The sequence below is a fragment of the Solea solea genome, chromosome 12 (genome assembly GCF_958295425.1).
Source record: "Solea solea chromosome 12, fSolSol10.1, whole genome shotgun sequence".
Classification (NCBI taxonomy): Eukaryota; Metazoa; Chordata; class Actinopteri; order Pleuronectiformes; family Soleidae; genus Solea; species Solea solea.
Window position 1 is genome coordinate 22668591 of NC_081145.1, and position 121896 is coordinate 22790486.

The window sequence follows — 121896 nt, forward strand, 5'->3', positions numbered from 1 at the left end:
ATAACTTTCCTCAAGGCAGAGAGAGGACTGTGTTCACCAGTGTTCAGTCTGTTTGTTATTTGTTGTAACAGCGCTGTTGTGAAACAGATCAGACTTTAGTGTCTATGAAAAACAAAATGAACCAGATGATTTTTGCATTATATTAAATAAAGTTATCAATTATTAATAGGAGGTCTACTGTATATTACTATTGACTACTATACCAGTATGTATTTGAATAAAAAAGAGTTTCATTGGTTAAAATTCATCTCTTTACTTTTTACACTTGGAGCTTGTTTTGGTAGTTGCTTGTTATTGCAATGTATTCTGGAAATACTGAATATTTCAAACTTACATTAGGCAGGTTTGGCAGAGAAAGACTTAATATGATAAAAGGGAGTTTTAAAAAGAGATTTAAAAACATGATGCCGTGTTTGCCTGAGATCCTCGGGGAGAGTTACACAGCCATTTGGCCCGTACATCAAAAGCTCTGTCACCTCGACTGACAAACATCAGTAGGACTGTGCTGGAGGGTATCAGGCTCATAGGATATTCGAAGGTCATCAATATAGACAGGAGCCAGAACCCTGGTGAGCAGTGTGAGTTGTGCACAGCAGGACTGAACCACTTCTGTTACCTCAAAAGAAACCTCATTATTAAAAATGACTCCCAGGATTTTTTGTTCTGCTTTGTTTGTCTTTTGGCAGGTGCATCCAAATTTCAAGGGCAAGTATCACTTGGGCCTTGGGGTATAAATAAAAGCACTTCACTTTTAGAGTCATTGAACGTTACACCGTTTTTGGCCATTTCATTTTTTATATAATTTAGACAGGACATGATTTAAGACATGTCAGTGGAACCAGGCTTCAGGGGCAGGTACAGCCAAGTATCACCGGCTTAACAAAGAAATTTGTGTAATTGATGTTAAGCCTCCTAATGATTTATACCAGAGTTAACATGTATGCGTGAACAGGAGTGGACCCAGAATGAGCCCCTGCAGGACTCCACAAAAACAGGGCACAGGAAGAGGAGGCATCTCCAATCCATGTGATAGAATTTGCATAGGTTGTGAACAGAGCCCAGAGGATGTGCAGAGGAGTTTTCCCTCTCTTGATTTATATTATGCTGAGTGGTTATTATGGAATTATTGATCAATAACCCCAAACACATCCCGCATACTGTACTTTTAATTGTGGCGCTTGGAGGGGAGCAGACGCTCATCCATCATGTTTGAGGTAAAGCACTAATTCGGTGGTGAAAGGGAAGGTGGTCATTAAATTTATTACCAAAACGATCTCTTGTAATAAATGTATTTTCAAGAGCATGACTTGTGTGTGCATGCAGCTGATCGCGCAAGCAAATGTTTCATAAGTCTAAATTGATCTCCCTCAACTTAACACAGACATCTCTGACATAGTGCCCTGCAGCCTCCCGCTCTGACTGGGTCATGTGTTTCACAACCAGCTGTCCAGACAGACTTACAGCACTTTGAGGTTTATTATAACCCCCTGGTGACCCTTAAAACAGTCAACTATTGAGCCAGCCTGCACACTTTCCACAATATCATGGATGAATTCATGTCAAAAGTGTCTCTCCCTCGATGATTAGACACAATTAAAATCACTGAGGTATGAAAGTACAGCCCCAGCAGGCCCATGGAAGTTGCATGTGTACTGATATGTTTGTGTAATTTGTGCAGTAGTAACACAAACACAGACAAATGCAGCCATTGTAGAATAAGTTTAAACCATTTGCAGTGAACTTGATGGATTACTGCTGTACCTGAAGCACCATTGTCGTGAGAAACAGTTAGTAACTCAAGCGAAACCGTGGCAGGCAGCCGCTCATTCACAAATTGCTACTGTTTTGTGCTTTATTGTAGTTTGAAATAGTTCAATACTTTCTTTAAACACAATTCTTTAATCTTAGAATTGTAGTACTCTAGTTACTCTAGTCTACTAGTTCTTACTAGTACTGTAAGAATGGTCTTGTTTTCTTATCTCAAAACAGGACATATTTTTACTCTAGTCCAGGTCTCAGTCATAGAGGACTTGTCAAGACCTGTCAAGACCACAAATGATGACTCAGTCTTGGTCCCTAAAGCTGTGTTTCCTTCATGGTACAGTTCGGTTTGGTATGGTCTGGAACGGTGGGGTTTGTGTTGTGCCTGATGGCCGTGTCAACGAGATTCATACCGTGACGCTGTACCGGTACACCGACAACGAACGCAACACAACAGATGACAAAACAAACAACAATGGAGGACATCCAACAGCTGGGTTTGTGGCTGTTTGTCTACACAAGACACGCAAGGGAGTGACACTTTTCTGTCGCCCAATCAGTTGACTCTCGTGGGTCTAGCTCCACTTGTACCGTACCACAGCATTACTCTGGTACCCCAAAGGAAGGGTACCGCAAAATGGAAGGGTTGAGGCTTGTTATTTTGGTACTAATCCTAATGGAAATGCAAAAAAATACATACCGTACTGTACCGAACCAAAACATTTTTTAAAAGGCATTATCCAAGATATGATCATGTTCAAAACAAAACATAATCCAAATATATACAGAATATCATCCGTACCAAGGAATTTGACATCCACCCTCTTGACTGTACAGCCCCCTCCCTCCTCCTCCTCATGTCTCCAGGTGGTACTGTATTTTTCACATCCTGGTTCAGGGTTGGTCTGTGCAGATCAGGAATGCACGAACACTATCAGCAGTTGGACAGCTGTGCTGAAGATGAGATGCAGCTGTAGTTGGACAGCAGGGACTGCAGGATTGATCTCCAGTGAAATAAGCAGCAAAACAGGACATTTTGATAACAGGCTCCTTGAGTAAATGGAGTATAGTGTCTTTACTCCCTTGCTTTTGAAGAATTCACAATGTCTGAAATTTTGAGGGTCCAATTTGCCTAATCCCCAAATCAGCATTCCTGCAACATTTACTATGTTCGTGAAAACACAACAGCAAAAGCAAGTTGAGCTCTATGAAGGGAAGAGATGCTTGGTCATTACACTGGAACCTTTGGGTAATGGCCGAAAGAACGAGCTTGGGAATACAGGTGGCCGATATGAGTTTTCTCCACAGGGTAGCCAGGCTCAGCCTTAGAGATGGGGTGAGAAGCTTGGCCATGCAGAAGGAGCTCAGAGTAGAACCTCTGCTCCTCCATGTCGAGAGTAGCCAGCAGAAGTGGTTCGGGTATGCCTCCTGGACACTTCCCTGGGGAGGTGTTTCCGGCATGTCCTTCCGGGAGGAGACCTTGGGGCCGACCTAGCGTATGCTGGAAAGATTATATCTCATGACTAGCCTGAGAACACCTTGGGATCCTCAAGCAGGAGCTGGCAGAAGTGGCTGGGGACCCGGACCCAGATAAGCGTAATGCAAGGAAGAGGAACTGTAACCTAAGAATTAAATCTAATCTGAGGCGTACCTTACATTGATTGTCTCTCAGACCATACCACTGACCAAAGACAAGCAATGGGTGGGGGTTCTCATTCTATACCACATCAGCAAACTGAGCTTCTTTGAACTTGGGATTCCTAAAAACCCTACCTAGCACTACCAGAATAATTTATACAAAAACATACCAGTCTTTTGTTTGAGTGTCTCTCACCCTGCATTTTTCCCACGATGTATACTTGTGTGTATGTGTGTGTGTAAGGTAGAGAGAGGGATGGGATTGCTGTTAGCTCAACTGTACAAGCTCTACCATTTCTCTTCCAGCAGGACACATGAACAGGAGCTTCAGTGTTTCTGTGTGGCTCTTGGAGAATACACTTGGCCCATCTGGTCGCAATAAATCGTGTCTGCTAACAATGTGCAGCACCATGGAGCCGCAGAAGGAATTAATGCTCAGTGCTCTTCCATACACTTGGTGTCCACACACACACAAAAGGGTGTTTGTGCTCCAGGTTTAGGAATCATGCCATTAGGACATGATCTCTCCTCTGTTGTGCCAGCAGTTTACTGTCAAGTGTTAAAGGGCATTCCCCACATTCCACCACATGGGGCTTGTGTCAGGTACATTAGCTCATCTAACATGGAAAGTTTACAGAAAGTCTGACAGCTACTCCGGTGCCCCACCAATTAACCCTGTGGAGCCTCCTTACATGTGTATAACAGTGTCAGAAACAGATCATATGTGCATCATTAACAGGATGGATATGGTTTTTCTTTTTTCTTGGGTTTGGATCATGTTCTTCTCTCTGTGCCTGTGTGGGTTTTCTCCTGTAGGTGAGAATGTGACCATTAATAGTTATTTATTATGGACAAATTCCTGTGTGAACCGACTACAGAGCATCATTATATTACATTTTAGTTTTATTTTGTCATCTTCATTGAGATTGATGCTAGCTGAGTTTACTGTTATTGTGACCATCTGCCTTTCTTCTATCAGTTCCTGTTGCTATTGTCTACATTCTACATTCTGTGATTTACTTGTGTTTCCACTCTTTGTGTACTTAAATGGTCATGTGATACACATTTTCAGTGTAGTTACATCGGATACAGAGGCAAAATGCAGCTCTGGACGGAGATCGTTATCCTTTCAACACACACACCCACTGACTACTTCTGTGCAACTGTTTACTTCCAGTTAAAAATGAGTGGAGAACGAAAATCCACATCTAAACCTATGGTTTAACTTGTGGTTGTATCAGATCCTATACCCTCCAGATAAACAAACATCTTCATTGTAACTGGAGAAGGTAGATCTTGGGTTGTGGAACAGTTGAATGCTATTGTGTAGGTCAACTAGGGACACACACAAGACCACACACTGATCATAAGCAGAACATCATTAACCCAGTTAGGGAATTAATTCGAAAATTAGACCAATCTGGGCCTGAATCCAGCTACTCCTCTAGTAAAGGAGAGAGAAGCCCCAGACCATGTGTGTACACCCACAACTGATGCTGCCATGTCACAGGCTCTTGTTTTTCAGGAAAGATTTGCAACCACATCCTGCACAGATATTACAGCCCATAGCTATGAACTGCTCTGAGTATTGCAACCTCTGAAATGAAATTTTAATTCATTGATTCCTTTTAATTCATTGATTCATTGTCTACCACTTGTTTTATCCTCATGAGGGTTGTGCAGGAGCTGGAGCCAATCCCAACTGCCTTGGGGCGAAAGGCGGGATCAAACCCTGTACAGGTCACCAGTCCACTGCAGGGCCCAGTGGAAGTAGGCTGCAGAGGGTTCGTAGCCACCTCAACATCCAGGCTACTTAGGGAGATGGGAGTGCTAGGAAAGGCCCATCGGCAATGAGTTGATGGCATCTAGGGAGTGAACCTGGGATGCTGGGATTCACTGCTGAACCCTCTAGAGGTGTCGTGGGCTATCAGCGAAACACCCAAGAAGGAGGGCGCCCACTTGACAACCCAATGGATGCCATCACTCAATTGATTGGTCATATATTTGTTTTTGTTTTTTTTAAATTTCAGTTGAGGGATAGCAACATCTAGTCCTACACAACAGACCATAGACTAACAACCATTGAACTGTTATTCAAACCGTCAACCTTCTTGCTTACAACACTGCTAGTCATTACGCCACCATATGGCCTTTTAGTTTTGATATTTAAATATATTTATTAACAAATTACTTTTTATTTCTGGGTACAAGTAGTATTCCAGTAGGTTATTTTAACATACACAAAATTTTGTTCTTTTACTAAAGATGTCTTTTCCAGGAAACCATACACCACCGATCTTTATGATGATGATGATGATGAGCATTGTAGTGGATCAGACAAATAGACTTGGAGTTCTGAACCCCTAAATAAAAGATCAATTTAAGCCTTTAAAAAAGATTTTCCTGCAAAAGAAAACTGTCCAATCACATCATGAATTTTATTACCAAGCTTCAGCAGGATACAGTACTAAGTGTAGTTTACGCCCTCTGGGGTCATTTCCTTCACCGTGCTTTGATATTTTCCCACCTGATTAACTTGGGAATCCATCAGTGGAGTCCACGCCAAGCCCCCTCTACTGTAACCTCCCCTCTTGTAGTGACAATACACGGAAGCAGCCAGCTGAGGCCTATTTGGGTAACAGGAGAACACTCTGGGGTGTCGTTTTCACATCCAGCCTTCCAACACACTCTGTCATATCCTCACTGCTACCAGGGGCAAACACAATGCACTGCTAAGGGACAATGTGAGTCAAGGGGATGAGGGCGTGTGCCTGCATTAACTGAGCTCGTGGACAGATTTACACACGTCAGCCTGAGCTTCCCTCCATTAGTGGGGCAGTGTTCCACTAACAGGCTGAGGAAACCCCTGCTCCATAGCAGTGTGTGTGTCCAAGAAACACACAAATATGTTCCATCACGCATGTAGACATCTGGACTGTACCACGTGGCCACAGGGGTGTCCTCAGGCATGCTGACACTCACGTCTATCATGTACATCTTTCTGCTAGATTGTTTTTCTGTGGCTTTTTGCTCCCCGACATTCACCCTCATGAGGTTTAGATGACTTCTGTTGTGTTTTGGTGTACACTACAGTGAGTGTGTGTAATGTGAGAGGGAGTACGTGTACTCAGCTTCACAAATGTGTGTGTGTTTGGTGAGAGGTTATGGAAGGAATTTCATGGGATGGCAGGGTTTCCCTGTCAGGCTTTTGACAAACTCTCCTACATCCTTTGGAATTCCCTCATATTTGGCAGTCGTCAGCTCTTCGCTCTCGCCTCTTGGCTTTTTCTTTTTGAGCTCACAACATAAAATCATTGCAACCATTCTCCTTAAGTATGGTCTAATTATATGCCAAACTCATTTTTGTTTTCACCTCTGCTACAGAGACACTTAGTCTTAATCTTTAAAATCAAATTGTGGGCATTATAAACCTCCAAACTGGTGTGGTCAACATATTTGTGGCATTATTGGTTGAAGTGAGCTGTGGTAAAACAACTCTTCTCTATCTCCTCTAAGCTCTGTTCACAGCCTTTGCTAAATCTTGTCCATCATAGGTGTAGATGGTAGGTAATGGCCTCTCTCAGCTGAAGAAACTTTAAACTGCTGTGCACACATAAACAGCAAACTCAAATAAAGTGCTTTGACCTGGCCTCTGTGGTTCACATGTCTCATGTATTTCCTAGCCCCAATGCTTCCAAACCATGTTGTGTGTGTGTGTGTGTATGCAGGAGTCAGTCTCTCGCTAGGTGCAGAATGCTCCTACATTTAAAGGGAGAGCCTGATTACAAACAAACAAGCAGCAGCTGTGGCAATCAGCTCACCTGCAGCTGCTCTCATGAGCTGTCTCCACACAATTGGCTGTTCCAATTCCACAACTCTGTATATATATATATATATATATCATTTTGGAAGTAATTTAACTGCCCCAGCAACAACTTTCTTTGCAGGAAAGAAAGAGAGAGCCCAACAATAAATCCAGTAAAGCACAGATTGCCTTGTGTTGTCTGTCATGTATGAAGTGAATGTTGTGTGTCCAGCCTTATCTGATGAGAGGAGCTCAAGACTGAGAGCCACAGTCCTAAAATGTGTTAAAGCCAACAATCAACAAAATTCACCAAGCAATTCTGCCTACTGCAGCTTTAACTTTAGGCACACAACTATCCGTTAAGTAAAGACCAAACCTGATGACATCATTAGTTTGTAACTACTACGACTCCCTTAGCTAGCCCAAATGTGTTGTTCTTTGCTCTGGTCTCCATAGTAGCCCACGATGAACAAGGCAGACATAACTGAGGGGCAACCAAAGGTACTTTGCAAAATTGTCTTTAAACAAGTCACTGATTAAAAGCTTTGGTGAAATAACATCAACAACAAGATTCCATATGTGCAACCTGAGACTTGCTCTAACCTTAACCATAACTACTACTACGCTAACCCTAACCCTATCCTAACCAAACAACATGTCTTCACCTTAAAATGTAATCATTTACGGTATGGAGACTTTTTTGTGTCCCCATAAGGAAGACAAGTCCCCATAATGTGAGTGTGTAAACACATTTAGGTCCCCACAACATAATAATACCTGAAACACACACACACATACACTGCACTTTGCTTTGCAATTTGAGGTTTTTAAGTTGCACTGTGCAGTTGCTTATTTGTGCTTGATTATAGCTTTGTGAGTATAGCGCCTGTAAGAGTAATGAGCCTGTGAAATTCATCTTCAACATGATTCATTCAAATTTGACCTCAAAGTTCACTGATTGGTTCTCAGCGTTTGTGCGTGGGCTTTCTCTGGGGTGGGGATCAGGCAAACGGGACACTCTAAATTGACCGTAGGTGTGAGTGTGAGAGTGGATGGTTGTTTGTCGCTATGTGGTCCAGTGTCAGCTGGGATTGGCACCAGCACCCCCCCAGCAACCCTCTTTATTGGAGGATAAAGTGGTAGCCAGCAGGTGAACATAGGAGTTTTATAAACATGTTGTCAGAGTTGCTGCTTTTGTGTTATTAGTGGGTGTAAGTCCAGTCTAAATTCAACCTGTACTGCTGTGAAACCGCGCTGAGCTTATCACTGACTCTGAGGATCCCATCTGCTGTGAGTCAGCCATGTTGTCCCGGAGCCCAGTACGCTATCCAAACAGCCAAACCCACAGAACCATTGAGGTGGGGGCAACCCTCAGTTATGTAACCTCCACACCACTGTTGTCATGGCAATCCGATGTTGTCGTAGCAACCCGCTGCCAACAAGTTACAACTAGACGGAAAAGGGGGGGAGACACCAGTGTTGACAGAACTTAGAGGGGGTATTTGTGGCAGAGGATGGGTGTGTGTCATCTGCAGAGTATGCTGGCTCTGTACAGTCATTGTGTCAGTGCGTGTGTGTAATTTAGCTTATAAGTGAGCGTGTGTGTGTGTGTGTGTGTATCCTTTTATATAAACTCTGTGAGGAATCTGTTTATTTTTGAGGGTACGAGCCATATGTTTTACTGTGAGTTATAGCAGAGAGAATATGTATGTATGCGTGTGTGCGTACTCATTGTGTCCGCCCGTGCAGGACTTCTTTTTGGAGCCGAGTGTGAACCAAGTCCTTGTGGTTTCCCTGCATGTTGTGAGGAGCGTTGTCAGTTGGCATCGAGGAGGCAAGCGATGAGTAGGAGGAGCCAGAGGTGCGGCCGGATGCCTGGTTGAAGGGGCAAGCCTTTGAACCAGCATCACCGCAGTCCTTGCCGCTCATAGTAAAATACTGAAAAAAGTGAAAATAGCTCTGGTTTCTTTCAGCCAGATGCAGGAGCAGCCTCATAATGTCGTTTTTCCCTATTTCCAACCACCAACCACCAGAACAGAGACACCATTTCTAAAACACTTCAGTTTCAAATGCAGATGCAAAAGTACTGACAAGAATCAGGTCCCAGATACTGTAGAAACCTAAGACACATCTCATCATGAGCTAAAACTGGTCGAGTGGGGATTGGTGTTAAGAAAGTAAGCAGTCGAAACTCTGGACTAAACTCAAAATCACAGGTTTCTGAACCACTAGTGGTTCAGAAGTCATACTTGAAAGTTCAGCTGAGTGGAAACGACAAAAAAATGATGTACTGCTCCCACAAGTACTTTTGACAATAATGCTGCAGCGTGTCAACTATCAGACACTGCACTTTCTACAGAGAAACCTCTTTCACGCTGCCCTTTGTTCGAGTGAATCTGGTGGCATGTGCACACACACACGTGCTGAGAACACACACACACACTGCACTGGAGAGAGAAAGAAGGGAACTCTGTTATTCAAAGGCAAGACTGAGTCATCTGAAGTGAGGAACACCAGAGAGGAAAGACGCAGTTCTACTCTCAACACTGAGCACCGCAGGAGAAACAAAGTTTAGGGGGAGGAAATGAAGAAGTGGAGAGACAAACAGAGACTGTTATAAAAGAGGGCTGTGGATTAGTTGTAGAATACCGGGTGCAAGCATCCCTCTTTGTTACAATTCATGAAATACGTATTTTCTCGCAGATTACGGTGGTTGCCGGTAATGATACAGGGCAGTTTAGAGGACAACAGAACATCCACAGAGGTCTACTCAATGGAAGGATGGCTTTTCCAGCCACTGCGAAATCTTCCTACACTGCAAAGAAACCTAAAAACACACATATGCATCAGCAGAGAGTTACAGAGACGGAGAGATTGCCTCGGGTCATCTGTCGTAGATTAAAGACCTGGAAACTCAAAAATCAAACAATGTAATAGCAAATCTGCATCCTGCAGTTTTAGGTAATGTATGCTCAAAATAAGCCTCTTAACAGTTCACTCCTGGTCCCTCCTGCGTACACGTCATGTCTAAAACAGGTAAAGAAGAATGATGAGGAGAAGAAGAAAGCAACAAACTGAGTACTAGTTACTTTCAGCATCTACATTTTCCCACACAGCCCCGATAACGCAGACATCCAGAGTTTGCATAGACACACATTTGCCTGAATGTGTGTCTATGTGTGTGTGTGTTTGTGTGTGTTTTATTATTGTATCCAAGGCAAAGCAGCCGTCTCCAACTTTCCATCCTCCTCCTCCTCCTTTCTCCTCCTCCTCCTTCTTTGGAGCGGCAATTTCCTGAACCGAGGCCAGGAAACTCTGCGTCGGTCAGGGCAGAGAGGATTGTGGGAAGAAGGGGGGGGGGCTTGGGTGTGTGTGGGGTGGTGAGAGAGGCTTTATATAGACACTTCTATGCAGCTACACCTCAGTCTACTGATGTCAGTGGGTAAGTGGTAACAGGGCATGTAAAGACAGAGAGATAACTTTTATAGAGATGAAAAGAGAGAGAACGTGTGAGAGAAATAGTCTGATGGAGGGATAGAGATGAAGACATGACAGGGCAATGAGGCATGAGACACATAAGCACTGCAGAAAGGGATTGATAGTTAATAAAACACAGACTGACAGGATACACAAAGAAAAACATGTAGAGTCATAAATGTCTGAACAGGATGAACATGACCGCCCCAACACCTGACTTACTGTTGTACAACCATTGTTTCAAGGGTTTAAAGGAATAGTTTGGGTTTGTGTGAAGTGTGGTCGCATGAGGTAATGACCCATAGTCACCACTAGCTGTGATGGTTTACCTCCTGTGCCAAGAACCAGCCTGAGACACAAGCACTCATTCTCACTGCTGCCAGTTGGGGGCAGAAAAAAAAACAGATTCAGCCTCTTCACAAAAGGTCCATCCATCCATCCATCTTCTACCACTTTATGCTCCACATGAGGGTCATGCAGGGCCCTGGTGCCAATCCTTGCTGACATAGGGCAACAGGTGGGGTACACCCTGGAAAGGCCCTTGTTCTGACCAGGTTGCAAACCCGGGTCTTCTTGCTGCAAACCACTACACCACCCATGTGGCCCGCTTTTGTAGTTGTAAAGGAGTAAAATGACTCATGTTGGTAGCAGTTGTGGTATCAGTGTGACATCAGTGATATCGAGCCAAGGTGGCCTTTGGTTGCTACTTCCATCTATTGTTGTTGTAAAATTGTAACAAAAGACCCATTTAACAAAAATCACACTGAACTAGGTTCACGGTATCTGATCCTATGATATCCTACGATATGACGCTAAATCTTACCATTAAACAGATTTTATATAGCAGAACCCAGGAGTTGTTGATCCACTGCTGCCTCCATCAGTAAGCTTGTATGTGTTGTTTGGTGACTTTGTTTGGATTTACCTATACGTGACGCAAATTTGACCAACATGGCAGAAGTAGACCAACAGCTCCAGTGTCCCATTGAGATAAAATGTTGATTTTCTTTTTGGACTTTGGTGCGGATCAGTAAGCAGTTTGCAGACTTCCGTTTTCAGTCAGAAAAGGCTGACTAACTGCGAGATAAAGAGGTGAACACATTTTATATTGATGAGCCTTTTGCTAAGTTGCTAAAATCAGCCATTATTTCAGTAAGAGCATTCATACACGTCTTAAGCGTCTTCCTCGGGTCGGGGGGAAAACTCAGAGGAGTACACAACACATTCAAAGACTTCCCTCTAATGCCTGTGCAAAAACAGACAACAGTTATACCGATGTGACCTTCTTGAAGCCTCGTATCACTTCACCTCCACAGCTGCTGTCCGACACATCCCTGGCTTGAATTTTCCCACATGGGTCAATAAGGAAGTAGAATTACGTTTGGTCAGACGTGGCGACCGGGGACCTGAGGGGCAGCGATAACTCCTCTGATTTCACGTTCAGCTTTCACAAAGAAAACAAAGCTCGCACTTCCTGGTTGTTATTAATTAGCCTCGGCTTTCGTGTTTGCTGAAGATATTGTGGCTAATGTGCGCACAGATACACACACAGTGCGTGCACACTCAACTACACACTGCTCCCCCTTCCTACTCGCCTGTTATCTGCCTTACACCACTTCCTGACTGGAATGTTGTGTTGTCTCGCTCTGGCATGATGTTGACCTCCCTGGCACAGAGAGATGCTGTGTGTGTGTGTGTGTGGAGAGAGGTGAGATTCCTAAAGAGTGAGTTCATCCCAGACTCACAGATTTGTATCAAAATAACTTTGTGCTAGTTTAAATTGTTAATTTGCAGCTGGTTCTGAGCCACAAATGGACCGTTTGGTGATAGATGACATGTTTAAAATCTTTGTATTTGGTGTGCTGTGCCATTTGGGCCACACGGTTGGTATAGTGGTGTAGCACTATAAAGTTTTGCGTGTTCTCCCCGTGTGCACATAGGTTTTTATCCACGTTCTCCAGTTTCCTCCCACAGTCGAAAAACATGCAGATTTAGGGATTAGGCAAACTGGACTAAGCTTCATCCATCCATTATCTACCGCTTTATCCTCCACCAGAGGGTCACGGGGGGTGCTGTGCCAATCTCAGCTGACATATGGCAATAGGCAGGATACACCCTGGACAGTTCCCCAGTCCATCGCAGGGCGCAGGGTCAAGTTAGAGTGACCAATTTACCTAATCCCCAAAATGCATGTTTTTGGACTGTGAGAGGAAACTGAAGAACCCGGAGAAAACCCACAGACACATGGGGAGAACATGCAAACTTCATGCAGAAAGGCCTCAAACCCAGGTCTTCTTGCTGCATAACAAGAGTGCTAACCACTTGACCAACCGTGTGGCCCGGACTAAGCTTCAAATGGACCAAAATATTAGGAACAACAACAAAGTTCTAACAGTAGCATTGCAGCTCTAGATTTTAAGGGATCTTCCAGTGGAGTTGTGGGGATGAGATGAACAGGATCATAGGGAACCTGAAGGTAAGCTTCCCTCCTTGTGTCACTGCTGCTGCAGACCGTGGAGGATGTCTGGAACCCTCTTCCTCAAAATGCATCTTCTCCAACCTCCTTGTCTGAACCAGGGAAAGATGTCGTCACTGCTGTCTAATATATCGATCAAAAATAAGCGCTAAGCACCCCACAAGATAATAGAATGTATATACTGTATGTGTTCAACACAACTTGTCCCCTGTATCTTTTGGTGCAAAAAATAACCGTGGTGTTTTCCAAAAAGACACAGAAATTGTAGCGTGAGACCCAAACAATTTCAGACAAAATGATGAAATGTGTGTTGAAATGTGAGGCTCGTGTTAAATTAGATCTGTGAAAGTCATCAGATAAACCTTTTGGAAAATATTCCCAGGCGTGGTGATCCTTTGAGCTCACACGTCCAATTAGTGGAGGAGAATCATCAATAAACATGAAGGATTAAAAGTATGACAGTCTCCTAAATATACACACAAGTATCTGCCTGTGAGCCAGAATGTTCCTCCACTGCCCACAAAATGACAGATTGTGCTTCTTCTTCTCTCAGCTCCATCGGATCCTACGAGGAGACCCAGATTTTTCTCTCTCTCTCCGTTTTGAACCTCTTGCTCTAAAAATAGCTGCTGATCAAAAGTAAACACGCTGTCACATAATTAGGAGGTCAGAGTCCCATGTGCAACACGTCTGCTGGATTTCATTTTCTTCTGACAAAGACACAAAGAATGTCTGCTGTAAACAGAGCTGCGTGTTTTAGTTTGCGTTCTTTTTACATTAAAATCCTCGCTCTGACTCACTAGTTTGCTTGTTAAAGCGATGTTTGAGGTTTTCTGAAGTGTGTTTGTGTGACGTAGTGACACAGAGTCATTGTTAACGCTGCTGTGCTAAGAACCAGCCTGAAGAAGTTTCTTGAGTCTATTTTTGCATACAGTCAATGATGCACATATAGCTTCACTCAGAAAAGTAAATTAAGATCTTTTTCCGTCTTAATTCATAAATAAATGAGCCTATTTTTGAATTTCCTTTTTTTCTGTTCTGTTATGTTCATGGTTGGAATTTTATTCCTCCCATCTTTCTAAAACTTTCTAAAACTTACTTCTTTTTGTTTTATCATCAGTGATATCTCGGTGTCATCACATGTTTTCCCCTCTGTGAGGAACAGCTGGGTGTGGCCTCTGAACTCTGTGAGCTCGGTTCATCCTCCCACCAGCTCTGCAGGTTGCATTCCCAAGTGGAGGAAATGTGTGGTCTGATATCAGCACCTCTCTCTCTCTCTCTCTCTCCCTCTCTCTCTTCCACTCCTTATTTTCCATGAATGTTATTCCTCAGCTACATGTTGTACATGTAACAATGGGACCCAAAAAGACAAAGCCTTGTCCTCATAAAGGAAACGAGGAATGTTAGCTGCATGCACCACAGTTCAGCCCACACTGGAACAAATAACATCCAGCAAATGTGCAAGAGCAATGTTAAAAGTCCCTGCTAATGTGATATGAAAACTCATGTGAATGTTTGTGTTAGATTGCACAACAGTGGTAGAGAAATTTAAAGTACTTTTTTTCTTTTTGTTGAAATCTTCTTACTGTCCTCACCAAACCAACCATTTCATTTAGGACATTTCGATTTGATTTGTTGCTCGTCAATAGGAAAGTGTGACGACTGCCTACACTGCAAAGAAACCTAAAGATCATTGAAGAGCCTAAAAGATATAAATAAAAACGTGTGTGTAAATTTCCGCCGCAGAGAGTTTCAGCGATGGAGAGTTGGTTGAGTGTGTCTGTCCATGCTGCAGCTCATTAAAACCAAAACCTATGTATTTGGACCAAAAAAAAAAGTGACATCCTTGCCCTACGACAGATGCTTTATGGTCTGAGATCCTCTCTTTTATTAATATAGTGTTGTCCTCTACACTCATACAAGTGGATAGGGCAGATATTTACATGCAACCTGATACCTTGATGAGTTGCACCCTTTCATTTTATTTTATTCCGCCTATTATGTAGTTTATATATATATATATATATACTGTATATATACATATATATATATATATATAGTATGTATATGTACATGTATATGTTCCGTCTTTATTGGTGTGACCAAGGTTTGAATGTCTGTTTGTTCTTTAATAAAAAGAATAAAAGGAGAATTCACAAAAAGAAAAAGTGACACCCTAACACCAAGATACAAAGGGTGATTCCCTCCAAACACGGGGTCACTGTGCTCTGATCTGCTCTGCACGCTGTCGCCCGTTGAAGAAGAAGAAGGTGACAGAACAAACACCTCCATTTGGTCATCCAGCTCAAATATGTGTGTGCCAGATGAGCCAGTAATGAGTGAGCGAATTGAGCTTTCCTCCTGCAGAAGTGGAGTGGAGTGGTTGTTTGTGGAGCAAGGTGGAAAGAAAATGGGAGGGTGTGTGGGGGGGGGCAAGCCCCTAAAAATACCGTCCTGCTCAGCAGTGTGTGTGTGTGTGAGGAGACAGAGCGGGGAAAGGCAGAGAGGAGGTAACAGAGTGGGCAGTGTCTCGGCCTGGATGGAAGAGGCTAAAGTGAGTGAGTGAGAAATCAAGCATAATGAAAGACTAACAAGCAAGTCAGGACCATTTTAGCAAGGGAACTCCGTCCACTGGTGGGACGACCTGGACGGTGTGGGGGGGGGAGGCAACCTGCAGCTCAGAGAAGGGATGTTTGTTTGACTGGCCCTGCGGTCGCTTCCCAACATGGCAACCGCCTGTTCGCAGCATAGCAACCGCTCCTTCCACTTATCTGCCACAGGGAGATTCCTCAGAACAACGTACCATTTGGATGAGATCGAAACCAGATACTTATCATCAGTGTGAGTCACCCAGGCAATGAACTAGCTTCACACTGAATACGGACAATAGTAACCAAAGTATAACCTGTTGACCTGCATGTGATTTCGCTTTTTAGAAACGTGTACTAAGAATGACTGACAGTTAGAGCTGTCGTTCATGTGAAATAACATATTTAATCCATTTAGACGAATAAAAGTGATGTATTGATGTGGCACTATTTCAAAGAGCCAACATCAGGACACACGCAGACGATAACAATTGAAAACACCTAATGTGTAAGAGAAACAAAAGCTACAAAAAGACAACATCAAATAAATTTAAATTTTAAAACGGACATAATAAAAAATTAAGCCTCAAGCTGTCCAATGGCGGGGAAACAGATATTGATTACAGATAGACGGTGTAATTGGGTGATTTCATTAGGCGAGCCTTTTATTAAGTGACTAAAATCTAAAGTTTTTTTTGTTGAAATGGAAATACAACATTTTCCTCCCTTGTTGTAGCTGACAACAATATATACACAGTAATTCTTGTTATGTGACAAAAAGCAATAAAACAGTTGATTTACAAACAGAAGTTCATGTATGAGCGGGCAGATGGAGACAATGCAGCAGTCAGTAAACTGGCCTGGGCCACATGCTCTGTCTTCAGGGGTAAACCCTGTCACAAAGTAGTATCTTTAAAAGCAGAGACCCCCCCCCCCCCCCCCCCCCCCCCCCCCGACATGTTCAAGGAAACCTTTGTGCCGTTCTGAACGTCGTCCAGCGGTGGCCATTTTGTGTGAAAGCATCATTCACATCCCAGGGTTAGATTTCTGTGGAAAACTACCCGGGAGGCTCTGTGCGTGTGTCAGTGAGCCAACGAGCCCATTGGCTGAGTGGCTGCTCAGCTCGACACACCCTCCATATGTGTGTCAGGTGTGGAAGTGCTACCTCAGGCATGAGAAAACCTCAGCAGGCTGAGAGCAGGAAGCTTTACACGGTCCATGAGGAACATGATTATTGAGTTGATTTCCTTCTTTAGCAGCATAACAGTGATGTGTCTAGTTTCTAAAGCACAACTCTTATTACATTTTTTTATAGCAACAGACTGTGGGCATTTCTATATATTCATTTAACATATTCAGAACTCACTCTTAAATCTGGCTGCGTATGTTTATATTTGTCTCTTCATTTGTTGGGAGCCCAGTTTCCTTTGCAAAAAATTACCTTTTGACCTTTTGACCTTTTGCATTTGACTTATATTTACCTATAGCTACAGACTTGCATATGAGTGTGATATTGTTTCAACTGTTTATGTTGCTTTTAGCTGAAATGACATTCGTAACCATCTCTTAGTTACCAATGTGGTTAGGCACAGTGAGTGTGTTTACATCCATGTTAAAAGTCTGATTTTAGTCAGACTAAGACAATAATTCAGTTTTCTTAATGTCATGTAAACACGTTAGTCTGACTAAAATCGAGCTCGTCTTAGTCAGACTAACATAACTGGATAATGCGATTCATAGTCCGATTACTCCTGCATGTATACGCTTAGTCAGACTGGAGTTGGACTTGGTGTTCTGCGCATGCACCAAAGTTTCCTCCCCGGTGTTTGACTCGGAAGTAGAAGGAGACGATATAGAGAGATACAGCGCCACCTACAAGTCCTCCGCATGTATACTCAGACTCGACAAGTTGTCCGATTGCCTGTCTTACTGCAGACTGCAGCCTTAGCTTGATTAAACTGTCTATGTAAACCTACTCAGTGAATGGTTTTCGCACAAAGCACCTGGTTAGGGCTAAAAAAAAGAGATCACATCAAAACAACACTGTGGTCGCCATGACAGCGGTGAAACATTATGTGACCGCACAGCACAGTGTCACTAATGTGGTAATCAGGAAACCCAACCTTATCAGGGGGTAATATGTTTATTTATTTGCACAATGCAGTCGTGTGTGAACATCATTGGTGAGAGACGGGGTTGATGTTGGACACTGATTAACTTCACAATTTACATCTGATGCAAATGCTGTGAAAATATTGTGCTCTTCAGGTTGTGAGGTGAGAGGGTGAAGTGTTTGTGTCCCACCGTTGATTTGACATGATTGTCAATTTTCCATGACGTCCTTTTATGGATTTTGCACGCAAAATAAATCACCGCACTGTTGTGAGAAACTCAGCAGAATGACAGCACGACTGACAAATAAATAATTCTGATGTGTTTGCTATATTTGTCAGTTGCATACTTTCACAAATCTTGTTTTTGCCAACTAAAAGCCAAGCCCTTTACATTCCTCTGCCTGATGGAGTGCAATGGAGCATACGGGGCTAAAAAAAGAAAGAAAAAAAAAAAGTAGACATCTTTAAACAGTTATTTAGACCTTCCAGTCAGAGCTGCTGTGGTTTGGGAACTGCGGGTGTGTGTGTGTGTGTGTGTGTGTGTGTGTGAGAGTTGAGGAGGATTTGCTGATGCTCATGGAGCAGCTGGGTGTGTCAGGGTTAAAAGGATGAGTAAGAACAATCAAGAACCTCCTCAGTGATGGACCCCATGAAACAATTACACTTATATGATTATGATATAATACATGATAATTCTGTGTTTGTTCACTGCTTTATCTCACAGTTTCTAGCAGGAAAGTGTGTAAACTGCTCACTCTCCTGCACTAAAGTCCATAAAGCTTAAATTAGCATTAGCAAAAGTAAATTTTTAGTGGGACTGACAAAATTTCAGTTTTCTTAATGTCATGTAAACACGTGAGTCCGACTAAAATCGAGCTAGTCATAGTCGGACTACCATACCTGGGTAATGCGATTCATAGTCCGATTACTCCTGCATGTATACGCCTAGTCCAGTGTTTGTTGATTCTGGTCCTGGACACTCTGCCCTGCATGTTTTAGAGGTTTCCCTCCAACACAGCTGATTCAAATAAATGGGTCGTTAACAGGCTTCTGCAGAGCTTGATGATGAGCTGATCATTTGCATGAGGTGTTTTGAAGCAGGGAAACTTCGAAAACATGAAAATCACTGGACTTGGACTTACACCAAAGTTTCCTCACCGGTGTTTGACTCCAAAGTAGAAGAAGACGACGTATAAACTGCTATACTGTTGCTGAAAATCATGCAAGGAGAACTTCTTCATTTCGCTACCGGTCATTTCACAAATATGTAGCAAAAGAAACGGACGTACGACAAGGTCCAGGCACTTTTCTTAGGAGTATGTTCTAGAACTTTAAAGTTCTGTGGAAAAGCAAATCATACAGACTTCTGGGATTATTTTACCCAGGTAAATAAGTCCCTGGATATGTTGGTGGAAAAGGGGGCAATATTCACTGGAGTGTATGTGGACACTGTGACCCGAAGTTACGGCGTCTTTTTTGTTTAAGTGCTTTCCAAACCAGCAATTGTTGTGCGGGTCCATCATCACTGGCTGAGTCAACACTAGAAACATTGTACCAGTGAGGTGCTGAGCAAGAACCAACAGCTGCGATGCATACCTTCCAACACTGTCATCCTTCCCCTAATCTGCACCCGCAGAATCACTTAGAAGAGCGAGAAAAACATCAGTCCTCCACCTGGTGGGAGCCAAGGCGTTGTCTGCCATCCATGAGAGGCAATAACATCCTTTTGGCACATGGTGAGAAATGTCTATCAGTCGTAGGATCACGGGGCGTTAAACCGAGAGATTAGAGCGGATGTAGCTCAAATGATGATGTCTGGATGAGATACATGCTGCATTAGAGCCTTTGTAGTTTTTATAAGTAAAAGCACAACAACAAATGACTTGAGGGATCATTTTCGCCGGGAGGGTTTATATTTCAGGGAAGAAGAAAAGGCGGCGACAGGTGCACACAGTTCTCCTGCTTAAATTGCGCTAATATTTTCCTTTTTGAGAGTTGGAAAGTCTCCAGGGACGACGACACAAGAGGCCAACAAAGGGTGGCGGACTGAAATGTGATCAAAAGCCATTCAATCGTTTTTCTATGCAATCACAGCAACAATGCTGACTTTTCTATGGTGCCGTTGTACGACGATGTATGCATATGGTGTCAGATTGACTGTAAGTGAAGGGGTGTTTCAGGTCTTTGAAGTGTGGTCAGGTGCTGCTGGCGTCGTCAGCACTGACTCACTGATGTTTCCCCTTCACTTCAAATGTTTTGAGGGTGAGGGTGTTCATATTATAGATATTTGATTCAAGGTAAGATGCTTCACGGCCCACAGAAAGATCTCAGAGCAATATACAGTATAGAGAGAGGGACAGGTGACACCGTCACAGACAACACGTGGTGTCTTTGTGAGACATTTTGTGAGACTGTCCTGCATGAGCTACTTTGGAAAATGGTTGGGGGGCTTTCAAGCTGGTTATGAAATGTTTCCAGAACAAATGTGACAGTGAGTGCCTCACTATGCTCGGGCCTGTCAGGACATTTCGCTCTCCAAAGCCGGCTTCCTCCTCCTCCTCCTCCTCCCACTCTCATCCCTCTATCCGTCCACATCTGAGGCATGAGCAGGAAGAAAAGTGAGAAGACACTGGTTTAAGTTACAATAGTGAAATAATAAATGGTTTACAAGCTTAAGTGCAAACAACACCCAAATGAATCAGGTTAAGTCAAACTTAGCAAGCTCACGTAACCTACTATATCGATGAATGCAAGTGGGCGTGGCCTGCCATTATCAAGACAAAGTAATTGCCTGGTTGCAGCCGACATCTGGGAATTTGGGGTTTCAAAAAGTGACAGTCAAAGCACGAATATTGAGTTTGCAACTGGAGGACGACGTACCGAAGATCCTGATGCTTTAAGACCTTCAAGACCTCCATACCAGGACTATAGTGTAGACGTAGACATTCGAGGTAGCTTGCATTCATTCTAACTATTTATTGTTCTTTCACACTTTAAAGTCCTTATTCAGAGAAAAATCCGGATTCAGCGTCTTTGACTTTCTGTGAACAATACTTACTATATCGATTATTATCGGTTAATGCAAGTGGGTGTGGCCTGACATTAGTCAAGACATAAGTAATTGCCTAGTTGTATCCGTGAATTTGGGCTTTCAAAAAGTAACACGGCGCCAGTCACTGCACAAAATTAATTTTGCAATCCATATACAGTTTAAACATTTAATTTCTTGTTTTTATCTGAATATATAGGAGCTCATGAGTCCATGTTGATGTCTGTAATCTGTCTGTAGCAGACTGAGACTCACACTACAGCCATTTTCTTTATTTAAGCAGGCCCCACAATTCCTTAGCAGCTATTTTGTGCCAGACAGCAATATTCATTATTAGTGGAAAGAATTCTGAATGACTCACTCACGCGGGGAGAAAATGGCCGTTATGCCAGACTCCAGGCTGGTTGATTTCCCCCCGCTTTGCCTTTTCCCATAAACCTAAAACATTTTCACAGGAACTGATCTGGTGCATTTCTCCTGAGCTGAGATCCAACTTTTGGCCCCTGAAGGCACACGACCGTCAGCCACCTCGGACTCTGCGAAACAGACACACTGTTGATACCAGAGGAGGCCGCACAGACCTGTGGTGACAGAAATAAATACACAGAAAACACATTCATGACAGAATTCACATCAAACAGACAGCCTCATTCAAACAGTAAAGATAAAGATATAAATACAACAGAATACACATGTGCCCGCCCACACAAATATAGATACACACACACATAAGTATCTATACACACAAGACAAACCTGCTGAGTCAAATAAAAAGCTTTTCCAAATAAACCTGAAGTGACAGGCTGGATATTCATTTTTCACCGCTCAGGAAAGTTTGTACGTACATGATGGTCTGGTCCTCATTTTTCATACGTTTTCACACACGACATCTCTGGTTTGGCTCAAATCGGAGCCAAATTTGTGATTTATTGCGGCAGAAATTACAACCACGCAAGCATTTTAGTGATTTAAGCCGATCATCTCCTGTAAATCAACATGTAGAAATGAATCCCATATCGAACTGGTGAATAAATGGTTTAGAGAAGAGTTAATGCAAAAAATGTGCCGCTCTCTGTGGTGGGATTGTTTCTACTCTCTTTCGCACTGTTCTCCTCTACTTCTTGTTTGTTATTATTACATTAAAGCGATTGTATGATGGAATCTGAGATTAAGGCAGAGTACGAGGCAGGCGTGTTGGATATAAAAACATTGTCAGAGACAAGAGGCGAGAAGAGAAAAGACCCAGACACTGACGACATGGCTGCAAGTCTACAAGTCTGTATCAGACAATCTGGAGAGATTTATGTAGACTAAGGCAGGATTAAATTAGACTTTTGTTAAGTAGCTGGTTCTCGGAGAAGGTCAGCGATGACAGTGTCTCAGTACCTCATACGGCCACTCTTTAGTTGAGGGTCGTGCTACACCGGGTGCAGTGATATCATTGTTCCCCCCCCTTTGGTAACTCCTGGATAAATAGGCATTTATTCCCAATGAAGTCAGAGGAAGCGTTCCACGTCAGGAGACAGATCCTCCAGGGAATGCTGCCTGGAAACGTCCTGGAATGTGGCTGTTTGGTGAGCTTGTTAAATATTAACCTGCAGGATCGAGAGGCTCATGGTGCCTCAGCCTTAACCTTCACAGTTTACAGTAATAACTGAAATAAAGAAGTTAGGGAACAGGAAACAGGGAACTATTTATTGTTCTTTTATTCTCTCTCTCTCTCTCTGTAGGTGCCGTCACTGATCCAGTGTTTGGCGAACGATCGTGTGCCACACATTGTTATCCCATGCTGAATTCCAAATTTGCCTGACGGATCCAAGATGGAAATTATTGAGAAATGATTTTCTCTGACCGCCACGAGTTTGCTTTCCTTTCATTCTTCCAGTTAAGCTCCGGTCTTCAGGAGCTTCTTCCCTGATTGAATGACTCATACATTTCAATCGCATTTGCTCTATTGTATTTAAGAGTTCTCTCTCCATATCAACTCGTTCGGGCATCGAGTTTCAACACTAAGCGACCATGATTCACAGCCGCAGCGGAAGGTAGACCAGACATAGGCTGTGAATAAGTTTCAAGAGTTTTTAATTGTTGAAAACATTTCTAAGCTTTTTGAAAGGCTTATACTCCATCAAATTTCTTTCTTCGATCAGGCATCTGAGTTGACCAGAGCCTAAAAGATAATTGCTCAATGCTTACATTTCTGCTCCATAAGGGATAAGTTGGTGGGACCTCTGACTTCAAGTGACCATGAACTTCTCGTCTTTTTCCTGTTCACCTCAAGACCAAGGCACACGCTTGAGTCACTCATAGTTCCTTGCAGCGAGGAGGACGTTATCATCATTGTTGATCTTGAAACAGTTGATCACAACACTAAGTAAGGGATGTGGTATGAAGAAGGTCTTTTCCTGGATGAGCTGCTTCTGTGGTTTGCAGACACCACCTCGTGCTACCTCTCGTGGTGAGGGCACCGGCCACCACCTGTAGAAACACTCCTTTATAGGGGTTGTCTTGCTAATTTCCTCTCATTTCCACCTGTTGTCAGTTCCATTTGCACAACAGCAGGTGAAATTGATTCACCATCAGTGTCACTTCCTACCTGGACAGGTTGATATCCCAGAAGTGGGATTGACTTGAAGTTACATTGTAATGATTATTTGTTCCCTTTATCTTTAAGAGCAGCATATTTGCATGGGTTTAGGAGTGTTGGGATTTTCTTTCCTCCTCATTCAGGACAAATATGGGAGTGGATGCAGCATCTGTGACTTTTTCCATTAACAATAACAATGACACATCACAGACTTGCAGGCAGGGAAATTGCAACAGAACGATAGAGGACGTTTGTAGAGTGGTGACACTTTTGATCTTTCAGTCTGTGTTTCAACTCGACCGTTTTAGATCACTGAAATCATTACGACACGCTGGAAAAGATGCAGACTTTGTGACTATGCTGCCATATTACAAAACAAATCAATTAAACTCTAACATTCCATTATAGAGTAATTTGACCATGGATTCAAAGGTAATTGTATCCATTTCCCTCGCAGACAGTAGCCAGATTGGATTTCCATCCAGCTGTAATGTCACTCTGACCAATATTTTATGAAATATCGTTCTGTGTGACCAATTGTGAGCAGACTGACTGACCAACAGCTGCATCCTGCTGCTAGCCTTCTAACATATGAGTCACATCGTAGCCACAAGAGTGGTATTTCAAGTGTAACCATACAAGAGGCAATAACTTCCTCAGATACTGTCATGTCAACACTGTCCTCCACAGTACCTCACACTGAATGCTTGGCTGTCAGAATCCCTCTCTCTCTCTCTGTGTGTGTGTGTGTGTGTGTGTGTTAATCCACTTTATTGTGGTGTGTTATTGTCACTGAGCTCTGCTCTGCATGACCAGCATCTCTCTCATCTCTGTTTTGCCACGCTGTGATCCGACCTGTCTGTCACTCACTGCTCTGGCTCAACATGTCTCTCTCTACGAGTTGTTGTTTACATGTTGCCCGTCAATGAGCAGGATGCTGGACCTGCTGTGTTAACAAATGACATGCTAAAGTACTGGACTACAGTATGGTTGACCTTCTGTCAAAAAGTTAATTTTTGAGTTTCATCAGCAAATTATTAAAATACTTTTTCTGGGATCTCAGCTCTCCGTCCCAAGCTCCTGTCATCAAATATGGACGACAGACTCACTCAGACTACCACCGTTATGTTTTCATTGGTGTGGATGATCATCCAAGTATGCTCTCATTACATTTTTGGTAAGAATCTACCTGTTTTTGACACAAAGAAATCCCTATCTTGTATAATGGGTAACACTTTAAAAACCCTTAAAGGTTCATCCAGATCTGATCCCATTTACGGATTTGGTGTAGCCTGGATTTAAATGTAACACGGCTCAGTCCCATTTCATAATAATAATGATAATAATGATAACTTCAATTTCTATATTGCTTTTCACGAAACCCACGGTCGCTTCACAAGAAACAGCTGTAGAAAAAACTAAGCAAAACAAAAACACAATCAGGTGGCAAAAACCTGCAGGAACACAATGGTTCTCAAACTCTGGTACGTGTACCACCAGTAGTACGCAAGCTTCCTATGGTGGTACTTGGAGGATAATCAGAAATACTGTTGCATATACGTAGAAAATGAAACAAATAACAAGAAAATCTAATCTTAATCTAATTTCACTAAACCAATGTGTGAAGTATATGTGAGGAAGAGGATGATGATGATGATGAGAGCACAAATTATCTTGGTCCAGAGGGTTTGTGGGGTCAGTTCAAACGTCTGCTCCTGGTAACAAATGTGTATGAAAGCTCTTCCTGTCAGGGTTCCTGTTTAGAAGTCTGAAGATCTGCAGTTATTCTAACAATGTTGTCTACAGTTGTTGTGTCCTGAGCTTGAAGCAAACCAAACAACAATCTATTTACCCGGACCACAAACAACAGTATGGTGCTTCCACAGTATGTTCATCTACAGCAATAATAATATAAATCCTAAACATACAGTTTACTGATGTTTTCTGCAGCATAATTCAAAAGTACGTGTTGTTACATTTTCCAAAACAACACTTAGAAATGCAAGAGAAAGGCGAGGAGTACACATTGTACCTTTAATTAAAGTGGATGAAAACAAAGGTGAATTCACATTTTCTTAATGTTTATGAAGAAAAGTTTATGTGTCATTCCCTCACACAGCTGCACTTAAAAACACACTGTTTTCTTGGGCTTGTGTCTAATTTTTAAACATTTAGACGTTGAGTTTGGCAACAAACTGAAACGAACTCTCCCTTTTTTGCAGAGGGCTCCTGTTTTGAGCTGGAATTAAGCTTTGAGGTCACTTGAGTCTTCATAGCTCAAGACTGGAGGCCAGATAAAGGCGTCAGTCATCGCTGAGCTGTGGAAATACTCTGTGGAAGTCACCTCGGCCCCACGCTGCGCGCAGCTTTCCATACGGGGCGGGGTGCCGCTCTCTCCGGCGGCGCAGCTAGAGCGCAAAGCGCACCGTCATCAGCTGCTTGCTCCGCGTCGTCTGCCCGTCACACAGCTGAAAACATGGGTCTGGAGAAGGAGAGGTCGGACACGAGTATAATTATGGACGAGGACGAGTTCAACAGATCGATCGAGCCGATTCTGTCGAAGAAGGGAAACGTGTACGCGGCGGTGCAGGACCGGGATCCAAACGATATCAACTCGAAACTAAAGGTAAAGTGTGTTCGTGCGCACCGTGTGGAAGAAGTCTTTCAAAGTGAAACTACACAAGTTTAAATGTTGATATTGTTTTTATAGTGTGTGTGTGTGTGTGTGTGTGTGTGTGTTTTTTAAAGCCTAATCTGTCACTAACAGTGTCTGTGTTTACGTGTGTGTGTGTGTGTGATCTGAGGACAGGTTGGTTTTGACGACATCATCGCGGAGCCCCTCTCCACGCACAGCTTCGACAGAGTGTGGATCGGAAGCCACGCCGTCTTCGAGCTGGTCAAATACGTCTTTTACCGCCTGCTGACCACTCTGCTGGCCGTGCCCGTGGCTTTCATCCTCGGGGTGTTCTTCGGGATCCTCAGCTGCATCCACATCTGGTAAGAAGAGGTTCTTCCTCATCCTCCTCCTCCTCCTCTTCCTCCTCCGCCTGCAGGTGTAGCCTCTGCGTCTGTGGCACTGTGCCAAACGTTAGCATCACATCACACAGCACTCAAACATCACTGTACTTGAAAACATGGACATAATTGATTCTATAATGTTGCCAAGTGTATGTCATTAAAGGAAAAGTTTGAGTTTTTAGAGGCGTGGTTTGATGTGGTACTTGGACAAAACCATTGAAAACATTATAAAAAACAAAGGGTTCACCTCATAAACTCTTCGCCCGCTTAATTTTACAATGTCTTAATAGTGCGTTGACTGCTTTATGTCACTATTAAACAGCCTCTCACCACCGCTCACTCCCTGCACCAAAGTCCATTTGGAGAAAATCAGTAATTTTACACAGTGTGTTGTGATTGAGCTGTTGCCTCCACCGCTGAGATAAAAAGATGTTTTTTCACTTTATGCAAAGTAAGAAAGTACAAGTATGTTACCATGTTGAAGTCGCTTTTTTTAATATCACTTAAAAAGTCATTTACTGTACTGAAGTATCAAAGGTAATTTTTTGATGTTACCAACTCTTCTTTTTCTGATTTTATTTGGTAGTAACAAAGATAGTTAGAGGAAATGTAGTGGAGTACAAGTTGCTAGAAATATAAATAACAAAGTAAAGTACAGATACATGAATGAAGTACTTTGCTACGTTACAACACTGACTTTAAGATATGATGATAAAATGAAGTGAACTACACAAACACACTTGTGTATATTAAATAATATCACATGCTGAAATATTCTGTCCGCTTTATGTTTTTCTACTTATATTTGGATAATTACGTCGTGTTTCTTTCCATCTAAATGTACTTGCAGCGAGTTTAACCAGGTGCTTCCATGTCTTGGAGCAAATCATGTAATATGTGCGCATACTTTCCCTCCCCACAACCCAGAGAGTCCATTTACTGACATTCAATGTAACAGCGTTTTTATGCTTAGAAGAAAGAGCTCTGTGGAAAGTCGGGGGTGGGGGGGGTTGGGGGGCACTGAGTTGTGTTGTAGGGTGGGTGGGTGTGATGTGGTGTGGTGTAGTGGAAAAAAAGAACGCTTCAGGTCTTTTGCCAAAGCGCTGGCATCCTACTCGCAACTGAGGCCTATTTTCAGACCAGAGTGGGACATTCTTTAGACGCGGACAGAGAAATGGACAGTTACTTTCGCATGATCTTTGACCTGAGGATAGGTCACAAGCTTCAAAGCGCCGCGTGTGAAGGAAGACGGCGGCACAGTCATGTGACGCTGAGTCAGCCAATACCACTGGACAGTATGATAATAATGCATGAGTCACTCATGCAGAAAGAAAACAAAGTAGTGGGTGCTGACTGTAGCCTCTGTAGCAACGAGGAGTTTTTTAACCTATAGGTGGAAAAAAAGGTGATTCAATTCATTCCCATTAGTTGTTGTTTATTTTTTGTTTCCTCTGTGTCACCAGTGAGTAAAATGAGAAGAATATTGCAGTTGTTACTACGTTGTATCTTTGTCTTTGGTCTGTCGCTTAACAAACAAGGGTCATTGAAGGTGCAAGAAAGAAGTCAAGTTGATATTTATGTCTCCCATGATTGTTACGCCGCCGCCGACTGTTTCATGCATCCTGCATTTTTAATGTATGTCGACGAAGCCTAAGCAGAACAAACATGGAGTCATCATTATTTGCAGTGTTGAGGACACTCTGCGCCGTTGATGTGAGATTCCACGCAGAACAATGAGCAAGTAACGTGATGCCTGGGAAATGCAAATTCTTGGACGTCATGGGCGAGGCGGCTCTTACAAGTTGCCCTCCCATCTTAAGTTTGATGTCAACCAAGGTGTAGGTATATAGATAATGCTTTATGTCCATTAAGTGTAGGTCAGAGTGAAGGAAACAAACATCTGATCCTCCATGATAACTTTTTTTGCACCTTTTCTTCCAGGTTGGTGATGCCTGTGATCCAGAGCTGCATTATGCTCTTACCGTCCGTCCAGATCGTGTGGAGGAGTCTGATGGACACTTTTGTTTCCCCGCTCTACTCCAGCATGGGGAAGAGCCTGTCCTCCGTTCAAGTTAAGATCACTGAGGACTGATGAAGACGACCTCTCTCTGTCTCTCTGTCCCAGGAGAGGAAGAAAAATAGGACGTGTTACATGAAAAAAAAAAAATGTTCTAAAAGTAAAGTTATTTTAAAGAAATTTTGTAGACGACTGAAACAACTTCAGAGTAGAATGATTTTAGGATTAAGCGTGGATTATATAGTCTGACTGCAGGTGACATACTGCATACATACTGTAGCGCTTGTTTGAACATAATTTCACTCACCTTATTTTAATGTTAAAATTCAGATACACAGCATTGAAACAGCAGTTATTTGTGTCCTCTAAACTGAACATCCAATTTGATTGCAGAATATTTATATACAGGGTTCAGTGGTTGTGATGGTACTAAAACACAATAACCACACCAGAGAGGCAGTGATGTCATATCAGTACTCACTTTATATTATAATTTTGCATATTGCACCTTAAAAAACAAAAACAAAAAAAAACAGACTGTAGCCTAGAAAGAAGGATTTCATTCCCATCATTTTAACTGCTGCATCTTTAAATGTCATGGGAGCCGAGATAGGTTGAGAGGTGTGGTCCACAGCTGGACGTGTGACCATGAACAAATAGTAACATACCCTAGTTTCTGTATCACTAAGCAGATAACATTGAGGTTTTATAGGAGCTCGAAGCTGAGTTGTTTTTCTGATCGTGACCAAAATAAATTCTTGTCATTCCATTATTTTTGCCTGAGAGAGAAAGAGAGAGATGTGGATTTTTTTCATAGCTCAGTAGGAGGAGAGTAAACGTAGAGTAGCGACTGCTCACTTATATAAAGATGTAATATTTCTGCTTCCTTTTCATGTTGTATATTTTGCAAAGAGTTCAGCTATAATTTGAATGTAATGAGCTGGACCAGAGACAGTCAGACAGATTTTTTTTTTTATCATCATTATTATTATTATTATTATTATTATTATTATTGTTATTATTAGATGCTTGTACAGTAGAAGCCCACGGCTTGTTGCACATGTTGTTTTCACTGTGCATTGGCAATAACATGATACAGATGCTTATGATAGCGTACATGTACGAGAGTTGTTGTAACATGTTACAGAAACATGTCAGAGAAAGGACTCAGATTATTGGACCGGGGTGACTCTGATTTCTTTTTTTTTTGATTGATGCTTTTGAAGTGTTATTAAAGAAGTTCACGTCAGTCACCACAGATTGATGAAGACGTGATACTGTCTGTTTGAAGCCTCATCTGAGCTGAGACTGTGGTACATGCATAGTTTGTGAACTTTGATTGACTGTGGATGAGATAAATTAGTTTCAGGTACAAGCTCGCACAGTTCCACCACCTGCTGCGAGCTGTACAATCTCAATTGTACTGTATGTGACGCAGAGATCGTCTGTCTAATGTTGGAAAACCAGAATATGACCTGGGTTTTTGTCTTGTTTTTGCACAATGAGACAGGCACTTTTTTCCAGCACCTCTGTCAGAGTCACTGATGTTGGACGGCTGCCACGTTGCCAGCTAATATTGTGCTAGTGGAAAAAAACAAATGTATTTAGCTCAGGGTTTTTTTCTACATAACATGTTGCCCTAAACAGCCTCAGTCCAGCTAATCTTCATACGTCATATAATCATTTCTGGACAAATAAATCATAACTGTGTATTAAATTCTCGTAGCTGGTTTTTAGCTTTATACTCAAAATACAACTATATTCGTTGACTTTAAAAAGGCCAAATGTGTTACTTCTCACCGAAATAAAGACTTCTTTTCCTCAAGGTAAAGTCTTGTGTGTTCTTCTTGGAGTCACAGGAGATGAGTGTTTTTTTTTGGGGGGGGGGGAAGAGATGCAAGTGAGTGCCAGAGTGCTAATAAATCACTCTGCTGAGGTTGCACAAGACACTTCCCTATACAAAAATGAGCTATACGTCGATGGAACATAACCTGAGGCTTCGCTTTTAGAGCTGCAGGCCCGCACAGATTCAGATTCAGAAAAGTTCATTTTTCCACCTGGGGAAATTGAGAGGCCAGAGAGCGGCACATACAGGAAAAGAGAAATAAAGTCCAAAGAAAGAAGAAGAAAAAAGAAAGACAAGGTAAGGAATAAGTGTAGTATTTCCAATAATAACACTGATCTATAGTTCAGGTTTTTGTGGTGACACATAATAAGCACTGACTGCACTGAGATATAAGAAAAGAAATGACAGCACTTAACAAAAGGCTCACTTAATTAAATATAGGATATCTTAAGCAAAAGATGCATCGTTTTGTCTCACTATTGGACAACCTTTTCTGACGAGTCTGTTAACCTTTCACCAAGGGAGTAGGTTTGCATATGGACAGTGGGGACATGTCCCCACCAATATTTGGAGAAAGCAAGATTGTCCCTACCACGCACCAGTCTTGTAACCAAACCTATGCCCTTGATTCTCACTCTCCCACACCAAAGTCCATGAAGATAATCTGCTTTTTTAGCTCACAGGAACACAGCAGCTGTCTAGTGTGATGTTGGTTCATCCAAAATAAGGAATTGAACACCAACATTACACAATAACAGATTTTCCAATGCAGTTTGGTGCATGGAGAGAGTGGATTGTACAGTGACACATATTTTAGGTTAAGTTTTTAGGGCAAACACATTCCTAAGATATTTAGCAGGCACATATTTTATTAGGTGAGCCTTTTGTTTCCTTGTGTCTCTGCTGGCAGGCATGTTTCTCGCTGGTTTTTGGCACACTGACAGTGCAGTCAGCACTGACTGTACCGCATACAACAAATGAAACATGTTCACCTCCGTCTGCTTTATCCATCTCTTCTTAACTTAATCTTCTATAACTTTTATAACTCCACTCTGAGTCAAAGCTGGGGACACCTGCTGCCACTCAAGGTTGCCTATGTAATTAAATTCCCATGTTCAAAAAACAAAACAAAACAAAAAGTGTTTGGAATGCACTTGTACCCTATGGTGTGGGCTGTTGTTCTGACTTGCATTGCTGCTTGGAACTAACATTAAAAACTGTGCCAATATTGTCGTGTTTTATTGGGTTTATTGTCAGACTCTCCTTTTAAACGCGCTGCTTTTTAATGGTTCTTTGCAGCATAGGCAGTTGTTGTTGCTGGTGCTGGTGTAGCAATATTTCCACTGAAGAACAAAAGACGCATAAAATGCCAGGAGACACGAGACCAAAACAGATTTTCACACCCTAAGAAGAGTGAAAAATGAAAGCATTATTTTATAAACACTGAGTCACACCTGTAAGGACACACCTACCCATTATCATTGTGGCTGAAAGCAGCTAGAAGAATGTAAACAGACCTGAGTGACCAGCATGGCTTCAACAGCTGCATGGAGTCATGATTACAAATATTTGTATTAGCTAAGCAACGGTAGTAACATCTGTGTTTGCTGAAATAAGTAGTTCAATTCATTCAGATTGAGTCTGAGAAATGTTTCCATTCATTTGCATCCATTCACTTTATTTCATTTCTGTTTGCCCATCCCTCGCTTTCCTCATGTAAACCGCATGAATTTGTTCTAGCTCAGGCTAAGGTAGGGCAAGTATCCACACCTTGCCATCCCCAATTAACGCCCACATCTCACTGAACAAAAAGGGGCATTTACTCTGCCTTGATCCCCAAATAAAGTAATTCCACGCGAGTTCCAGCAGTCTCTTTAGCCAGGGAGACGAGTCAGTCTCTGCTTCGGCCGGCAGGTTACACGGTGGCTCTCCTGTCTGCCCTCAGGTGACTCCGGCGCTGTGCGCTCTGTGTGGGATCCGTGGAAACACCGGAGGTTTCCCCCCCTCAGCTGTGGCATTAAATTCCAGTCGCGTACGGAGGGAAAAGGGCAGGAATTAAATCAGTGTTAGTCCTGGAGAAGAGCCCTGGTCCTCTCACTCTGCCTCCACGCCTCCTTCCCTGCTTCCTATATTGTCTTATTCACTGTTTAACTGCGTGGATCTGTTCAAACCTGAGGACAACATGACAGGAGGACCGAAGGACGGCGAAACAGAGGAGGTACAGTATACGCGTCTGTGGCTGCCGCTATTTCCAAATGCCTTTTGTTTTAGCTGACACTGACGTTTCTTCATCCAGAGGCTTGATGATTTACTCGCGCCTGTTATTTGCCTTCATGGGTTAAATTATATTTTTCCAAACTGCAGAGGGTTTTTTATAACTCTCGTTATCTGTTTTGGCCCCCAGTCATGAGTGCTTCTCCCACACAGATGCGGGAATGTGAGGGGCCATTCAGTGTGCATTAACGCGAGGGTGTGAAGTTTTACCTGCGAAAAACACGAGCCAGTAACCAATCATAGCTTTACGCATCGCGCGTTTTACGCATTTCTGTGCGTAAAGGCGCAAAAGTAGAGTAAACTTTTTCCCAACATTATTTTTTTTTTTCTAATATTCTGAGAAGCCACATATAATGTGGACTACAGGAGTAAAGTGGTCAAGAGAATAAACAACAGGGCTTTTAGGACTGTGAAGGCTAACGGAGACGTAACGCACACATTTTAAAGCAAAGAACAAGGAAACCCCGGAAGGTTTTTTTAATTAAAACTGAATATATATTCACATGTAACTTTAAAAATCACTTCGATATCTTTATTTGTTTGAGTTGTCAAACTATGTTCAGAAATAGTCTAATTTCACGAGAATTTGGATTATACGCTGTTACGCATTCCCCCCAAAAAACCTCGCCATGCTCAGGTACATGATGAATAAACTGTATGTGAGGATTTCTGTATGGGTGGCGAGGACCCCTTGCGGCTGGTTCGAGGGGTGTGGTGCTGCACGTTCTATTCATTTAAACCCATCCCTGTTTGTGGGGCAGGCTGGTGACTCGCAGCTCCAGCAGTCTCTCTCCCCTCGCAGCGCACTGCACACTATCCCTCCTCCTCTTCATTCTCTCCTTTCTCTGCCTCCTCCGGACCCTGACAGGAGTTTCTGCATTCGCCGTTCATCCGAAAGCAAGGGAACATTTACAAACCCAACAATAAAGACATGGACAACGATAGTCTGAACGAGAAGACGATGGAGGATGTCCACACCAAAGAGATCGACCTGGTCAACCGGGACCCCAAGCATATAAATGACGACGTTGTCAAGGTGAGTCAAAGCCACAATATTTACAGCTTTTGAGCTTTAAAAGTTAGAGGTAACCCTGAATGTAAGCTTTCTGTGTGTGTGTGTGTGTGTGTGTGTTGTGGCACCTGAAGTCTCAACTTTATCCGAACACTTGTAAACTTTATTTTTGGATCAGTGGAACCGTCTGATAATCACTGTATACTTGGGGAACTCAGGGAAACTGCACTGAAGCTTGTGCGCTGTCAAAATGCTGTTGCGCGTCAGAGGCGCACTGACTCCCTTTTTGCGCACAGTTGTGCTCACTGGTTCCAGTTGTGCTATTCCTCGCTGGCGTGGCGTGCCCCTATTAGGAAAGCAATTTACACAATACAATGGACAAACAACACATGCGTAAACTATCTGCGCGTCAATCTGTGCAGTGAACTTGAAAATGTGAACATCCTCGATCCAGTAGAGGAAACATTACGAATTTCCTGTTGTTGGAACACACGCTTCCCACAGTCCTTGTTGCACACGCCTATGCTCTTAGGAAAGTAGAGTTCTTTCCATAAGAGAGCAGCCTGACCGCATAAATACCGAGTGTTTATTTGGTTTAAGGAGTTTGCACAGGAGGAGAGTGTGTAGCAGCAGAGGAGTGGTGCTCTGAAACCACCTGACGTGTCAGCAGCAGCAGCAGCAGCAGCCTGAGCCCGGCCGCCCTCCTCTCCAGCTGCGGCAGGTTTTTACATCAGAGTGGGGGTCAAACAGTTTCCCTGCATGGGCGAGGAGGGGGTTATAGCTCCGCTCTTTGAAATCCTTCAACTCTGTCTTATTAAAACAGTGAAACACCCAAGTAGCTGGTTTGTCTAAAGGGGATATCCCTCACCACTCCCCGTCTCTCCTCCCTCCTTTCCTCCCATTCTGCTCCTCTACTCCCTCCCTGCATTCCTGCAGTTGCGTCAGGGTAGCAAATATCCATGTGTTGCTTTTTATTGGCCACTGGCAGCTCCCAAAATGTCAAGGGACTGTCTGACCTTGTTAGTTCTGTGTAGGAAAAGATTATTTTCACACAAGATAGAGATAGAAGAGATGTGTGCTGAGACATGAGCTAAATTCATAAGTTATGTAATGTAATCAAATGTTTCTGACACTTCACATACCCATATTGGGACTTTATATTTATATGAACTATAACAATGTCTAAAAATGTTTAAGTGTAAAAAAGTTTGTATTTCACATGTCCAGCTGCTCTTTTACAAAGAAAAGACTACTATCGATGTACATAAGCAAATATAGAGATTATGGGGTACATTTGGGGCAAACTTTTTAACTTTTTTTAAAAAAAATTCTACAGTTTCTGCTTCTTCCTCTACGTCTCCCACCGCACTCTGCTTTCTCTGCCTCCCATTTCTCCTCCATTGTGACAGTGACTCAGACTCTCCCTTCAGTCTCAGAATAGAATGCAGCTTTTATGACCGCCTCCCACCCCTCACTAATCAACTCGGCAGACCGCTGCTGAAATGATCTTAAATCACATGAGAGTTCCTCCGTACAAATCAAATAAAACTGCTGCTTATTCTTATGAAACAGAAAGTCTTTTCAACTCAGTGCACCGTGTACAGTGGCTCCGAGGTGCTTTGAGGTCAGGGAAACAGCTTTGCCAAGTGGAAGCGTGTGTTCGGTGTGTCCCGACGAAAACGCACAAGTAGGGAATCCCTTCCTGCAAACCCTGATTCTGCAATCTGCCGTCACCACACACACATACAGTGCTCATGTGTGGAGTGTGCTTTTAGACTTACAGTAAGCACTGACACACACACACACACACACACACTAAGGAAAGTACTACACACTGTTCTCCTGTAGCCGCTGCAGCTGGCCTCAATTCCCCCTGGCCACATCAAACATGTTCCATTACTGACATGCATGCGGAGTTCACTGTGTGGAGATGAGATTTTTCCTCTGAAGGAATGGTGGGTCTTTATTTAGCAGTGAGGAGGGCTGAAGCCAGTAGTCAGTGGAGTGAGATAAACACCTCCTTTGGAGGGATTTTTCTGAGAGTGAGTTGTTAAGAGTTTGTCGCTCCAGTGGCAGATTCAGACCAAAAGTCTCAGAGGTCAGATTTGAAAGGAATGAAACGTTCCCCTCGTCATGCAGAGCTCATGGTTTTCATGGACATTCTCCTTCTGAATAGTTTATAGAATTTATTAATGTTGCGTGAAATATGTGCTGGTGCAAGGCAAGAAGGAGTTTCCATCCACTGTCCTTATCACAAAAACACCACAGTCATTAACTCGAGGAGATCTTTGCCAAGTGGGTTTGTCTCAAAATTGGGATTAGGATTTATTCTGATAAAAATTCTTACGTGAAGTACAACTCAAGAGAAAGTTAAATTCGACATTGTTTTACAGTTGCTGTCAGGGATCCACACTGATACACAGCATAGTGTGATTATCTTTGTGGTTCAGGCTTGAATGACTGTGTTTTGGGTGAAAGGAACTCCTGTATATCCACTGCCACTCATCCTAATCTCTCTCCTGAATCAAACCAAACATTAGGCCTGACGACCGGAATCCCTCAAACCAACAAAAGACTCCATTAAATGCTTCACACCCTGAACCTCCACTGAGTCTGTTCAAGCATGGCTGACGATGAAGATGAAGCTCTGGAAATAGCACTTTTCCGTATTTACTCAGTATTTCAGTCGCCATGCCGACTGGACCCCCCATTGTCTCATATCAAACCTCTGACATGACAGAGACGTCTATACTCTGCCTTTCATACACAACGTGCTTCTATTTGGTCACCACAACTGATGTTTTTCAGTCAGCAACTTTAGCTTTTGAAATCTTGGCTGTGATAAAAGCACAAGAAAAAGATGGTGCTCACAACTTAACGTAAGGCTCACTTAACAGAATTTTCAACTCCTGTGCACCAAAGGCTGAATTTACTGAAGGAGGCAACAGTGGATCACCAACTCCTGTGTGCCATGATGTTAAATCCATGGACTTTGGTGTGGGGATTGAGAGGATTACTAAGCCAGAGATGCACCTGGAAGTGTACAAACTTCAAAAAACCTAACCTATGACTGACTGAACCCAAGTTAAAAAGCTGTCAGAAAAACAGCCAAACAACAATTCCATACTCACAGAGTTAAAAAACCTACCACCATCTTGCTGTGGTTGTGTTTGCGCTGCCCTACAAAAGCCTCTCATTTAGTCTGAAACAAAGTCCTGGAGCCTGGCGCAGAGTGGGTCCACTTTAAAATTTGTAGCTGTGGAAAAATTAAATGGACGCCACGCTGGTTTTGTGGCTGCAGTGAGATTTATATTATAGCGAGTCCTGCCGGGTCTGTGCTGGGAGAGTGGCTTTGTGTTGCCGCTGCAGTCAGAAGCTGCTGTTTCGATGCAACACAGGACTATTCTGGGATGTCGAGACCTTTGCTCTAAAGTAAGTCATCCAGGATGATGGTGTTTTACCTGCTTTGGTGATTTCTGTGTTTTGAGGAAATGAGGGCGAGGTCACACGTTTACGAGATGGACATTGACTGCAAATGTCTCTCCAACTCTACTTCCTGCCTCTCGTCGACCATTTCTGCTTCAAATACTCGAGCGCTGTGTCATTTCACAAATGACTCATATGATTTTTTTCTCCCTGTACAGAATGTACAAATCCAATATTTCTCATGGTTTATAGAAAAATGGAAGAGTAACGTTTTGTGAGACCAGGCTTTGATAATCAGACAGACGTTTTTATGACGCTAACATTAAACCAGAATAGACAAACTACTCCATCTTCAGTCCTTTTTAAGCTGGACCAGATGTAGACCATTAAATACTGTTAGGACTTAAGCGACTTGGTGGGTTAAGAGCACCATGTCAATGTTTGATACGGCTATATAATTATCAGGCTAAATCCAGTTCCTAAAAAGCTTTTATGTTTGCAGCTCTAAACACTCAGTGTGTGGTGTGTCCTTTATTAGGGGAAAAAATCCAGTGGTGCACACAGGAAGTGATGTGTTTCCCATTTCTGGTTTGTGTGGAATGAATGAGTGGGATCGGTGATGTGGCCACACTACTGGAGGAGTGGCACACGTGCACACGCCGCAGCCCATAGTGTTTGACTGATACGTGATATGTGGATCTCCTCCTGCACCAGGACATGGTGCGTTCAGTGTAAACACACCTCTCAGGTCTCCAGCAGGTTGTGTGAGTCGCGATGCACGCTCACCCACTCGTCCTCTCCACAGGCTTCCGAGCACAGAGTCAATATTTATCATGCAGTTCCTTGGAGACTGTGTCCTGTCCGACAGAGCAGTCGAAACTGCTGACAGCTAATGGCTGTAACACCAATCACTCTCCTAGATATTATCCAGTGTCACACTGATGGTGAAATGGAAAATTGAAGGGTTCCAAACGGAGTGCTGACATCAAGGAGAGGCAACACTGTGGTTTACTTCTGTGTAAATATAAACGTGTCAGGCATTGTCTTTGGTAATGTCATAAGGCGAATGTATATTTAAACAGAGATTATCCTCGTCCTTTGAAATCCTCAATCCTCCTCACATGTACACATATTTTATTGCATTCATTGTCTCTTTTAGACTCCTTATATTATTGGTGTTTCTTTGCAGCATCTTTTGTAGAGGAAGCTGTTTTCAAAACACTTCAAAGATGATGATGTTTTTGATTTGCATCGCGTTTGTTGTAATCAGTGTTTGGGGCGGGGCAGATGTTGGTTGGTTGGACTGTACCAGTCACTGTGACGTGATGTGCTTCCTGCATCTTAGCTTGAAACAGTGAGAGGAGCAGCTGATGGACTGTGAAGTCAAGTGAGTTTAATTTGCACCATGTAAGAGTTGTTGAGAAATACCGTTGGCGACACAAATTCACTACAGTTCACCACAAAATCAAAATAAGCTAAGGGGAACATAGTGTCCTTTCTACTGTATATTAAGTTAATTCAGCTTTTATTTGCTCTTTGATGAATGAAAAGCTGATTTGTGCCCCATGACAGTCATACTTCTTGTCACCAGGGAGCCATTTGCCCTGGTTTGTGCCTTTTTCCCAGCTATGAGCATTGGGCGGCTAATCATCACATGAAAGTCTTGCCATCATTACTTGCACATGATCTGAAACTTTTAGCACAAAAAATGTGGTTTTGTTAGAACTCTGGTAGAGCAACAAATCAACTTTAAGTTAGACAAAAACAGAATTCTGTTTTATTAACTTTGAGGCTACTGTCATAAACTTCAAAAATATCTGTTCCCAACCACTCGTCACTGCTGTCAGTGAAATGGATTTCTTTAGTTGAAATCGGTGTTAAATTGGTCCATATTCATCAGAATCAGAATCAGGGAAACTGGGTTCTCAGTGACATGTTTTTATTTGTCTCAGAGCTCTGACAGGAAACTTTTTTTCAGTATTTCACTCCACCAGGAAGTAGGAACAGATGTTGTAGTTAGCCACCAGGGGGCAAATGCTTTGGTTCCAAAAGAACTCCTTTTTAAATGGATGTCTATGGGAAAACGTTGATGGTCTCAGGTGCTTGTTTCAAGTCTTCTTTCACCAAATATGATGTCAATTTTGTAAATTGTGATTCCATTTAGAGGAAAATAGATGATCCGGCATGACACATTGCTAGTACTGTCCAATAGGTTCTGCTTTCAAAAACTGACACGGCAGCAATCAAATTTCAAAGGAAGTTTGTAAAAAAAATGGATGAAGACCTTCTCTCCATGTCAGAAAACATGTCCTCATATCTTCTACTCTTTCCTCCTCAGGTGGACTTTGAGGACGTGATTGCCGAGCCCGCAGGGACGTACAGCTTTGACGGTGTGTGGAAAGCCAGCTTCACCACCTTCACCGTCACCAAGTACTGGTGCTACCGACTGCTGACGGCGCTGGTCGGCATCCCCTTGGCGCTGATCTGGGGAATCTTCTTTGCCATCCTGTCCTTCCTGCACATCTGGGCCGTGGTGCCGTGCGTCAAGAGCTACCTGATCGAGATCCACTGCGTCAGTCGCGTCTACTCTATCTGCGTGCACACCTTCTGCGACCCGCTGTTCGAGGCCATGGGCAAGTGCCTCAGCAGCATCCGAATCCGCACATCCAAGGAGGTGTAGCGTCCAAAAGGGGGAAGAGGAGGATAAACGGAAAGAGGGGGGAGGGAGGACGGGAGGGCTGGAGCAACTCAAATGGAGGGTGAAGTCAGAACAGGAAAGAAGAAGAAAAATAAAATAACTCTCTGGAAAACAAGAGGTGAAACGTTTCCAGAATTTGGCGGGGAGGGGGGGGGGGATTTTTGGAGGTGAAGGGGAGTGGTCACATGGCACCTGGTACCACCCCTTTTTACCAGCTGTATTCTTACTAGTGTTGGAGGGCACAGGAAATCAAAAGGTTGCTCTGGGTTTTGTTGTTGTTGTTGTTTGTGTTCCATTGTTTGTTTGTTTGTTTTTTGTATTCCTCACTTTTCCTAACTTTTTTTTAAGCAGGCAACTGGGCGCCATATCAGTTTTCTGTTAGTTTTGCCACGTGATGTTAAGTCCTTCCATTTTAACCACGTCTGTGAAGAGCTTATCACTCACTTTGACTGATTCATGTGAAGAGGGGATGTCACAGTGTATCACTGTCTCCTCTTGTGCTTTGTGTTTGCTTTTGAAAGCCTCTGGGCAGGGCAGGATGGAGGGGTGTCCATTAGAGCCGGGGAGGGTCAAAGCAGAGAGAGAGAACGTCCGCTGCCAAATTCTATCCAGCTAAGCAAAAACAACACAAACTGAACAGCACAGTAACACACCCTCCCTTTGGCCCACATGACCTCCAACTCACCAAAAACAAACTCCCACCCCTACCATCCCTCGCCTGGCTTTCCAGCAGTCTGACACACTGAACCTGCCCTCGTTCCTGCATGCACCTGCGTCACCTTGCCAGCAATGCGCCGTCCACGCCCGCCGCACCGCCCCGATCGTACACCGATGATTTGCATCTGCGCTCACTTGCTCTCTGCGTCTACTTCTGCCTTTTGCCTCAAACCAAACTCTGCAGCGCGGCCTATATCCTTACTACCATCCTCATAATCGCATGAGCGAGTGACAGACTTTTCTTCTTTCTTTTTTTACTTTACAGTGAAGCTCGGTGCCCTTAAATGCCCTCTGTTATAGCTCCTTAGTGAATGCATTGATTATTTTTTTTTTTCTACGTTATGAAAATGAAGAACTATGAGGGGGTTAGTTTAAATCATATCCTATGTGTACTGTATGGGTGTTTATGCAGAAAATGACACTAAACAAGCTACGGCCTCATTCCAGTGCACTAATCTATGGAAAAGTATTGTAAGTGAATAGCACTAATGAAAAATCTCCTATCTTTATAAGTTATTTGCAAAGGTAGCAGATTACTAACAGTCGTGTTTGCACGCTGTGTGTGCGGGTGAAGACTTTTCTTATGCACTGTGGTACTTACGCAGGTTAATGCATTGGAATAAAGACAATGTGAGGTGGAGTGTGTGGTTCCCCCCTCTCCCCCCCCCCCCCCCCCCCCCACACATTTTTTGTCTCGTGTTCACAACTTTGTTCTGCCACCCTGCTTCTTGACCTTGGACACAATGCTGAAAAGCATCAAACGGATGCCTCCCATGTTTCATAAGAGACATTACGCTCACTTTGACCCGGTCACCTTCAGTCTGCCTGCTGTCTTCTCACAGTGGTAATGTCATCGCACCCGTTTCTTGAAATGAGTATTTTAAAAAGGTGATATTTTTATAAAAAGAAAACTGAAAAATAAAATTCCTTCCTCGCTTTTACTGTAAAATGTAACGCTGTGCACATTAAAATTTAATATAATCCATCATGCATTTGTTTATTGTTTTATTATAAGGACGATAATGATCTGGAACATGTGCCTCTGCTTCAACGTCAGATATAAACACTGGGTTTTTTTGTTCTCTTTTTTTTCATGTGATATTGAGTCATTGGAAATCTAATTGTGTAATGATTCTCAGTAGATACTCTTTTTTTTTTGGACTGGTTTCCTTCATTTTTGCTGCAGAAACACGCGCCAGTGGAAAAGTGAGGAGAAGAAGAAAAAAAACATGAGGATGAATGAAGCTGAAGCAATGAGCAGCTGAAATATAATTTCCAGCAGCAGAAAAACCTCCATAGTTCGTGTACGTACGTGTGTGGCAGCGCTGTGCAAGTGCAATGCCTGTGGCGTTGCTCATATCCTCTCACATCCAAACCTGGCACAACGTTTCCATGGTTACAGGAGAAACAAATAATAAAAAACATGTCCAGAAAAGAGTCTACCAAATTCATGCACATAATCATGCAGCCTAAAACCAGCCCAGATGATCCTTAACTGTTCTGAAAATGACTTTGTAGCAACTAAACAATGGTTTATTGTTTGAATAGAGAACAAAGTGGATACAACAGAAAAGAGGTGGAAGTGTCTCATGTCTCTCATGTTTTATTATAGCATTTATATAGCATCAGAGAGCTGCACTTCATGACCAAATGTATGAAAACGAGTTGAACTTCTCGTCTCAAAACCACAAAGGGCTCGATCTGCGTCTGTTTCTTTTGCAAAAGTCTCGCCACCAGACTTTGGATTCTGTTGTGCGGCAGAATCACACAGTTTGCAATTCCAGTTCATCCCACAGATCTTTGCAGACACAAATTCTTTGTCGGTGCACTGGGAAGCTTCTTTATTTTGTTTGGCTCTGTGGAAAACACAAAAAAAGACTTGTGACCTTGTGACGGTGTAACATTCAGAAAAGTGTCCACATGCTTTGATTATATTCAGACCCATTAACAATCTTCTTTTTTAAAAGCACAAGGATAATATTTATGCATTTACATAATCCGCTCTTTCAATTGTACATCATAAAATCAAAATAGGTCAAATTTCTATTGGATGATTGTGTAATACCTGAAGAAAAATGTCAAGAATGACTCATGAGAGGAAGAGACCAGGCCCATTCAGCTTGTGACTCTAAATCAATCACCAAATGATAATAGCAGACACGTCTGACTAAGATCATCTTCTCAACGTCCATCATGAAACTACTGGAAACTGCTGAGAAGGATAAATAAACAGGTCCAGGGATTTAACGGTTTAACAGTCCCAGTGCAGACCTGACAGGAGGAGACAGCTCTGTTAGCTCCACACAGACGACAGCGGTGGACGTTGCACCTTGTGAGCTAATGGCAATGACCTTATACAACCAGGGGGAGAAGTAACCAGCTGCTGCTGCTGCTGCTGCTGCTGCTGCTGACTGTGTTCAGATGTGTTGTCGGTATGATCTCTACATATTTCCTGACACAGATGTGAAGCTGCTTAAAGACAATAAAGCACCATAAACATGATGGTGATCTGTTTATTACGTAGTTTCTGAGGAACAAGCAGGTCATGGTTACTTTGCTCCTGCTCAGTGTGTGCGTCTGACATCACATACAGTACACCTGCGTAACATATTGAAATCTAACACAACAGCTCCCTCTCGTGGAATGAAGATTGTATGACTATGTGATTATGTTGTAGTAAAACAATACCATTTAAGAAAGCAGAGTTAAGCTGCTTCTGTGTGTCCACAAAGTCTCAATAGTCCCATTCAGTGCAAACAGAGCAACTATCCCGACTAAAACTTCACTAAAAGTATGTACAAGGCATCGCCTCACTCGTCTTACTGCCATATTTATTATTAATTATGTGACAGCTGCTTGATAAGCAGCTGTCACATCAAATCCACTCAAAAAAGCAGTAAGCATAAGATATGAGGATGATAATTAAAAAGTAAGCGTGATTACTTTTACATATGGTTCATTTTAAAACTACAAGTAATACAAGTATTACAAGTTTCTTTGTTATGCTTTTATTATTTATACTTACAAATATGGGCTACATTATTGTCTTTTTGTATTGTATTTTAATTGTAAGTTATAGCCTGTTGGGTTTTTTGTTTATTTTCACATTTATGTGGATGCCCGTTCATTGTGTTTTACTTTTAGTCATAGTTTAATTTAAAAAAATTATATTTCTATAGCACTTTTCTTTTATTATTATTTCAAGTGGAAGTGGAGATAATAATTATGTTGAGTTAGGTTTCAAGTAGGTTAAAATGCTGACAATATTTACTGACATGGAGGAGCCTCATTATTTACCTTTCATTATAACCTTCTGCTTTTCTGTGTCAACTCCATGTGTCTGAAGTGTCACAAACTGATGCATCTCCAATGCAGAGCACCCCCAAAAAAGCTAGAACCGGCCCTGTGGTCACCAGTGAAACAGTGGTTTCTCTGTCAGATGTTTTGGACCAGCACTGCACCACAGATAGACCTCTCTCACAGTCAGCACTTCTCTCCTTTTCATCAGGTTTGTTGGGGTCAGTAAGTGCTCTGTGCCGGCCATTCAAGTTCCTTTATTTGTCCACAGGGGGCATTGTCATGTTTAAAAAGGAAACAGCCTTTTCCCATAACTGTTGCCAGAACATTGGAGACACGCTATTGTCCAAAAACATCATTGTGTGCTGTGGCATTTAGTTTTCCCCTTCATGGAAAGTGAGGGTCTCGGCTCAAGCCAGCCTTCAAGTCCAAAAATAAATAAATAAATAATGTCTTATTTTATGCTCACATCAAAAACATACTGTAAATGTGCATTCAAGGGACACAAGGAAAATCAGGTGTTAGCCTTTAAGCTGGTGACCTAATCATATATTTAGTCTCAGCCTACAATATTTTAAGAATATACTATAATACCCACTTTATCTTACTGTTGGAAACCATTTCCTTAATGGAAACTGAAGTTTGTGTCCCCTTTAAAACCACTCACTTCCTCCTTTACCAAAGCCCATAGAGAAAATTGGTGATTTCACACCAAGGCAAACAGGAGTTGTTGATCCACTACTGCCACCATCACTAAGTTCAAATGTGTTATTTTGAGATCATTAGTTAAAAGTCTTTTCTTCCAATTTAATTAAGAGACACAAAGTTACCAGACAAGGCAACAGCTCCAGTGATCCCATGAGAAAAAAGTGCTGATTATCTCTATGGGGTTTGGTGTGGGGGGAGAGAGGGTGATGCACAAACTTCAGTTTCCACTTTAAAATGTCTGTCAAAGGGTGAGATAAGGCTTTGAAATACTAAAGACTTAGGTACATGTACATTTTTTTAGGTGAGCCTTTTGTTTTGGAAAGAGTGAGCCTCCATGTCTCAGGTGGATTCTCAGCTCTGGTGGCCTGTGCACCTCACTTTTAGTGCTTTATTCACATATATGTACTTTAAGAGTGTGAAAAAACCGGTGTCAATGTCTTGTCTACCTATGAATGAACCAATGAAACTGATTCTACTAAGTAGTTATAGCTCTGTATACATGGGAAGAACAGGAAATCTGATTTCATCTTCAATATTGTGGAGCAGGTTGTTGTATTAATCTACACAGCCACTGGGGGGCGTAACACAGTGGCTCTCAAACTTTTTAACTTAACTTCAGCTACGGACTTTTCACAGGAGGCAGATTTATTCCCAATAAGATCAGTTGCTCTCTCATCCTCCTCCTCTTCCTCACATAATACTTCATACACTGGTATAGTGACATTAGATTAAGATGGAGCAATTCTTTTTTTGTTATTTGTCTCATTTTCTACACACTCCAGTCAAAATTCCTCTGCTCCCATCGAATCACATACGCTGGTATATTATACAGTAGAACAGTATTTGTGATTTTACCACCAGAGGAAGCTCACGTACCATTGGTGGTGCACGTACCACACTTTGAGAACATAGGGTTTAACACACATAAATCTGCACTGACACTTGTGTTTGACTGACTTGTGTTTCCCTCGTCGGATGAATCACTGGAGGCTGAGCTGTTACCACTTCTCCAATAAATCACTCGTTGCGGCGTTTGATGCAAAACAACAGATGTGACCAACATGAGGCGAACATGACGCTCTGTCTCTTTTCTCCTCCTCGGGTCACAATGAATCAGTCAGGGTGAGGACTGTTCACCGGGGTGATGACGAGAGGCCAGGTGAAATAAAAGTCAGGGCTTTTTATCCACCTGGAGGGGAGAGAGTGGTGGCATCAGCAGCTGTTTTCTGTCTCTCTCTCTCTGACACAGACACACCACAGTGATACCACAGACAGACCAGGAGGTCCTTGTGATTCTGTCTGACTAGTTGCTGTCAAAATACATCAAGTGGAGACAATCACCTTCCCCGAAACGGGTGGTTAAGAGGCTACTTTCACATTTACGTCGCCTCATCTGTTAAAGGCTTTGTTTAAGAAAAATCTTTTAAGAGCTGACCCCCGACAGTAAAATGTCACACCGCCCCCTTTTAAGAGTTTACAGTGAACGTGTCCTTGGTTACTCTGCTAATGTGCATTGATCTGAGGGGCTTCGCCATTGTTCCTCAGGGAGGTTAGTCGACAGAGTGATGTTCAGGATTTCCATCCATCTTCTGCCGCTTTATCCTCCACGTGACTGTCGTGGGGGAGTGCTATCTTAGCTGACATGGAGTGAAAGGCGCGGTACACCGGGATGCACAGAGACATATAACCATTCACTCAGTTTGGAGAATACCCGGAGAATAGCCACGCACACATGGTAAGAAAATGCAAACTCCATGCAGAAAGGCCCTTTGTTCCGACTGCGTCATAAACCCAGGTCTTCTTGCTGCAAAGGCAAGAATGCTAACCGCTGCACCAACCGTGTGGCCCCGTTCATGATCTCATTCATGAGAGAAAAGCTTCATTGTTTGAACAGAACCCTAGGCTCAAATGTTTTTCTTGTTCTTATCGTTCTCCTCGTTTCCACAACAACTGGTCCCGATTTGCCAGAAACCGTAATGGAAACCAATGGAGCGACATGCAAACATAGGGGCTGTGTCACTGCTGTTTACCGACCGTAAACTGTGAACCTGAGGTGTCCATGCAACAGAAGGACATACGGATGCATCTGTCGTCGTTTTCATACCACACAGTATTGCTATAAATAATATGAGGAAATGATCTGATGGTATATAGACACAGAAACTTCTCGGGTGAATCTCAGGACGCTGATTAAATATCTGTGCGAGCTTGTTTTGTGTGAGATTTCTGAGGCGAGAAGAACATTTCCTTCCCCCTTTGACAGCACATTTGTAACGCTTTGGTGTGTTTTCCTCTGGCCACACACACACACACACACACACACACACACACACACATACACGCACACAAACGCTCACCCAACATTTTCAGAGGAACAATCTGAATCATTTTGGCCTCACACTCTCTCAGCTGTTGCAGCAGCGCATAGTGAAAATGATGAAGTGTTCTATGACATGAGGCAAGAGGAAGACTTGCACGAACCATCCCCTCCGGCTTATAGTGTCCACCACCAAACCAGTGCTTTATAGATGCAGGAACATCTGGTTCTTCAACAGTACACTCGCAGTGATGTGTCTGAGTTCAGAAAACTACAGTGGACGTGAAACGGTGATTCTGTGCCGTCGTCATGAGTTCATCCTGCCTCACCACCTGCCACGGTGACTATGGTGTTGATGGATTTCTGACGCTCGTTTCTTTATCTTTGTGTGTTTCTTTGGTATAATGTCAAAACAAAGTGTTCAGAACAGTGATATGAATCACTTAATCACTATATATATATATATATATATCATTCTGAATCAATGTGGTCACATTGCTCTGATGTTTCTTTTTTTTGGCAGCTGGTGTCTCCTGGGGGGAAAAACATTGCTTATCTTGCAAATAACGAGAAATGTTACATTGGGAACACCCACATGTTGCGTATCCACATTTCTGACATTTGCTGCGTCAACAGAATTAAATATTAAGAGTGTAAAGTTCTGCCAAAAGGTTTCATGTGTGTCATATTAACATTTCTAAACTTTTTAGGCTAAACTCTCACCAATGGTGAAAGGAAAAACAGAATTTGCCAGATGGTGTTGCAACAATATGGGTGAAAAAGAGCTTTTTTAGTCTTAACTGGGTGCTTTTTGTGTTTTTTTTTCTATCCACACTCACAACCAGGGACTGATTATCATTCTGCCAAAAGCACCACAAGGTGGTTAAAACTCCATTATGTCAATATGGACATTTGTAGACATGTAAATAAGTAACATAGGAGATCATATGTGTTTAGGTTTTTACGTGTAGTACATGATGGGTAAAGCAAATGCTCGCGGAGCAAAAAGCCGCGCCGCATACTACGACTTCTCTGGCACTTGAGTGTGGTTTATTTTAGTCGCATCTTCCAAAGATAAACAACCCCCGGACTGAAGAGTTTAAGGGCTCTTGAAGGTTTCCCATAAACTGTTTAAAAAGAACGAGACGGACACAACAGAGAGACATGGAGCGAGCACTGAATCTTTATTTTTGCACCAGCATTTATTTATTCTTATGTTATGTCGGATCACAATGAAGCAGAAACATCAAACATGTGCAAAACCAAAAACATCCCTTTTGTACAACATTATACAACGTAAAATATGTTAAAGGTATTTGTAACTGGTTATGTGTGACCCTCTGCTTGACCAACACGTTGTTTTCAACTCTGCAGAGACACCAGAGACACATATCAATGTTCAAATCTCACAAACCCGTGAATCCACTTTGTATTTTCCATTTCTCACAACAGAGATATGATATGAACACTTCCTTTTTTTACGCATATTCATAACATTGACTGATCCCCCCTCATATGGGGCTTTTTTTTTGAGTGCACTGATTGACAGATACAGATGCAGCACGAGGTTTTCTACTCCGCCCTGCTACCGTTGCCATTTCCTGTGATGTACAAGATCGCAATCTTTTGTTTTTTCGCCTTCTTCATAAGGCGTTATTTGACTTACGCTGTAACGGAAATGGTGGCGCTGATCTCCGCACATGAAAATATAACCATGCAGCTGCAGAGGATTAATCACTGGCAAAGGTTCAACATTATTTCCATTAGAAACACAACTTTAATGAAGTAAACCTTCATTTTCAATCAAAAATAAAGTCTACTATTACCAGCAGCACGCATTTGATGTCACAAAAAAAGAGTTTAAGTCATGGTAAATGAGAAATAACCAATAAAATATGTGGTTTTTCAGTGCAGTCACATATTTACAGCCCTCTAGGTCAATAACTGTCAATAACGTGATCATTTCTCTCTTCTGAGTGTAATTAGATGTTACAATACTGACACGTATGACCTTAAAAATAGAAATCATTACTATTGTATGCTATTTTTTAGTTACTTGCTGTTATAAGAATGTTGCTTTACCCGCCAACGCTCTGAGGTGCATTAAGTCATATGTACAGCAGATGTCTCGAGTATCAGGACACTGAAAATGTTTTTTCGATGAACGTCAGATTGAAGGAGGCTGCATTTACATTCCAGAAATATCATATACAATGTATTACACCTGTTACTTTAAACAACTGTATTTGATCATCACATTTTCTTTGAGCCGGTTGCCTTTGCAGCAAGAAGACCCGGGTCGGCACAAGGGCCTGCCTGCATGGAGTTTGCATGTTCTCCCCGTGTGTGCGGATGCAGATTTGGGGATGATGAACTGTTGCTGACCCTCATGTGGAGGAGGATAAAGCAGTAGAAAATGGATGGATGGATGGATTTTCTTTGAGTAGTTATTTTATCTGACGTTGTTCCAGAAGAGCCTGTCCTCCTCTAACCTTCCCATCACTCTTGACCACGTCAAGATGTGTACTGATCCTCCGTTGAACGAGCCCGGTGTCCACGTAGACGCACGGCTCACAGAGAGGGAGGTGGCACACGTTTAATCCCTTCCCCATCGGTGAGCTCATGGAAGTGTAAGACATAATGAGTCCATCTGTAGAATGAAACCGGTCGGGGCCTGTGGTGCCTCGGGAGCATCAATCAGGGCTTACTGTCCTCCTCAGCAGTTAACATGGGTTTGTATTGACGCTGCGGGTGATAAATAACCTCTCAGGAACTAAATTTAGGCGCAGAGGAATTGACGACAGAGGCAGTCAAATCAAGACAGAGTGCTCCTCCCAGATTTATCCCTTCACTTTGTTTTAAATCCTATTCAATGTCTGAAAAACTCTACCCCCAACAGAGGCAATTTGTGGGGTAGAATCAAGTAGGAGACCAGCAGATGGCGCCAAAAATAATTCAGCAGCATGACGTTGGAGCTGTTTTTAATGAAGTACATTACACACACATCTTCTGCCTGTTGTTTTTCACTCAGCTCCTGTTATCAGATGGAGGAAAACAAAGTGAAAGTGCATTAGTGTAGTGTTGCTGCTGGATGGAGATCATTCCTTCAGTCTGATTCATACACACACTGGACATGCCAGGGGTGTGATGCCGCTCACCACCGTTCCAACCTCCACCCCCCTTCCCTCGTCTTCTCCTCTATCATGTCCTCTTTCCTCCTCCTGCTGCTGCTTCTGCTGCTGCTGCTGCTGCTGCTTGCAGCCACCACATGGGCCATGGACCAAAGCAGCAAGGATTTCACCGGCACACAGACGAGGCCCTCGGGCACAGAGTCAGACACACACCCCGTCTCAGACACTCCCATTGGCAGCCCGTGACAGCAGTGCCCTGAGGTAAGGAAAAACATCCCCTCTCCAACAACAGGGAGTGACAGAGGGAGTTGTGAAACTTTCGGTCCCTCGGAAACAGAGTTCACGAGGTGATCAGATGGAGGAGATACAGCAGAGGAAGAAAGAGAGTGAAAACCCTTAGCCATTATTAAGTCTGTGAATATAATTATACGTCTGTAATCACAAAGAAATCATTTTGTTTGGGTTATTTTTAGTCTTTTTAATCCAGATTTTTCCTTTTGTTTGGAAAACAAACTTTAAAAGGTTACATTAGGCGGGATTTAGTGCCACAATTAATCAATAATTAATCAAGGACTTGTTAGGTTCTGTTCTAATCCATCACCAGTAGCAACAGTAACAACAATGCTGCATGTGGGCAAGCTCACATGCAGCATCTTTTCAAATCCACAAATGCGTTCTTTTTTTGACACACCTGTTTTTCTGGGTGCGTCCGCAGTGCATCCAGATCAAATTATTATCTCAGCTTTGTGGAATGCAGTGCAGCACTTTCAATGAATATTTTGATTTTTGCCAAAGAAGTAGGTGATACTTTAACTCTGGACCTCCATCGTCCAGACGAAGCTCGAAATAGAGGATGCAAAAATCTTTTCTCCACAGACAAGACCTCTGTGGGGGAAATGTGATGCTGATAATCTGCTGTTTTATTGGGCTGGTAATCTCAGCAGTGTTTGGTTGCCAAGTAAAAATGGACCCAACAGGAGCGCGACCCCCAGGTGTCCTTGTGTGCTGTGTACAAACCATAGAATATCTCAACAACCTGCACGCGAAAACGAAACAATCGACCGTTTCTCTCGTGATCCACATTCCTCTGCAATAGTACATCACGGTGAGGTAAAGTGCACGGTGACAGTTAAAGGGCTCTCTGGTGTGATGAGCAGAGGTTACGGGGTTTTCCTTTGGGAAATCAGGGCAGTCGGGAGCCAAGAGACGGATGGATTTGTGGGGTTTGTCCAGAAAAATGTCAGTTTCAGGGTCAGAGAAGGCAAGAAAACAGACATTTAAAAGCAGATGAGCTTCGCAGAGTGCTGTTAAAGTTTGGAGAGAGAGTGAGAGACGAGGACAGAGGACAGAGGAACGTGTTTGTCTGTGTTGACACTTTTGAAACTCATCGAAACACAGAGAGAGAGTCAACAAACAACAAATCAGGTCCTTACTGGAACTGCTCATTACTGGAACACTCTTGTGTGTCTGTCTTGTTAAACCATCACCTGTGTGTGTGTGTGCATGTACGTGTGTGTGTGTGTCCTCTCAGCAGCAGCTCTGCTCTTATTAACTCCACACGTCCACACGCTCTTATCACGCTTTCCAGTCTTCATTCCAACTGCCCTCCTTTCAGGAAGTGGGACAAAGGAAATTTTCTTTTTGTGCTGCACACTGTGATTCATGACTCAGGCACACACACACACACACACACACACACACACACACACACAGACACAGAGTTAGTGTCAGCTTAGTCTTTATTACTGAGAGCATTATTTCGGGCTGAGTGAGCCGTTTTAACATGACAACCCCATGTGTCAGTGTGACTCACTGTGGGGCTGCTACAGAGGAGAGGCAGGTGGAAGCTGCTGCAGAGCAGAGGGAAGAACATTCCTCCACATGCTTATTTGTTTGAGAATCTCTCTCGTGCTGGATTAATCCTTTCAGCCCGATTTTTGGCTCCTAAATTCATTACTCTTCTGTGAGCAGCCTATACATTTAGAGCAGAAAGAGTTTTTAAACGGGGGGAAAAAAAATCCATCTTTAAAGTTCATAAATAGACACAAATCCCTGTTTCAGTCGCACTTCACGAGTTACCTGGTTACCTGATATGAAACACTTCATGCTTCTCTGCTGATTTGCTCATCTATCATGAGCCTCAGATCAGTTCTGCTGCTGCTTTGGAGTCCTGCATCAACATGAAAGATGACTAAGTAAAGATGACTAATATGACTATTGCAAGCTTTGCATAAACTGTATAATACACTGTATTTCATAGCATTTCTAGGTCAATTGTCTGCACTTTGTAACTTTGTTTTGAAGTGAAGTTCATTATCATTATTGTTCTTTTTTACTACTATATTTAAACTATTGTGCATATGTTATGTATTGTATAGTTCATTGTTCCGTGTATTGCAAGACTAATGCCATTTATTATTGTTAATAATAATAATAATAATTATGATAATAATAATAATAATAATAATAATAATAATAATAATAATAATAATAATAATAATGATCGCCTTGTTTAGTATCCTCTCTGTTAATTAATCTAACTCAGCAGTAATTGCTGCTTTTGTGCCAGACTCAGTCACTCAGTGGAGCTCACACAGTTTACACTAGTTTGTCGTGTTCTTGTCTCACCTGCGTGGAGGAGCGCCAACAGGCAGCACCTGGACGCATCACGGAGTTTGGAGAGAAGGAGGAGGAGGAGGAGGAGGAGGAGGAGCTTTACGCGCCACGAGTGGAGAGCAGTGATGTTTGGAGTGAGCGCAGCGCAGCTCAGCGCAGCAGCAGCAGCAGCAGCAGCAGCGTGTTTCTGCTGGATGCAGTCAGTCAGTCTCAGTCAGTCAGAGTTGATCCGCAAAGGTTTCACCCGGAGAACAAAGTTATTAAAAAGCAACAACCTGTCGGATTCTTGTTGTTTCTTCTTTTTTTCCCCCCTGGATTTTTCTTTAATTATTATTATTTCTTCATAAATCAGAAGCGAATCTCCAGCGTGTTTTCGGATTTGATGTGAATGTCAAGAAGTCCCGCTCCTGCTGTGCACACCAGTGGAATATGATTTGAACCAACAAGATAAAGAACTGTTGCTCACTAACAGGTGACTTTTTTTCTTTAACTTATTCCCTCTATCTTCTCCTCTCTCTGTGATGATCACAGCACCACAGCCTGTTTTTTCCTGAAATGTTTTTTTTTTTTTTTTCTGGCTCCAAAACTCCACGTTCTCAACTTCCCATTTGTGTTTTTGAGACTTTTCACTATGAGTCATCTTCCAATGAAAACATTTTCATCTCTGTCTTCCTTCTGCCTTTTGTCCTTGTTTAAAACTGTAATGTTGGTGCAGGTGCGTTCGGATAATGCCCCAACATTACTCATAACGTCTGACCAAAACACGTTTACTCTGCTCACATCCCCTCAATAAAGAAACTAACACTGTAACTTTTTATAAGAAAACCCCAAAATCAGCTTCTACCTTTTTAATTTATGCCAATTTTTACATTTACTCTCTGCAGCATCCCCAGAGTCTCCTCTCTCTTACATTATGTCTTTGCCACTTACTGTTGAAACTTTAACAGGAGCTTGTCTTCATGCACCTGATAGTCTAACATGTCTTTGAACTCTCACTTTGTCATACTTCCACAAATAATTATAATAAGTTTAGACCTGCTGCCAGATAATAGGAACCCGGAGATTCACGGCACATCACTGTGAGCATGAATATTTTTTTTAAAAAACAACAACCCTGCTGGGCATGATTTGATCAGGATTTTTGTCTGGGAATGGTGTTAAGACCGCATCCAAATATGGATCATGCAAATACACATTGTGCAAATGCTTCACTGTTGTCCTCCCTCTCTCCCTCTCTCCACTAAAAGCATTTCCCAGTGGATTACCATTTAGTCGCTTGGGTTATTTATCATTTTGCAGGACGGTCCCTCTTGCCCTCCCGTCTGTTGTCTTTTAATTGAGTTTATGTCTGCTCCCTTGGGCTTTCACTGCCTAAACTTAGGCCCCGGGGTTGCGTTGCCCTGCAGACAGGGCTGGTACAGCAGGCAAGTCTCTGGGTGATTCACTGTTTTTGCCTTGCTGCTGTGGTCACTAGGGAACCGAGCTATACGCTCCACCACACAACTGCTCACTGGTATTCTGCAGTCAGTGGATTCACAAGTAGAAGCACGGCTGATTGTGAGGCTGATACAAGAACCGTGTGTCACCACAGAGTCGAGTCACTTCACTGTGACTGGTTTCACTGCTTGTGGTGAAGTGAGTAAATCCTGGGTTTACTCCCTGACACAGTTCTATTTATGAAGCCAAAAAAGAGATTCTGATGCCCCTCTTTGTTTCTTTTCACTTTCTTTTCCATATTCAGCACAGATTGCACCTCGTTCCCAACATTCTCCCTCCAGACAATTGAGGCCACCTATTCAGAGAGATCAATGATGAATGTTTTGAGGTCTTTGTGTTTCAGCAGGAATTATTTTTTTTTTTTTAACCAACTCATTTCTCATGTCTCTTATTTCTGGAACAGGATGAATCGTGGTTTGCTTCATGGCGTCATGCTGCTGTGGGCCCTGTTCCCCTCCACGCTGGGCCAGTGTGATAAATCACCAGAGACCAACAATCTCAACCTCTCGGTCAACTACCAGCTCCCAACGTTCACTGCTGACTTCCCCATTCAGAACCTGGTGACGCTGGATGGGATCATCTACATCGGGGCTGTGAACAGAATCTACGCTTTGGCCCCAAACCTCACCAAGATCTCAGAGTACCACACGGGGCCACTGTTTGCCAACGAGACGTGCGGCCAGACACGGAGCGGAATGGCAAGCAGCGGCAAAGTGGACAACCATAACATTGCCCTGGTGGTGGAGAACATCTACGACAAGGGGTTGTACAGCTGCGGCTCAGCAGACAACGGCGTTTGCCGCCGTCACGTCCTTGACGACGACATTAGTCTGAAAACCGTCGACGAAGACGTCTATTGCTTCGCCGACAAGGTGAGACAAGGCAGTGGTCAACCCAGTGACTCAGATGTTGTGGTCAGTCCTTCAGGTTCTCAGGTACTCAATGTGGAGAGCAACGTCATCAAGTTCTTTGTCGGGAACTCTGAGATCCCTGGCTTGGAAAATGCACCAGGCGGTGGACCACCACCCCACACTTTTTCTCTGCGGAAGATGAAGACAAGCCAAAATGGATTCACTTTCTTCTCGAGCGACTCATACATGGACCTGATTCCATCTCTGCGTGGAAACTACTACTTGCGCTACATTTACTCGTTCCACAGTGGACCTTTTACCTATTTCCTCACTGTGCAGAGGGTGAGCAGAGACTCTCAGGCCTACCACACCCGCATTGTTCGCATGTGCTCTTCAGATCTGGTGATCCGCCGCTATGTGGAGATACCCCTCGAGTGCATTAGCACTGATAAGAGGCGCCGGCGTTCCACAGAAGACGTGAAGGTATTCAACATCCTGCAGGCGGCCCACGTCGCCAAGGCGGGCAACGATGTTGAACTGCAGAAGCAGTTGAAGGTGGAGGAGGGCGACGACGTGCTCTTCGCCGCCTTCGCGCAAGGAAAGCCGAATTCTCCAGAGCCGACTCCTAACTCGGCTGTCTGCATCATGTCCCTCAAACACATCAACAACATGTTCAAGATGTACATGCAGAGCTGTAACACAGTGGACCCCTTTCACTTCACTGGATCGGATAAGAAGTCCTGCTACAACATGGTAAGTGCTGGGTGTGGGGGGGGGTGGCAGTGACTGCGAGGGGGAGGCCATTGTAGCACGGCCATTTTGCATTTGTTTTTTGGAGGGAAATGCAAAATCACAGTGATTTTTTTTAAAACCCAGAAGTTAGATGGAAAAGGCAGTTTTCTTTTTGATGCACTCTACTTTAAACTACTTTAAGCAGAACTACCCAAAAGGGCCTTTTTGCCTCACTGCACAGTTTGTAGCAATTTCTTTTTGATAGCAGCAGCTACAATGGCTTCCACTGTATCTGTGACATGTCATGTTAACCTGGCCAAATGTAAAAATATGCTTTTAACTATTTTTGCATCTCCCATGACGTACACATTTTGAATGAGAAATGATGACACAAGCTCTTCATGTTGCACTTGAAAATAAGTCACTAGGACTGTTTTTTCAAACATATTTCATGCATCTTAGAGTTGAAGGCCTTAGACTCTCAGACTGCCTCAGTAACTGTGTGGGTCTCAGGTTCAGTGAGTCAGTGTGTCTACTGTGCGTTTGTCTAAATGTCCTTGAGCAAGACAGTGAGGCATGACCTGTGATCCTAACTGCTTCCTGTGTATCTAGTTAGTATCATTAATGTATCCAACTCTCAGAAAAAGCCTGATTTTACTGCAGTGACTGGGTTGTTGAAAGAAACACATTGACACTGATGTGTCTCTTTTACATACCCCTCTATGTACGTATGGCAGTGTTTCCTGTCCTGCAATGTTCTAGACGCTTCCCTGCTCCAACATACCTGATTCAAATGAGCGGGCTTTTGCAGAGCTTGATGACGAGCTGAGTATTTGAATCAGGTGTGTCTCAGCAGAGAAACATCTAAAACATTCCAGGATTGGGAAACACTGAATGATTACTGGCTTCCACACACATGTCAGTCAGTGATGGGGAAGTTATCTTCTGCATTTATACAGCAGGAGTAAATACACAAACTGGGAGTTTGTGTATTATGAGCAGTGGGCAGCACACATCTTTGCCCAGGGAGCAAAGGTCATTGGATACCTTTCTCACGGGCACCTCAGCCCTTGACCTGTCTCATGATTCAAACCAGCAACCTTTGCGGTTATATCCACTTGGCCGAGGGCTGCCAAAAATCAAATAAAATAACACTTTTGTAATCGCACATAATACAAGACTTTAGTGAATAGTCTACATGGTCCTACAATGACTGGAAAGATGCAGACTCACCCTAGTGGCAAAATAAATCACTTGGACTGTATGTTGGCATTTCAAGTTACTCATTACAAATGTTATTCACAATTTTTTCAAATTTGTGTTTACCCCTATGATGGAAATTAACCACGATCAACCAATTGTGAGTGCTTTTAATCGCAATACATGTTATTGTTATTATTATTATTATTATTATTATTATTAGTCATCACATTCATTCCCATCCCCATTTGAGATTTATCCATATACACCTTTGATTAACAGCACAATTAAATGTTTTAGGATTAAATGTTAGGGAACCATCAAAATGGCCAAAGCTGAATATTCTACATTTGTCATTTCCTCAGTTGGAAACAAAAAGGTGAACAATACAAAGGAAGATATATGTGGATCTTTGTATTGAAAGATGATTAGTTAGAATATATATATATATATATATATATATATATATATATATATATATATATATATATATATATATAGATAGATAGATAGATATACATATATATCGATAGATAGATAGATATATATATATATATATATATATATATATATATATATACATATATAAATATATATTAAAATTTTGCTGCTCAAGCTACTGCTGAAAATCAACAGTTACTGTTCAGGTTCAGATGTACTGTATAATCCAGTGGTTAAGGTGAGCCACTTAACCACTCACTCACTCTCCAATCCATCAACATTGACCCAATCAATCAATCAGCCGAATCCTCTGATCAATAGTGACATGAAGTTAACTGCAGACCATCCTGCCGCAGGGTCCGTCGATATGTTACACTAGTGCTTTCTGTGACTTCATCTTTACTTAACCTCGCCATCAGTCACGCTGTATATCACCAGGCCGTGCACTCAAGGGCACGCACATACTGGGAGTAACACTAGAGTCGTGTGCAAATACCCGGCACACGTCTGAGGAAGGTGTGCGCACGTTCACGCGTCACAATGCTGAGTACATATTTCTGTATCATCAACGACTTTGAACACGTTTGCATTTGCTTTAGTCAGTGGGAACATCTGTTGCTCATGTTAACATGACAACCATGCACCATAACACCGATGGGGAAGATTTTTTCTCCACATTCACCACATCAAAACAAACACTTTTATTTTGAAATGATGTGAAATGTCATCATAAATCCTTCAAACGTTTGATCTTTTTTCACTTTCTTGGTGAATACCTTCACTAAATGAATGCCCGCTACGAGAGCAACAGCTACAAAATAAACATGGATCTGCACAGCAGAGCATTTCTTCATTGTGCTGCAAGTCAAACACGAGTCCACTGAGTCCAAAGTCCATAGAGAAAATCAGCATTTTTAGCTCACAGGGGACAGGGGAGCTGCTGTCATCACAAAACTGACCCAAGGATTTCAACCACCAAAGGCACAAAAGAACACATTTGAACTTACTGACAGAGGCGGCAGTGGATCAAAAACTCCTGTGTGCCATAATGAGAAATAGCTGATTGTCTGTATGGGCTTTGGTGGTGAGAATGTGCTGTTTATCTGAATCTGCTCCGTCTCATGTTGAGGTAAAGTGGAGAACATGGAGAGCATAGACTTCACCTGACCTCGATTTTTATCCTTGTGTCCCCACCAGCGGTTATGTTTCCACTGTGTGCCTGTCTGTCTGTGTCATGAAGGGTCAAGGCCACACCTCTTGAAATAACACTTCAAAAAAAAAAAAACCTAAACTATCACTTTAAAATGACATCACTGTTAGAAGGTAATTCAAGTACTGTTGTGGTACTGCTTCAGTAAAGACATAAATCAAACTGCACTGTTTTAACATGCAACGATAACTGCACCACTGTGATGGGATGGGATCTCCAAAAAGGGACGGTTGGAGATCCTGGAAAAACTAGCCTGGTCTTTTAAATCCAGCACGTTAGTGATCGTGAGGGCACATGACATCAAGGGTAACGTGTGGTGAAGCTCATAAAACCGATTCAAACTCAAGCTTTGCAAATATGCAAACGTGTAGTGGGTGTATGTTTGTGTGCATCGGCGTGGCCCTGACAGCTATCAGCAGTGCAGCGTCCTCACATACAAAGTGAGGAATGTTTGGCATCGCAGAGTTGGAGTGGCAGTGCATTTCTGACTCTCAGCGAGCCGTGATGAATGGCTCGGGGATAACGGGGCATCAGCAGCTGGGCGGAAGATGATCTGCCCCCCGACCCACTGTGGCAGCTCGCCATGCTGGCGAGGCCTCCTCCCCGCTGCCCACCTGTTAGCGGCACCTGTGAGAACATGGTAGTTGCATCAGTAAACACCAAAGATTTTTTTTTGTCCGGTGGTTGTTGAGCTATCGACTTTCTGAGGTGTCACATTTGATCACGTCAGAGTTCTGTGGTGTCGACGACTGACTGTTCACACAGCGATGCCTTTCTTGAGAAAACACTTTGGGACCTCCGAGCACTTCAAAACAGAAACATGACATGTGCTTGTTGTTAAAGCTGCTGTCAGTGATTGTCTTTTGGATAAACTCCTGTCTGCAGCTGGTGTTAGCATTTTCCTAGAACTGCCTCTTTTTGGAGTTCTGACTGAACAAAGTATTGCGGGGTACTGGAAAAGTTAATCCCAGATTATATCAGAGCACTGAAGACATGGCTTAAACAGTATTATGAGTAAAAGCACTGCACAGCAGCGGTAACTTTTGGTACTTTTCGGTGACCCTAACCTACCCGTCCGGTAGAAACAGAGCCAACAGAGCATCACATTGCAGCCCCTTTCTGGGCTTTCAGTTGTCGCCACCGTTCAGATGTTCTGACTGATGTTCACTCTGGTCTTGGCTCTGCATCAGCCTTTTTCTTGGCAGTAGCTTTCCCAAAAGTCGTCTTTCGTTTGCGACACCTGTTGTTGGCCCCTTTTCTGCCGTAATGGTGCTGCAACGCTTTTGTTGGATTTAGCAAATTAATATCACATGATATTAATTTGAGTAAATCCTGAGTAAAGGTGGAAGAAACGAAAACAAAAAACACTGAAAACAGTCAAAAAAACATGTAAAGCATGTGTTTTGTCTCAGAAATCACAGATCAGTGATTTTTAACAATGATTCCATTGATTATGAGTAAGTCTAAGATGGAGGGGGAAAAAGTTGGAGAGTCACAACAACAAAAGAAACACCAACCTTGTGGCTTCTTGGTCTCTTTCATGAAAAGATGTAAAGAACTTTGTCAAACTCAGTGAACAAAGTTTTGTTTGAAATGTGCAAAGGTCAGACGGTCAGAGACTGACTGTGTCCTCTCACACACTGATCCTGTGTGAAAAGAAAATGTCTTCATGCTTTCCTGCTTCCAAACTATGAGAGTTGTATTCTGCCATGTGATCTCACGGTGATGGTATGAACACAAACGTGTACTGTAACAACACATTATTCTCATTATACATCATAGTAGGTATGGTGTTAGTTTAGCTGAAGCGTCACTCAGCTGTTCAGGCTTTATCATCGGCCTGATTTCATCACTCAACGCTTTTAAAGATCGTCTATGACATAACGTTTTCGCTTCATGCATTGCCGAGAGGTGTCAGTCATCTCTATAATAACCACACACAGTTACCAGTTTCCATTTGATCAGCATGATAATGGATGGATTTGATGAAGTCAGTTTGATGAGCAACTTTTTGCAACAAATTATTAGTGTGTGTGTTTTTTCAGTCCATAGCTGTCAGTCGACACATTTAACCCTCTTATGATCGTCGTTATATTCAGGCCATCTGGATTTATTTTGATTTTAGGGCTGTAGAATTGTCCAGAAATGTTCAATGAGTGAGTGCTTCTGCCATTTATGATGGTACCGAGACGCTGACGTCACAGAACGTGTGACGCGCTGGTGAATCTCATCTGTGATTGGACAGTCGTTCCGAGGGCTACCTTTATGACAAGTATATGGGCACAAAGCTCCATTTCTCTGTTTTCCGGTATCCATCCATCCATCCATCCTCTACCACTTTATCCTCCACATGAGGGTCGTGGGGAGGTGCTGTGCCAATCTCAGCGGACAGATCGCCAGTCCACAGTTTTTGAATTTTCTAGATATCACAAGCGGTCTATAGGAGTTACAGTAATGAGAAGTATAGATTCCAAATCCTTGTGTTGCAGAGGAATCAGGTTTAACTCAGATTATTCTGACTTCCTTCTCTCACTCCTACGTGACATAAAACAGAAATAGGGAGCTAAAAACAGAGCTGTTTAAACATGTTTCCACCCTTCCATCTTTATTCACACAGAGACACTGGAGGTCAAGTGCTGAAAGAGCTTTTAATCTCCATGCAGCTGGAAAGACGTTTCCCGATTGCTCTTTTATTGCGGACAATCTTACTTGTATCCTCTTCTGCTCAGCTGCCAGGTTAAAAAAGCAAGCAGGCTCCTCAACAGTTTAATAGATTTATGACTTATGTTCAGTGGCATCTGGCAGGTAGATCCTCTGTTATCATGAGGCTTTTTGGAGAGATAAACGCAACCATATATTCATAAAAGTGGTATTTTTCTGTGGAGGCGGGGTTGTGGTTTTTTTTTTATCTCTTTTTACCTTCAGTTAACCTCAGTGTAAGAGGATGTTGAAGTTTTTAAGAGGCGGATGTCAGCTTAGACATGTCTCCTCACTCAGTAAATGCAGCAAGACTTGATAAATGTTGTGAAGAGTGTCTCTTCTCAGCTGTCGGTGTGATGGTGCAAATCTGTTGCTCTAATCCTCTCGATCTTAACCATTTCTGTCATCAGGCTGCTCTTAGTTACACAAAACACGCGAAATAGAATTTTTTCTGGATTTATTTCGATTTTATGGCTGTAGAATTGTCAAAAAAAATGTACAATGAGTGAGCGCTTCTGCCCCTTATTTCAAGATAACTCCCACTTTTAATATCTGGTCGTATATTACTGTGTGTTTTTGACTGTGTAATCACAGTTTAATCAGGGGGATCCATCACCACTAGTGGAAATGTGGCTTCTTAAAAAGGTTTAGAAAAGTTGATGGTAACACACCATTTTGCAGAGTTGCTGTTTCACATGAAATACGCCATAAATAATCCACTTTTAAATGCTCTAAATGCTCGTCTGTACTCTGTACTGTGTGTGAAGCCAGATAAAGACTTTGACAAGAGCCCTTTGCGAGAGAAATGACATTATATGTATTTATTTGAGGAGACTAGCTGATGATAGTTGATAAAAGATTGAATATGACTGACAGAGGTTTTCCGTAACTCTGCCGCTAATATAGTGTAAACACACAGTTGTCAAAAGCCCTGACTCCTTATTCCATTGATCCAACCCTCGGGATGTTTTTGTTACTTGACGGCGTCTTTTAGTTTGGCTGTTTTCCTGGGTAATGCAGTGTGTGCAAAGCCACAACAGGGATTTGATCCAGCACCAACACGCCTGCCGTCTATTCCCATAAATCTCGAGAGAGAGAGAGAGAGAGAGAGAGAGGGGGCGGAGACGTCGGAGACTAAAAATAAAGCCACAGCCACATTCGAGGTCAAAATTATCATCAGATTACGATTGATTTGAGAGAAACCACCAAATGCTGATTGCTTTTAAATTGAATCTTCAGCCTGATTGATTACGGCGTGTGTAATATAATTCCAGCCGGGAGATGCATTTGACCGACAGTCATTTTAATTAGTGCGTCAGTTTAAATGAACCGTCTTTGAAAAAAGAAATGCCTAAGAAGCAGCCACAGCCGGGCGTCGATTCAGGAAATGTTAATAATCTATTATGAAAAAGAACAGATTCCGCTTTGTGACTTCCAAGATACTGCAAATGAGCCTCTGTCTGTTATTTATGTGGTGGGTAGAAAAAGATAAGGTTACATTTTATTTGCACAACAAAGACAATTACATACAGTAAAAATGTTCCTCTCAGAACTTGATGCAGCTTTAATGACATAATGTAGCCTGTGGTTGGAATTATGCAATTATTTTGCATTATTGTATTTTATTAAACTTAAACAAAAACATCCAGGTGTTGCATAAATGTCACATTTTTATCCCCATTGTTGTGGCGTCGCCTGGATGTTGTTCTCCTCTGTTGTATTAGAGCATTCGTTTTGGACTTTGACATGTCAGTGAAACTGGAATGAAACACCACGTCGCCGCTGTGGAAACATTTAGGTTGGAAACCACATGACCACTAACAAGGAGGAGGCGGTGCTTTGTTGAATTTTGCTGCTAAGCACCCAGCGCCACACCCAGTTCCCCAGATCCATCCCAGCAAAATAGGTATTGCTTAGGATTGTAGAAAAAAGACAGTGACTTGCTATTGTTTATTTGACTAATAACAGCTGAATTCCATGATTGTGAAGTGGAAAAATTGCTGGTGAAGTCAGTGTCAACTTATCAACATTTCATTCTGGAAATCTATCCCTCCTTCCTTTTAGTTTTCTCCATTTTACGCCCTTTAAAATGTTTTCTGTTCAAAAACAGAGGGTTTAAGGAGATGTATGATCATGTGAGGTCAGTGTTAAACCACATACAGAACATGATTCAACTGTAAAGTTAAAACAAAGTCAAGTTGATTTGACTCCACTTTTAAATTCTGCAAATTTACTGACTGTTTAAAAACGTCCCCTATGTTTGAAAGAACAGTATTAACACAAAAAAAAGATAGAAAAGAAGAGCAGAAAGTCACGTGTGTTGTTTGGATGAAGAGCATTCTGCACAGTCACAAACCCCTTTCTTTAGTTGCAATCCATCTGCTTCTAATCTGTATTTCACCGTGAGCTTTAACATTTGAAATGTATACTCGAGTTTCTCAGCGGTTGCCTCGCAGCTACTGTAAAACACTGTAAACTGTGTTTCCGTGCCAACGCTTTAAAATTCGACATCTCGTATACGCTCTGAAACAACTGCAATTACTGATCTGTCAGTCATCGGCTGAAGCCCCTGTGATATTCTCTGCACGTGTTTTAAGAGTTTCAGATGACTGGACCTGCAGTGGTCCCACTGTGCCACTGTGGGGTCTGCTGTGGATGTTGAGCGCCACATGCCTCAGCCTGCTTATGGCATCTCTTATCCGGTATTTGTTCCCTTCAAAAGTCTCCTCAGCTTTACTGAGGTTGGTGCACAGAACACTTACATTTCTACAGTTAGATGTATTTTTCTTAAAATAACACATTTGAAATAACTCATGGAGGATCGACGATGAACTTTTACATAGTGACACCGCTGGCTTTTACAGATGTGTAAAGTTGTTTTTTTTTGGTTGTTAACAACAGCTATCACAAATTGTGTAACACACACTCATGCGCTCCTTGTCTGTTCATGCCACTGCTAATCTGGGTGCTGCTGTACCCAGTGGTGCTCTCAGATAGTGGGTTAGGTCTTCAGCAATGAGAGGAAAGGAACAAAAGAATGGAAATACTACTGTCTCGTCTTGTCCTGTCCTGTCCTATGTCTTTTCAGTGTTGTCTTTGTAAGCCTCAGTCAAGATAAACAAAACTCTGCATGTGTGTGTGTGTGTCTCGCACTAACAGTAACATGTGCAGACACACACACAGGTTCATACATCATACATACCCACGTGTTCAATAAAGCTTTATTGTGAAATATTGGCAGGACTGACAAAATGTGTGACTTCCTGCACACTATAAATCTCTCTCTCTCTACCACCATACCCCATGGTACGTTGTGTGTGGTTTGCACTGACGTTGTACGTAATCTTATAGTTCAGGAAATGTGCGTCATGCTCAGTGTGAAAGCACAGTACTCCATGTATGCAACTATGGTGTTTTTGGGATGGTAAATTGAAGCCACATCACTGCAAAATGACTCAATTTAAGAACATACTCGGGGCAAAAAGTCCCCCACCTCTCACCCGGTCTCAGCTGAGACTGTGGAAATGAATGGATGAAGTGATGACACTCATGTAAAAGTTAAAAGTTCAGCTTCTGCAAAAGCACTGTTCTGCCCGTGATTTGATGGGGGGGAGAACAGAAGGGGGAGGATGTTACCGTATATTTCCTGTACATATGAGGAAAAAAAAAACCAGAGCGGCTGTGATTCTGCTGAACTGTGAGTTAATTCAAAGTTTTTAACAAAATACATTTTGTTGCGTGGCTACATCACATGTCACTGGGTGCAACAGGCAAATAAGAGTCTGCTGACACTGCACAGGAAAACAAACAACAGCACAACAACCTGTTGTGTTTTAGAAAGTAAATAAGGCTCCAGTTTCCCATATTAACGAGACGCTAGCACGCTAGACAGAGAGACACGTGGGCTTTCTGTGAACCCGTGCATACAAAAAAATATATTATATATTATATTATATTTCTGATAAAAAGTGGATGGGTCAGATAATTCTTGATTGATTTGAGGAAAAAGTTAATTTGTGGTTATGACTAACTAAACTAAACCTAAAAGTCAGGAGTCAAAGTCATGACACAAAAAAGACTCATGAGTGAAAAGAATAAACCCACAAACACCCACTATGTTCATCAAAACGATGCCACACCGAGTCAACTGAGCCTGACTTTATAACCTCCCAGCCCCGCTGATTGTCTTCAGCTGTGGGGCAACAACACAGGTGCAGCCGATAGCTGCTGATTAGCAAAGCAACTTGTGCTCACACATTAATCAACCACTGGACACCAAGTTAAACTAGAGCAGAGTCTATATATTTAGACCAGAATCCCAGTTTGAAACAATGCAAATAGCTGCAAGTTAATCATTAGGATAAAAAAAATATGATAAAATTGCAATACATAAAGGAAAGAAGCGAAATGTAATATCTTCCTTGCTTATTTTAACCAAAAAAGGGCCAGGAAATGTCCTGTGAGTAAGTTCTTTTGTCCATCTTTGTTTTACTGCATGTTAAAATGGTGTAAGTGGTGTACTAAAAGTCTTATTTAGAAAAATGTACATGAACCCCAGATTGTGCATGTTCAACGTGTAATGCAAAGTGTATTTGTCGTCTGCGATACGCTCTGTATTAAAGGGTTACATCTATACTAAAGCTGCAAATCACACTTTTCACATAGAGCACATTTTGGGCCTTCTGTTAATGCTGTACAACATTTCTATTCCAACCACACAGGGTGGTGTAATTCCCTGAGGATTTACAATACATTTATAGACAGTGAAATCACATTGTTTGCTTGTATTTTCATCATATTCAATAACAGATGGCCAGTTTTCCTTGAATTGCAGCTCAAAACAGTGATTTGAAACTCAACCATGTGTTAAACTGCTTAACATGTCTGATTTATTTTGGGGGGAAAGTGTGATCTCAGCATCATTAGTTAGTTAACTCTTAAATGTTTATCTCCACGTTACGTTTTTGGGATTGCCCGTTGAACGAAATGTCAAATGCACTTTGTGCCTGTATACCGAGCACAACCTGACCGCCCACATGATAATGTGTTTTTGTTTAAAAGTGGCAGCTGTGTGTGTGTGTGTGTGTGTGTGTGTGTGTGTGTGTGTGTGCCCTGCATCTTCAGGTGCCATTGCATCACGCAGCAGCCGTGTCCAGGCAGGTCCCGCTGCGTGACTAGCTGGTTGGTCAGCACCCACACGCAGCTGCAGAGAACATTAGAGGAAGAGAAAAGCACAAAAGCACTGAAGTGTATGTCCCGCCGTTGTCGTCATAAAAACCCCTCCCCTCCAAAGCTACCGTACCCTGAAGCTATGCCAGACACGTAAGCGCAGACTCATGTGTGCTTCGATGTGTCATTAGGATCGACTTTTCCGACGAAACAGATGATGTAACTCTTCAGTAGTAAAACATAAAACGCCTCATCCTTCGCAGTTATTATAGTTCGCTTATGTCAGTGTCTGAACTCATTTGAACACTGAGCCAGTGTGTGCTAGGTTCTGAATGTGCAGAGTTAATCATTAGTCCTTGTTGTGTAAATCCCTTTGCATGCACGCTTCTGTATGCACATCTTATCTTTGTTCCCGAGATAAAGAAAGGAGCAGTAAACATACTAAACCGCCAGTGCCTGCAAGCTGTCTTTCAATAAGCAGGCAGGGAAATCACCAAACACCAACAGCAGCCAAATACTGTTACATGTAGGTCATTGCTGATTTGTATTGTTTTCATCATCTCGTCTGCTCCTCTTTTCTTTTGGACGCTAATTGGAATAGTATCCATTGGATACTACTAATGAAATAATAGTAATAAATAGTAACTATTTATGGCACATTTCATTCCAATAAGAAATAATGAAATGTGTAAATTAATTACGAGTAGAGTGAGGAATGTTTTTAAAAGTGAAGGAAGGTATTTCAAAAATGAAAAAGAGACGATATTGATATAGATTTTAGGAAGGAGCCTCATACCAGTGTTTCTCAATCCTATGTTTTTGTTTCACCTGATTCAAGTGAATGGGTCGTTAGCGGAGCTTGATGACGAGCTGACGTTTGAATCAAGTGTGATGGAGCAGGTGAAACATCTAAGACATGCAGGGCATGAGAAACACTGCCTTATACTGATAAATAAATATAACATATTTATTACACGACACGGTGTGATCCTTTGTAGAAACAAAGCTGTTCTCTTCAGTCTGTAGAATAAGATGTGTAAAGATAAAGACAATAGACAATCTAAATTTATATTTGGACACATATTTTGGCTTAAACAAAAACTGATCAGAAAATAACTGTGGATCAAAATGACAACCTGTTCTTGGGTCAGGGTTTGGGATAAACTGAGCAGTTTTTATACATCTTTTCACTCACACATGAATGACTAATGCAACAGTTTAAACGCCACACTCCTGTCTTCACTGCACTTTGGTGTCCGGTGTGTCCGAGCCATGTCGACGCTCTGTTTTGACGCTGTCTTGCATATGAGACACTTTCCTTAAATACCCTCCCGACTGCTGACAGACGACATCTATGATTGGATTTTTTTTAAACGCTTCCCTCCGCAGCACGGAGGCACGTGCCGGCAGTGCCAGAAGTCATTTGTGATTGACTCGTTTAGTGTCAAATATGGACGAGCTCTGCTCTGTCAAGCTCATGAGTCAAGGCCCCCTGAGCTATTTCCTAATCAGTGGCATGCCTCCCACTCTTCTGTTTCACCACACGGTGATATCCTGCTTTCTGCTGACGTGTGGATGCTTATCTGTCAGCCCCATGCTCTAAATGAAAAACCAAAACCAATCTCCGTTTTGGCCCGCCGCTGCCGTCCTGAGGTAGCGGCCTCACCTCGACCCCCAGATCACTCTCATTTCCTTGACTCTGAATCCGTCCAGCTTGTGTCCTCGTGTCTGAGTCTGGCCCTTTGAAACGCTCATAATCACAAAGCTCGCCGGAGCAGCAAATGATCCCAGCAGGCCTGTGGTCACAGAAGCCAGACACAAACCAACGCTTACCTCAGTGTCCTATTTCACAGGCTTTAGTGACTGTGGTGGCGAGTACATAAAAGGGGCAACATGGGGATTGTTTATTTTAAAGTCAGGTTGGTCAATACTATAAAGACACTCCACCACTACACGTGTCAACTCAGGGTTTTAGAGGGGAAAAGTGCACGGGGCGAGCAGATCGAACCACAGCTCCTGCTTTTTACACGTAGAAAACGTCAATTCAATCAACAACCACATCCACACTAAAAGAACAGATGCATTCAGAGGTGACGGTACTGTTTTACCAAAGAGTTTACGGCTGTGGTTTCATGCACATTTCATGCCAAAAATGCAACCCCAGGTGCTTCAAAGCAGTCAAATAAAGGAGAAACCTTTAAAAACTAGATGTTACAAATGTAAATCCATATAAATGTTCTCTTCAGTCAATAGAAACATATGAAATGAAGTACGTATCTATTTAAGTTCAGCATGTAGAAACAGCATATTGAGTCAGACACTGTGACAGATAACTGAGGCCATCTCTCTGTCTGTGAAACTCTGCTGTCACATTTTTGTCCAACTTTTTAAAAACTTTTCTTGAGGTTTCTATGACTTAAGGCTCGCTGTAAGGGTTTTTTGTCATTCTGTGCAAATGGACCCTGTCAGTCTCTTTTGATCCTCACGATCGACTAAATTTCCTGTCACAGGCCTCGGTCAACAACTTGCTTCCTGATTACACTGATAACCAGTGAATTGTCTCACGTTCTAACCAAACAGAGGTGGGCACCATGTCATTCCAGTGGATGCCTGATGACTAATCCCCCTGATTCAATGCAACCAGTAATCCCCACACAATACAGGCAAGAGGATTGTGCCTGGATGTGTACTCAAGTAATTGTGGTGAAGAGAAGAAACCCCTCCTCTCCATCTCTCCCTGCGCGCACACTCACTCCGCCGCGGCTTTTGTCACCCCGTCGTGCTTCCAGACAATTCAGCCCAAACAAAGAAGGCATCCAGTCAATCCCTGGGACATCACAAATATGATCTGCAAGCTTTTGATGTTATCAACCTCGTCACCGATCCTTGTGTGAATCATAGAGGAAAGACAAGCTCACACCTGAGAGGGCTGAGTAGCTTTTCTCTGAAATGTGTGCGGTGGTTTTTACCGGTAAAGGACTGTTTTTGTCAGCTGCCAAGATAGTTTTTGCTCCAAGTAATGAGGAGAAAGAAACTTCCCACAAATTTTATGTTTAGTTTGCAAACGTGACGAATAATGTGCATGAGGGAAATCTGTTGACCAATCCTTTTTAAGTCATTAAGATGTTGTTATTGTATCACACATCTTCCACCTTGCACATAGTTTGAAATGAAACCAGGGCCTGAAACGTTGAGTCAGTATAGTGAGTTCCTTTGGTCGGGAGGAAGAACAAAGTCTGGCTCAGTCAGTGAGCACAGGATGAATTATTCAGTGCCTCAAATATGTTCTGTTAATGGATTAAAAAGTGTTCTCAGACTCATAGAGGTGTCCTTGTGTTTCTGTCAACTAGACACATATAGACACAGCTATAAGAGAGTTTGACGAGTGTAAATAAGTGGCATTGTTGCCTTCATGGTCAACTCTTCTGAAACGGCTGCCACCTGCAAGCTGTCAGCACATTCTCTCATAAATGCCACGTCTGTTTTCTGATTTATGTAAAATTTTTTGATGAGGCTTGGATTTTCTTTTTTAGTGATGTCAGTTTCCGTGTAGAGCTGCTGGAACATTACGGTTGCTTTTCTGCGTCACTTGGTAAGAAAGGGACAGATATCAAAAGGACATGCAGCGGAGCAATAAAAAAATACTTTCCTCGCGAAGAACATTTTTCCTCCACTTTGCCAAATATCTGCCTCCTCTTGCGCTGTCGCCCGCGCCACGACTGCGCGTTTGTATGATTTCTTTCCTCATCACTCTGTGTATTTGAGCACAGTGTTGCTCGCGGCACGGCATCTGCTCGTGAACTCATCCCAAGCAGGACGGAGCTGAGACGACGCGGCCCGTGTGCTCAGATGTTGATGCTCATGTTGACCCTCAGTTGATAATCTGCCCTGGCTGCTGAAACTCAGCCCAGTGCTGTTTACAACCTGAGTTTATCTGGCTGCAACTGGCCAGCTGCTGTTTCCCTGCCGTTCCTCATGTATGTGGCCAACACAGTTCAAACTGTCTTCAAGATAGAAATTTCCCTCTCTGGCTTGGAAAAAAAAAGGGCAGGGTGAAGCAGCGAGAGCCACTTATAGTCATGAATGCTCTCTGCTTTAAATGGTAGCAAGACGGCCTGTAGCTGTTTTTGGCCTAAACCTCTCTGCTTATGACTCACAGTGAAATCTTCAATGTGGAGAGTCTGCCAAGTTTCTGCACCGGTGGATGGATTTGATTATTCCAGAGTGCTTGGAAATAGAAATTCTGGGAGAGGGGAAAAGACAGGCCTTGGCTGGACGATGTTGAAGAGTGTCAGTTTTTATCTCCTTAGAACATTTGTGCGTATCTCTGCTTCAAATCCAATGATGTCCTCGTAATGTAACAGGTCAGTTATCTCTGACATGCTTAGTGAAGCTGTTACGTTTGAATTCCCCTCTGGCTGTGGGGTTATCAGTGGGTGAGGTTAAATCTCCCGTACATTATGGGTTTCTGTAATTAATAGTCTAGGAACGAACAGCAGACACAGTCAAATATCACTGATTGAAACCTCAAAAAGACATTAATGCTCTAAAACCATGGTTCTCAAACTGTGGTATGTGTAGCACCAGTGGTACGCAGGCTACCTCTGGTGGTACTTGGATCTTAAGAAAGTCTGTGGGTTAGGGTTAGGGGTTAGGGTTAGGGTTATAAAAAAGGTTGACAACCACTGCTCTAAAACACTGTCCTGAGTGACGTTCAAAAGCAGAGTGTGATGTGGCGTGATGTTTGCAACCCCCCAGAACCACTCAGTGAGTTACAGTGCAGTCAGACAGAATTAGGGCAGGCTGTGTGGGGTTTGTTCCCATCTGTATTCAACCACATTTCTCTATAAGAATCACTGCAGAAAGGTTTGGATTGAATCAAATAACCTGAACACAAGAAAACTGCACTCTCTGGTCAATGATGTTCCATGTGACTGTTTTACAGACATTTACAAATATGACATTAATGCGTAGTCCACTGTGAAAGCTCAGGTGCCTCAGCTGATGCAACAGCTTACTGTGAGTTCTGTTGACCCTTCACAGCAGCACTACCGGAATCTTCTCGTTATAAACAGTGTTTCCTGCTAATGACCTTGACTGTGGCAGCCTCAGCGCTTACTGTGTCTGACACATAATGATCTCATCATTGTCAAGTCTTAATAATACACTGCTTAACTGTCGGGCTTATTGCAGCAGTGTTGACATGCTGTTCCTCTTGAAACAGGTTCCTGATACTTGATTATACTTAGTTTTTTTTGAGTGACTATTTACTAGTAGATCTTCCTAATGAAACCAGTGAAGGATGTGGAATAAGGACGCATTTCTGGTGACAAAAGCTGCACTAGGGCGGAGGCAGACGTCTCTAAATTGGTACTGATGACTTATGTGTCAGTAATGATACCCCGAGCGCTCCAAAAACACAGTCGCGATAAGAAAAAGGAACCCCAACAACAACAGATGCAACCTCTGTTACTCGCGCCACAGCATCCTCATCGCACATGACCTCAGTGTTTAAACAAATAAAAGTCAGAGAGAGAAAAGTACGAGTCCGACAGGAGTGGTTTTTACTGCGTGTTTCATACCTAACGTGCATGACAGCTTGACTAGTCTGAATTTACAAGGTGTAACGTGTCTCACGTGTCAGGAGCTTTTTATGGAACACTCAGGATAAGAAGTGCATGGAGGGTTTTTTTAGGAAAATGTCCAAATAAATCGGTCTCTCATCCTTTCTCATCTCTACCTGCAAATGTAGGAATGTATTAAGGAGTTGAGCTAACTAATTCCCTTTGATCTACAGACCGCAAACTTTTAGCTACTGTGTCAGTCTGACCGAAATATGGATTGGCAGGACAAACACTGCAAAGCTCATGTGAAGAATGTGCTGCTGCTGCTGCTGCTGCTTTTTTCAAAGTGGTTCTCAGACAGCAAGAAATAAAGTACATCGTATTTTTTTGGCCCTTGAGCATCAAACTCAGCAGTCTGTCATTCCTCCCCTTGTTTTGAATCACATAAATATCCTCAAAAGTACAGAGAGAAATAATAATGTTCATGCATGTTGGAAAAAAAAAAAAAAGCAGTTACTGTGTCAAGCAGCGACGGAAAATATGTTCTCGGAGATAATATTTTAGCTGCAGTCGCACGAATTGATGATCGTCATTCACACGGCTCGGTTTTTATGCAGTTCAAGTGATTTAGTGTTGCTGAGAGCCTGGAAGCTGCATGGTTCCTGTTGTTCCATTGTGGTCGAAGTTTGGGGAACACAAACACACACATTGTACACTAAATGATCACTTAGCTGTTACAATTGCCTGCATGTGTGTGTGTGTGTGTGTGTGTGTGTGTGCGTGTGACGTCTGTCTGTAAGGAAATAGAAAAAAAAAAGAGAGGAAGGTGGTTAGCCAGGAGAAGAATTGAACGGGATCATGTGAATAGTTGAGTAAAAGGTCAAAAAGAGAACTGAGCTGAAGTTGCAGGAAAGGGGGAGAGACGGAGACGCTTGAAGATACTTTATTTAACGTTTCATGAAACAATAAGGTTTTATTTTCAGTATCTGTGCTGAACAGGAGAACATCCTCCTCCTGGTTTGGTTATAAAAGGATTTGGCAAAATGTGCGATCATGTTAAACTGTGCGACAATCTGAGAGCTATTTTGGATGGTTGGGGGATTGAGGGCAGTGCATCATTGTGGGTGACAAATAAAACTCAACGAAGACGCTGAATAATGTTCTTTTTCCTTGTTTTCCCAACACAGGGCACAGGAAAAATGTTCATAAAATAAGAATGAAATGCTAATTGCGTGTTGTGGGCATGAATAATGTAAAGGGGACATTCCTTTGCAGGAAAATCCCTTTTTTCCCCTGTGAAAAGGTCAACTGATGGTTACGCTAGAGCAACTTGAATATCTTTGGTTAAGAGCAATTTGGTTTTGCTCTTTAATGTCGACAAAGAAACAGAACAAAGTCAAAAGTGTTTAGCAGAGAAGAAGATTATCCTTCATTTTACCTTCAAGTGTTGGATCCACAAAGGTGCTGCACAAAAAAACACATTTGGATCCATTTTGCCTGACAATTAGTTAGTTACGTGAATGTGTTTGGAGATGACTTTGAGCTTATTGAGATAGAGCCTGAGGCTAATGCTCGAGCTAAGCAACAACCAACCAAAAACAATACGACCAACAGCTTGAATCGCTTTCCTCACTCACTCACTCACTCTCTGTTCCACCCTGTCCTCTTTTCCCTGGTGTCATTCTCTCGAGCACCAGTCAACATCAGGACGTTGGAAGACTGTCAGCACTAATTGGCTGATGACAATGTCAATGTTGTGTGCTTACCAAATTTAATTTGCATCGCGTGATTGATGTGGGATCTGCGTGATTTGTGTCACCTGGTGTGAGCACTTAGTTGAGTCACTAACATTGTAACCCGCCCCCCATGAAACTTTAAATTCATCTGTATGTTCAATTATTTATATAAAACTGATTATTAAACGTGTTTAATGAATGAAATGGAATAAAGAATAGAATAAATATATATGCATAAATATATATATATATATATATATGCTTATATATATGCATGTACAATTCTTGCCTTTTATCTCAATGAGGGAAAAGCAATGTTTGAAAACGCTACGTTAGAATTCTGGGCTCGCCATCGCTGCATGTGTGAGTCTCTTCGGTGTTTGTGTGTGAATGCCTGCACCAACCGTGCCTCTCGGAATTTTTAAGCAGATGAAAACTGCTCCAGTGAGCTTAATTATAGAATATGTTTTAACATTACTGGTATGAAAAATACAGCAAAATTTGACAAATATCCGCACATTCTTTAGTTGGACCTGTTTATGTGTGAGGCCATTCTCTGCCTGGCGTCCGATGGGCTACTTGTGTGCAGTGTGAGCGCCACGGTGTGTGTCTTTGTCTTATTGTCGACTCGTCCCACACCCATTACTCTCCCAAACACCTCACCAGTCACACACAAACGTTTCAAAACACACAGGCAAACGCACATTAACACATGACCGCATGTGCGTGGGGCCACCGGCCACCTGTGTACTTAGACACACATGCACACATCACGGCTATTAGCTGCTCAGAGTCGGGTTGCAGGGTAACGTGCACCCCGAACCCAGGTGGTGCACCGTGATGTGCGACACTGCTGCAACAATACGTGCCTGCCCCTCCAGCACGTCCACATACACAAGCATACAGTGTGTGCACATTCCTCCGCGTTTCACTTTCGCCCCCTAAAGTTTTATTTCCACACACTCCAGTGACAAGTGAGCCCTCTGCACCGTCCTGGAGCTCACGATTGCTCAATCGATGCGGAGGTCAAATGTCAGTTATTCCAGTGAGAGAGCCAGCTGAGTGGCTGGCAACACGACACACTGATGGCTTTGTGTATGTGTGAAAGTGTGTTAAGCCTTTGCAACACGGTGTGTATTTTTATACATAAGCGAAAGCGCCTTTACTCTATTTTTGCACTGCACTGACAGTGTTTACTCTCAAATCCTCTTCTCCCAGTAACCCAGTCCATGGTTTATAATTCGGGCATTAGTGTGTCTATTCACACACGTCCCAGGGGCCACAGTGAGAGTATGAAAACGACATTAAGCCACGCGGATCACCTTTCACCTCCCCTCTTGAGTCCCATGAACAGTGCTGCAGGGATGGGGAGCTCCACAACACGGAAACCCTATCGCCACGCCGTTGTTTTGGGGACAATGGCTGCTGGTTAAGTATGTGGCAAAAGGTGTACGATATCTCGCATTATCTGCCCTATGGTGTCTGTTCGGCGACACCATAGACACACTCACAAAAATGGCTTGAAAGATGTAGAACATCACGAGCACTTCCCAGCACCATAACTCTTCAAAAAGATGAACGTGTGAGGGGAAAAATGGTATCAAGTTCATCCTAAATTTGAAATGAAAAACTGCAGGTGAAATGATGATGTGACGTCTGCATCTCGAAGAAAGTGGTCAGGATTGTTGCATATTATTGTACAGCTTCTAAAGCAGGGGCCTCAAACTCAAAATGACCTGGGGGGCCAATGAACTTGTAGTCTGGACAGGAGGAGGAGGGGGTCGCACATGTCAAAAAAAAGTCAGCAGCTCAGTAGTGGTGGGGTGATTTGAGCCTAAAATTATACACTACAATTATACACTATCATGATAGCTCAATGCAAACCATTTCATAATAAAAGTGTTTATAAGTGAATAATATTCATTTATTCCCTACAGACAGACAGAAATATAAAATAGAATCAAAAAATGGAATCAATAATAACATGGCGGGCTACATGAAATCGACAGGGGGGCCACATGTGGCCCACGACCCGCGTGTTTGAGAAGAAAATGGCTTGCTCTCATTAACGTACACTTTAGAATAGCAATGCATTACACCTGCTTTTTTCAGGTCTAATGTGTATTTTCTAAGCTGAGCATACATGTGTTTTTATAAGTGCATAATCACAATCAAAATAGAAATAATTTCGTCCTTTGTCCTAAAATCGTCGCATCCTTTTCTACTTAGAAATGCTCTGAAGGTTTTCATGTGTCAGTGTGACGTCCACTAAAACTCTCCCTCTTCATGCCACGAGGCAGCCAAGGATAACAGCGGCGGCGCTTCAAACGGAGCTCATCAAAACAACCCTTCCACTGTCCAATTTCATTGCCTTGATCCTCGAGAATACCTCTGCAGAGGCAGAGGAATGCCCCAAGACCTTTTCAGCTCTCCCTGCTATTGTCCCTGCTCTGACTCAACAAACACCCCGACGCGCTGTGTGTGTTTGCTCTGAAAACAATCAGGCCCAAGGACTGCTTTTTGAGCTGCGTTGCATAATCTCCGCAGTGGTGATGAGTCCATGTGCAGCACATTTAAAGCAGTAGTCAAAGGCTTTTTGAAGTGTAGCTGTATGACGCACTGACGGGGCACCACTTCATAAAGTCTATGTCTGTTTAAGACTATAATGTAAAAAAGACATACCCAATGTAAATGAGGAATTGCTCCACAATATTAAGGCCCATACGCACGTTCTTGCTGTCTAATGACATGTCGGGACCTCAGAGAACGTATAACCGGGGATAGAAATATTGTGTCTGTTACTATGTCTATGTAACAAACCTTAAATTTGTCATTTATCCCTCGTTTCGATTGACTTAAGTGACACAAACTGAAACTAGGCAGCAGGAGACCACCAGCTCCTGTGTCCTCATGAGCTAAAAATGTGGAATTGTCATAAAGAACCTTTCATATAGTGGCTTAAATATGTTTGCAGTGAGAGAGAGAGAGAGAACATACATATGCTGATTCTTCTGCACAGTCTGTGCGCCAACTATGTGTCAGTGCTTCGTTCAACCAAATTAAAATCTCAATTGTCACTTTAAAGTGTGAAAAGGGTTTGGTATGATGACTGACGACGCTTTTCACATGTCAGAAACAATACACGAGACGGTATTCGGTGGTAAATGTGGTTAGACACAAACATCGCACTTCAAGAGACAGCCCGTCCGTCACGTGTGATGGAGTGTAGATTCATTTTCCCGAATTTGTTCTCACCCTCAAATCCTCATCTAATCCCGCGTGTCCTTATTGTTATCAAGTTCCATATCGTTTACAGACACTAACTGCCAGTAATTATCTGCTTTGAACTGCTTGTCCTCTGTTTGACACATGAGTAATCAAGTTCAGATCAGCTGGCTGCGCCGTCCTATTACGTGTTCGGAATTGAAGCATCCAATCTTTCTGCCAGCTTTCAATTTCCTGCATGTTTCCTCCACGTTTCACTCACTTATATTCCCTCAAGCTGCAGCTTCTGCCCTTGAGGACTTTTAATTTAACCAAGTTTTTATTATTTTTTTGCAGCATGCTTGTCAGGTAGCCAGGTTTGTCTGGCTGCCTCGTCTTCCCTCTCTGTGTGGGCCTGTTCACCTCGATTATGTGACGTCACCCCACCGACAGAAACCTTTCCTGATTTATTGCTCCGCCATTGTTCCCCTCCTCTTCAAAGCTTTGCCCTTAAGAACTCAACAAATGAGGCTTCATGTTTGACATTAACCATTGATAATGGCCTTATGACCCTGACAGTTGTTTAGGTAGAAGCAGAGGAAAATCACAGGTCTGTTAGTGATTTAAAACGCATTTGTTTGGTGCAGTAAAATCACTTATGCCCTCTCAGGTCATAAATAATTTGGGGTTAGGGGTCTACTGTTAAAACTGTATACGCTGATGGAACAGTCAAGGCCTTTTAAAAGAAAAGCGTCCAAAATCATTCTACCGGTAAATGCCCCTCTTCTTGTGACTTCACTGAGGAGGTCATTAACCACTGTGGCTGAAAAACAACAACAACAGAAAGCTTATAGGGCCGGTCAAGCGGCCAGGTCAAGGACCTTAAGAGCCGCAAGAGGCCCCTGTCACCCCTGGGTCATTAATAATTAATGAAACCTGAGGCAGGGACAGGAGACCGTGACTGAACACAAAAAGAGCCGCAGTGGTAAGAGGGCAACGCTGGGCAGTGAGAGGAGAGAGCAGCGTTACTGAATGCAGCTCCGGCTGGACGCTGTACTTTCACTGTATGCTTCAAAGGCTTCAGACACAACACAATACACAACCCAGTGACGTTTGAAAATCAAGGGGGGAGCTGAAGTGGCACTTTCTGGTTTTCAACTCAAAGAGAGGAGATGGCAGTAGAGGAAGTGCAGGCTGGGAAGCTGCAGGAAAAAGTAGGGTTGCCCAATTGGAGAGAAAAAAGGAACATGGTTTCGTGGAATGAAAAACAGCATGAAAGTCTCCTTGCTGTTTCCCATGAAATCCTGCCATCCATAGACTTCTGTTTAACAAAACATGTACTTGCCCTAGAGGTACTATCATGCCGAGACCTCCATTACGAGCATGGTCTGATGAAAGAAGAGCTAAGGGGGGCTTAGGAGGTTTGGCTCTTAACCCTCCCCCATCAGAGCAAATATGAAAGAAAATAATTCAACATGATATGATATTACAAGAACGCTTCAGGGGAGAAATCTGTTTTGACAATGTGAGCCAGTCTTTCCAATGGGTTCCAAAATGTACTAGTTCTACAGATATGTGTAAACTATCATTTTCTTTGCTAATCTCATAAAAGTTTTCTAAACTTAAGCAAACTTCTGTGGTTTCTTTGCAGAGTTCGTCCGACGACTGTGGCCCCCATGAGGGAATCCACGAAGGGAAAGAGGGCAAGTACCGCCTGCAGGTGACCCAGTTTGTGCAAAGGTTGGAGTACTGGCACAAAGACCTGACCAACACCTTGGTTACCTCTATAACCGTGGTACCAGTCCATGGCCGCGCGGTGGCGTACCTGGGCACTGCCGACGGACGCCACATACAGGTATATTACTTCTCGCCGAGCACCTTTGAAAGACTGGGATGAACTTTCACAATATTACCAGTTTGGCAGGGTGTTTGACGGTGTAGTGACCGGTGCCGTTTGGCAGGATGTCAGTACGTGATGAGTGAAAAGCTCAGTGCTGGAGACACAACACAGAGTCAGCCGCAGGTGCCTGAGCTCTAGAGGCTAAGTTGGAGGAAACTATGGCCGAGCAAACGGACCTTTCTGTTTGCACAGTTTGCTCTGCTGTGACCTCTGCTCAGTGAGCTGGGCACAAAGCCTGCATTGCTGTCAGCCATCTGAACAAACACAGTCCATTTGGCCTATCAATGTACAATCCAGCAGCAGTGGGCTCCACCTTCCTCTGCTCTTTAGCTCAGCAGCTTTCAGCATCTCATACATGACTCATTACTACAGCTTCTTTAGTTTTAGAGGTTTAAGTCATCTGACATTTGAATGAACGTGTGATGGGAGGCTTCTAGCACTCATTGAAAGAAAGTGAAGGGGGGAAGCATTTACTGAGTGAGGTGAAGAGTTCACCAGGTCCAAACCACCTTAACTACGATGTTTATGTCTCAGAGAAGGTGCAAAGATGGACTATATGTCTCCGTCTGTCTCCTGCTGTAAACATGGTATGCATGTTCAAGCACTGGCCTGGATTACAAGTCATTTAAATGACACCACTGACAAAAACCACATAGTCTGAGGTTTGTTGCTCAAGGGTTTTTGAGTATCTAAGAGGTTTAAGTGTTTATGTGGCCCTATATGGGGCCAGTCTTCCTTGCAGCAAACGACAGGCAGACATTCAGGTTTAATTTGGCTGAATGTGTGTTTTTAGTCTAAATATCATTTTAAATTTGAAACCTTCTTCGTTAAGTTAAGTAAGAATATGTTTATCCTGACACAGTGAATGTTTTTCTTGGACTTTTAGATCAAACAGGGATGTGGCTTTGTGTGTTGTAGGTCCATTACCGTCAATTGGACTCTCGAGATCCTTGTAGATACAAGGGAGGTGGGGTTGAGGGGGGTGTGAAGCTCTGTGATCCTGGCGACTGTATGAAACCACAATATGTTGATTGTTGGCTATTTGAAAGGTAAACAGACAGATAATGACCCAAATGCAAATATTCATGTAGGCTAAGGGCGAGTAGACAAACAGGCTAAGATGTCAGATGTCTCTGTCTTTGTGCCTCCACAGCAGCGACAGCAGTGGCCAGAGACACGATGTTAGCAGGTGTGTTTCAGGTTGCTCGTGCACACGTACGTCCTCCTCAACAGTGTCAAATGCATCACAAATGCTCAGGTTTTGGTTGTAACTGGACATGTGTACGTTTAAGTTAGAGGTCACATAGTGGTGGACTGGCCGTGGAGCATGCTGCGAGCCGCGTGGCTCTAATACAAAGCACAACTGCGTCAGCTGGTCACACAGAAATTGTGCTTGAGCCAGTGTTTACAAGTCACATGAGAGTATGAAACCAAACTAACCATCCTTCACAAAATAAGGGAAAGCAATCAGGTAAACACATAGTCGCTACTCTTCAGCAAATACCAGTTCAACTGCCTGCCTGTCTGTCTGTCTGTCTGTCTGCTTTTCTATAACTTTCTTTGTGCCTGAGTGAAACATTATTTATGTCCGATCAACTCCACACAACCGTGTGTGTGCGTTGTATGGTCACAAAGACAACCTGTGCATGTATAAGACGTTCAATTAAAAACTGATTACTGATGAAGTCATGTCCCGCAGTCTTGGTTTAAAACACAAGTCTGGACGGGAGCGAGATGAAAGCAGCGGGTTGACTTTCATCCTTGTGAGTATAAGACGTTTCAGCTGGACAAACTGGACATTATGGACGCACATCTCTCAGCAAACGATATGTACTCAAGCCGTTTTGATTTAGTCCCCCATCCATTCTACCAACACGTCTCCATATGTTGCTTTGTAAAAAGTAAAGTGCAGGAAATGGCGCCGCATTGGTGCATTAGTGCTGAGGCAAAAAGAAAAGAAACAATGGTAAAAGGAATGAAACACAAAGTAAAAGCTCAATGACTTCAAGTGTTTTTGAAACACAAGAATGTAAAGATGTGCATGGAAAAAAGGAACGCAGGAGAGACGTGGAAAAAGGGGCCGACAGCTGCACGACGTGGTGGGGGGATGTGTGTCTGCACGGCGGGTGGAGACGGAGGTAGTGGGGTGCGAGGGGGCTTACGAGCTGAACGGCACGTTAATGGTGAACGGGCGAGCTTCGCTGACACGTTCCCTCACACGGCATTTCGGACTGTGACGCTGAGTGTCCCGCGCAGCTGTCGCTGCGTGTTTCTCCGGCATAAACCCTTCCAGTCCTCCCTCAATCCTTTTTTGTGTGTGTTCTGAATTGGCTGAAGTTCATTGTCTTAGCCGGAGGGTTTTAGAAGATTTAAAGAGGAGAGCAGCTGTCCTGCACTGTTACACTGTTACTGTCCATGTCATCGAGTAATTATGTCCTGTTTTTTTGTTTGTATGTGCCGTGTGAATATAAATTGCCCTTTTCTTGACTTAGAGAGTTTTCCAGGAAAGAGTTTTTGAAGGTTCATACAAGAAAGAATCTGACAGGTGAAGAATTGATATTTGGAAAAAGCTTTATTCCATTTGGGAAATCTCAATAATCCTGCTGCTGGTACTGTTTTAACTGGTTAAAGAAAGTAACATTTAACAAAGGCAAGAGGGACATGATGTTTTTGCATTACAAGAGACTGAGGTTTGTGATTTCTATTAACTGTAAAACATGGTTATGCATAATATTTGTTTATGACATTTTCAACATAGGAAATGAGACAGGAATAAAATGTCACTTTACAAGAGACAGCACTGGAATGCAAGAATTATTAAGGATAGTGATAAAGAAACAAAAGTGAACAGTAAAAAAAAGCAAATTTGTTTTAAATCTTCTTTGTCCTGTTCAAAACTGCATACACTTAACTGTCTATTTCCCATTGTTTTATCCCAGTCCTGTCCTTTGTTTTTGTTTTTGTTTTGTCGTTTTGTGTATGTACAGCGTCTTTGTGTGTTAAGAAAAGCGCTATAAAAATACGATGTATTATTATTATTATTATTATTGTATTTAATAATTTAATTAATTAAATATCGTAAAGCTTTGTCCATCCTTTCCATCGGTTTATTAAATCGTAAGGAGACTTCTTGGCAGATTCCTTGGTCATGTATGGTCCATGATAGTGAAGAAACATATATGTTTCCTTATTTGACCGCGCAGTAGCAATAAAGAACAAGTGCAGTGCATACTTTTATGACGACAACATTATCAGAGAAATAGACACGATAGCTAAAAAAGCGAAGGTCTTCCAGTGTCTCTCTGCAACGGGCCCCCTTCACTTTCCCTGCCCCGATCTTCACGCGCAGGCATTTGAACTGACGACCCTCCAGCCACCTGCTCTTTCAATCCAAGGCGAGCGCCGTGTGAGACGTGGTCGTGTTTGCTGCAGGTCGTTTCATTGTTAGTGCGTTAAAAGGAGCCTGTCAACATGTCATGCATTCAAGTTTCCTGGTCGCTCCCCGTGGACGAGGCAGGAGGGAACTTGGAGTAGAGGCAGTGAAAGAAAAAGGGCCTTGTTCGTCTCGATGGACTCCATTCTGGCTCAGGAAGTGTTTCCCTCAGCTTCACTTGGCCGACTGTGGGAATAACACAGTGGTCGTGTTTATAGGCCAAACTTCCCCCCGCCTGCTTAATACAATAAGCTGTAATTTACATTGCTATTAACTCCAGAGAGCAGCCTGTTGTATGGCCTCATCCTCCATAGGAAAGCCACCCATTATGCTCGCTGTTACAAAGCTAACATTGATCATGGGGCTCAAACAGTGGGAGGCATGACACTGGAGGCAAGGGTGTATTGGCCAACCAACAAAATCACATTAAAAGTTACAATGCTGAGGTTTTAAGGTATTCACTGGAATCTCAGACTCACAATAAGTAGATGGAGAGGGAAAAACAGCACTTTCTTTTTCACTATTTATCATGTCGCTCAATATGTGAAGCTTCTGACAAAAGTGTATTTGCTTGTGTGCACACACTGTGTCTATTCCTGTGTGTGTGTTTATGTGTACGACAGAAGCAACGATATAATTTTAAAGTACATGATGTTACTGGAGCAACCGCATACTCCGGTGGAGACTCTCTTCTGTTCTGATGTGTTTGCTCCGAGGCCTGTAATTGCTGCAGAACCACAGATGATAAACACTGTTCCAGGTGTGTGTTTGCGTGCGTGCGTGTGTTTCCACGACAAGACATGTTTTTCTCAGCAGACGCATCGTCTTGGTCTCTGCCCCCATTAAACATTTACTACCAGATTGAAATCCTCCATTACAAGAAGGTATTTCACATTTCAAATTGCAAGACGTTAAAACTAAAACATATTTATGTCTTATTGTAACATGTTCAGAGTTGCGTGTCGCGTAACGTTCGGTAATCTAAGACGGTTTTATGACTTCAGGCGGAGTAAACTGTAAACTGATCCCAGCCTAATTTTATAGCTGTCAAATGCTAATTGCATGCAATCTAACGTACACCCACCTCGGTGAGCTGGAGGCCTGATATTGTATATGTAGATTGACTCTCTGGATAGGAACCGACATGTCAGGAACCGATTTCTGTACACCTGTAATTGTCTTGTCACCACAATTCAAAATGAACAGTATTTCGTGAAAAGGGAATTTTCATTTCCCAACCTCGAAAGCGGATGAAGCACCGTCACGGACATACCTTAAATACAAATCCACTTTACACAATGGATCCATTAAAATCAGCCAAACTCCAGTCGAGGCATCTCCCAGGGAAAGACAACATAATTTGGATCATATTCCAGTCACCACCTCCCAGCCAGAATTCTGCTGGTGTGGTGCCAAACAAAGCTTGTTGAGGTCTTCGCTGTTTCCCATCCTCGGAGGTTTTTGGTTTGTGTTACTTCTTGTTTTCTTCATGCCACGTATCAGTGTCCTGCTAACAGTGTGAACTATTATTCAAAATAAACATAGCAACAATGAAGAGCCGCAGGGATGGGTGAAAAAAAGATCACCTCCTCACTTACATCTGTTTGATTTGATTTAAATTGTATGGTAGATTTAAACAACAGTTGTCGCCAGTGCACGGGCCTGATCTTTTACTTTTTGTTGTTTATATGTGGCGAAACACAAAGGGCATGCAATTCTTAACATTTATTCAAGGGGTAGTTCAGTTTTTTGTTTGTTTTTGTTGATGTGTGTTTGTCTGAGGTACTGACACACAGCCAACACAGACTACGCTGTGCACAAAGCCAGCGCCAGGAACCAGCCTGAGACACTGACACTCGCCCTCATTGTAAGCACAATGAGAGCCCTCCATGCCAGGAGGGGTCAGATAAAAACTACTGTAGTTACTTCACTACTGTCGTTTGCTGTTAGGAAACTATAGTTGATTAAGTCACTATCCTGCACCAAAGTCCATAGAGAAAATTTGTGATTTTACATCACAGCCCACAGGAGTTGTTGATTCACTGCTGCCTCCAGTAGTAAAACCTAATGTGTTATTTTGTGAGTATAGTGTTTGAAGTCATTTAAGTGACACACACTTAGGAAACACGGCAGCAATTGGATTTTGGTGCAGGGAGTGAACAGTTTGTGAAGGTCAGTCGTACACGTCAGAGTCATCTTCCGCTGTAGGCAACTGGACTGGAGTTGAAGACGTTTCGCCTCTCATCCAAGAGGTGTCTTCACTTCTAACTAACTGGTATTAAAATTCCATGTATGTATCCTCTGAAGGCTGAATATTTCCAGTCAATGACATGTCCTACTTTCTTTAGGTGCTGTTCTCCAGATTTGCATCCCCTCACGTCAACATCCGCCTGGACTCAAGACCTGTCTCTTCCAGCGTGGCCCTGCTGGACGGCAGCGACTCAGAGGGCGCTCTGCTAATGGCCACAGGAAACAAGGTGAGCTTGGAAGCACGGAGAATAATAAGAACACAAACAACACCCTGATTCTGTTTCTCAACCTAAGTATTCCCAGATTTTAAGGGTCACACTAAGCGCTTTCACATTAACTCTACTCTCGTCCTCCTCTTAGCTCACCAAGATCCCTCTGATTGGCCCCGGTTGTGATCAGCTCACCACCTGTACGTCCTGCTTGCTGCTGTCCAGGGTGACTGAATGTGGATGGTGTGATGGGCGCTGCACAAGAGCCAACCAGTGTTCCTCCTCCGCCTGGACACAACAGTTCTGTACACCAGTCATCACTGAGGTAACCAAGGCGGCCGACACATAATCAGTGCCTTGTGTGTGAAATCCTTCATTCAGACTTACCTAAGTGACAAACCCTTACCAAATCAGGCAGCAGGAGACCAGCAGCACCAGTATTTCCTCTATGGACTCTGGTGTGGGAGCGTGGGAGGTTTACACTCACGGTTGAAGAGGCTGTCCAGCAGTGACATAAAGCAGCAAACATATTCTTAAAATATCATAATTAGGTGAGCCTTTCCTTAAAAGGCTGAAGTGTGTTTTTCCTTGTATTTCCTTTTTTCACTGAGAGCAAGCGTCCATGTCTCAGGGAGTGCAAGAACATTCAGAAAAGCATGATTTAGAATGGTCCAGCATTCTGCTGACTCACTTTTTTGAAGCACTCTTTCCTTCGATATAATCTGTCCTTGTGTTAGACCTGGAATCCATATGTTTGCAGTGTAAGCGCTGTCCTATTTCACACCACTGTGACACTGTGAGACTTCTCTGAGCTGTCTGTGGGTGGAGATCATTCGCTCTCACCTCATGCTGGTACACTGTCTCCATGCGTACAGGAGAACCCAATCACAACGAAATGGGTTAATGGGACACAGGGCTGTAAAAACGCCTCTCTTTTTAGGAGCTGTAACTCACTGACGTAGCTTGAAAACAACATTTGGATGTAGGATATGTGGGTGAGGGGAAAGTGATTACTTAGTCAGAGGAGTCAGGTGCTGGAGAAAAAATTTGGAAAGGATACATGGATCATACTGTAATGTTATTGCAAAATCATTCCTTTCGATTTAAGAACATTTTAATTACATTTGTTTTTGTGTTATATATTTCTCAGTAACACAAAAGGCCTTTACAGCACAATGGGGTATAGATTTATAACTGCATAAATCAGGCAGTGAGCACTGTAAATCCAGATCATACAAGTTGGTACCAGGGTGGAGGTGACTGAGTAGCAACCAAAGCTGTATGTATTTGAAAACAGCTTTTGCCAATTGTGATATTTTCTTACTGTGAGCTCAGTTTCTCGAAAAGACTTATAAAATGTAGATGTCCCTCTCTGCACTCACTAGGTATTTCCGACCTCTGGGCCAATACGGGGTTCTACGGCTATCACGATCTGTGGGCACAACTTTGGCTTCGACAAGACGGAGAACTTCAAGGCCTCGCTGGTGACAGTGGAGGTGGCGGGAGCTCCCTGCAAACTGCCCAGGCATGACAGTGTCAACAGGTACGGACTATTCTGTGTTTGCACTATTTGAAAAGAAAGAGAGAGAGAGAGAGAGAGACGGCGGGGAAGTGGTTGGTGTTTACGAGATGAAGAAAATGTACACTGGCGTCCTATAGTGGCAGAGCAGGCTTTATAAGGGTTATTGTGTTGAAGGAAGAATGTAAGAGCAACAACACACACACACACACACACACACACACACTTCTCCAGCAGTGTGCCACATTCAACACATGACTACCCTAACTGAAAAATTGGTGGGGGGAAAAAATCACAGCATACAGACTTTCCACTCTTTCAAAACAGCCCATTCAAAAGTCCCTTTCCCTAGAAACGAGCTAATTACACCGCCGACCCAGTCCCACATGAAGATGGCTTCTTTGTGCATTGCTGCAGAGCAGTGGACCATCATTGAATTAGGATAAATACTTGAATGCTTGGGTATAATGCCTGGTTTGTATGTTGTTTGGTGGCTTGTTGGCATTTAGATGGACTGAGATGCAGTGTTACCCAGTGTTCACTGGGAACTTCACCCCATCAGGACACACAGTGAAGGTCATCACCGCCACTCTCAACAAGGTGGCCAAGATGGACGGCTTCACCTTTGTGGTAAGAAGTGTTTTCATTCATTAAAAAAATTGATTATTCATTTCACATCATCACAAAAGTCAATGACATGGACCAGTGTACAATAATTGACCAACTTTTACAGTATCCCTGTATTGTTCCAAGCAAAACCCTACAAAATAACCAAGATAACCAGACCCTGTCCAGTCAAAGTTGCTTTCACATCACGTGACTGGATTTTCTGCACTGTCTACAAACAAACACCACCTTCCTCAAATATAGATTTTTGAAGTTTGTCCTGAACCATTAGTATTTTCATTGTTGGACATTGCCTCTTCTTTTTATTCTCTTTAATTTACCAAAAAAACGATAAACTCAGCTCATCATCATCACAATTTAATGCCGTTTTTTTCATGTTGATGATGATGATGTGCAATTTCCCTTAGACTGCGTTAAATTCGAGTTTCTGCTGGTCTGTGCACTTAGGAGCCAGCAATCCACGAAATCTTTCCGACATTTGGGCCAAAGTCTGGAAACACCATGCTGACCATCAGAGGAGCTTTCCTGGATACCGGGAACAAGCAGGAGGTGACTGTCGGTAAAGCAGCCTGTAAAATCCAGAGGTCAGTTCACACCAGTCTCTATCTCTTTACCTTTCAGTCTTTTGTCTTATTCTCTTCCCTTCACTTTGCATCACATAAGATGCTCCACAAAAATAAAGTTTTATTAGAGTCACAAATCTCCCTTGACAGTACTGCAATTTTACAGTTTTGCCTGCAAGCCACAAGACAAGTTAAAAGTTCAAGTATTTGTCCTTCATCTGTTCGTTTCCCATTTCCTCTTTCTGTCTCTTTTCCCACTCCAGTACAACTTATTAGGAATTGTCTGCAGGACTCATTTGGGAGAAATGCTTGAATGGGTCCTTTGGACAATGGCCCCCACTGTTCACACTAACACAATAATATATCCTCTGTTTGCTCTCTCCCCTCGCCCTTCAACCTTCACTCTGACCTCCACTACCAGCTTGTCGTCTACTATGCTGACCTGCAAAACGCCGCCTTATGCTGTTCCCTCCGAGCAACCTGTGAAGCTGACAGTGGATTCGGTGGAAGTCCACGCCCCCACGCTGTTCACCTACAACCAGGACCCCATCATTTACAGCATCCAGCCCTCGCGCTCCTTTGTCAGGTTCGGCTTCTTCTCATTCACATGATTTGGATCGTAATCATTCTTTATCGCTGTTAGCTCCACTTATTTCCTCAGTCAAAGTTGTGTTTAGCGTATTCGCAGAAGACAAACAATGAACAAGAAAATTCGATCATCTATTGGTTAATGCAGAGCTCACAGTTGATTGAAAACATCACAGTAGTGACATATTTTCGTCATATTTCCATATTTCTTCCAGAGCTTTTAACATGTTTTCACTCCACATCGACCACGAGCCATTATCCCAGCTATCGCTCAACACATGCCTATGATTTGGTTGTGTTTACCCACAATGCCCTGCATTGTAGCCCACTTCCTGAGCGACCATTCCATTCTTTGATTCCTTTCCCTTGATGTACCAGAGTTAATGGTACAGTCTGGGTGGAGCTAGACCGGCTCCACCCACGGCAGTCAGCTAATTGAGTGACAGAAAAGCAAACACCACTCCCTTGCGACTGTGGTTTCTTCTATTCTCATACAAAGCTTGACGTCTTGTTGAGACAAACAGCCACAAACCGTCGCATTTGTTGTCATCGCACCGGTACGACGTCATGCTACGTAGCTCGCTGACAGCCCACACCCTGCATACCAAGTAAAAGTACTGTTCTCAGTGGAAACACAAGCCTAACCCAGGGCTTCACCATTCCAAACTGTACCATGCTGAACTCTGCCATGATGGAAACACTGTGTTATACTGCGCTTATGTTTATTTTGCCTCTCAACTCAATTATAACACCCACTTCCTGTGTGGCTCTGAGTGTTTGAAGTTGCTAAGCTAACTCAGCAACAAACACGGACCCAAAACGTTACAATACTAAAAGTTTCTTCACCTAACAGAAGGTGAAAGAGCGGCAATCGTTGGGTCCACTTTCTGTTAGAATATAGACGGACTGAGACAGGTTATTGCTTCAGTTTTACAGCAGGAGAAAAAGAGTGGGAGGTGACGAGAGGCTAAACTGCTAATGCTAACAGCAGGTTCCTCCCGGTGGGAATATACTGTGTCTGTGTCTCGTGGCGATGCCAATATTCATTCTCACCTCCCCCTCCCCACCACAGCGGAGGCTGCACGGTGTCAGCTCACGGCTTCTTCCTCCAGTCCGGCCTCCAGCCCCAGATGGTCCTCACCACCGCCCAGGACGCTGAGGTCTTCCATGTGGTGCGTACATGAGCAGTTTTATTTATCCAAGAATGTGACATCCACCATTTGAAATGCAACATTTGTGATTTGGAATACATTTAAATGGATTGTTCAGGTTGTGCACAAAGAAATAACCCGTGTGAGACATGTAGGCTGGATGCTACATTAGTGTTTTAGTCACTTAACATAAGGCTAACCTCATTAAATTGACACCTGCTTTAGTCGCCAATAACTTGCTGTTTTAATTCACTTTTGGACAGCCTTTTCCAGCTGGTACTCTGCTACTAAAATCTGAATTTTTAACTCACAGAACATGGGAGTTGTTGGTTCAATGCTGCCTTGTCAAACATACACAAATATGTCAAACACCAAAAACAAAATATCACACTGGGACATGATGATGGATGCTGCAGTGGACCAACAACTTCTGCGTGTCTCATTATTAAAAAAAATAATAATATATGTATATGTATATATATATATATATATATGTATACATATACAGTATATATTACATATTTATACCTATACAATAGGAGGGTTTGCCAGTTCAAATCCCAGGACGGCTCCTTAGCAAAGCACCCAATCTCCTGTCGTGTTTGTGTTGTGTTTGGGTCAAATGCAGAGGTCAAATTCCCTCTCACTAATTGGTGTGTGAGCAAATATAAGAAATTCTAATTTTAAGCAGACTATGCAGAAGAACCATGCGAGGCTGATATTTCAAACAAAAACCCACATTTAATCCTTTATTGCTTTTTTACAATCTCATTACATTTGATTGTGATGCTAGAGACAGATGTTACCCTTCTAGTGTGTCAACCTCCCTTTTGCATTTCGGGACATCTTGCTGCTTCATTTAAACCTCATGTCGACATCATGAAGAAAACCATTGTTGTTATTGTTGTGTCGCTTTAGATGCAGCGTAAACGTAAACAAGGAGGCGTCAAAAGGAATAATTGGTTCTTGTTTCAGTTACCGAGTTTGACCAGTGAGTCCTCATAACTCCTTATGTCCACAGTATGTTTAATTCAAACGGGCCGTGACAAAATAGGGGAAAAAAATACATGTCATATATCTGGTATAATCATTATACTCGGTAACAATTCCAGAAACCATTAGGAAGCGAGAAAGAATTCTGAACAATGGAAAAAGAGCAAAGATGTCAGACGAAGAGGAGAAGGAGACAAATCCTCAGTGTGATCTCTAGGATTCCGGTGTCAGCTCTGAGTAGCTGAGCAAAGGTTCTTTTTTGTTTTTTTTTTGGATGCTTTGGCTCTCCTCACTTCCTTTACACTTTATTCTACCTTTTTGCAGGAAAAATTATACACACACACATAATGTCACTACCATAGTGAGTGCAATGACAGATCTGAGGTGTTTAAAATGTTTCATGTAATTTATGACAGCTTTAAAAGCTGGTAAATAGGTCATTAGACAAGAGGACGCTATCGGTGCTACTGACTCATCCCTGGCATTAGGGATTAGACAGATGATACGTGTAACTAACTAGTGTTACCTGAACAGTTGGGTCAACAAACAAACAAATAGAATCTGTGATTAAATCTAGTACATGTTCCCACCGGTCTATTCAAATGTGTTATTATTTGTCAACATGTAAGAAAGGAAGACTTTCATGACTGAATATGATATCAAAGATTACCTGAGCAGACGGAGAATTGATCGATGGTTCCCTCTGTGTCTGTTTTTGGAACATTTTGGGCATTTCAAGTACGTCATGGAAAAGTCTTGATCCCATCACAGCTCAGACATAATATCCAGTTTGAAATAAAACAATATACCATTCATCTCTTTTGGTCTGCCTCGTGCAGCCTCACTAAAGTTTTCATGTTGCGGCCAGAAAAGAGTCACCGCTGTCTGAGGTAATAATACTGACAACAGAAATGAGCCACCATGGCTTCCCTCTCTTTCCCTGAACGCGGTGACCCCTCTGATCCTCGCTCACAGGGCGCTCGGATCATATTCTCGCAGCTTGAACTTCTTCACCGTTCGTGAAATGATAAAAATGATACCACATTTTTTGGAAAAAGGACAGACAGAGCAATTTTATTCATCTGTAGAACTAAGACTCTCCATGTAAGGGAGTAATTGACTCTCCTGAGGTTGAGGGGTTTTTTTGAGCTTGTGATTTGTGTTTTCAGTCACACTTCTCCAGCGTGTTTGCAGTGGTCTCGCTTTACTGGCGCGGTGTTGCTGTTTCTGCCTCTTTCTGTCTTGGCATGAAGGAAATCACTTCCTGTGTGCAGCAGCGTAATGTCGCCAGGTGACACAAGAGCTACACACTGCTTTTCAGAGATATACAGAGAGAGAGAGTCTTGAATGAATGACTGCAACAGACATTTGTTTACATTTCAAAGTTAAAACGTTACTACTCTTTTAAGTCCACAGTATCTAAATAGTCCGTTTATCTTGCCATTAAACAGCCAACCACACTTAAGAAACTGAAGTGTACCTTTTGGAGTCAAATTCAAGTGAGTCATAAAAAAATATCTATGTTTACACGTCTACAGCGACTGTGTGTGTGTGTGTTTGTACATGTCTTAAATAAGCTGTGTGGACCACTCAAGCAAACCTATCTTTGTCTGGTCCACAGAACAGGCTTTAGTATTAAGACCTGGTTTTAGGGTTAGGGTTAGCCTTAGGCACTTAGATGTGATGGTTAAGGTTAGGGTAAGGGGCTGGGGAATGCATCATGCCTACGAGTGTCCACACAAAGAATGCAAAACCAGCGTGTGTGTGTGTGTGTGTGTGTGGGGGGGGTGTTTGCATTATGGTGGCTGGAGGACAAGCAGTGCTTTGTTGTGATGGTATCTGTCATCCTCAGGCTTATGCTGTTTGCAGGTTCAGTCAGTAGATAATATGCTCACACACACACACACACACACACACACACACACACCGCATACTTTCATGGAGTGAGATCTCCAGCTCAAGTCTCAGTGGTGGGATGACCCTTATCTCTAATCTGCCTGTCCTCCCTTGTTTGTTTCCCTCTCTGTCTCTTTCTCTCTCTCTCCCACACACACACACACACACACACACACACACACACACACACACACACTCTGCCTGCAGTGTCTCGTCTTTCAGTTTCCCTTTCCTTGGTCATTGACCTGTGTTCAGGTCAGAGGTTGATGGGTCTCTGGGGAGCTCAGACTTGAGCGCAGCGTGAAAGGCTCTGAAATCATACGTATGATCCAAACGTGCATGGCAGCTTTGAATCTTTCTTTCACCTGGCAAGTATCTGCCTCTCTCTGCCCCCGTCACTCAGCAGTTACTATCAAAGACAACTGCTCCAGTGGAGCTGCTCTGAAGAACAATGCAGACAGCAGCCACTTGTTGCTACTCCTGCAGGTTTTCATGCGTGAGTGTGAGCGTCTGTCTGCGGTGGAGAAGTTTGTTTGGTCAGTTTCCCTCTGGATGAATGAAGGGATAGAAAACAGTTGCGTGGTCAAAGAAGCTTCTTCGGATCATAAAGGACTGTTTCCATCACTTACAGTAAAGTGCCTCATGATACATTAACTACTACATGTATTATTTGAGGGCTGTTGTGCTGTTGTTGTAAGATATGTTGAAATGTGTCGGTCGTCAGTTTTAACCCCCGGTTGTGTCTGTTTCACCTGTGAGTAACACGGGACAATGCAAAAGCACTGTTGCCATGGATACACACAGTTGAATATACTTTGTTTACTGAGTCAGAACACTGAGTAACAGATTGGAACGCTCTGTGACTCAATTTAGGGCTCGCGTCCTTCAGAGGCTGCACTCAGCCGTGTCGCTTTGAAACTCCTCCTAATGCAGCCGACAAAGGTGACTCCTCCCCAGCCCAGATTATCCCAGGATTCATTGCATCCTGAAGATAAAGTACATACATCCAAGACCTTAAAGATTTTAAAGTTTCCCTCAACTCAAACTCGGTAAAATAAACAATTACAGCCTTTCTGAATTTGAAAACAACATAATTATTCAGCACTGCCTCCTGCTCTACATGTCTGACAAACTCCACCTACTCCACCGACGGCCCCTAAATTAAAACACTTGTATTACAGATTACACATTTTAACCTATTATCAAAGCATAATAACACACTAATATGTCTTCAGTGATAGGTCAGTGTGTATTTAAAACCAAGCAGGTGGATTCTAATCTGATTTCTTTACATTGAGAAAATATCTGAATGACTGAAAGCTCTTTTGTTGAAGCTCTGATAGTTTATTATTCATTTGAAACTGGAATAACAGATCAGAGAGCAAAAAAACAAAAAGAGAGAGCGGATGAAGCGGGCAGCTTGTATAAAATAAGACTATGATTTGCTAATGATTTAGGATGGGATCATGCCCTGTAGGGCCCCAGCTGTCGCCTCTTAAATTCTTTCCAGTAAAGGGGATGAGTTAAGGCTCAGCCTGGGAAGGGACAATATAAATGTCTTATTGTCTTAACCCTTCAAAATAGAGGCAAGGGTCTGTCACAGATGGACGGGATTCCCAGAGGTTTCCATCGCCGATGCAAGGCCATTCTGGATAATGAGAGTCTGTCATGCCAGAGAGACCTTTGTCTCTGAACCTAAACGTTGGCCATGGTCCCAAATAATGTTTGGTTCAGTCAGCGAAATCAGTTCCAGAGTCGGAGAAGAATCGCCACACTGTCAGTGTCACGGAGCGAGAGGGAGAAACCTGCTGAAAGTCAGCAGTCAAGGTTAAAGGGTCTCTGCTGAAAAACCTCACACCCAGTGTTGACTTGATATCTGCCTCTCAGATCTCCACTAAAGCCTGGTCTCAGCCAATCTCAGCTTTCCCACACAAACATGAAAGCGGTTCTTTTTTTCCTATTTTTTTATGTGATCCGTTGTGAAACGCTAGCATGGTCACAAAATTAACGGGGGGGGGGGGGGGGGGGGGGTGCTGAACTTATGCAGAAAACGTGATCTGTGAGTTTTCCACGCGGTAAGTGGAGTTCCTCATAGTCCTGGTGCTTTGCTGGTCTGCGCTGGTTTTACAAGGGTCTTCACTGCAGCCAGACACCTGTCGCCTGCATTCACAAATTGGCCTGTTTGGTGCTGGACTCCTCTTCCTATCTCATCCCACTGGGCTAGATCCCTCCAGCTGACACCTGAATGCCTCATGAAGCCTCTTCCTTTCCCATGCCCCCCACCACAGTTGGGCAGGGGAGGGGGGGGTCACTTAGAGGGGGGGGGGGAGTGAATGAAAGTGAATGAGTGACATGTTTTTGCCCTGCAGTCGAGAGGCTTCAAAGCTCCAACGGCTTTCAGCACGGCCACTGAGGGGCCAATAAGTCAACACTGTGGTTGTGCAGCATTGTTGTGAATGTGTTTGTCAATGTAAAGTGATTCAGGTTTCTGATGAAGCACTTAACGAATCAGATCGATGCCTGCTTTAAGGCCCTGGTACTGGGCTGCACAGCGCGTGCGGAAGTGTGCAACCCAGATTTTGCAACTTTGAGTGCGCATGAACAGTCCTTTGCAGCGTTTATAGTGATTTCCCATAGAGAAAATGACCATTTTTAGGACATGGGAGTTCCTGCTCATTCTGTGTTACTTCGTTAAATCTGAACACTTTCAATGTTTCAAACACTTGAATTTAGAAAATGCACTAATCAGCACATCTGAATGTTTGGATGCATGCAGCAGTGGATCAACATCAACCATCGCTGCGATGTAAAATGACTGATGACCGTGGTTAGAAGGTGGCGACGTGCACTCATTATGCAATAAGCTGCAGGCTTGGGTACGTCCAACATAAATACACAAACAAGATTGATAGCAAGGTGCAGAATACATCATGTGCAGTTATGGAAACGTCTAATGTAAAAAAAAAAAAAGGAGAAAAACATTAGCAGAACGAAGCAAAGCACAGATTAACTTCAGACCCTCAATGCAAAATAAATGATAACACAACACCGCTCAGCGTGGTAGGAAACAGTGGAAAACTGCAGTGCCATTAATCACTCTAGATTTGACAAGCATTTTGTACGTGGGAGCTCCATTATGACTTTTCTTTTTCGAGGGCTGTTACGCTAATGATCGTTCGGGGACAGCGGAGGTTTTGGGATCGCTGGTTCTCTCATCACCCCGCAGTAAAGCTCTCGGCCCGCTCGCTGCTCCGCTCACTGCTCCGCTCTGTGAGTGATTGTATTTACAGCTGCTCCCAGCGCACAGGCTCTCACCTCCTCTCCCCTAAATAAGAGGAGACATCGGCTGAACAATGAACATGACTGAGGTTTCCACTAATTCACTTGATATTTTTCCTGTCACCACACCATTGGGAGAGGGCGCAGAGGTGAGGGGGAGGGGGTGGAGGGGGTGGTCACCCTGCAGGCCTTTTTCTACTTATGCCTTATTGGTGCAGGGGGGGGGGGTTAATTGAATTGCTTCACTTTGGGGAACCTGCTACTCTCACACAGTCACATTGTATATGAATGTGTTTTGGTATAAATCGTGTTGTGTGTTTGGACATTTGCAGTTTCTCGTAACTTCAAAAGTGGCTTTTTCTTTCTTTCTGTGTGTGTGTGTGTGTGTGTGTGTGTATTATTGTGTGTATCCATCTGCGCTGCTATTGCTCACTTACTGTGAGGAAGTCTCAGTCACACTTACACAGAGCTGCTGCTGCTGCTGCTGCTACTGCTGCTGCTACTGCTGCCGCACACCAGGGAGTGAGATATCAGAGCAAAGTGTTGGTAATTACAATTCAGATTCACTGGTCTAGACTCTTAGTTTCTTCTGTTAAAAACCACTGATGATAATAAAAAAAAAAGGTTGCAGTCTGAACACTTACATCTTTAAAAGCTACACTTTGATATATCCCCCTCTATTTCAAAGCTTCTCCTTTAAAACACAGCGAGTGGTTTTCTGTAATGGAATTTCGTCTGCGATTCTGTGAATCACTTACTGGACGTCTGGCTATCGCTTATTGTGAAGACTTTTTGTCTAGTGCTGCCGTATACTGTGTATAAAAATAGACACAGTTTTCTTAATTGACTATATGCATGTCTTTTCCTGGTAGGCTGTCAATCAAAAGGTAGATCTGTTCTACAGTGCACTGCTCCTCTCCTGATAACACTTGAATTTAAACACCTATAGTTATTTGTTGCATTACTAATTTTAGGCAAAAACAACCCAAAAACTCGTACAGCCCACGTTGAAACAAGTTAGGGAAATAGAAAGTAGAGGTCCTCAGACTTCTCCAGCTGTTTTTTTTTATGTCATGACACATTATTGAGACAAACTTATACCAAGGACAGAGATAAAAAAAAGCAAAGTGACGTTCAAGCCAAGTGTCAACATAAACTCACTGCACCCCTGATGGTTTTATACCTTGTTTGTGTTTAATATGAGAATATAACATTTTACGTTCCCACTCGTAATTTGTGGAACAGCTGTGGAGTCATGGTGTCACTGGTACAAGTAAATAAAACCGGTCATAAAATGAATGATTGTGTTTCCATCGAGTGTTCAGACCCTGATTGAAGCCCAGTCCCGGCCCACCTGCTCTCCTCGTCTCAGTCACGCTCTGTAAAACAGATCCATTCACTGACCACAACAACAATGCAAGTGTCTCCCCCTGACTGTTCAGTTTGAAGACGGTGTGGGATTTTTTTTTTTTTTTATGTTTAAAGGTTACAAAAGGCGCATGGATGTGCACAATCCACTGAGGGACACATCCACCTTTGTAGCCCAGAAGATAAACACTCACTGTCGTGGCTGTTAACGCAGCACAAACATCAACAGTGAGCTCGCGACGTGTAGACAAACGAGTCTGGTGTGTTCAGAGTGCACCTGTGTGGAGGAATATGACTTTTAACTGCTTTTGTGGCCCCTGTTCGCAATATTTACCTTGCGCGGTGAATAAACAACAATCCCCCTTATTATGAAACACACCCTGCTTTTGTTCGGGCCTCAGCTTAACCACAGAAATACTGTCGCTAAAGTCTGGAGTCCGGACATTAACTAAAACAAACAGGTGTGTGTGTGTGTGTGTGTCTGTGTGTGTGTGTCTGTGTGTGTGTGTGTGCTGATGTTTACAGGCAGACACTGAATCATAGTGGAAAATAGATCGTTTTATAATAACTGCTCTCAACTGCTTCTTCTATTGTTGCTTCATTTTGTGAGGACGTAAATATGTGTCCACAGTCACATTATGGGGACTTGTCTTCCTTATGGGGACAAAAAGCAAATGCCCGAAATGTAAATTATTGAATTTTAAGGTGAAGACATGTTTTATGGTTCAGGTTAGAGTAGGTCATTAGAGTAAGTGGTTAGGGTTAGTGTGTGTGTGTGTGTGTGTTACACATTTCTCTACATGTGTTTTAATAATTAAAACAAGTTCCCTGATTTTTTTTTCTTAAATGTTTTTAAATGGTTTCATTGCTCCATTTGACAAAGAAATCGTTAAAACTGAAAAAAGAGACAAGAGAACACCATCATTTGAGGTTCGGGAAACACCGATCAATCTTTTTCAACATAATCTGACATTTTATCGACCAAACAAATCATTAGTTGCAGCCCTAAATCATTTATGAACATATAGCAGAGAAGAAAGAGGCATGATGAGCCACATTTTTTCACAGATTTCAAATAGAAATTGCCTTCATGGGATAGTTTAGGGTGTTTTAAAGTGTGGTTGTATGAGGTTAGTGCTGACTGTTCTGTGTGTTTGTGTCACAAAATCACATATTTGAAATTCATGATGGTAGCACCAGTGGTTTATCAATTCCTGTGTGGCATGACGATGAATCGCTGATTTCCTCTATGGACTTTGGTGCAGAACATCACTCCTTATGTTTACTGGAAACAAGATTTGAAAATTGCCACGCCTCAATAGAAAAAAGGGACTCATGGTTGTTTTCTGATTTCAAGCTCTCTATCTGTCACTCAGGGTCTTAGTGAGCACAAAAGTTGTGAGATACCTGGGTTGACTCCTACATTGGGACAAAGCTCTGCTGTGCCCTCAGGACACACGTGTAATGACGGCAGTGGCAAGAAACACACAGTGTTCTGACGATAACAAAAAGCAAAAATCCAAGGATTAGTTGGAGACTTGGAGGGAGGGAGCTGATGAGAGACGTTTTATTGTGTGTGGTGTGTTTGAGCAGTCATCTAGACGAGAAAAGGGCTATAGACTGTGGTCTGAGATCAGCTCCAGCGGAGCTGCGGTGTTGTTTTCACGCAGGCAACATGCAACTCATGTTCCGGCACTTAATGTGTAAAGGCTTTGTTTGTGATTTTCCTGTTTTGTTAGAAAGAAAAGAATTGACACAATGCAAGCGTGAGCAGAAAACGATGGGCTTTTTCCTTCCCTGAATGCCTGAGCTTTGAAGAAGAAATGTTTTCTCAGCTGTATCTACCAATACATGTCCTTACAAATGGATGTGTGGACAAGCGGCTGCTTGTTGTTCGTTCATTCATTCATTCATTCATTCTTTCCCCCCCTCTCTCTCCTCTAGAGCTGCGTCTACGGCGAGAACAGGACGTCCATCCAGTGCACCACGCCCTCGCTGGCCAAGTTGGCCCTGCAGCCGCCGGTGGTCACCAAGGTGGCGTTTGTACTGGACGGCTTCTCCACAGATCAGTGGGACCTGATCTATGTGGAAGACCCGCTTTTCCAGGACCCCAAGCTCACATCCAAGGATAACAAGAGCATAGTCGAGCTGAAGGTAAACCTCAAGTTCACAATGAACAACTTTCAGAGCTGTAAAGTTGCTGTATTTGAGTCGTCTTAAAGGAATGCTTCAGGTGTTTTGAAGTTCAGTTCTATGAAGTTCTAATGATGTGTGAAAGCAGGCTTTTATTTTTGCTTGGTTTCATGTCTACGGGTCAACCATTGAACTTTTATTGTTGCACTGTAGTCTGTGATCTCTGTTACATTGTTAGATGTTGTATTTCTCTGATGAACTGGTGTTGTATTTCCGGTGTGGGTGTCACCCTCGGTCACCTCGTCCTGCGCTCTGATTGGCTCGGTTTGGCCCGGAGTTGCCGCAGACGGAGATCAAATGTCCAGCACGCGGGAAATATCAGACGGTCACATGCTGATCATGGGCCATAGGCTGCAATTTGCAACTGGAAAATTGGGGCTGGAAACACCTTCACTGTGTCAGGACAGGTGGCTGTTGACAGTTTGTCCTTTTCATTCAATACAGTGTCAGAGAAACAGCAAAGGTCAGAGGTAAGATGTGTGCTGCGGGGCAGAAACAGGTGCACAGACGGAGAAACACTAACACCAGCTTTAGGTTGTTAAGAAATCACACGGTAAGTCCCATGCAGGAATTATGGCGCCTTCAAATGGGACTTGTGAATTTGAGCTAAAATGCAAATTTTCTCTATGGACTCTGGTGCGAGAGAGTGAGCAGTTTACGAAACTTAAAAATAAACGCAGCAGAACTGTCCTGATTTAAGTAAAAGTGTAAGTGATTATAGACAGTGGTACATTTTAGGAAGTCGTTTACAAAAATGTAAAAAGATAACAATCTCAAAACAAAAATACTGATCCTCTGCTAATATATATACAGGTTTGCAGAGTGTAAAAGTCGAGTGTGTGTAGTACGATCTACACGGGCTACATGCAGGACTGGATAATAATAGTCATTTCATAATTGTTTATTGTGTATAGTCACCTAAAACTAAACACTGGCTCTGTAGAACATCTCAAGTGTTTATGACCCCTGAAGGCTTCTATTGAAATGCTGCTAATTCCCTTTGAATGTGGCGGTAGGCAACAATTTGCCAAACTGCAATTTGGATCCTTTCGCTTTGTTTTGCTTGGCAAGCACCGACCAATCAAATCTCATTATGTAAATATTCCTGCACCAGTTAATCAAAATATAAATGATGATTGATAAATGAGACAACCACTAACTTGATTTTCAACATCAGCAAACATTTTCTTCAGGGGTTAATGGTCTCAGTTGCCAGATTCTGGTCTTCTTCAACAGCTCACCATGTCAATGTTGTCAATTATGTTACCACTTAGAGGAAAATAGAGGAAAAGCAGGGCACATATGAGTGGACACCAGGGCAGTGCTATCCAGAAGGTGCCGGGCAGGTGACATCTGGTTTCAAAATCTATATACGATACTATACTATAACGATAAATTCACAGTTTGGACGCAGGTTGATGTTGTTTCTGCAGATCGCAGCCTCCCACACATTCACACCTGCAGCCATACATGGCGCAGGTCAAGTTGGGAAGGAAACAATACTGAAAGAAAAACAGGAAGCAGAGTCTGTTTCCCACTGTTTACACACCCAGCCTGACACCGCCCCCCCCCCCCACGGCTCTGCCTCGCTGTGTATTCTCTCTGTTGAATTGTATTGTTCGAGCTGCCAGGGTCAAAGCTCTTGACATATTAATGCTGCTTTCCAAACAAGCCACCACAGTCCCCAGAGTGTGGTCTGAGAACACAATGAAATGCATTTTTCTCCTCTTGTCTTTCTTTCATTTTTTTTTGTTTGACTGCAGCTCGACGGTTCACGGCAGCTGTGCTGAAACCTCTCATAGGGGATCATTTTTTTTCCTACTTCTTCTTCTCCTCTCTCTCTCTTTTCCCAGACATGACCTTGGCCCTGATGCTAAATCCACCACCAACCCAAGCGTCCAACCCCCCCCCCCCCCACTTCATCCCTCCCTTCAGTCCAGACAAACCCCCAGCTTTTACCCACGGGGGACGGTACCAGGCATCATACCAAAGCAGGCCACATTTAATGCCATCTGATAACCCTGTTCTGCACTGGCCTCTAGCAAAGGGCAAACACTAGGCTCATTTAGTGCCATCTGATAGCTGCGGCCCCAAAATGGCATCCAATAAATAGAAATATTTCACTCTGACTTTACAAATCCGCACACGAATGAACCAAGCTGTTGATGATGGCCGGTCGCCAGACTCTTATCTCCGTCGATCAATTTATGGGAGCGTGAGAAGCGTCTCACTTGCAATTATCGTGGTGACAGTTTATTTAGACTGACTGGTCGTGCTGTCACAGGCTGTTTAATAACTTGAATAACTCCCTATCTGCAGTGTGTGCAGCGCTACTGCACCTGCAGCCAGGGAAACACACAGAGCAAGGCTTGTTTTGGTGAAGTTATTACAAATGTGTTGTCTTTGTGTTTGGCATAAGTGCAAGCAAGGAGGGGAATTAGTGAGTTGTCTTGGTGTTGGTAAAAGTGCAGTGTGTGTGTGTGTGTGTGTGTTTGAGAGAGAGAGAGAGAGAGAGAGAGAGAGAGAGAGTGCAGGAACAGGTGTGAGCCTCCACTCTGTGTCAAATTGGTAAATCCCAAGCTGTCACGCAAGGAATGTGATCATTCTCTTTATTGCCTCCTGCTGCACTCAAACAAGTGTGTTTACGTGTGTGTGTGTGTGTGTGTGTGTGTGTGTGTGTGTGTGAGAGAGAGAGAGAGATCCTGAAATGACTAAGAAGAAAAGAGAAAGAAACAAGAGTGACTCTGAGAGAAGGCACATGAGCAGAACTGTTGTTTTTTTTGCCCAAGATTCCCATCAAGCTCCGTGCTCTTAGTGACTCGGTCACACACTCGCAGTCACGTGTGCTTCCAGTCAGACGACTTTGGTTGTTCTTCCCACTGAAGGTCACCATGAGTGGCTTTGTCCAGGAGAAAGAACCTCAACAGCAATGATAGATGCATCAGATGTGAGGCTGGAAATAAAAATCACTCCTCGCTGCTGTGCTTTGTTGGCATGCAGGATGCAGTTCAGACGACTGTAACAACTCCACATGATTTTAGATTTGCCAGTGTCATTACATCTGGCATGAGTACTATTCCTCATGGTTTAAAAAATGCGTACCATGCCATACTTGGTGGAAACACCCCATTAGAGATACCATTTACCATTTTAGCAAAGGGTGACCATAGTGATAACTCTTCTTCTGCAGCTTCTAAGTTGATCTCACATACTTGTCTCCATCCCCCATCCCCAGGGAGATCGCATGGACAGGGAAGCGATGAAGTGTCAGGTCCTGACGGTGTCCAATCACAGCTGTGAGAGTCTGATTCTGGTGGGAAACACCCTGGAGTGCACCGTTCCCACTGAACTGCGCGCCACGACGGCAAAGGAGCTGCAGGTGGAGGTGAGAATCATGCATTCAGAGCAAAACTGTGGATTTGAAGCATTATCATGCACTTTGACGCAAACCTACAAATAGATGTGTAGATGGTGAGCATAGTTACACATAGAGGGACTACTAATAGCAACAGTGTCTCCACCTCTGCATGTGTGCACGTCCACAAATTCAGCACCTCCCTGTCACCTGCGCAACAGTCAGTCAATAAAAAGTTACTGTCTTTTATTAACACGGCCTTGTTGCCTAGAAAGACACCCAGTTCTCATAATTACACAACCACACCCCCCTAAGCATACACACAAACACACACAAACACACACATTCTTACCTCCACTCAATAGAACATTGTTCCAGTTTCCCAGCGTATTAAAAGGAGAGAAAGAGCTTCAGTGTGTGTCTGAAGCAGTGTTTCTTTGACAGAGCAGGGTGTCGGTGAACTCACACATGATGTGCTGGAGGCATCAACTGAAATGATGCCTCCATGCATGCATGTTGACTGGGGCTCGGTCACGTGTCACTACACTGCATCGAGGATCTGCTGCTTTGCTGCCAGCTCGAGCTGAACAGAGCGCTCAGATAAGGCTGCTCTCGCTGACTCTTGGTTTGAAGTCGGCCATGACTTCTCTGGGAACTTCCAAACTCCAGGCATGCCCTCCCCAAGTGTTAAAGTATGTGTGTGTGTCAGGACCAGTAGTCCTCGTGGAGACCAAAACCTGGTCCTTATGAAGTAAAACCTCATTTCTGAGGAGCTGGTTATGTTTAGAGCTAAGGCATTCATGGTTAAGGTTAGGGATAAGGCTTTGGTTAGGCCGTCCAAATGAATGGAATTCAATGTGAGGATAGCTGCATGAACCTGTGTGTGTGTGTGTGTGTGTGTGTTGGTATGCAGTCCTTGACTCAGGCCACTTTGCTCCAAATGGAGTCTGGAAATCGGAGACAATGTCATTTTTTTCTTTTTTCAAAGTAGAAAATAAGTCTTCCAACATGTGAGAGTGTTTTGATCTCCATCCAATAGTAAGTAGATTTACTCATTAGTGTTCATTGTCTTTAATCCGGTCAACAGAGCTGTCTCACCCTGTCTCCCCAAGCTCTCCCTCATTAAAAAATACTTTTTTACCAACTAAACGGACACTTAATTGCACAAATTACACATTTAAGTGGATGGGTCTTGTAATGATGGTAATACACATATAAAACCCAAGTTGTGCGATCACATACTGAGTCAAAGATTATCACCTTTAAAGAGCGGATCTGTTTGAGTGGATTAGACATAATGAGTGGGTCGTTACAGCACGACAATGATCTGTGAAGCTGCTTCAACACAAACGAAAATTCCCATTTGTTTACTGGGCTCTTAAAGGGAATTTCACCAATAAAACGTATCATATCATATCACAGCATCTGCCTCTGAGGAGGGAGAGGCTGTCAAACCACACAGCAATAACATCACACACGGCATTTTTATGTGACCGAATTTGACGTAGCTGTTTGACGCAGGTTGTAGTTGATTTATTCATACAACTTGACAATTGCTAGTTAATAAAAAAGTGAGGAAAAAATGAACAACAAAGTCGCAGGATCATTTTGCCATCGGCAACACACACGTCTGCAGCGTTCCAGCGCTCCACCTCCCCTTTCTTAACGCAATCCCTTATATAAAGAAAGAGGCTAAGGAAGAATGTGTTACACAGTGTGGTGAGTGAAGGGGCTCACCATCCAGCTGTCTTGTCACTTGAATATAAGTCGAGCCCCCTCTGAAGTCTCCAGAAGGGAACGTGGAGGAAACGCATGCCAGGTCTGGCGTTCATGAGAAATCACTGTGTTTGTCTCCCAAAAAGACAGTCAAAATTAGAGTAAAAAAAAATAGGTAAATACAATTTCATTATCATGTAGATGTGGTTGCATGACCACACTCAAACCCTCCTATCATTAATTCTTGGCATGCTCAGAACAGAAACCGCTTCTCCACCCGCTGTGTTTGTAAATCTAATGTCATCACACATGGTCTGTTTTGACTCGTTTTCACTTTGTCCTCACCAAAACACGAACATGTCATATTCAAGGATCGCATTTCGGGTAAGCTACGCGATATCTGACAGCAAGAAATATCTCCAGTGAATATCAGGTTCTGTTGTCAGACAGGAGCACATGTTTGGGGAGACACACGTTGGACCGTAGCAGAGAGAATCACAGACTAGACAAAAAGCTAGCACATTACAGAGGGGTATGCAAAAAAAAGTTAACTAATAATCAAGTTATCAGTAATTATTACTTAATGGTTGCCTAACATTAGTACCTCATTCAATTTCAGTGGGTTATCAAAAAGTATTCTTGAACATGTAGGGAATTAAACTGGAATATTCTATATTAGACATAGGGAAAATGTTGACTGTCTTTCTGTCATATACAGTAGTCGTGATATATGTGGTAATTTTTAAAAATACAGTTATTTTTACCCAATTGACTTGATTGACTTGAATGGCGAAAACGTAATAATTCTACATTGACTGGCAGTTGTAGAAATGAGTGTATCATCTGCATAGAAAAGAGGAATCATGATTAAAGGGCATCAGAACATTAAACCAAATTGCTTGTGTTATCACTTCATGGAATCAACATGAAAATATTGTATTTAATGTTTTTAATAGGCAGCCAAGTGGAGAGAGAACTTGTGGCTTGTGGCCGAAGGATTTGCTGGCAGAAGTTCCCGCTAGGTCAAGGGCTGGGGTGCCCCTGAGCAAGTTACCCAATCCCCATTGCTCATTGTTAATTGGACAATCTAATTAGCAGCAGAAAGACAAAAAATTTAAATCGATTTAAGAGTGAATGTGATTTTTGTGTGAAAGTGTGTTTGTTGCACATCATGTGCTGTTTGTGTTGCTCCCTTTAACAAGTTGGTGTAATTAAGAAAGAAAGAAGCTTAAAGGGGAGTTGAATAGGACTGATAATAATAATGTTCTATCAGGTGGACTCATTTTGCAGATTAAGCCTGGGATTAGAGCTAATTCCATTGTGTTTGAAGTGGAGCAGGAGGACGAGGTGTTTTGATCTAATTGACCTCACTTAACACAGCATGTCCCTGCAGTGTCACCGCGGTGCATCCTTGCGTTGTGACGATAATCCTTTGATGATATGTTGTGTTGTGTAATTAAATAAAAAAAAACCCTGAGGTGGAAGTTAAGAGTCTGTAAGAGTATTAAACGTCACACCATGATAACATCTCCTCGGTGGCAGACCTAAAAACATAAACTAATATACAAGTGATATTAAGTATAAAGTGAGACGCTGAGCTTCATCATCGTCATGTCGTCCTTGGAGATAATATCCAGTCTGAGAAAACAGACATTATCAGCTCCATCGCTGTTGACTTGTGAACGGCTCTTCAGAGGGGAAAGTGCTTATCTCTGGGAAGGGTCAGACAATATCCCTCAGCTCCATAAACACATTCATATATCTCCTCCAGACATGCTCACGTTTACACATGTATTCCTGCCTCACACACACACACACACACACACACACACACTGTCCTGTCTGCAGCTGCAGTAGAAACCTAATTTCCACTAAACCTAATAACAGCAGAGGTAATATCACTGATGTAATCAGCCCCCAGAGTGTTTTCAAGAGGCTGTGTGTATGTGTGTGTGTGTGTGTGTGTGTCTCCTTATTAGGTCGTAAGAACACATTTCACATAAAACCATTGTTTGTGAGGACATGTTGACTTTGAATTAAAACTTTGTTTTAGAGTTAGAATCGTGTTTAGTTTAGGTTTAGGGTTAGAGTCAGAGATACATTTTCTATTAATTATTCTTGTGCAAGTCTTATTGTGCACCTATCATTTTGCGTTCATGTGTTGTTTCCATTAGTCGTGTTCTACTTTATTGTCATTCCTACACAATGAAATTCTGTTTGGCAACAATAGCAGCATCTACTTAATGCTTAGCAGCATTGTAAGATAAAATAAATAAAACAATCCCCAACATAAAGCACTTTGAGGCAACAGGGATTGTTTGAGCGTTACATATACTTTGACCTTTGACCCTGACCCTAAAGGTACAACTGTATAGCGTATTTTCTGAGAGTGGACTCATGTGTGGCATTCTCTTTAAGTTTAAGAGCCGTACCTTGTCTTTATTTAGAAATAAGATGATGTCATTTGTATTCCTGTGCTCTGTTAATGTTAATCTTGAATGACTTTAATCCAATATCACAACATGTAATGTGAATGTTAATGTTAAATGGTTGACATTAAAGTCAAATGTAAGCAGGTGCATGACCTCTGACCCCTGGACGGATCTTCTTATTGGCTCAAACTCGTTCATTTACCCGTTTCAGTGGCGCCAGGCAGATTCCATCAGGTCTCTGGGCACAGTGACTCTGGCACAGGAACAGGACTACACCGGTCTCATTGTGGGCTGCGTGTGTGTCAGCCTGCTGCTCCTGCTGCTGGGATCACTGCTGATGTGGAAGAGGAACAAACACATCGAAGGTGAGCACAGTGGAGGGGAATAAAGGCTGGATCGGCTCGGTTCAATTCAAACGTCCTAGCCCTATAACCCTTTAATTAGATAATTGGAGTAGTTACATTAATTAGACAGTGACGCACTGCTCTAAAATGATTATGTTAATCACACCCTCCAGTTAGTTCATCACAAGTTTTAATCCGAGGTATTTTTAGATAGCAACAACCCGTAATGTATCAGGAATTCATTATTTGATGTTTTAAATATTGAAGTGCTTTTAACAAATCAAACTGTTTACAAAGTGGAGTGGATATGACAAAGCAGTTTTACATTATGTACAATGCAGTGTGTGCAACCCCTTTGGACAATGCTCTGCTTCCAACTTTGTGACCCTTTTCTATTCCAACATGATCAAAGCAAGACATGGTTTGACGAGATTCCCGTGGAAGAACCTTGACTCCCTCTTTCAACTGATGTCCTTCCTTACTCACCCCTCGTCCTCTTTCCCTCCCTCTGTCTCCAGATTTGTCTGAGGTGTGGTATGATGGCCGGGGTCACATCCAGCATCTGGACAGGCTGGCGAACGCGAGGAGCGTCAGCCCCACTAATGAAATGGTCTCCCACGAGTCAGTCGACTATAGAACCACCCTGCTGGAGGGTACGTTAACCACATAAGCCCCTCTCTGCCACCTCACATCTTCTCTTTTCTGAATCATCTCACTAAAATCACCTGTCGATGATCATCATCACGTTTTCAGACATAAACTCTGGGCACTGTCAGAGTTCATGTCTGCAGATGTGGGTCTGCATATTTTCCGGGGTTGGATTTTTCACACGTGACGAGCGCAGCAGGACATTGTCTGGGTGTGACTTACTTCCACAACAATACAGGCAAGAAGGTGGTGCCCGGCTGCAGCGTATAGAGGAAGCAGGACACACAACAATTCACTTGCTTTGGATCCCCCCTGACGTTTCTCCTGCCGGAAACTTTACTCAGGAACAGGCAGGAGAATCTTCAGTGAATTTCCAGAACAACATTTGCCAACGTTTGCTCGACAGCAGCAGCTACATTGTCCATTAACAGTCATGTATTTGTGTAGAATACATCTCTAAGAACAGATTGGTTTATCATCATACTGACACATACGTCATGGTACAGACTCATCTAAAGCTGTGCCTGCCGTTCCTGGAATTGTGGTACTTAAAAAAACTCAATAAAGCCAAAGAATTATTCATTATTATTCCAGTGTAATAATAAAGTTATGTAATTAACTGAAACTCAGTGAAAGTCCACATTTATATTATATAACTCAAAATGTCCTTTTGGTAAGAAAAGGTTTTGATTTTGATGAATTAATTCCAGCTCATATTTTATGTTATTTTGCCGTTTTTACTCAAATATTTAGGCAAATCCTGTAAATGTTAATGCAGTCTGACGTAATCTGAGTCCCCTGTATGTCTGGTTCTCTCTGAGCTTGGACCCTAAAGGTATCAGGGGGAGGGGACTTGTGCTATGATCCTGACAAAAAAAAAGGGCAAAGCAATTTTCTTGCTGCTTGAAAGTGACTTTAAAGACCCCAAATCTGAGCGGGTTGGTGATGGACTATCACTTGTCCTCAGGGAGCGTTAGCAGTTGTACGTCTGTATCTCAGTTTGCTGTGTTGTCCACTCTCTGTGGTCTGGTTCTGGCTCTTAAGATTACATTTGTATCTGTTTGCTCGTGCTTTCCATGCTTTTTGTTGTCGTGCTACTCTCAGGATCAGATGAGAAATCCGAAACCTTGTTTTTACAGCCTCCATCATAGTGTCGAGTTGCCCTCTGCCTTTGTAGCTGACACTGTCATCATTTGGCAAACCTTGACCCCCTGTGGAAGCCTCGCTGATGCACTGTCACTGACCTTTGCTCCCCTCCTCCATCTCCCTCACCTCTCCAGATCAGGGCACCGACAGGCCCGAGACGTGCCGGGCAGCCGCTCCCATCTATGGAGGCAACGGGGAACTGATGTCGCCCAGACTGGGGGCGATGGGTGGAGGGATGGGTCTTGGGATGGACGGCGACCTGGTGTCACCTCTGCTGATGGCCCCGGTCCACATAGATCCGTCCTGTCTCCACCCAGATTTGCTGACGGAGGTGCAGCACGTGGTGATCGCCAGGGAACAGCTGCTGCTTCACCTCAACCAAATCATCGGCAGAGGTCAGTCTCAGAAATTCTCTTCAAATAACTCTCTGTAAAACATTACTGGCTCTGTGGTGGTAATATAAACAACTCTATATCTATATACAACATATTATTCTATCGAGTTATTCTAAATGGTATAATTTTAATTTTCCAAATGCCAGAGAAGCTACCAGCTGTTAATAAAGCAGACATGTATTGACTTGGAGACATTATTTATGAAAAGTTATGTGCTGAGGGTTTTAAAGCACATGTGCATAACTGTGCAGTCATTAATCTGGCTGCCAGTGCAGGAACAATGGCAGAAGATATCATTGATTCATGACGGTGATCGATTGACTGTGAGGCTCAGTATCATGAAACAGATTTTTTTATTTATTTTTTTCATGCCACAGCTACAAATGGATGAACCCAATTGTTATTATATAAACAGATATATTCTAACATCCACAGATATAATATGATAATACACAACAAAGACCAGGAAAACCCTCGTACGAAAGATTTATTGGTCCAATATGCAACACATGATATCCGGATACTATTATTACCGATGTACGTACTGCGTATAATGGAGTAACATTGTCTTTGGAAGAGAGTACCATCACATGTCCTCTCTGTGAGTCGTTATTGAGCTTCTGTTTTGGTTGTGCGGTCCAGCACATGCATTTAATGTTCCATTGGAAATGCTTAACCCTGTGTTTGAACATTGTCTCGTCACATCCGTGTCTTTCTAACTTTTCCGAAAGCTCGGGGATGTCAACAAGGACAAAGAAGATTTTAGAAAGTCGATCAAAGCTCAGTATTTACTTCCAAAGAAAGCTCGTTCTTTGGCTCAAAAGGCTTCAGACAGAGAGAGAGAGATACCATCAGGGTTGATATTGATTCAGCTATAACTAGCCGTTCTCCTTGTTGCAGACATCAAACGATGTTTCTGTTTTCATTTGTTAATCAGCGAGAATAGTTCCCAATTTCGTTCTGTTTCAGTCTGACATGTGTGCACTACTGCAGTGACTCGTGTTGTTCATGACTCATTGGCATAAAAGCATAAATTGGTCAAACGCATTAAATTCAGATCACAGCAGCCTCTTCTGCACTATATAGCTGTTCCCACACACACTCTCTCCTCCGCTTACGTTTCTTTGCATACATTTCCATCCTGCATTCCATCCACGGTCCATTTACGTCACAACCAGCACTTAAATGTGCATATTTTTTTGGCCGTAGTTGCTAAATAGGGTTAGGTAACACAAAATCGTGTTTCCTCACAAATAATAAATTCTGGCGGGAACCGTGTAATCGATGTGAACATATACTTTGGTCCAGAGTGCCCAGATTTAATTTAGGATTTATGTAAAGCCACGCAAAAGCTTAAGTCGACCACAAAGGGCTTAATTGCGTGCTTTATCAAAAAGCGTAAGCCTGACATGCACACTCACAAAATCGCCTCATATAGTGGCTTTTAAAAAAAAAAAGGACTTTCAGACCTACAGATCAAATTCAACATCAAGAGGAGAAAGACCCCCAAACCCCCTCCATGTGTCGGAAAACAGCCCTCTGCCCCCTCAGCTGAATTATCCCCCGAAGAAAAGAGCCTGGATTTTTTTTAAAGCGGCGTAGGATGATTTGTTCACAGCTAGTATTCCCAGGGTCCATTGTTGGGAGCCGTAATCCAACACTCTCAGCCATCTGCAAAGACGTGATAGGAGAACGCCGCGCTCATTTCATTCCACCTCTCCCAGTCTGGGGCAAGACCTAATGTCTTAAGGAAGAGATATAATTCAATAAAATGCACAATAACTCAGTGACGTTTGGCATAGGTTATTAGCTTGTGTGGGGTATTAATGAATAAAGCCTCGTACTGGGTTACTTGAGGGGGCAGATTTAGTGTGAGGGCGATGGTAACTTTAGAGAATCAGAATCAGCTCTTAAAACGGCCAGAAAAACACCCACGGGGGGGTTCAGATGTGCTTGTTTTCCAGCCATCGTGTTCCAATGCATATATATAAGCTGCATGCACAATAGAGATTATCTGCCGATTTCTGTAATTGCTGTGGTCATGGAGCCAAAATCCAAAAACATGCATCCCCGTGAGCTGAGTGGTTCATTCACATGGTGCCATACGGTCGTGTGTGCACTATATGGACAAAGGTATTTGGCCACACCTGTTAAGTATTGAATTCAGGTGTTTCAATCAGGCTTCGGGGCTTGAGGCCCCTTATCTCCAATGAAGGACCACATTGACGTTTCAGCATACCAAGACGTTTTTAACAATGCTATGCTTCCAACTTTGTGGCAAACGTTTGAGGAAGGACCTTTTCAATCCAACATGACTATAAAGACATGGTTTGATGAGTTTGGTGTGGAAGATCGCACAGATCCCTGACCTCAACCCCGTCAAGCACCTTTGGGATGAACTGGAACAGAGATTGTGAGCACACATCGGTGCCTGACCTCATAAATGCTCTACAGAATGAAATGAACGGGCACAAGTTCACATCGAACCACTTCAAAATCCAAGCAGAGTTTCTAAAGCCTGCGACATTGCTTTTAAAATGGCAAATGCAGGAGTGAACAACACATGTGTAACATGATAACAGTGTTTTCATCACAAGTGAATGTTAGTCAGAACGTCAGTTGTTACAATGTTTTTATTAGACTTTATTGATTTATTTGACAGGGATGGGTGCTTTTTAATAAAATGTAACTGATATCCTGTGTATCGGTGCCTTAGATTTAGCTCTTTCGCTCTAGGGTATTTGCGGTCCAGCCAGTGCTCAAGCTAAACAAGTAGAGAGACTATAAACATAATAATGACTAATAATTACAATTAAAATGTGCCTCATTTGACCTCTGCCCCCTCAATGTGTTCGCCTGTTTGTTCATTTCGTTGATTTTGTTCATACTCGTATTATTTTTATACAGTTTTATACACCGTTTATTATACGAAAATGTGTACGAAAAACAAATAAAAATTGTCGGGAAAAGCAAAAAGGGTGTTGGTCACAACCGTGACTCACACTAATTGCGTAGCGGCAGTGTGTGACATAACACTGGGTTGATGGGGTGGGAGTCTTTCCCAGATCATTAATGACTGCTTCACAATGCTCAGGCAGGTAATATCAACAAAACATGTAATGCTTAAACAAACAGATTCCACTCTGGTTACCATCCTGACATGCTAAATGATTCTTGGCCACCTTACAGTGCATGGTCCTGGCTCACAGTGTTCACCTGATTGTTGTCAGAGGAGAGAAGTGCTGCATCTCATATGTCACGGTCTAAGAAACACTTGGCTTGTCTCGAGTCGAGGTGGAGAAATGTTGTTTGGGAGATCTTTACAGGTTTGAACATGAGACGAATTCTGAATTTAATACCGTACGTCGTGTTGTAACTTGCAGGTCACTTCGGTTGTGTTTTCCACGGAACGCTGCTGGAATCGGACGGGCAGAAGCAGCACTGTGCCGTCAAGTCTCTGAATCGTGAGTACAAATCCCTGACAATGAACAACAACTCAACAAGAAAACGACCTTTAGGAACCATTTAGCAGAATCAGAATTTGACCTTTTCTCATGGGCACCTGGGTATGCGATTGTACATGAACTTGGATTCTCGATTCTCGAGTCCTGTAGTCATCCACATATCGATGTGTCTGGTTTTTAAATATCGTAAAAAAGATGACCAGTCATCACGACATGGAATGACAGGATTGTGTACCTGTCATATGGATCATGTGCACCCTCCACTGAAGCAGTGCAACGATAGCCAGATGTTAGTCATGGAAAAATGGCAATGAAAGTGAGAAATCCATCATTATTATTGTTTAACACGATGTTTACAAACTGAAAAGATGTGTTACTATCTTGTCATAAGGTGATGGTTTACAAAGCACAAATATTCCCCTTATCTATAGGCACATCAAAGAGGAACTTTGCAGAAAGTCTGGTTTCTCTACAGAGCGCCCCCTATAGTTTTGGAGTACAACACCACCGTAAACATCCATCCATTGTCTAGTTCTTTGTACTCACCACTGACTCTCCCCCCTCTCCTGGCCATGTGCATTTGTTTTTGAACAAAGCCATGGAGGTCTCTTAAATTCTCGCCCTCGTGACCCGAGACTTCGCGAGACCTCCTGATTCTGAGGACTCCAGGTCAGCAGCCCTGATCTTGCAAGGCTGGTTTTCCACTATCAGACAAATCCCAATCTCCACACAACAAGAGATTTAACCATCCCAATGACTCCAAAGCTGTTAAATTAGGGTCAAAATCCTGCATAGTTCAGCATTAAACTCCCTCACAATCTCCCACAAACATGAGCTCAATGCAGATTCACATACAGTCATAAATATTCCATCCTACATCTGCTTATATCGCAATGGCCAACTTATTGTATGATATCATGATGCTCCAATAATAGCATTAAGGATCTCATCTCATCAGAGTTAGGACAGTGGTGATGAATGAGTGTCTGACGGTGAGGACGGCATTAGGGCCCCGTCTAATCGTGTAACCTGTCAGTTGGAGCAGGAGAGATTGATGTTGGAACCATGTGGAGGAAAGACCCACGCGCTCACATGGAACCTCCATCCACAGTGGGATGGGATGAGCTCTGCCTTTTGGGGGTTGAGTCCTCTGGGATTTGCCTTTTTATTAAGTTCAGTGAATTCCCCAGGCGTATATTGTATTTGTATTAATTGTATTTGTATTTGTTTTTGGTTTTATTTGAGACCGTGCGTTATTTCAACTAGTTGAAAGGGAAAACGACACATTCTGTACCTCCAGAATGAAATAAGAGGATGTAGGATATATATATATATTCTCCCCACACAATAACCTAATTTGCTTCCCTAACTTAAGAAACAGAGGCTCTTAAAAACCAAATCCGTCTGTCTTTGGGCTCTGGTCTCTGGTTTGAGGGCCAAAACGCCTGGTTTCTGTAGACCTTAAAGAGCCTCCATCTCTAAACAGATTACAGCAGAGTCAGCGGGGCTAAAGTGCAGGACATCACAGGCAGGGATGCAATTGGCAAATGGGAATTTGACATGACTCTCGCTGTGTGAGAGTATTCAGGGAGGGCTGCTTTTTTTTTAGGTCACTTTCCGTCATCATTCTGATTCCCCAAAGGAATATGAGGAATGACCTTCTCAGTGATGTCAGGAGAGCAGACTTGCTTCTTCAGCAGTGATCTCTTCAATCATCCTTCCTGACCTTTACTTACCCTAGAATCTTGACCCTGGGTGTAAAACTTATTAATAATAATTTGCATAGTAAGACTGAGACTTTACAGCATTGTATGATAGCATTTTCCTTTCTTTTCCCTTTTCAAGGCATCACAGATCTTGAAGAGGTGTCCCAGTTCTTGAAGGAGGGCATAATCATGAAGGATTTCAGCCACCCCAACGTGCTCTCTCTGCTGGGTATCTGTCTGCCACCTGAGGGTTCGCCACTCGTGGTCCTGCCCTACATGAAGCACGGCGACCTGCGCAACTTCATCCGCGACGAGTCCCACGTAAGGACGCGAGTACATGCAGGCATTCTAGCGAGCGAGCCTCACGACTTAAAAACAGAGTCAGCTGATAGTTCTGTTGTTTTGTCCAGAACCCGACCGTGAAGGACCTGATGGGCTTCGGGCTGCAGGTGGCCAGAGGGATGGAGTATCTGGCCAGCAAGAAGTTTGTCCACCGGGACCTTGCCGCCAGAAACTGCATGTGAGTTCACATCCATTCGAAATCTGCATTGACTTTGTATGTAATCTCATAAGAGAAGACAAAGAAGAGAATAATGGGGAAAAACCGCAGAGATGAGTAGAAGGAATGAGCTGTTGTTTGTCCTGACAGGCTGGACGAGAGCTACACAGTGAAGGTGGCGGACTTCGGCCTGGCCAGGGACGTTTATGATAAAGAGTATTACAGCGTCCACAACAAGAGCGGAGTCAAGCTGCCGGTCAAATGGATGGCGCTGGAGAGTCTGCAGACGCACAAGTTCACCACCAAGTCTGACGTGGTGAGGACGCAGTCGCACTTTCCTTTTTATCATGTCATCATTTTATTTAAATGACCTCATAAACGTTTATGTTTTCAAGCGATAAAAGGAGACTAATACTGGTTTTCCCTTAGTGGTCATTTGGCGTGTTGCTATGGGAACTGATGACCCGAGGTGCCCCGCCCTACTCTGATGTGAACTCCTTCGACATCACGGTATTCCTCCTGCAGGGGAGGAGACTCCTGCAGCCCGAGTTCTGCCCTGATGCCCTGTGAGTGCCACACACACACACACACACACACACACACACACACAGACACACATGCATGAGTATGGAATCAGGAGAGAAAAAGCAGGTAGATGAAGGAGATGCATAAGTTCTTCTGGTTCAGTCATGAGACTCGGACTCTAAAACACGCGCTCAGTGCAGCTGTGGGTCAAATAAAAGTCACATTTCTTTCCCGCCCGCTGAACATTAAGTCATTTAAATGCAAATTCAATCAAATCCTGTATAGGGTTTACGTTACGTACCTGTTGCTGTGGCGGATCAGTGTTTTCTGCTGACAAAGATCACACCAATGAATCTCACCTTCTCTTTATGTCATGATCAGTATTTATCTCTCCCTGTCCATCATTTTTGTGTTTGTTGTTTTTGTGGCAGATCTTTTAATTAAGCTGTACCATTGTATTTATCGGGAGTAAATGAAATGTTCATTGTTGTCTGAATTTCCATGGTATCACTGATAAGACACAGATAGACTACACAGAAAGTGGTGACGGGGTGATGATACAAAGGCGTCTGTGTTGCGATTGGCACTGGATTACACGATGACTCAATACTTGTGAAATTGACTTTAATCTAATCTAAATTTACAATTGCATGTCCTGGGTTATTTATTTTTATTTTTAATGTTGAATTATGATGACTTCAGGTGAGTGCTAACGCACAAAAAGCACCAGCAAAAATATGCCTTCATGTCTGTGTCAAGGTTTGGGTGCCGGGGGCGTGATTTTCTGTCAAAGTTTGTTTTCGTTTCTCGTTTTCTTTGGATATGTTGTTATTAGAGATTGCCAGGCAAAACCTGCTGATTACAGCTGCACCAATAAATCCTACTGATGGATTATTTGTAGTATTTTTTTAACCTGCTGGTTGCACTTAACTGAACTTGTGGTCTGAAAGTTAGTTCAGACCACAAGTTGTTTGCATTCCCTGTCTTTTAGTCTTTTAGTTAGTCATTTGTTCAGTCTTTTTTGTTTCTTTCTTTATTTTGAAGTTTTTCCTTGCGTGTACCTGTTGCTTCCTGTCCTGTGTTCCCTGTTGATTGTCTGCCCCGCCCCTAATGTGTTGCACCTGTGTCTGATTGTACTAAAGCCTGCCCCACACAGTCAAGTCTGACTTGATTTGACACCAAGACAGGACCTCAGACGCAGCACACTTTCTAACTGATTCTTTTTCATGTTTTAATCCTGGACGATCTAGTCAAGACGCAGGACCACACACTTAGCCTTTAATTTAACGATTACAAGGAGGAGAGGTTAGCATCGTCAGTTAATAGCTGTTGTGTGTGCAATGTTTTGTGCTGAGAAAACTGTGGAACAAGTACAAAAGTATGCAACATCCGTTTCCCGGTCAACTCGCCCTCATTGGTCATTGCAGGTTTCTGCTCACGCCCTAAATCGCTGTTTAGTCGTAAATGTCAAACATGTTTAGAGCTGAAACGATTTCTGATTGTTTCAGCTTCTTAAATGTGAACCATATAACAAGGTTCATTTTGGTTTGCGGACAAAACAAGACATTTGAGAACATCATCCTTTCCATGTTTCCACGTTACTGCCACTGCTATTAGCTTTTGGAACACTGATCGACATTTTATGGACCAAACGATTCCTCGATTAATCGAAAAAGTCGACAGATTATTCGTTTAGGAAAATGATAGTTAGTTGCAGCTCTAAACATGTTTAATACTTACAATTTGAAATCGGGAAGACTCTGATCCGTCCAATGACGTTAAAATTGTGTCTGGACACACTGCAGGATTGTCGGAAGAGCCAGATCGGAACCGAAATCTGGCCAATTATCGTCATGTGTGGGCCAGACTTTTGTTTCTGTGCTTTGTTGGTTCATTTGTTTATGTCTTGACGTCTCCATCCCATCTGTTGCTCCGGTTTTCATGCTCCAGATTTCGTGTGTTCCTCGTCTGCTCCACTTTTTTACACCTGTGCTGAGAAGCAGCCAGTATAAGTCTATAGCACATGATCACCTCGTTATCTTGTCATTAGACTGTCTTTTCCACCACAAAACTGAAGTCTTTGTAAACCCCTTACTGTCTGCACCAAAGTCCATAAAGAAAATCAGCAATTTTACATCACATCACATCACATAGGAGTTGTTCTGCCTCTATTAGTTAGTTTAAATGTCCTGTTTTGTGACTTTAGTGTTTGAAATCCTTTCAAATCAACAGTAAACTAGCAGGTACTGAGTGAGCAGCTCACTAAAGAGACACAAACGTTAGATTACAGTTCTGCAAAATCACATGGCATGAGACAGTATGGATTTATCACTCCAGAGCATACGTCCACTCACTCACTGCTTAAATATGTGAACTGTCTTTATTGTTTAATCTTCGACCCACATGTACTCTTAAATGAATACCAAGTGGGAGCTCATGCAGCACAGATAACATCCTAAGGTACGCTGTGTGTGCGTGAGTGTGTGAGTGTGTGTGTGTGTGTGTGTGGGAGTGTTCAGGTGAGGGAGGTTGAGGCCCAAAGTTTCCGAGCTGTAAATTAAACATCAGACATCAGGAGGTGATGCACACTTGCAAACATTCCCACGATTCCTCACTCGTCAGAGTTCACAGGGCGTTTGGTGATAGCAGTCACGGGCAGATATTATGGTATGTCGTATGGCATTTTAAACACTGATAGAGTCTGTGTCACACAGAGTTAGTAATAATAATATTTAGCTTGTGTGGCATTTTTGGAATGAAAGCATTCTTTTAAGTTGATGGTTTTGACATCACCTCCAGCACCAGATACCGGGAGTCTGGTGCACTTTGTACGACAAAAAACAGAATGGTAACAGTTCATAAACATAAGTCCATTAGCTACTGCCTGTGCTGGAATATTGACATAAAGTGTCCTAACTCCTCCTCCTTTCCTCTCCTCTCCCCTCTTACAGCTACACAGTCATGGTCGAGTGCTGGCATCCAAATCCGGAGCGCAGGCCTTCCTTCTCCGAGCTGGTGTCGAGCATCTCCTCCATCTTCTCCAGCTTCTGTGGGGAGCACTACGTCCTGCTCAACACCACCTACGTCAACATCGACAAGATGAGCCCGTACCCCCCGCTCCTCGCGTCCTCGTCCACCACCGCTGCCGCGCCCCCTTCCTCCTGGTCCTCATCCGACCCCTGCACCTCCACGTCCCTGCCCTCCCGTTCCCAATTCCTTTGCCACGTGGAGCGCGACTGCTGCACCTGAAGGAGAAGTGGCAGTGGGACGAAGACTCGACGAGACGGACGAGAGCAGGCGATGAAGAACTACTGTATGTACTTGCCAAACACTGGACACTGTATGCTGAGGAAAAACAGGACTGTTTTTTGGAGCCTTGACTGTTCACTCAATGTATATAGACCCTCAACGACAGCAGCCTGGTCGGGCCGACCTCATCGACCGACCTGTCTGACCTTTTGTTGACCCCAGGGAGCAGGAGGCCAGCCCTCCTTTGTCTTCTGCGAGACACTTACAGGACAAAAGGAACACCTTCTCAACAACGTTCTACAGCGGATAAAAAAAAGCCATTGTGACAGAAGCACAATTCATCAAAAACACCACAAAAAAAATCCAGTGACTGCTGTACCCACACTGTGAGAGGATGCATTTCCTGCTCATGTCACGGTGGTCTGTGCTTCGAAACCTTTTCTTTCTTCTGTCTCTCTGAATGTGAATGTTCGACAAATGGCCGTGTATCGTGTCTTATTAACAACCCACACCTCCGCACACGCTGTAAATCAGACCGGCGTGCCACCAGAGACAATGACGCCCCGGCCGCGATGGATTCCCGCTGCCTCGGGGCGCGTAAAACCGAGGCGCACAGGAAATGAATAATGACGGCAGGTATTGGGAGGTGAGGAAGTGTGGGGGGCCTAACATGGGACGTGTAAAGAAACTGCTGCCTGTGGGCAGGTCACTGGATGCTCTATTCGTATAATTATCTAATTTGGATAATTCTGATTTTATTGTGCTTATTAAGCTCACCAAAAGCTGCAGTACGCAGGATCACTGGAGAAATAGCTGATCATTTAGTTTCAACCACAGGTTGTTCAAATATTACAGTACAGTGACAATATAATAATAGTATTGGTAATACCATCTTATTTCGATTATAATAACTTAAATTGAGTTGCTTGAAAATGACAATGGAAAATGTGAGATGGGCATGAAATTGACCTTTATAACATGGTAATTACCAGCGATATCAGGGCATTACACTGATAAATGATTGATAAATGATGCAAAAGATCCTGCTTACTGTACGTTTTAAAGGGCGTCTCATTTCCCTTTGGTATTTGTTCTCATTTTAAAATAGAAATATGGCTACAGCTTTAAATTTTCGGGGGGGAAAGACATGAAAGAATTAGAATCCTGACGTGGGCGATTTCTTGTTCTCGTCGCTCACTGTTTGTCACACACACGATTTACATTTAGAGTTTCACGATTCCTAAAAAAAAGGTTCCTTCATCAACGTTGAAAGTCAACATTTAAACTCAAAGAGCTGAAACGTATCACGACATGGAGTAAAGACATTTACCTCCGAGGTTCCTTTTGTGGTCAGAACTCGTGTTTGTGGTGTAGGACGTTATATGCGACCATCAGTGACAGCCGTCTTTCACTGTATCTTTATGACGCACGCGCTTTAAGACATTATGAAGGAATATTTTTTTGAATTCAAGGCCAAAACCAGGGTGTTTGCAAATGTTCATCCCATCACTACAAATTTTTTCAATCTTTTTGAATTGTAAACATGATTACTGCCAACACTGCCATTAGCTTCTGATTTCTTTTTGGAGGATGAGGTGAAATCAAATTTAAAGAATTGTACGAATGAAGAATGAGGTGAATTAAAATACTTTTGTTATTCACTAATGAATCAATAAATAGTTCTAATCACTCCACTGATGTACATATTTAGATTCGTAATCTACAGGGTTAGGGAACAGCTTGACATACAGTAAAATAATCATAATTTGTAGTAAATGGGATAAAAATGCAGAACCCTGTCGAGGTCCGTGCCCCCTATTTTTCTTTGCTTTGTTGTTTTATTTTTTTTAATCTGAATGGCTGCTGATGTGACTGGGCCATTGATGGACAGGTATGAATGTTTATGCTATGACAAGAAAAAGTGCTGTACTATATATTTTTGTATCAGTGACGATCCTCTTCCTTAAACCTGGTCCCAGTGGTGGGGACTGGTTGTGTGTAAAAAAAAAAACTGCCACTCAATGAATCCTTTTTGTTCTCAAGACGAATCACTGCCATTTTGTAAATAAATCAGGGTGCATTGTGGGGGATCCGTGTGGGTGTGTCTGCAGCGTCTTCCCGCCAATCGATGTCGCATTTCCACGTAGCTTTTGGTCGCGACCGCTCGATCGCTGTGAACGACGTGAAACAAACGGCTCCTCTCCACGACTCTGTGTTTAACACTGTCTGTTCTGTGTGTGTGTGTGTGTGTGTATATGTATATAAATAAATATATGTATGATTTGATGTCTATTAAAAAAAAGAAAACCACACATCCTGAAGGTACATGTTCCTATGTAATGTCAAATGAACTGTGTCAGTGTAATAAAGCTATACTATCACACGCTGTTTCTGTAGGGCGTTTATGAACAACATCTGTTTCAGTCATGTGCTCGTGGGTTCAGTGAACAGACTTGTGCTGTTTGTCTAAATTATAAACTGCTCTTACACGGAAATCTAAAATTTTACACTCTGATAAGCAGGAATACGCAGCAGTAGGTTCATGCGTGTTATTTGGTGACTTCAGTGGTTACAAAGTTCCATTTAAGTGACACAAATTGGCCAAACAAGGCAAGTCCACTGTCCCAGTGTGTTAAAAACGCTGATTTTCTCTATTGACTCGATTCAAGAGCGTCAGTGGTTTGGCAACTTCATTTTCCACTCACAAAATTCTGTCTAATGATGGGAAAAAAAAGAAAAAAAAGAAGCAGCGAACATATTAAGCTATCGTTAATGAGAAGGCCTAGATTTTATGAGCCCTTATATAACTGGCCAAGAAGAGTTTTTCCTTCAGTCCCCACTGGCAGCCATGTCTACAGTGAGAGAGGCCTCGTTCAGACTGCTGCCTAAAATCTGATCAGGGTCAGAATCTGATCTTCCTGACCAACGGTTCACATTATATGTTGCAAGTGATCAGAGCCAGAGCTGCGTGTGTGTCCATATTGACATTGTCTAGTCTAGTTTTCCACATAGATTTCTATAGTTATAGACCACGAAGTAGTCTAAACAAAATAAACAAAATAGACAAAGGAAATCTGTGAAAAATCATCTGATGTTTAAACTGTTCCACTTCCACTGTGTCAATCTTTTAAAGCAGAGATGCTCAGATTTAAACGGATCTGTAAAAACCAGATCAGAATCGCATTCAAAATCACCTCCGTATGTGGTTTTAATCAGCTTTGGAAAAATGGGATCTCACATGTGTTGTTTAGCTCTCCAGACAAGCTCGATATAATCTGGATATACTTAAATAAAATCAGATTTGGGCTGCAGTCTAAACAAGACCAGAGTGTCTCCACCACACCCTGAACTATCCCTTTAAAGAGTAAGATTTTTGGTTTTCAGGACAGTTTTGAGGGTTTACCAAAAAAAAAAAAACATGATATTGACACAAAGATGGACGTTTTACCGGCTCAACACCCTTCACAACATTTCAAAAACACAGTCACTGTCTCTTTGTGCCTTTGTTCACAGACATTCAACCCCTTTCAACTTCTATTGGTTGGTGGTGACCTATGACCTCTCACCTCTAA

General features: G+C 42.8%; 3 protein-coding genes across 3 annotated transcripts; all 3 read left to right on the top strand.

Moving 5' to 3' along the window:
• The first annotated feature begins 25798 nt into the window (after positions 1-25798).
• cav2 (caveolin 2) lies at positions 25799-30355 on the top strand. Its single transcript, XM_058644387.1, has 3 exons — positions 25799-26121; positions 26305-26492; positions 28455-30355. The coding sequence occupies exons 1-3, from the start codon at positions 25972-25974 to the stop codon at positions 28603-28605; spliced, it is 489 nt and encodes a 162-aa protein (XP_058500370.1). The 5' UTR covers positions 25799-25971; the 3' UTR covers positions 28606-30355.
• A 1899-nt stretch (positions 30356-32254) lies between these two features.
• cav1 (caveolin 1) lies at positions 32255-41491 on the top strand. Its single transcript, XM_058646204.1, has 3 exons — positions 32255-32594; positions 33519-33686; positions 39427-41491. Exons 1-3 carry the CDS (start codon positions 32559-32561, stop codon positions 39766-39768), a joined length of 546 nt encoding a protein of 181 aa, XP_058502187.1. The 5' UTR covers positions 32255-32558; the 3' UTR covers positions 39769-41491.
• An 11248-nt stretch (positions 41492-52739) lies between these two features.
• On the top strand, positions 52740-120705 carry met (MET proto-oncogene, receptor tyrosine kinase). The gene is made up of 21 exons (XM_058645942.1): positions 52740-53044; positions 54473-55673; positions 78528-78731; positions 84558-84686; positions 84820-84993; positions 86054-86211; positions 86697-86817; positions 87262-87398; positions 87799-87963; positions 89038-89137; positions 98597-98806; positions 102081-102230; positions 106560-106713; positions 107211-107345; positions 108621-108881; positions 112265-112345; positions 114191-114372; positions 114462-114571; positions 114701-114866; positions 114980-115116; positions 118027-120705. Exons 2-21 carry the CDS (start codon positions 54474-54476, stop codon positions 118322-118324), a joined length of 4272 nt encoding a protein of 1423 aa, XP_058501925.1. The 5' UTR covers positions 52740-53044; position 54473; the 3' UTR covers positions 118325-120705.
• The last annotated feature ends 1191 nt before the right edge of the window (positions 120706-121896 follow it).

Coding starts and splice junctions, on each gene's coding strand:
- cav1 (XM_058646204.1), top strand. CDS start 32,559: ATGACAGGAGGACCGAAGGACGGCGAAACAGAGGAG. Junction 32,595..33,518: donor AGGACGGCGAAACAGAGGAG/GTACAGTATACG, acceptor GGACCCTGACAG/GAGTTTCTGCATTCGCCGTT. Junction 33,687..39,426: donor TAAATGACGACGTTGTCAAG/GTGAGTCAAAGC, acceptor TTTCCTCCTCAG/GTGGACTTTGAGGACGTGAT.
- met (XM_058645942.1), top strand. CDS start 54,474: ATGAATCGTGGTTTGCTTCATGGCGTCATGCTGCTGTGGGCCCTGTTC. Junction 108,882..112,264: donor CAACCAAATCATCGGCAGAG/GTCAGTCTCAGA, acceptor TGTAACTTGCAG/GTCACTTCGGTTGTGTTTTC. Junction 114,572..114,700: donor CTTGCCGCCAGAAACTGCAT/GTGAGTTCACAT, acceptor TTGTCCTGACAG/GCTGGACGAGAGCTACACAG.
- cav2 (XM_058644387.1), top strand. CDS start 25,972: ATGGGTCTGGAGAAGGAGAGGTCGGACACGAGTATAATTATGGACGAG. Junction 26,122..26,304: donor ATATCAACTCGAAACTAAAG/GTAAAGTGTGTT, acceptor ATCTGAGGACAG/GTTGGTTTTGACGACATCAT. Junction 26,493..28,454: donor CTCAGCTGCATCCACATCTG/GTAAGAAGAGGT, acceptor CTTTTCTTCCAG/GTTGGTGATGCCTGTGATCC.